The sequence below is a fragment of the Pongo pygmaeus genome, chromosome 9 (assembly GCF_028885625.2).
Source record: "Pongo pygmaeus isolate AG05252 chromosome 9, NHGRI_mPonPyg2-v2.0_pri, whole genome shotgun sequence".
NCBI classification, from domain to species: Eukaryota; Metazoa; Chordata; class Mammalia; order Primates; family Hominidae; genus Pongo; species Pongo pygmaeus.
Window position 1 is genome coordinate 109,533,010 of NC_072382.2, and position 122,520 is coordinate 109,655,529.

At 43.3% G+C, this 122,520-nt stretch overlaps 1 protein-coding gene and 1 pseudogene across 1 annotated transcript; both read left to right on the top strand.

The window, feature by feature from the left end:
* Positions 1-43,791: 43,791 nt before the first annotated feature.
* LOC129008128 (large ribosomal subunit protein P2-like) lies at positions 43,792-44,168 on the top strand (annotated as a pseudogene).
* An 18,097-nt stretch (positions 44,169-62,265) lies between these two features.
* RAB39A (RAB39A, member RAS oncogene family) lies at positions 62,266-103,207 on the top strand. The gene is made up of 2 exons (XM_054439962.2): positions 62,266-62,625; positions 96,984-103,207. Exons 1-2 carry the CDS (start codon positions 62,399-62,401, stop codon positions 97,408-97,410), a joined length of 654 nt encoding a protein of 217 aa, XP_054295937.1. The 5' UTR covers positions 62,266-62,398; the 3' UTR covers positions 97,411-103,207.
* Positions 103,208-122,520: the final 19,313 nt, after the last annotated feature.

Genomic DNA, 122,520 nt, shown 5'->3' on the forward strand with positions numbered 1-122,520 from the left:
CAAAAAAAAAAAAAAAAAGAAAGAAAGAAAGAGAAAAGAAAAGAAGCCTCCCACCTTTTTTTTTTTTAATCAAAGATTTTGGTTGAATTTCTCTTCCTCCCTCATACTCTGAACTTTCGCCCGCCCTGACCCTGAGCCGCAGGTAACCCCTCCTTAATAGCCCCTCCTGAGAAGTTGGCCTCAGGGTGAAACATTCTCTAATCTATTATCCAATGGAGAGCCACCTTTTCATTCCACTTCCCACCGGTAGGGAATAGACCCCCTCCTACTGCAGGAACCCTTCCCCACAGTCCCCACCCATCCCCATTTGCAATAATCCCTTCAAATAAAGTCTCTCCTTAACCAAATTTGATTTTTTATTTGCAATATATACAGTAGTCACCTCCTTACCTGAGGTTTTGATTTCCATGGTTTTAGTTACCACAGCCAATTACCCTCTGAAAATAGGTGACTAGAGTATAGTAAGATATTTTGAGAGAGAGACCACATTCACATAACTTTTATTACAGTATATTGTTATAATTGTTCTATTTTATTATGAGTTGTTAATTTCTTACTGTGCCAATTTTATAAATTAAATTTTATTATAGGTATGTGTAGGAAAAAAGTATATACTGTATAGGGCTAAATACTCTCTGCAGTTTCAGACATCCACCAGGGGTCTTGAAACATAAGGGAGGACTACTATGTTTGATTATGTGAGTATGAAGAAAAATAGAAGATACACGTCAACACAAGTAACTTTAAAAGAGGGTGGGGGGAAAGGCGCAGTAGCTCACGCCTGTAATCCCAACACTTCAGGAGGCTGAGGCAGGAGGATTGTTTGAGCTCAGGAGTTTCAGACCAGCCTGGGGCAACATAGTGAGACAGTCTCTTAAAACACACATACACACACACACACACACACTCCGGCACATATAATAGAGTCCCCCCTTTTTTTTCAGATGGAGTCTCTCTTTGTCAGGCTGGAATACAGTGGTGCGATCTCAGCTCACTGCAACCTCCAACTCCCTGGTTCAAGCAATTCTCCTGCCTCAGCCTCCCAAGTAGCTGGGACTACAGGCACGCGCCCATGTCCGGCTAATTCTTGTATTTTTAGTAGAGACAGGATTTCACCACATTGGCCAGGTTGGTCTCGATCTCCTGACCTCGTGATTCACCTGCCTCGGCCTCCCAAAGTGCTGGGATTACAGGTGTGAGCCACCACACCCGCCAATAGAGTCCCTGTTATGTCAAATGTATGCCTTTGTATAAATACATGAAATTAAAAGATGAATTTAGACATTGTAGCAAGCTGAATAATGTCCCCCAAAATATCCAGGTCCTAATGCCTAGAACCTGTGAATGTTGCCTTGAGTGGCAAAATGGACTTTGCGTATGTGATTAAGTTACACATCATGAGATGGAGAGATTATCCTGCGGGCCATAATGTAATCACAGTGTCATAGGAGGGAAACAGAGGCCAGGCATGGAGGCTCACACCTGTAATCCCAGCACTTCGAAAGACCGAAGCAGGTGGATCACGAGGTCAGGAGTTCGAGACCAGTTTTGCCACCATGGCGAAACCCCATCTCTATTAAAAATACAAAAATTATCCGGGAATGGTGCTGCATGCCTGTAATCCCAGCTACTCAGGAGGCTGAGGCAGGGGAATCACTTGAACGCGGGAGGCAGAGGTTGCAGTGAGTCCAGATCGTGCCATTGCACTCCAGCCTGGGTGACATAGCAAGACTGTCCCCACCACCATCACCACCAAAAAAAGGAGGGAAACAGAAAGAAAAGAAAGTGATATAATGTAAGCAGAGGTTGAAGTGATACACTTTGAAGACAGAGAAAGGCTAACACAAGCCAAGGAATACATGCAGCCACCAGAAGCTCAGAGGCTCCAGAAGAAAGTAGCCCTGACAACTTTAGGCTTGACAACAGGCCAGTGAAACTGATTTCAGACTTCTGACCTCCAGAACTGTAAGAGAATAAATCTACGTTGTTTTAAGCCACTAAATTGGTGATTTATTACAGCAGCCATAGGAAACAAATGCGGATGTGTATACACTAATTTATAGAAATCAGAGTATACTGTCAAGTGAAAAAAGCAAATTTTAGGGTAACTGTATAATACGGTTACATTTTAATAAAAGCTACCAACTAAATATCTTTATATATACATATATTAATACATTGATAGACATATATTTATATTTGCTGTGTTTATTATATAAGCAAGAAAAAGGATTTGGAAGAATACATAACAGGTTATTGATAATGGTTAAATCATGTGAGTGGTTGGGGATGGGGGCGGGGAATGAATAAGGGGGTGACAGATTGCCATATATCTTCATTTTGTGCTCTTACTATGAGCATATACTGCCTTTGCAATTTAAAAAATGTACAATTAAGACATTTTTCAATAGGTCACATTAATCTTAATTTAAAACATATTAAGCTCAGCTGGACGTGGTGGCTCATGCCTGTAATCCCAGCACTTTGAGAGGCCAAGGCCGGTGGATCACCTGAGGTCAGGAGTTCAAGACTAGCCCCACCAACATTGTGAAACCCCATCTCTACTAAATACAAAAAAGTAGCCTGGCATGGTGGCACATGACTCTAATCCCAGCTACTTGGGCAGTAGCTGAGGCAGGAGAATTCCTTGAACCCAGGAGGCAGAGGTTGCAGTGAGCCGAGATTGTGCCATTGCACTCCAGCCTGGGCAACAAGAGCAAAACTCCGTCTCAAACAAACAAACAAACAAACAAATAAAACGTATTAGGCTCAACATGTCACCCCCAGGAGACAATGGGGCCAGGAAATATAATTAACCACTGACATGCATTCTAAAGTTATGGACAAAATTATATGTATTTCTTAAACACAAAATCCTCCTCAAAAAGTGGCAATAGTAGTACTGCTCTAGCATTGCTCCAAAATGAGCTCATCCCTGCTGAGGAGTATTGATCAGTCTACCTTATTTTGGTATCAGAATTAAAATACATTGAGTGGATCTGTGGGCACCGATCCACAAGTTTATGTCAATGGAAATTTACTGGAAAAATAAGTTAGGTGTTGGGGATTTTGCACATAGTAACTTTACTTCTTACAATTACAAAATAACAGCTACCACTTATTGAGCGCCTACTGTGTGCCAGTTAATTTAGATTTTCTATTTTATGTGTCAAATCACCCCAAATCATAGAGGCTTCAAACAGCAATCATTTTATTATCCCTTGCGGTTTCTGTGGGTCAGGAATTTAGGAAGGTGTGGGCCAGGCGGTTCTGGCTCGAGATCTCTCTTGTGGTTGCAGTCAGAAGGTAGCTGAAGTGAGAAGGCAAGGGTTAGAGTGGGAGGTTTGGGCTGGATCATCGAGTGCCTAACCAGCATCTCTGTCTCTCTGTCTCTCTCTCTCTCCATTTAGTTTCAGGGGCTTTCCATGTGGTCTCTCTTTGTGGCCTAATTTGCTAATTTGGGCTTCCTCATAGCCAGGTGACTTCAGGATAATTGGTCTGCTTACGTGGCAGCTGGCAGCTGTTTCTTACCCCAAGCAAGTGCCCTAAGAGAAAAAAGCAAGAGCTTATTGTCAATATCCTCAAACCAAGGCCACTGTGAATGTATATGTAGTTCAACAAGTTGAACTTACTACTCCTTGCTGTGAGAGAGAATTCATGTGGTGTGGGAACCATAGATTCTCAGTAACAGGGAGTTAGAAAGAACTAAATATATATAGGATATTAGCTTGTTTGAGTGATTTGACGAAGGGTCTAAGGAAGCAGGAGTTCACTCTAGATTGGAGGCTGTTTGGATGCAATTCTTATTGGTATCTCAAGACATCTATATGGAGGGCAGACTTGGGTGAAGGAAAAACTGTAATTGGTAAAGAACTAGCAATCACTCATTTTGGCAAAAAGCCCAGAGTTGGTATTATACCGGTGGCACAATGACATTGTTTTTGTGCTTAGAGAAGATTATGAGCTAGCCTTGCTTTGTTTTATCATGGTCTCAGGATAATCTCGTTTGAGAATGATATTCTGTTAGATTATGTCCTATAAAAGAATAATATGAAGGCTGGGCATGATGGCTCATGCCTGTAATCCCAGCACTTTTGAAGGGTGAAGCGGGCAAATCACCTGAGGTCAGGAGTTCGAGACCAGCCTGGCCAACATAGCAAAACCTGGTCTCTACTAAAAATACAAAAAGCCGGGTGTGGTAGCTACTGGGGAGGCTGAGGCAGGAGAATTGCTTGAACCCAGGGGGCAGAGGTTGCAGTGAGCCAAGATCACGCCACTGCATTCTGGCCTGGGTGACAGAACGAGACTCTGTCTCAAAAATAATAATAATAATAATAATATGGCTCAGCTATAAGTGCCAGGCCAGTTTCAAAACAAAAAAAAACACTGTTTATTTTTCTATTCTTTCTCAGTATCTCCTTTCATGACCTAGCCAAAAAAGTCCTATAGTCTCATTACCACCATAGTCCCAAACCCACCCAGGCTCAAAGGAAGGGAATGTAGACCCCACCTTTCAAAGGAACAGGGTGTCACCATCACATGGGAAAAGAGCATATGGGATGGAGGATATTGTTGCAGCCACCTATGGTCTGCCACAAATGCTTTGCAAATTGCTCTCAGGCATAATTAATACTGTTTTTCAGGTGAGTAAGCTAAAATTCAGAAAAGACTAAGTAAATTGTCCAAGATCTTCAGAATTGTAACTGATTGATACTGACATTAAAAGCACCAAGCTGTCTTTCCAATTTAATTGACAAGCATGTATGAGCCTCTTTCCCATTATCTTTTTCTCATTGCTTGTAAAAATAATTATAAATAGATATACTTTTTAGATCTCACCAAATACAACATACTGAATAAGAAAAGCTATGATAGTCACATCCATGTTAAGATTACCATCCATTTAAAAAAATAATAAGACTGTAGTTCTAAGTGATGGTTTTGGATGTTTGTCCCCTCCAAATCTCATGTTGAAATGTGACTCCCAAAGTTAGAGGTGGGGCCTGGTGGGAGGTAATTGGATCAATGGGATAGATCCCTCATGAAAGCTTTAGCACCATCTCCTTAATGAGAAATGAGTTCTCACTCAGTTTACACAAGATCTGGTTGTTTAAAAGAGTCTGGAACTGGCCAAGTGTGGTGGCTCACACCTGTAACCCCAGAACTTTGGGAGGCCAAGGCAGGTGTATCACCTGACGTCAGGAGTTCAAGACCAGCCTGGCCAACATGGTGAAACCCCGTCTCTACTAAAAATACAAAATACGTGGTGGTGCAAGCCTGTAATCCCAGTTACTCAGGAGGCTCAAGCAGGAGAATTGCTGGAACCCGAGAGGTGAAGGTTGCAAAATGAGCCGAGATCACACCACTGCACTCCAGCCTGGGCAATAAGAGTGAAACTCCGTCTCAAAAAAAAAACTCCCCCCACTCTTGCCATGTGACATGCTGGTTCTCCGTCACCTTCCACTGTGATTGTAAGCTTATTGAGGCCTCACCAGAAGCAAATGCCAGCGCCATGCTTCCTGTAAAGCCTACAGAACTCTGAGCCACCAATTAAATCTCATTATTATTATTTGAGACAGGATCTTGCTCTGTCACCCAGGCTGCAGTGCAGTGGCACAATCATGGCTTACTGCAGTCTCGACTTCCTGGGCTCAGGCAATCCTCCCACCTTAGCCTCCTGAGTAGCTGGGACTATAAGCATGCACTACCATCCCGGCTAATTTTTATATTTTTAAAATTTTTGTAGAGATGGAGTCTCACTATGTTCTCCAGGCTGGTCTCGAACTCCTGGGCTCAAGCAATCCTCTGGCCTCAGCCCCACAAAGTGCTGGAATTATAGGTATGTGCCACTGTGCCTGACCTAAATCTCTTTTCTTAATAACTTACTCAGCCTCAGATATTTCTTTATAGCAACATAAGAACAGCCTAATGCACTAAGTGTTTATGATTTTTTTTTTTTTGAGATGGAGTATCATTCTGTCGCCCAGGCTGGAGTGCAGTGGCATGGTCTCGGCTCACTGCAACCTCTGCCTCCTGGGTTCAAGCAATTCTCCTGCCTCAGCCTCCCAAGTAGCTGGGACTACAGGCAAAGGCCACCACACCCAGCTAATTTGTATATTTTTAGTAGAGATGGGGTTTCACCACATTGACCAGGCTGGTCTTGAACTCCTGACTGCAGGTGATCCACCCACCTCAGCCTCCCAAAGTACTGCGATTACAGGCATGAGCCACCATGCCCAGCCACGATTTTATATTATATTATTTGTGAGGAATATTTGAATACTAAAAATATCACAGTAGTAAAGAAGTGGCTTTGGAAGGCCAAGGCAGAGGATCACTTGAAGCCAGGAATTTGAGACCAGCCTGGGCAGTATAGCAAGACCCCATCTCTACAAAAAAATAAATAAATAATAAACATAAAAATTAGCTGGGCATGGTAACTTGCACCTGTGGCCCCAGCTATACAGGAGGCTGAGGTAGGAGGATTCCTTGAGCCTGGGAGGTGCAGGCTGCAGTGAGCCATGAACATGCCACTCCACTCCAACATGGGTGACAGAATGAGACCCTGTCTCAAAAAAAAAAAAAAAAAAAAGAATTAAGACTTCTTTAATCTAGAACCAGTGTTTAAGGTAGTTAAACTAAAGTCATTTCTATAAACATTCAATGGGAACTTTCCAAATATAATCTATAATTAAAGTTCATTTTAAAACACTTACTTAAAAAGCTTTATTTTAAAAAATTCTGTTTGCAGCATCCTATTGAATACATTTATTGCTACTATACTTGAGGCTCACAAGGACAATAGCTGCATTATTCCAGCTAAGCCTCTTTATTTTCTCTTTCACAAGTATTCGAAGAATACTGATGAGTGTCAATCTGTCTTCTATTTGAATGGCCTAGATTAGTACACAAGGTACCAAACAAATGAAAATGTCAGAATTGGCCCGGCGTGGTGGCTCACGCCTGTAATCCCAGCACTTTGGGAGGCCAAGGCAGGCGGATCACGAGGTCAGGAGATTGAGACCACAGTGAAACCCTGTCTCCACTAAAAATACAAAAAATTAGCCGGGCGCGGTGGTGGGCGCCTGTAGTCCCAGCTACTCGGGAGGCTGAGGCAGGAGAACGGCGTGAACCCGGGAGGCCGAGCTTGCAGTGAGCTGAGATCGCGCCACTGCACTACAGCCTGGGCAACAGAGTGAGACTCCATCTCAAAAAAAAAAAGAAAAATAAGTCAGAATTACCTGTCATTAAGCAGAGGGAATCAATAATACTATCTGCTTAGATGGCAACTTTGTTTAGAGAATTTGCCTTATTACCATTATCTTATTAAAGGACACATTACAAATCAATCAACTATATATTGGTTGAATGCAAATTATGTGCAGACCACATTTCTAGATGTGATCTCTGATATTCAATATGTGACAGATACTTTTACTCTTCCATCCACCTTTCCTTCCTTCTTTCCCTCCAAACACATTTTAGAACACCTACTATGTTCAGGGCCCCTTGCTAGATGGCATGAAGAATGTAGGAGTAATTAAGACTTGGTTCTTGTCTTCATATTGTTTACAATTTAATACAGAGGAAAGTACTTTACACAACCCTAACTGCCCTTATTTTTATTTTATTTATTTATTTATTTATTTATTTATTTTTGAGACAGAGTCTCGTTCTGTCACTCAGGCTGGAGTGCAGTGGCGCGATCTGGGCTCACTGCAGCCTTGGCCTCCCGGGTTCAAGCTATTGTCCTGCCTCAGCCTCTGTAATAGCTGGGATTACAGGCACCTGCCACCACGCCCAGCTAATTTTTGTATTTGTATTTTTCGTAGAGACGGGGTTTCACCAAGTTGGCCAGGCTGGTTTTGAACTCCTGACCTAGTGATCCACCCGCCTTGGCCTCCCAAAGTGCTGGGATTACAGGCGTGAGCTACCACGCCCAGCTTTTTTTTTTTTTTTTTTTTTTTTGAGACAAGGTCTCACTCTCTCACCCAGGCTGGATTGCAGTGGTGTGATCACGGCTCACTGCAGCCTCAACTTCCTCAGGCTCAAGTGATCCTCCCACCTCAGCCTTCCAAGTAGCTTGGACCACAGGTGTGCACCACCATGCTCAGCTAATTTCTTGTATTTTCTGTAGAGATGGGGTTTCTCCATGTTGCCCAGGATGGTCTTGAACTCCTGGGCTCAAGTGGTCCTCCCTCCTTGGCCTCTGAAAGTGTTGGGATTAAAAGAGCTTGAGCTAGGCTGGGTGCAGTGGCTCACACCTGTAATCCCAGCACTTTGGGAGGCCAAGACGGGTGGATCACCTAAGGTCAGGAGTTCAAGACCAACCTGGCCAACATGGTGAAACCCTGTTGCTACTAAAAATACAAAAATTAGTGGGGTGTGGTGGTGGGTGCCTGTAATCCCAGCTACTCGGGAGGCTGAGGCAGGAGAATTGCTTGAACCCAGGAGGCAGAGGTTGCAGTGTAGTGAGCTGAGGTCGCACCACTGCACTCCAGCCCGGGTGACAGAGCGAGACTGACTCTGCCTCAGAAAAAAAAAAAAAAAAGCTTGAACCTGGGAGGCAGAGGTTGCAGTGAACCGAAATCGTGCCACTGTACTCCAGCCTGGGCGACAGAGTGAGACTCTGTCTCAAAAAAAAAAAAAAGAAAAGAAAAAAAAGGAAAGATTGGCTATTGAATTGAATGAGAGAGGTAAGAGAAAAGGAGAAACCATGTATGATCCCTAGATTCTTTTATTTTTAAAATTAATTTTTTTTAAAAAAAATTAAAAAAAAAATTAGGAGTCTCAGCCTCCCTAGTGGCTGGGGCTACAGTCACACGCCGCCACACCTGGCTAATTTTTGTATTTTTAGTAGAGACAGTGTTTCACCATATTGGTCAGGCTGATCTTGAACTCCTGACCTCAGGTGATCCACCCGCCTCGGCCTCCCAAAGTACTGGGATTACAAGCATGAGCCACCACGCCCAGCCCAGTTTTTATATTCATTTTCAAAATACATCTGAAATCCATTCCCTTTTCTCTGTCTTCACCACCATAGGCCAAACCACCAATATCTGTGGCCTATATGCTGCAACAGACTGGTGTATCTTCTTACTTATTCTATTCTTGCCTCCCTACAGTCCATTACCCAAAATTCCTATGAAATAAGGTCACTCTCTCCTGCTTATAAGCCTACAATGCCCGCCTGTTGTATTTAGCATGAAATTTAGGCTCCTTGCTCTAGCTTAAATGCCCTGCCTAACTCTTCAACCTGCATACTGTGCTCTTTCTCTTTCCCTTTATTTCTATTGCCTCATTTCCTCTGCCTGGAATAATCTGCCTTCAGATCTAAGCATAGTCTTAGGTCCAGTGTTGCCTCCTTAGAGATGTCCTTGACTTAATCCACTGGTTCCCAGTCTCTCCCTATCAAATTGATAGGTTACATTTTCATCGTAGGAATTGTTGGGGGCTGAATTGTGCACTGCCCCCTGCCCAGAAATTTATATATTGAAGTCACCCAGGGCTGAGGGGATGGACCACCACCCTGGTGGGCCGAGGACAGAGCATAAAGCCAAAGATTATTCTGGAGACTTAGTCTTTGTTTGTTTGTTTGTTTTTTGGAGACAGAGTCTCACTCTGTCACACAGGCTGGAGTGCAGTGGCATGATCTTGACTCACTGCAACCTCCGCCTCCTGGGTTCAAGCAATTCTCCCTCCTCAGCCTCCTGAGTAGCTGGGACTACAGGCATAAGCTACCACGTCTGGTTAATGTTTGCATTTTTAATAGAGACAGGGTTTCGCCATATTGGCCAGGCTAGTCTCGAACTCCTGACCTCAGGTGATCCACCCGCCTCGGCCACCAAAGTGCTGTCATTATAGGCGTGAGCCACCGCATCTGGCTGGGATTTATTTTTTATTTCTGACTTTTGGAATGGGAAAGTCTATGCTATGCCTATGCCATCATTGTATTTTGGAAGCAGATAACTTGTCTGGTTTTATAGATTCACAGCTGGAGAGGAATTTTGCCTCAGGACAAATCATAACTCCTACGAGTCTCACCGATACCTGATTTAGATGATATTTTGTGCTTAGACTTGATGCTGAAATGAGTTAAGATTTCTGGGGCTGTTAGAACAGGGTGAGCTTATGAATTTGGAGGAGAGGTGGACGGGGGGCTATAATGAGTTCTACCAAAATTCATATGTTGAAGTCTTAACCTCCAGTGCCTCAGAATGTGATTGCAGTGATGAGGTCTTTCGAGGTATTAAGTTATAATGAAGACATTAGGGTAGGCCCTAATCCAATATAACTAGTATCCTTTTTTTGTTTTGTTTTGTTTTTTTGAGACGGAGTTTTCGCTCTTTTCGCCCAGGCTGGAGTGCAATGGTGCAATCTCGGCTCACCGCAACCTCCGCCTCCTGGGTTCAAGCGATTCTCCTGCCTCAGCCTCCCGAGTAACTGGGATTACAGGCATGCGCCTCCATGCCCGGCTAATTTTGTATTTTTAGTAGAGATGGGGTTTCTCCATGTTGGTCAGGCTGGTCTGGAACTCCTGACCTCAGGTGATCCGCCCACCTCGGCCTCCCAAAGTGCTAGTATTACAGGTGTGAGCCACTGCGCCCGGCTTAGTATCCTTATAACAAGAGGAAATTAAGACACAGACAGTTACAGAGGGAAGACCATCTGAAGACATAGAGAGATGGCCCTCTACAAGCTACGAGAGATGCTTCAAAAGAAACCAGTTCTGGCTTGGCGCGGTGGCTCAGGCCTGTAATCCCAGCACTTCCAAAGGCTGAGGCGGGCGGATCACCTGAAGTCAGGAATTTGAGATGAGCCTGACCAACATGGAGAAACTCCGTCTCTACTAAAAATACAAAATTAGCCGGTTATGGTGGCACATGCCTGTAGTTCCAGCTACTTGGGAGGCCAAGGCAGGAGAATCACTTGAACCTGGGAGGCAGAGGTTGCAGTGAGCGGAGATCGCACCATTGTACTCCAGCCTGGGCCATAGGAGTGAAACTCTGTCTCAACAAAAAAGCCAGTTCTGCCACCATCTTGATTTCAGACTTCTAACCTCCAAGACTGTGAGAAAATAAATGTGTTAAGCCACTCAATCTGTTGTATCTTGTTATGGCAACTCTAACAAACTAATACAGAAATTATCTGAAATTATCTTGTTCTTTAATTTCTTATATTGTGTTCTCCCGCCCACAAAGAATTTCCTGCCCATCTATGAAGAACAGCCCCATAAGTATCTTGAGAATCATGTTAGCACTCAAAAGAAGCTAAACCATAAAGTGACCTCCCAAAAATATTTATTTCTTTTTATCTTTTCATACACATCTTCCATGAATTTTAATGTATTAATCTCAGTGCCTCTCTCACTGCCTTTTCCTTTCTTCACTCTTCTGCACCCACTTACAACCACTATCCCTCTAGCCAGACCAAGTTACTTACAGCTCGTGAACTACAATATGCCATTTTGCACAGCTATACCTTTCCGTTAGATTAAGGGGAAGTCTTATCCTTCAATGCTAAGCAAAGGGATTCCTTCCTCTGGGAACTCTTTTTTAATCCTCTCTATGTTTTATTTATTTACTTATTTATTTATTTATTTTTGAGATAGAGTCTCACCTAGGCTGGAGTGCAGTGGCGTGAACATGGCTCACTGTAGCCTCAAACTCCCAGGCTCAGGTGATCCTCCCACCTCAGCCTCCCAAGTAGCTGGGACCACAGGTGCGAGCTGCCATGCCTAGCTGTTTTTGTATCTTTTGTACAGACTGGGTTGCCCAGGCTGGTCTCCAACTCGTGGGGTCAAGCTATCTGCCGTCTTGACCTCCCAAAGTGCTGAGATTACAGGTTTGAACCACCGACCCTTGCCCTACTTCAGTAATTTTTGTTCCAATTTATATTATTTCCTTCCTTCTACATTATTTGGGCTTATGTTGCTTTTTCCCTAACTCTTTAAATTGTGTTCTAAACTCATTAATTTTGAGCTGCCTCTCACCAGTTTTGATAATGGCTTTACTATCATTCACTTCTACGTATTTTCCAGTTTCCATTGTAATTTCTTCTTTGACTTGTGAGTTGGAAAGACACGTCCCTTAATTTCCAAGCATAATAAGAGTTTTTAACTTTTTTTTTTTTTTTTTTGGAGACGGAGTCTCGTTCTGTCACCAGACTGGAGTGCAGTGGTGTGATCTCGGCTCACTGCAACCTCCGCCGCCCGGGTTCAAGTGATTCTCCCTCCTCAGCCTCCTGAGTAGCTGGGACTATAGGCATAAGCCACCATGCCTGGTTAATTTTTGTAGTTTTAGTAGAGATGGGGTTTCGCCATATTGACCAGGCTGGTCTCGAACTCCTGATGTCAGGTGATCCGCATGCCATGGCCTCCCAAAGTGTTAGAATTACAGGCGTGGGCCACCGCGCCTGGCCAAGTTTTTAATTATTTTCTATAGTTGATTTCTAACTTAATTGTATGATAATGTAGGCTATATGATACTTTTTTTTTTTTTTCAGAGATAGGGTCTCACTCTGTCACCCAGGCTGGAGTGCAGTGGTATAGTCATAACTCAGTGCAGCCTCAAACTCATGGGCTCACAGGATGCTTCTGCCTCAGATTCCGGAGTAGCTGGGACTACAGGCGAGCACCACCACACCTGGCTAATTTTTAAATTTTTTGTAGAGACTGGTTTTATCCATGTCGCCCAGGCTGGTCTAGAACTCCTGGCCTCCCAAATCATTGGGATTACAAGTGTGAGCCACCATGCCTGACCTGACCTGATACTTTCAATATTTTGAAAATATTGAGATAAGTTTTAAGACCTAGTACATGGTCAGTTTTGATAAATGTTTTTCATGTGTGTGTAAAATAATTTTTTTGTTTGTTTTTTGTTTTTCGTTTTCTTTTTTTTTTTTTTGAGACAGAGTTTTGCTCTTGTTGCCCAAGCTGGAGTGCAATGGCGCCATCTCAGTTCACTGCAACCTCCGCCTCCCAGGTTCAAGCGATTCTCCTGCCTCAGCCTCCTGAGTAGCTGGGATTACATGCACCACCACACCCGGCTAATTTTGTATTTTTAGTAGAGACGGGGTTTCTCCACGTTGGTCAGGCTGGTCTCAAACTCCCAATCTCAGGTGATCCACCTGCCTCGGCCTCCCAAAGTGCTAGGATTATAGGCGTGAGCCACCATGCCTGGCAGAATGTTTATTCTCAATGTGTTTTTTGTTTGTTTGGTTGGTTGGTTGGTTGTTTTGTTTTTGTTTTTGTTTTTTGAGATGGAGCCTCACTCTGTCGCCCAAGCTGGAGTGCAGTGGTGTGATTTCAGCTCACTGAAGCCTCCTTCTCCCAGGTTCAAGCGATTCTCCTGCCTTAGCCTCCCGAGTAGCTGGAATTACAGGCACCCGCCACCACGCCTGGCTCATTTTTGTCTTTTTACTAGAGACGGGGTTTCACCGTGTTGGCCAGGCTGTTCTCAAACTCCTGACCTCAAGTGATCCGTTGGCCTTGGCCTCCCAAAGTGTTGGGATTACAGGCATGAGCCACCGTGCCCAGTCCTCAGTGTTTTAACATGTCCATTTGAACAAATATTCAGTCTCCTACTGATTTTTTTTGTCTATATTATCTATCAATTTCTAAAATATTTGTTAAACCAGTGGTTCTCAAAGCATAGGCCTGAATCAGAAACAGCAGCAGCACCTGAGAACTAGGTGCTTCTCTCAGGTGCTTGTGAGAAGTGGAAATTCTCAGACCCCATCCTAGACCTATTGAATCAGAAGCTCTGGAGTTGGGCCTAGCAATCTCTTTTAACAAGCCCATCATAGGATCATGAGATAGACTAAAATTTGAGAACCAACCTATTCTTCCATTATAGGAAGAAATAGAAACTTAGTTTCTCACTATAAAACTGTCAATATTTACTTCATATGTTTTAAATTTTTATTATTAGGTACAGAGTAGTTTTTGCTACACATCTCTGTTGAGTATTTTATTATTATGACATGACACTCTTTATCTGCCCTAATACTTTTTGTGTGAAAGTCTATTTTTTCTGATGCTAATATAGCTTTTCCAACTTCATTTTAGTTGGTATTGGCCTGGCATATTTTTTCTATTCATTGCTTTTCAATATTTCTGTATAATAATGATATATATATATATCTTGAAACAGCACATAGCTGGATTTTGTTTTGTTTTGTTTTTTGTTTTTGAGACGGAGTTTTCCTCTTGTTGCCCAGGCTGTAGTGCAATGGCAATCTCGGCTCACTGCAACCTCTGCCTCCTGGGTTCAAGTGATTCTCCTGCCTCAGCCTCCCAAGTAGCTGGGATTACAGGTGCATGCCACTGTGCCTGGCTAATTTTGTATTTTTAGTAGAGGCAGGGTTTCACCATGTTGGCCAGGCTGGTCTTGAACTCCTGACCTCAGGTGATCCACCCACCTCAGCCTCCCAAAGTGCTGGGATTACAGGCGTGAGCCACCGCGCCCAGCTTTGTTTTGTTTTTAGTCTCTTTGCCTTTTCTTTTTTTTTTTCTTTTTGTTACTTGAACTGCTAAATCTGCTTTAATCTTTGCCTTTTCATTGGACAGTTTAGTCTATTTACACATAGGATGATTACTGACATATTTTGATTTATTTATACCAAATTACTATGTAGTTTGCAACTTGTCTTAATGTTTCTGTCTCTCTCTGTCTTGCCTTCTTTTGAACTGGCTGAGTTTTTTCTCTTGTTTGGAAGTTTTGTTACCTATGCCTATTCTTTCATAGTAGTCATAGCTATTCTAACATGCAAACTTAGCGAAGTCTAAAATTAATCAAAAGTTTTATCCTCTTCCCAAACAATGCAAGAAACTTAGAATACTTTATAACTCTCCCAGCTTGTATGCTGTTGTTATCTAGTAATTTAGTTCTAGCTTGCTTCTTCTCACCTGCAAAGTACAGATTTGTGGAAGCTAAATCGACTCCATATGCTAATCCATGTTGATTTGTGATTAACTCCAGTTCCGAGAATGCCTCTTAAGATTTATAGTTTCACATACTTACTGTATGTCCGGCCCTTCGGCAAATTCCCTATTATTGAATATAAGCCCTGGGTCTTGGGGGTAACTGCAAGGATCCACAAATTTGCAGTTGCATGAGACAAAGCTTCTGTTAGTAAGTCCTGTTAAATATTGCTTTATGAGAAACTGGATTTGTCAGCCTCTTTCTATGGTCTCTCAGCTCCCTCGGCCTTTGGGGTAGGTTTTCATATGCCTGCCCACCACAGAACAGTATTATTGTTGTTTCATATAATTAATGATTATGTAACAGTCATTCAGCAGTATAGTACCTAGGGCCAGATTTGTGGATGTACGACCTATGTAGTCACAAAGGGCCCCATGCTTGGTGTCTTAGTCTGTTTGTGCTGCTATAACAAAATACTGGATAGTTCATAAAGAAGATACACGGTGGCTCAGGCCTATAATCCCTGCACTTTAGGAGGCTGAGAATCACTTGAAGTCAGGAGTTTAAGACCAGCCTGGCCAACATGGTGAAACCCTGTCTCTACTAAAAATACAAAAAATTAGCTGGGTATGATGGTGTGCACCTGTAATCCCAGCTACTTGGGAGGCTGAGGCACGAGTATCGCTTGAACCCAGGAGGCGGAAGTTGCAGTGAGCCGAGATCAAGTCATTGCACTCCAGCCTGGGCAACAGAGCAAGAATGTCTCAAAAAAGAAAGAAAGAAAATAAATTAATTTTCTCATAGTTCTGGAACCTGAGAAGTCCAAGATCAAGGCACCAGCAGGTTCAGTTGTCTGGAAAGGGCTGCTCTCTGCTTCCTGGATGGGACCTTATTGCTGTATCTTGTGGAGAGGGGGATCCCTGTGTCCTCACAGGGTGAAGGCAGAAAGGCAAGCCAACCTGAACCTATGTGAATCCTCTCTTAAAAGACTTAATCCCATTCCAAAGGGTAGGAGCCCTCATGAGCTAATCACCTCTTAAAGGCACCACCTCTTACTATCATTACACTGGCCATTAAGTTTCAACACTTGAATTTTGGTGGGGACACATTTAAACCATAGCACTTGCTCTCATGCTCTGCTGTTGTCATCGGTTTTTTTTTTTTTTTTTTTGAGACTGAGTCTCGCTCTGTCGCCCAGGCTGGAGTGCAATGGTGCACTTTTTCAGCTCACTGCAACCTCTGCCTCCCTGGCTCAAACGATTCTCCTGCCTCAGCCTCCTGAGTAGCTGGGATTACAGGTGCACGCCACCACGCCCAGCTAATTTTTGTATTTTTAGTAGAGACCAGTTTCACCATGTTGGCCAGGCTGGTCTTGGACTCCTGACCTCAGGTGATCTGCCTGCTCTGGCCTCCCAAAGTGCTGAGATTACAGGCAGAGCCACCATGCCTACTACTGCCATCTTGAAATTTTTCATAATTTTTTTAACAAGGATCCTCATATTTTCTTTTCTTTTCTTTTTTTTTTTTTTTTTTGAGACGGAGTCTTGTTCTGTTGCCCAGGCTGGAGTGCAGTGGCATGATCTTGGCTCACTGCAACCTCCTCCTCCTGGGTTCAAGCGATTCTCCTGCCTCAATCTCCCCAGTACCTAGAATGACAGGCACCTGCCACAAGGCCTGGCTCATTTTTGTATTTTTGTAGAGATGGGGATTTCACCATTTTGGCGAGGCTGGTCTCGAACTCCTAACCTCAGGTGATCCGCCTGCTCTGGCCTCCCAAAGTGCTGGGATTGCAGATGTGAGCCATGGCGCCTGGCCTCGGAGCTTCATATTTTCTTTCTTTTTTTTTTTTTTTGAGATGGAGTCTCACTCTATCTCCCAGGCTGGAGTACAGTGGTGCAATCTCAGCTCACTGCCAGCTCTGCCTCCTGGGTTCACGCCATTCTCCTGCCTCAGTCTCCTGAGTAGCTGGGACTACAGGAACCCACCACCACACCCAGCTAATTTTTTATATTTTTAGTAGAGACGGGGTTTCAGTGTGTTAGCCAGGATGGTCTGGATCTCCTGACCTCGTGATCCGCCCGTCTCGGCCTCCCAAAGTGCTGTGATTACAGGCGTGAGCCACCAAGCCTGGCTGGCTATTTCTTGATTATATGCTAAACAAGAGGTAGATTATTCGTGCCTCTCCTTTTTAGACCATATAGGGTAACTTCCTGATGTTGCCATGGCATTTGTAAACTGTCATGGCGCTGGTGGGAGTGTAGCAGTGAGGACCACCAGAGGTCACTCTTGTGGCCATCTTGGTTTTGGTGGGTTTTAGCTGGCTTCTTTACTGCAAGCTGTCTTATCAGCAAGGTCTTTATGACCTGTATCTGGTGCCAAACCCCAATCTCATCCTGTGTCTTAGAATGACTTAACCATCTAGGAATGCAGCCAGTAGGTTTCAGCCTCATTTTACCTAGCTCCTATTCAAGATGGAGTTGCTCTGGTCCAAATGCCTCTGACAAGAAGGCTGATTTCTAAATTTCTCACCCAAGTATGTCCCGGACTTTAACTTCTATAATTAAAGAAGTAGCTCCAAGAGGTCTTCAAAGCAGAAGACTCACATTCTTCAAGAGTTAGCAGAAAACTCCAGGGCAAATACTGTCTTTATCATATTACCTCTCAAGGTCTCTGAGTTTTCTTTTGTTTGGAGGCCTCTGCAGAGTTATTGTTACAGTAAGTAATTAGTCAGGTATGAGCAGGGCAGGAGAGGGCCTCTTGCTCTACCAGAAATGTTAGGCAACCATCAGGTGATGGTCAGGCAGTTGTTAACTTTCTCTCTTGGTTGCAGCCAGCACCAGGCAAAAGCAGTCTCCCAATATATAGAAAAACCTGAAGCTGGTGATCAGCAGCTTCCTGATAAGATCTTAGGAGTTGGGCAAGCAGGCTCACACATGCGCACTAAGAGGCAAAATGGTGGAGTTTAACTGGTATATGACCTTATAGGAACACTTAACTGGTAAGGGAAGAATGCCTCAAATGAGCATGCATACAACTCCAGTAAACACGCGCACATGCTCACCTCCCAAGCGCTAGCAGGCCACTGCACATGTGGACACCCACTCCAAGGGAAGAATCAGGGGAGAAGTAATGCAAGACCCTGGAAGCATGCCAACATATAAAACCCCAAGTCAAAAGGTCAGACTGTGCACTCGACTCTCCCAAGTCCCTCACTTGGCCCTCTTCCAAGTGTACTTCACTTCCTTTCATTGCTGCCCTAAAACTTTTTCATAAACTTTAATTCCTGCTCTGAATTTGCCTGGATCTCTCACTCTGCTTTATGCCTGTCAGGTGAATTCTTTCTTCTTAAGAGGCAAGAACTGAGGTTGCTACAGACCTTTATGTAGTTGCTGTCAGTAACATACTTTGGTGCTCTGTGACTTGGATATGTTCCGCTGCTAACATTATTACTTTCACATCAGCTCAGTAATGCATTTTAAATTATTTTATGTGCCTTATATTTTGTTTAGTTTGAAGGGTCATTCAGGTGTCTAATTGACATTACTGCCTGAAATGGAATTTTGCATTTACTTAATCTATAATATAAAAGTGTTGAGCCATTAAAACAATTTTTTAAATCCAGCAACAGATTTATTTATTTTAAAATATTATGCCAGGCACAATGGCTCATGCCTGTAATCCCAGCACTTTGGGAGTCTGAAGCGGGTAGATGACAAGGTCAGAGTTCGAGACCAGCCTGGCCAACATGGCGAAACCCCGTCTCTATTAAAAATACAAAAATTAGCCAGGTGTGGTGATGGGCACCTGTAATCCCAACTACTCAGGAGGCTGAAGCAGGAGAACTGCTTGAACCCAGGAGGTGCAGGTTGCAGTGAGCTGAGATTGCGCCACTGCACTCCAGCCTGGGTGACAGAGCAAAACTCCGTCTCGGGAGGAAAAAGAAAAATTACAATACATACATCTGCCAAAAGACTCACATCTTAATTTTTTTTTTTTTTTTTTTTTTGAGACAGAGTCTCACTCTGTTGCCCAGGCTGGAGTGCAGTGGCATGATCTTGGTTCACTGCAACCTCTGCCTCCCAGATTCCATCGATTCTTCTGCCTCAGCCTCCCAAATAGCTGGGATTACAGGCATGCACCACCACGCCCGGCTAATTTTTTTTGTTAGTATAGTAGAGACAGGGTTTCACCATGTTGGCCAAGCTGGTCTCAAACTCCTGACCTCAAGTGATCTGCCCGCCTCGGCCTCCCAAAGTGCTGAGATTATAGGTGTGAGCCACCGCACCCGGTCAAAAGACTTATATCTATATACATAAAAACTGATATAAATCCAAAAGAAAAAGACAGCCCAAGCAAAAAGTAGACAAAAAATTTTGCTCATTTTTCTTTGTGTTAATTTTTTTCTTTGTAAAATTTAATTAGTTTATTATTATTTTTGGTAGAGACAGGGTTGCTACAATGTTGCCCAGGATGGTATCAAACTCCTGGGTCAAGCGATCTTCTAGCTTCAGCCTCCCAAAGTGCTGGAATTATAGTCATGAGCCACCACAACTGGCCAGCAAAATTTTTTTTTTTTTTTTTGAGACGGAGTTTTGCTCTTGTTGCCCAGGCTGGAGTGTAATGGTATGATCTCAGCTCACTGCAACCTCTGCCTCCTGAATTCAGGCGATTCTCCTGCCTCAGCCTCCGGGAGTAGCTGGGATTACAGGCATGCGCCACCACGCCCGGCTAATTTTGTATTTTTAGTAGAGACAGGGTTTCTCCATGTTGGTCAGGCTGGTCTCGAACTCCCAACCTTAGGTGATCCGCCCGCCTTGGCCTCCCAAACTGCTAGATTACTGCCATGAGCCACCACACCCAGCCAGCAGAATATTTTTATAGGCCTGGTGTGGTGGCTCACGCCTGTAATCCCAGCACTTTGGGAGGCCGAGGCGGGCGGATCACGAGGTCAGGAGATCAAGACCATCCTGGCTAACACGGTGAAACCCCGTCTCTACTAAAAATACAAAAAATTAGCTGGGCGTGGTGGCAGGTGCCTATAGTCCCAGCTACTCAGGAGGCTGAGGCAGGAGAATGGCGTGAACCTGGGAGATGGAGCTTGCAGTGAGCTGAGATTGCGCCACTGCACTCCAGAGCCTAGGCAACAGAGCAAGACTCCGTTTCAAAAAAAAAAGAAAGAAAGAAAAGAAAAAGAAAAAGGGAAAACTAAAAAGAAAAAAAATTTCTATTTTTATAGGCCCTTCACAAAATAAGACATCTGTGATGTTGTGATATAATGAAAGATACGTATTTGGTCTTCATCCCAATTACTGGCACAGAACTCCTAAAACCTTTGGAATCTCTGACCTAAGAGGAGCGTCTTTTGTTATTCATAGTAAACTCCTTTCAACTAAACCTAAAATAACACTAATAAGGTGATTCTTGGTGGTTCCCTAGATAGCTGTAGGTTGGAGGATGGTAGCCAGAGGAATCAACCATGTGATTAGAGAGTTGGAACTTTGGCCCCCACCTCACCTCTGGGAAGGAGGGAAGAGGTGGAGATTGAGTTCAATCACCAATGGCCAATGATACAATCAATTATGCCACCATAATGAAGTTTCCATAAAAACCAGAAACAATGGGGTTTGGAGAGTTTCTGGGTTGGTGAACATGTTGAGGTGCTGGGAAGATGGGGCACCCAGAGAGGGCATGGAAGCTGTATGCCTCTTCCCCATACCTTGCCCTATATATTTCTTTTATTTGGCTGCTCCTGAGTTGTGTTCTTTATACTAGATCAGTAAATGTAAGCAAACAGTTTTCCTGAGTTCTGTGGGCCGTTCTAGCAAATTATAGAACCTGAGGGGGGGATCATGGGAACTCCCGATTTATAGCTGGTCATTCAAAAGAAGGGAGGCCCTCAGTGCAATTGACATCTGAAGTGCGGGCAGCCTTGTAGGACTGAACCCTTAATTTGTTGCATCCGATGCCAACTCAAAGTACATAACATCAGATAGAACTGTAGGAAATCCAGTTGGTATCTGAAGAGCTGGAGAGCTAGTTGATGTCAGGGAAAAAAAAACCCACACATTTGGTGCCAGAAGTGTTCTATGGGTAGAAACAGATCACAGTAGTTGGTATCAGAAGTATTATGGATAAAACACAGTTCCAAATTAATAATATCCAAATGATCAATAAACATAAGATATTCACTATCATTAGTCATCAAAGAAATGCAATGACATTCCACTACATGCCCAAAGGAACTGCTAACTTTTTAAATGATAATACCAAAATTGATAAGGATGTGTAACTACTGGAATTCTAATATACTGCTGGCAGGAATAGAAAGAAGTATAACCAGTTTAGAAAACTTTTTGGCAGTATAGCTGCTAGAGCTGAACATATGCATATGCCATGACCCTGCAAACCCACTCCTAGGTGTATGCACAAGAGAAAATGAATACGTATTCGCATTAATGTTACAAGAACACAAGAATGTTCATAATCTTTTTTTTTTTTTGAGACAGTTTCTCACTCTGTCACCCAGGCTGGAGTGCAGCGGCACAATCTTGGCTCACTGCAACCTCCACCTCCCAGGTTTAAGTGATCCTTCACCTCTGCCTCCCAAGTAGCTGGGAACACAGATGTGTGCCACTACGCCCAGCTAATTTTTGTATTTTTTGTAGAGACAGGGTTTTGCCAGGCTGCCCAGGCTAGTCTCAAACTCCTGAGCTTAAGCAATTCACCTGCCTCAGCCTCCCAAAGTGCTGGGTTACAGGTGTGAGCCACTGCACCCGGCTCCATTTTTATTAATTATAGTCTCAAACTGGAAAACACCCAAGTACCCGTCAACAGAATAAACTGTTGTATATTCCTACAATACTATAGTGCATGAAAAGAACAAAGTACTGCTATGGGAAACAAATTGAGATGAATCTCACATGCATAATATTGAGTGACAAAAGCCATTACATACTGCATGCTTCCATTTATGTGAATTTCAAGAAAACCAAGAAGGTAAAACTAACCCATTATGATAAGAGTCAGAATAGTGGTTACCTTTGGTGTTATGAATTGAATTGTGTCCCCACAGAAAATATGTCAAAGTCCTAATCCAGGTACCTGTGAATGTGACCTTATTTGGAAATAGGGTCTATGAGAATGTAATCAAGTAGGATAAGATCAGAGTGGATTCAGGTGGGACCTAATTCAATGACTGATGTCCTTATAAGAAGAGGACAATTTGGACCAGGCACGGTGGCTCACACCTGTAATCCCAGCACTTTGGGAGGCCAAGGTGGGCAGATCACCTGAGGTCGGGAGTTCGAGACCAGCCTGACCAACATGGAGAAATCTCATCTCTACTAAAAATACAAAAAATTAGCTAGGCATGGTGGCGCATGCCTGTAATCCCAGCTACTCAGGAGGCTGAGGCAGGAGAATCACTTGAACCTGGGAGGCGGAGGTTGTGGTGAACCGAGATCATGCCATTGTACTCCAGCCTGGGCAACAAGAGTGAAATTCCGTCTCAAAAAAAAAAAAAAAAAAAAAAGGAAGAGGGCAATTTGGACATAGAGATATAGAAGGAGAATGCCATGTGACGATGAAGGCAGAGACTGGAGAGAGGTCACTGCAAGCTAAGGAACACCAGGGATTGTTGGCAACCACCTGAGTCTAGGAGAGGGGCATGGAACAGATTCTCCCACAGAGCATCCAGAAGGAATCAACCTCACCCATACCTTGATTTTGACCTTCTAGCCTCCAGATCTGTGAAAGAATAAATTTCTGTTGGTTTAAGCCACCCAGTCTGTGATAATCTAGGAAACTAATACACTGTGGAGAAATATCAACTGGGAGAGAGCAGGAAGGAGACTTCTGGGACATAAAGGATAATTTATATCTTCACGTGAGGAGTGGTTACATGGTATATACATACGTAAAAATTCACCGACCCACACTTTTATGTGCACGTTAAGTTATACTCAATTTTTAAAATGTACACGAAAAGAAAAACAAATGGGAAAAAAATAGTACATAAAATAAAGCTTAGTTAGGTTTAGAGTGACATAAAAGATAATCTCATGGTTGGCTGTTATGGCTCATGACTGAAATCCCGGCAACTTTGAGAAGCCAAGGCAGGAAAACGCTTGAGCCCAGGAGTTTGAGGCCAGCCTGGGTGACAGAGCAAGACTTCGACTCTTAAAAAATAAAAATAAAAATAAAAGATAACCCCTTTGAGCACACTCATCTTACTGTATTTTAGAGCTTTTGCTTATGTGGAGTACATTATACTATTCTATCTACTTTTGTAAATGTTTGTTTGAAAATGTCTATACTAAAAAGTTTTTTTAAAAAACACATAGCCACTAGGAGTTTGGGAAATCTAAAATTTTTGCTTTCCAGCCTTTGCAAATGAGGAAGGCACACTAGAAGGAAACTGAAGGGGATCAAGCGCTAAGCCATCCTGTTACCACATAAATGAAACCCAAAGGGGTGATGTAAACTGGAAAGACCCTTTCCTGCGGTAGCTTCCATCTCTCCAGTAACCTGAGTATTTATTTATTTATTTATTTATTATCTGTTTGAGTTGGAGTCTCACTCTGTCACCCCGGCTGGAGTGCAATGGTGTGATCTCAGCTCACTGCAACCTCTACCTCCCGGGTTCATGTGATTCTCCTGCCTCAGCCTCCCAAGTATCTGGGATTACAGGCATGCACCACCACGGCCAGCTAATTTTGTAGTTTTTTTTTTTTTTTTGAGATGGAGTTTCGCTCTTGTTGCCCATGCTAGAGTGCAGTGGCCCAATCTCAGCTCACTGCAACCTCTGCCTCCGGGGTTCAAGCAATTCTCCTGCCTCAGCCTCCCAAGCAGCTGGGATTACAGGCGCCCATGACCATGCCTGGCTAATTTTTCGTATTTTTAGTAGAGACAGGGTTTCATCATGTTGGCCAGGCTGGTCTTGAACTCATGACCTCAGGTGACCTACCCACTTCGGCCTCCCAAAGTGCAGGGATTGCAGGCATAAGCAATCCAGCCAATTTTGTAGTGTTTTTTTTTTTTTTTTTTTGAGACAGCTCTGTCCCCAAGCTGGAGTGCAGTGGCACGATCTCGGCTCATTGCAACCTCCACCTCCCAGGTTCAAGCAATTCTCCTGCCCCAGCCTCCCGAGTAGCTGGGAGTACAGGCATGCGCCACCATGCCCAGCTATTTTTTGTATTTTTAGTAGAGACAGGGTTTCAACATGTTGGCCAGGATTGTCTCGATCTCTTGACCTCATGATCCACCTGCCTTGGCCTCCCAAAGTGCTGGGATTACAGGCATGAGCCACTGCGCCCAGCTCAATTTTGTAGTTTTAATAGAGACAGGGTTTCGCCATGTTGGCCAGGCTAGTCTCGAACTCCTCATCTCAGGTGATACACCCGTCGTGTATCCCAAAGTGCTGGGATTACAGGCGTGAGCCACTGCACCCGGCCTAAACAGAGTATTTATAGTTGTAAAATATAGTGCCTTCCTCACTTGAATAGTGCTGAAGGGTTTATAACTTTCTGAGTTATTTACAAGCCCTAGGATTACATCATAGTCCCAGTGTTTGTTAGCAATACACATCTTAGAGTGGGTATTTCCCGCAGCTGCTATCCAGAGTTAATGAATACACTGATTACTTTTGGTATTGCTCTCAAAGCCAACAAATTCTGGGAACGCCTTACTATAGCCCTCTTTATGTTAATCTCCTTCTCATTGAGGAATAACTAAGTAGCCTCTGTTAAGAATTGTCAAAGGGAAAAAAATCAAGGGAAAATGCCTAAGGAAACTATTCCCATTATCTAGAGTCATTCCATGTAAAATCTACATTGTAGATTACTGCATTCTTGTTAAAAAACTGAAGTTCTAGCTGGGCACAGTGGCTCACGCCTGTAATCCCAGCACTTTGGGAGGCTGAGGTGGGCGGCCCACCTGAGGTCAGGAGGTTAAGACCAGCCTGGCCAACATGGTGAAACCCTGTCTCTACAAAAATACAAAAATTAGGCAGGCATTATGGTGCGTGCCTGTAATCCCAGCTACTTGAGAGGCTGAGGCAGGAGAATCTCTTGAACCTGGGAGGTGGAGGTTGCAGTGAGCTGAGATCACACCGTTGTACTCCAGCCTGGGTGACAAGAGCAAAACTCCGTCTAAAAAAACAAAACAGAACAAAACAAAAAACCTGAAGTGCTGTTTTGTTTTGTTTTGTTTTGTTTTGTTTGAGACTGAGTCTCGCTCTGTCACCCATTCTGGGGTACAGTGGCAAGATCTCAGCTCACTGCAACCTCTGCCTCTCATGTTCAACCAATTCTCCTGCCTCAGCCTCCCAAGTAGCTGGGATTACAGGCACCTGCCACCATGCCCAGCTACTTTTTGTATTTTTAGTAGAGACGGGGTTTCAGCATTTTGGCCAGGCTGGTCTCGAACTCCTGACCTCAAGTGATCCACCCCTCCCTGGCCTCCCAAAATGCTTGGATTATAGGCATAAGCCACCATGCCCAGTCCCTAAAAATTGAAGTGCTTTTGAAAATTTTCCAGGCAGAAGTAAAAGGAGAAGGGGTTTGGACATTTAGGATGTAATGGAACACCCTTTAAAAGTGCTGCTGGCAAAAAGTAAGTAAGTAAGTAAGCACTTGAGAAATTTGGGCATATAGTATTGAGTGCATATGAAGATGATATTTTAAGCTCAAGAATGAACTAAAAGTCTTATTGAACTGCTGGCAGTTTTGAAAAGTATTGAAAAACTATAGTGGCACAAAGAATTCAAAAGGCAAATACAGCGCCATCCTGTATCAACTGCATATGCCTTGTTCCTTAATGTTTCTTACGATTATCCTTACAGGCTCCGCCACTTGTCAGCAAAAATTAAATGGCAGAGTTATAGTGATATCATTACTGAGATACTGCCTACTTTTACAAAACACTCCTTAAGACATTTAGTAATGCACTATAGTGTGTTGCTATAAATAATTAAAATCAAATAAATTCAGAATAGCTAAATAATTTAAACATTTGTCAAAATAAATCAGCTAAGAATATTCTGAGGTTTAATGTATTTGATTTTCATGCTTTGATTTACTTGTTTTGTGTTAAATCAGATAAGATAAAAAAAGTTAAACTTTTCATTCATATATGCCAAATAACATCGGCTTTACTGTGCTGCAAGACACATTAGTTAGAAAACAAATACACAAACACAAAGGACTTATAAACTGATCACGAAATTTGGGTGGGTTCCCCATGAGTCATGAGTACTTGAAGTTAAAATGGCAGTCCTGTGTACAGACAAATTTTCACACACCATATGTCCCAATTTTTAATTTAATGTATATGACTCTTGGGCTCAAGACACTATTGTATGTATTAATGGATATATAGGTATATGTGTTCTTGGCACCAAGAAATCAGCAATATCAGCCAGGCGCGGTGGCCCACACTGGGTGGATCACCTGAGGTCAGGAATTTGAGACCAGCCTGGCCAACATGGTTAAACCCCATCTCTACTAAAAATACAAAATTAGCTGGGCATGGTGGTGCATGCCTGTAATCCCACCTACTTGGGAGGCTGAAGCAGGAGAATCACTTGAACCTAGGAGGCGGAGGTTGCAGTGAGCTGAGATAATGCCACTGCACTCCAGCCTGGGCAACAGAGCGAGACTCTGTCTCAAAAAAAAAAAAAAGAAAAGAAAAGAAATTAGCAATGTATTAAAGAATTAAGGCATATGCATTAAAAGTTAATTGACAAAGTAAGGCACTAAATGTCAGTATGATAAATTATACAGGAATTCAAAACTAGATGAGATGGCTCTGAATTAAATCAAAGAAACCTTACTGGGAAGAAAGAAGGAGAAGGAGAAGGAGAAGCCTCTTTCCCTGAGCTTTAAATTATGATTAGGTCCTGGATAGGCTATGAGTAAGGGAGAATTTGGAAGCCAGGTAAAAAGTGGAGTATAACATGAAAGAATAGGCAAAACGGCCTGGCTGAAAGAGGGGGTTTCATGATAGGAAACAGGAAAAGAGAAGGAAAGAAAGGCAAATTGAAACTTGATTGTTAAGAGTCTTGAGTTTTATAAGTCAAGAAGTTTCCATTTCCTTCTATGAAACAGTGGACAGTCATTAAGAGGCTTTTTGAGTAGTAGAGTACTAAGAAGGTTGCTCATGTAGAATAAATTAGAAAAGATTCTGAATATACAGAGGTCCATTAGAAGGTAATTATTACAGCACCACAAGTGGTAACAGGGTCCACTTTAGTAGTGATCATAGCAGTACCAAAGACAGGACCAAAACAAAGGAAATAGCTCTAGAACTTGGTGATTGCTTGCCAAGGAAACCAAAGAGATGAAAGGTAACCTGAAGATGTTATTTTGTTTTGTTGTATTGTGATAAGAACACATGATACCAGATCTACCCTGTTCATTTTTTTTCTTTCCCTTGGAAATGGAGTTTCACTCTTGCTGCCCAGGCTGGAGTGCAATGGTGCGATCTTGGCTCACTGCAACCTCCGCCTCCCAGGTTCAAGCCAGTCTCCTGCCTCAGCCTCCGGAGTAGCTGGGATTACAGGTGTGTGCCACCACGTCTGGCTAATTTTTGTATTATTAGTAGAGACAGGGTTTCACCATGTTGGCAGGCTGGTTTCTTAACTCCTGACCTCAGGTGATCCACTCTCCTCAGCCTCCCAAAGTGCTGGGATCACAGGCGTGAACCACCGTGCCCAGCCCCTGTTAATATTTTTTTAAGTGTATAAGACATTATTGTTGATTATAGGTACAATGTTGTGCAGCAGAACTCTAGAATTTATTCATCTTGCTTATCTGAAACTTTATGCCCATTAATTAGTAAATCCCCATTTTCTCTTCCCACACCCCCCGCCCCCACCCCTGGCAACCACCATTCCACTCTATGGTTCATTGAAATGGACGATTTTAGATACCTCATGTAAGTAGAATTATGAAGTATTTGTCTTTCTGTGACTAGCTTATTTCACTTAGCATAACGTCTTCAAGTTTCATCCATGTTATTGCATATTGCTGAATTTCCTTCTTTTTTTTTTTAAATTAAGGACTTGAATAGACATTTCTCCTAAAAAGACATACAAATGGCCAGTATCTGAAATATGCACATCAAAACCACAGTGAGATACCACCTCACAACTGTCAGGAAGGCTATTAGCAAATAAAAGATGGCAAGTACTGGCAACATGTAGAGAAACTGGAACATTTGGACACTGTTGGTAGAAATGCAAAATGGTGCAGCCATTGTGAAAAACAGTATGAAGGTTTCTCAAAAAATTAAAAATAAAACTAACATATGATCAAGCAATCCCTCTTCTGGGATATAAAAGAATTGAATTCTGGGCCGGGTGTGGTGGCTCACACCTGTAATCCCAGGACTTTGAGACGCCGAGACGGGTGGATCACTAGGTCAGGAGATCGAGACCATCCTGGCTAACATGGTGAAACCCCGTCTCTACTAAAAAATACAAAAACTTAGCCGGGCGTGGTGGCAGGTGCCTGTAGTCCCAGCTACTCTAGAGGCTGAGGCAGGAGAATGGCATGAACCCGGGAGGCGGAGCTTGCAGTGTGCCGAGATCGTGCCACTGCACTCCAGGCTGGGCGACAGAGCAAGACTCTGTCTTAAGAAAAAAAAAAAAAAAAAAGAATTCAATTCTGGATCTCAAAAGATATTAGCAGTCCTATATTCATTGCAGCACTGTTCACAATAGCCAAGATGCAGAAACAGCCTGAATGTCAATCAAAAGATGAATGAATAAAGAAAATGTGTTATATAAAACCTGAAAGTTTTGAGAGTGACTGAGAGACTGATGGTACTATTGACAGAGAAAGAGAAATCAGGAGGAGTCAGTTTGTAAAGAAGAAAACGAGTTTGATTTTCAAGCATGTTGTAGTTCAAGGAGCAGCTGAGCTTTCAGGGAGTCAAGTCTGGGCCTGTTACATGGAAAAGACAATAGCAGAGAGAAAGATTTGGAGTTTTTTTTTTTTTTGCCTAGAAGATTAAACTGAACTAAATTCCCGAAGGATAAGAATGTAAATAGAGAAGAACAGAACCAAACCTAGAAAATACCCTATTTACAGGATGCAAGAGGAAGAGAGGCTATTGTGGAGGCCAAAACACTTAATGGATCTCAGTGCAGGAAATGGAAATATGAAACATGAGTGATGATAATGATTATTATTTTAGAAGTTTGTCGCTCAATATTATTCAAGTAAATATAAGATGTTGAAATTTTACTTAAGAATAATGAAAAGGGGCAGGGTGTTGTGGCTCACACCTGTAATCCCAGCACTTTGGGAGGCCAAAGTGGGTGGATCGCCGAGGTCTGGAGTTTGAGACCAGTTTGACCAACATGGTGAAACCCCATCTCTACTAAAAATAAAGAATTAGATGGGCCTGGTGGTGCATGCCTGTAATCTCAGCTACTCAAGAGGCTGAGGCAGGAGAATCGCTTGAACCCAGGAGGTGGAGGAGGTTGCAGTGAGCTGAAATCATGCCATTACACTCCAGCCCGGGAAACAAGAGCAGAAACTCTGTCTCAAAAAAAAAAAAAAAAAAAAAAAAAGAAGACCAGGAAAGAAAAGAAAAAAAAGAATAATGAAAAGGTAAGAGGGATACCAAAACTGTTTTTCAGAAATTCTGAAACTAGAAATTATAACAGGCCGGGCATAGTGGCTCAGAACTGCAATCCTGGCACTGTGGGAGGCTAAGGCCAGAGGATCACTTGAGCTCAGGAGTTCAAGACCAGCCTGGGCAACATAGTGAGACCCCCCCCCGCCACCCCCCGATCTCTAAAATAAATAAATAAATAAAATTTTAAAAAAAAGAAATTATAACATATTAAGAGACAGAGATGGCAAGGCACTGTGACTCACACCTGTAATCAGCACTTTTGGAGGCCAAGGCAGGAGGATCACTTGAGCCCAAGAGTTCAAAACCGGCCTACAATTTTACACACATGCACACACACAAATTAGCCAAACGCGGTGTGGTGCATCTGTAGTCCCAGCTAGTTGGGAAGCTGAGGTGGGAGGATCACTTAGGGCCCAGGAGGTCAAGGTTGCACCAATGCACTCCAGCTTGAGTGACAGAGCAAGACCCTGTCTGAAAAAAAGAGAGACAGATAAATGTTGCGGTGTTTCAAATTAAGTGTGTATCGCTCATTTAAGTAGGATGAAGGCTAATAAAGTATATGAATACAAATATTTGAGTTAATAAAGACTACAAACTTTCTAGGAAGGAGAAGATGAAATTATCCATAATAATCACACACACACACACAGGGAAAATAAATCACCTGTGCTAGCTAGCTACCCGAGTCACTTAACTAGTTGCATTCTTAAAAATAAATTGACAAGTTGATCGAACTAACATATTTGATTGACTGTTTAGAATCATGATCAAGATGATTGTGCAGACAAAGCCAAATATATTCAAATATATGGTTAAATCCTGATTACTCACTAATACATTGTAGACAATCCTGTAAGCAACTCAATTGTTAGGTCCCTGAATTCTAACTGGATTGATCCCATTTCTACATTATGTCAAGCAATAAAGTAATGTTTAGAAATAATTGCCTTGTATAAGCATCAGACTATTGTTGATAAATTTTTATGGAACCACAGAATTGTAAGAAGACTCTAAAGAGGTTAATATTGGCTGGGCACAATAGCTCATGCATGTAATCTCAGCACTTTGGGAGGCCAAGGAGGGCAGATCACCTGAGGTCAGGAGTTCGAGACCAGCCTGGCCAACATGGTGAAATCTCATCTGTACTTAAAAAAAAAAAAAAAAAAATTAGCTGGACTTGGTGGCACATGCCTGTAATCCCAGCTGAGACAGGAGAATTGCATGAACTGGAAAGCAGAGGTTGCAATGAGCCAAGATCATGCTACTGCACTCCAGCCTGGATGATGGGAGTGAGACTCTGTCTCAAAAAAAAGAAAAAGGAAAAGAAAAAAAAAGGTTACTATTAAAACCAAAAGGCTGTATGGTAAAATAGCATGAATTTAGGAGTCAAGCAAACTTAGACTCAGATAGAACATTGAGAGGGTTACATAAGTGCACATATGTATTACATATGCACATCATAATAAGCGCTTAATGTTGTTAAATAATTAGTTAGCAAAGTTCTGACCTCAGATGTTCATGGACAGCAGAGGAAGCCATACATACAAATCACCAATTAAAATAAAGTTAAATAATGCAACAATAAAAATACTTATTATTATTACTATATTAAGTGCTTACCATGTATCAAATATTATCTCCATTTATAGAACAGGAAACTAGGGCTTAAAGAGGTCATATAATGGGGGACGGTGAGCAGGAAAAAAAAAAATTTAAGAAAAAAATTTATGGCTGGGCTTGGCGGCTCACGCCTGTAATCCCAGCACTTTGGGAGGCTGAGGTGGGTGGATCACTAAGTCAGGAGTTCAAGACCAGCATGGCCAAGATGGTGAAATCAGGTCTCTACTAAAAATACAAAAATTGCCGAGCACAGTGGCTCACGCCTGTAATCCCAGCACTTTGGGAGGCCAAGGTGAGTGGATCACGAGGTCAGCAGATGGAGACCATCCTGGCTAACACGGTGAAACCCTGTGTCTAGTAAAAATACAAAAATTAGCCGCGTGTGGCAGTGGGCACCTGTAGTCCCAGTTACTCCAGAGGCTGAGGCAGGAGAATGGCGGATGAACCCAGGAGGTGGAGGAGCTTGCAGTGAGCCGAGATCACACCACTGTCCTCCAGCCTGGGCAACAGAGCAAGGCTCTGTCTCAAAAAAAAATACAAAAATTAGCTAGATGTGGTGGCAGGTGCCTGTAATCCCAGCTACTCGGGAGGCAGAGGCAGAGAATTGCTTGAACCCGGGAGGTGGAGGTTGCAGTGAGCCGAAATTGCACCACTGCATTCCAGCCTGAGAAACAGAGTGAGACGGTCTCAAAAAAAAAAAAGAAAAAATTTACATAGTTAATAAGTGATAGATTCAAACCCACATTTGCTAACTCCAGAGTCTGGGCTCTTAAATGCAGACATGTACGGTCTCCAGATAGAGTTGAATAGAAGGTGCTTTGGAAGTAGAAAAGAAGAATCTCTTGGCCGGGTGCAGTGGCTCACGCCTGTAATCCCACACTTTGGAAGGCTGAGGTGGATGGATCATTTGAGGCCAGGATTTCAAGACCAGCCTGGCCAACATGGTGAAATCCCATCTCTACTAAAAATACAAAAATTAGCCAAGCATGGTGGCACACACCTGTAATCCCAGCTACTGGAGAGGCTGAGGCATGAGAATCACTTGAACCCCGAAGGCAGAGTTTGCAGTGAGCTGAGATCATGACACCTCACTCCAGCCTGGCTGACAGAGTGAGACTCTGTCTCAAAAAAAGAAGAAGGAGAAGGAGATAGAGAAGAAGTTCTTGAGGCTGAGTGGCAAGAGACAGTATAGAGTGAGTGAAAGAGGATCAAGAATGACTTTATTGACAAGATGGCAAAAGCAGCTCCTTAAAAAGTAGGAATTTGGGGCTGGGCATGGTGACTCACACCTGTAATCCCAGCACTTTGGGAGGCCAAGGCAAGCAGATCACCTGAGGTCAGGAGTTCGAGACCAGCCTGACCAATATGGTGAAACCCCGTCTCTACTAAAAATACAGCAATTAGCCGGGCGTGGTGGCAGGCACCTGTAATCCCAGCTACTCGGGAGGCTGAGACAGAAGAATTGCTTGAATCAGAAGGTGAAGTTTGCAGTGAGCCAAGATCGTGCCACTGCACTCCAGCCTGGGCAACAGAGCAAGACTCCATCTCAAAATAAAATAAAATAAAATAAAATTAAATTAAATTAAATTAAATTAAATTAAAATAAAAGGTAGGAATTTGGTAGACAGCCAAGGAGATAGAAAGGACATTACAGGCAAAAAGAAGAGGAACTTCAAACACATGGGGTGTGGCTGGCTCACAGAGGGCACATGGAGATGCAGTGAAAGAAGAGGTCATAGAGGTCGCAGGCACATGCCATAAAGCACTTGATGTCTCCTGAGGAGCTGCAGCACCTGGAAGCATGGGAATGCCACGATCATTCTGTCACTAATGTGTGTGATACACAGGAGGGGGCAGAAACACTAGTTAGGAGGCAATTGTAATAGTCCAGGCAAAAGATGATGAGAGCCTAAATTAAGAATGAAGTGAAGGGGACATGGTTTGAACATATGTAGGAAATAGAATCAACACGGTTTAGTGCTGACTGGATGCCATGGGTAGAGAGGATGGAGGCATCTAGGCTAAGTCCCTGGCTTCTGACTAAGGCAACTGCATGAAGGATGAATTATTCCTTTTAAAGACTGTAGGGGCCAGGTGCAGTGGCTCACACCTGTAATCCCAGCACTTTGGGAGGCCGAGGTGGATGGATTACTTGAGGTCAGGAGTTAGAAACCAGGCTGGCCAACATGGTGAAACCCCATCTCTACTAAAAATACAAAAATTAGCTGGGTGTGGTGGTGTGCACCTGTAATCCCAACTACTTGGGAGGCTGAGGCAAGAGAATGGCTTGATCCCAGGAGACAGAGGTTGCAGTGAGCCAAGATCACGCCACTGCTCTCCAGTCTGGGCGACAAGCGAGACTGCATCTCAAAAAAAAAAAAAAAAAGACTGTAGGGAGAGGAGCAGATCTAAAATGGAAAATAACAAATTATGCATTGAACTTTTTGTGTTTGGGTACCTCTAAGACATCTGGATGGAGATATATAGCAAATGTCTGCCACTCAGAAGTGATTTATTAATATTTACTAATGTAAAATTAATTTAACCCTTCCAAATGTACAATATTATTTTATTAATTCACAAAACATTGTTTTATATAGGCAAAAACAGAGGTATAGATTTAACAATTTGCACCAGTGGACATAATCATGCAACTAATAATCCACAACAGATCCTGGTGGTAAATGCCAGGCTGACTCCAAATCTCAGACTCCATTAGACTGTACTGCCTCCATGTGTATCCTTCTGCAATAGCAGAAGGAAAATTAAGTCACCTACTTCACTGTTTTAGGCAACTCTGTATGAATTCAAACATTTGGAGGCCAAAAGCAACCCAATGGAACAGATTCTTAGGTTTATGAAACTGTTTGAGAAACTTTTTGGGAGCTCTACCATAGTCTGGTATTTCTCAGAACAAAACCTCAACTAACAATAATAATTTCTGTAGGACAGAAAAAATAGTTTTTTAGGCCAAGCATGGTGGTTCATGCCTTTAATCCCAGTATTTTGCGGGGCCGAGGCAGGAGGATGGCTTGAGCCCAGGAGTTCAAAGTTGCAGTGAGCTGTGAATGCGCCACTGCTCTCCAGCCTGGGTGATGGAGCGAGACTTTGACTCTTAAAAGAAAAAATAGTTATTCAATAATCTGAAAGAACTTTATTCTTAGCTTTATTAAGTTATCAAGAAGTAATGGACCAGTTGGGAACAAGGGCTAGAAGTAAAATGTAATTACTTGCTATACCATCTTCCCATAGTCTTTAGTGAAAAGCACTAAAGGCCTGAATTTCTCTAGTATTAATAAAAATGAAAGCACTGTTAAGCATTATAGTCAGCATACTCTGAAGATTAGGGAAAAACACCAAGACAATTATGCTCTTTCTAAACTCTGGGGGAGTAGACTCACATAAGTTCTGCAAAATATAATTAGCACTTACCCATTCAGACAGAGAAAGAAATGCACCTCCTTTCTTTATTTATTTTTCCTTTATTTTTTATTTATTTATTTTTTCCTGAAATGGAGTCTTGCTCCATCAACCAGGCGGGAGTGCAGTGGCGTGATCTCGGCTCAGTGTAACCTCCACCTCCACAGCTCAAGCAATTCTCCTGCCTCAGCCTCCCCAGTAGCTGGGATTACAGGCACCCACCACCATGCCCGGCTAAGTTTTTTGTATTTTAATAGAGACAGGGTTTTCACCATGTTGGCCAGGCTGGTTTCGAACTCCTGACCTCAAGTGGTCTGCCGGCCTTGACCTCCCAAAGTTCTAGGATTACATGTGTGAGCCACTGCGCCCAATTTTTTTTTTTTTTTTTTGAGACGGAGTCTTGCTCTGTTGCCCAGGCTGGAGTGGAGTGGCCCGATCTCTGCTCACTATAACCTCTGTCTCCCAGGTTCAAGTGATTCTCAAGCCTCAGGCTCCCGAGTAGCTGGGATTACAGGCATACACCACCACACCCAGCTAATTTTGTAGTTTTAATAGAGACAAGGTTTTGACATGTTGGCCAGGCTGGTCTCAAACTCCTGACCTCAAGTGATCCGTTTACCTTGGCCTCCCAAAATGTTGGGATTACAGGCCTGAGCCACCATGCCCAGCTACTTCCTTTCTTTAAAAACAGACACCACAGAACTCCAAAAGGGGAGAATAATTATAAGAAGGGAAAAGACAGAAATAGAAAGAATACACTGATCTAGGGCTTTAAAAATCAGATACTTTACCTTTTCACACTTGAAAAGGAGAAAGAGGTTGCACAAATTGTAAATGAGGTAACTGGGATTTGAACCCAAGTACTAAAACCTACTTCGGTCTTCAAATCTCATATTCTTTTTTTCTTATTTTTGTGGGTATATAATAGGTGCATATATTTAATTTCATACTGTTAATCACCCTGTTTTCTTTTTTTCAATTAAGAAGATTAGGCATGATCTTCCAAAACCACAAGTCAAAATGTCTGTATGCCTTCCACCAGTCATCATCTGGAGAAGGTGTTTTTCTCAAAAGCAAAATCCTAAGTGAGGGGAAATCTAAGGTACAGGCCAATTACCTTTTCATTCATTCATTCAATCATTAAAGTTCTGAGTGCTTACTCTGTGTCAGACACTGTCCCCGTACTACATATATATAGCATGGAAGATGGGGTAGGGAAATTAGCAAATAAATAATACATAGGAAGACTACTGGATAGTTGTAAGTGCTAGTGGTAGAAAGGGAGGAGTGGGAAAGCGGAAATTGATAATAATAACCCTGAACTTGAAAACAGAAGCACTAAGTACTAGCTTGGTTTTGCCACACACTAGAGTCTGGTGCTTGGGCAATTCACCTCACTCCCTTAGATCTTAGTTCATCACACATCAAATGAGTCATTTTGAAACATATTGTACTGAGCATATGTGTTTATATTTGTTCCTTTACAAAATCCCAGTGAGTAATAATAAACAAATTAACAACAACAACAAAAAAAGAGACTTAAATCCACAAAGACAACAGAAGAAAAGACAACAGTAGACAAGGATCAACCACATTTTGGAAGAGAAAAGTAATCAAACACATGGCAACTGACAGTGGAATTGAGGAAGCTGAAGCCTCCTGTGGAAAGTCAGAAGCCAAAACAACCCACCAGAGAGAACAAAACGAACTCAGAGCAAACATAGACTAAGCAGGGACTAAAGGAAAACTTCGAAGATAATAATTAATATCATGAAACAAGAAGAGCACAGTGTAAAAAGAAAATAATCAGAGAGCAACAACAAAAACAACAAAAAACTGGCTGGGTGTGGTGTTTTACATCTGTAATCCAAGCACTTTGTGAGGCCAAAGTGGGAAGATTGCTTGAGCCCAGGAGTTAAAGACCAGCCAGGGCAACATAGAAAGACCCACCTCTAAAAAAATAATAATAATAGATCAGCCAGGCATGGTGGCACACACCTGTAGTCCCAGCTACTCTGGGAGGCTGAGGTGGGTGGATCATTTAAGCCCAAGAGCTTGAAGCTGCAGAGAGCTGTGATGGTACCACTGAACTCCTGCCTAGGTGACAGACCCAGACCCTATTAAAAAAAAAAACAAAAAAACAAAACACAAACTCTTGGAAATTAAATGGTGACAGCAAAAATTAAAAATTCAGCTGAAAGATTGGAAGATAAAGTTGAGGAGCTCTATCAAAAAGTAAAACAAGAACACAAAGAGACAGAAAATGGGAGATACAACACAATCATCTACCAAAGTTGCTCTTTTCTTTTTGGAAGGTCTGTGGAGGAGAAGGAGCATTCATCACAAGTTTCCCAGAGAGAAGATATAAGTCAGTGTACTGCTGACAACATGAGCCAGGGTTAAGGTACCCCTTGGAATTACTGATTTCTAAGATTAGTAAAGTAATTCTATTAAAAAAAAGAAAATAGGAGATAATAAGAAAATCAGAATATATATATCCAAAAAATATTACATCCAACTTTTAGGCATTTAGAGAAAATAATAAGAAATGGGGCCAGGTGTGGTGGCTCATGCCTGTAATCCCAGCACTTAGGGAGGCCAAGGCCGGTGGATCACCTGAGGTCAGGAGTTCGAGACCAGCCTGACTACCCCGTCTCTACTGAAAATACAAAAATTGGCCAGGCGTAGTAGCGGGTGCCTGTAATCCCAGTTACTCAGGAGGCTGAGGCAGAATTGCTTGAACCTAAGAGGCGGAGGTTGCAGTAAGCTAAGATTGCGCCATTGCACTCCAGCCTAGGCGACAGAGCCAGACTCCGTCTAAAAAAAAAAAAAAAAGAATAAAAAATGAGTCCAGTCACGGCGGCTCACACATGTAATCCCAGCACTTTGGGAGGCTGAGGCAAGAGGCTCACTTGAGCCCAGGAGTTCAAGACCAGCCTGGGCAACATGTAGAAGCCCCATCTCTACAAAAAAAAAAAATTACCCAGATGTGGTGGTGCACACCTGTGATTCCAGCTACTCAGGAGGCTGAGGTGGAAGGATTGCTTGAGCCCAGGAGATTGAGGCTGCAGTAAGCTATAATCACACCACTGCACTCCAGCCTGGGCAACAGAGTGAGACCCTGTCACAAGAAGAAGGAGAAACAAAAGAAATAAAAGGAAAGTCTCAAAGAAACAACAATACAAAACTTCCCAGAATTTAAAAGTGAGAGTCTCCGTGATAAAAGAGCCCACAATTAAAAAGAAAGGCATACATTGTAAAATTTTATGAAAAATTTTAAAAGGATCCTAAAAGCTTCCAGAGAGGAAAAAAAGCAAGTAGATCACAAACATTTAAGAATGAGAACGGCAATGAAATTTTCAATCACAACACGGGAATCTAGGAGACAATACAAGGATGTCTTCAAAATTCAGATGAAAACTTATTTTTCAATCATAACACTATAGCCAGGAAAAGTGTTAATATAAGAGTAAAATAGACTTTTTTTGAGCACAAAAGTTCTCAAAAAATGACTTGCTATGTATCCTTTTGGTGGGAAACTATTGGAGAATGTGGTACACCAAACTGAAAGTTTATTTTTTATTTATTTATTTATTTTTTTGAGACGGAGTCTAGCTCTGTTGCCCAGGCTGGAGTGCAGTGACACGATCTCCGCTCACTGCAAGCTCCGCCTCCCAGGTTCACGCCGTTCTCCTGCCTCAGCCTCCCGAGTAGCTGGGACTACAGGCACCCGCCACCACGCCCAGCCAATTTTTTGTATTTTTAGTAGAGACGGGATTTCACCGTGTTAGCCAGGATGGTCTCAATCTCCTGACCTCGTGATCCACCCGCCTCAGCCTCCCAAAGTGCTGGGATTACAGGTGTTAGCCATCGCGCCCAGCCTCAGACTGAAAGTTTATTAAGAAAGAAGGAGATATTTTCTTTTTTTCTTTCTTTTTTTTTTTTTTTTTTGAGATGGAGTCTCTCTCTGTCGCGCAGGCTGGAATGCAATGGCATGATCTCGGCTTACTGCAGCCTCTGCCTCCCAGGTTCAAGTGATTCTCCTGCCTCAGCCTCTCAAGTAGCTGGGACTACGGGCACATGCCACCATACTCAGTTAATTTTTTTTTTTTTTTTTTTGTATTTTTAGTACAGATGGGGTTTTACTGTGTTAGCCAGGATTGTCTCAATCTCCTGACCTCGTCATCCGCCTGCCTCAGGCTCCTAAAGTGCTGGGATTACAGGCGTGAGCCACCGCTAGGCCAAGAAGGAGATATTCTCTTTTTTTTCTTTTCTTTTTTTTTTTTTCCGAGACGGAGTCTCGCATTGTTGCCTGGGCTGGAGTGCAGTGGCGCGATCTTGGCAAACTGCAACCTCTGCTTCCGAGGGTCAGGGGAGTCTCCTGCCTCATCCTCCCAAGTAGCTAGAACTACAGGCACACGCCACCACACCCAGCTCTTTTTTTTTTTTTTGAGACGGAGTTTCGCTCTGTCACCAGGCTGGAGTACAGTGGCGCAATCTCGACTCACTGCAACCTCCCCCTCCCGGGTTCAAGCGTTTCTGCTGCCTCAGGCTCCTGAGTAGATGGGACTACAGGCACGCACCACCATATCCAGCTAATTTTTGTATTTTTAGTAGAGACAGGGTTTCACTATGTTGGCCAGGATGGTCTCCATCTCTTAACCTCGTAATCTGCTAGCCTTGGCCTCCCAAAGTGTTTTGTATTTTTAGTAGAGATGGGGTTTCACCTTATTGGTCAGGCTGGTCTCAAACTCATGACCTTAGGCGATCCACCCGCCTCGGCCTCCCAAAGTGCTGGGATTACAGGCGTGAGCCACCATGCCTGGCAGAAGGAGATATTTTCTATTCTGTATTTTTGTTTTTTTTTAGGACAGAGTCTTGCTCTGTCGCCCAGGCTGGAGTGCAGTGGCACGATCTCGGCTCACGGCAAGCTCCGCCTCCTGGGTTCATGCCATTCACCTGCCTCAGCCTCCCGAGTAGCTGGGACTACAGACACCTGCCATCATGCCCAGCTAATTTTTTGTATGTTTTAGTAGAGATGGGGTTTCACTGTGTTAGCTAGGATGGTCTCAATCTCCTGACCTCGTGATCCACCTGCTTCGGCCTCCCAAAGTGCTGGGATTACAGGCGTGAGCCACTGTGCCCGGCCTATTCTGTATTCTGGCTGGTTGTTTGCGTCTCCTTCTGCAGTCATCCACAGGAATGCAGTGGTACAGCTCCAGGAAGTGCTTTCAGAATTTTAGGCAGTTCCATGCTGGCTCTTTCACATGCATTGACTTTCTTCTGTCCATAGAAAAACACTCACTCATCCTTTGCCCAAAGAGCAAAAAATCCAGGTTAGTTCCAACACATAGGCAACCTCTTCTTGGCTCCTCCATTAGGAGGGATAACCAGCAAGGTGCTCACTTTTTAGATTTCCTAAGTGGAGCTAAACACACCCCGCAACTGCAATGGGTACACATTAAGCTTGGTGAGTGGTCTCGTTGAGGCTCTTTCCCTGGACTTGAGACGGGGAGCATCTACCCTTGCGGAAGAGAGGAAGAACATGCAGAACACTACTAGCTCTCTGCAAAACTTCCTCTTCATCACCAGCAACCCATGCCTTTTTGTTTGTTTGTTTGTGTGTTTGTTTGAGATGGAGTTTCGCTCTTTCGCTCAGGCTGGAGTGAAGTGGGCAATCTCTGCTCACTGCAACCTCTGCCTCCCGGGCTCAAGCAATTCTCCTGCCTCAACCTCCCCAGTATCTGGGATTATAGGTGCCCCCCACCATGACCAGCTAACTTTTTAAATATTTTTAGTAAAGACGGGGTTTTGCCATATTGGCCAGGCTGGTCTTGAACTCCTGACCTCAGGTGATCCACCCACCTCAGCCTCCCAAAGTGCTGGGATTACAGGTGTGAGCCACCACGTCTGGCCTCATGCCCTTTATATTGCAATCATGACTTTTTATATTTTTTATATAAGTGATTATTTATTTATTTTGAGACAGGGTCTCACTCTGTCACTTAGGCTGGAGTGCAGTGGTGCAATTTTAGCTCACTGTAACCTTCACCTCCCAGGCTCAAGCGATCCTCCCACCTCAGCCTCCTGAGTAGCTGGGATTACAAGCACTCACCACCACGCTTGACTAATTTTTGTATTTTTGGTAGAGACCGGTTTTCACCATGTTGCCCAGGCTGGTCTCGAACTCCTGAGCTCAAGCAATTCACCTGCCTCAGCCTTTTGAAGTGCTGGGATTACAGACCTGAGCCACGGCACCCAACCTAGGTGATTTTTTATATTCTGTATATAGTTATGGGTTTATGAGTTGAATGGCCAGTTTGAGATGTCTCCTTTGAAATCTCTGTATCTTGGTCTGAACGCTTACTTTGGAATATGTTCTCCATTGTGCAGGGGATTCAGTTGAGATTTCCATCATATTTTGTTACTCTTTAACAAAAATTAAAATGAAAATGACAGGCTATCACTGAACTGCATCATCTGTAAGTTCTCCTACAGCTCTAAAAATTGTATTGAGTGGGTAGGGAGAGGTATAGTTGAAGAGAAGAGCAAAATGCTAACAATGGTGACACTGAGAAGAGAATTTATGTAACTGTGTGGCATGATGTGGTCAGGTAAGGGTATAGTGGCTGGCCATGATGCATTCCCCATTACTGTCCCCAAAAGCTTTAGAGGACGAGAGGAGCTAGCTGCAAGGGTGACCACACAAGACTTCAAAGAACTAGTGGCCAGATACCATCATTTGAAGAGACCTGAAGAAAGAAAGTGGTTCGGAAAAACAAAAAACCTTTTTTCTTATCCATTTTGAGATCTTTAGGATGTTAGGGAAATACAGTTCAATATATTAAACTCTCGGGAGGACTATAATAGTGACTCTTTATAATATACCAGGTCTGTACGTTTTAAATAAAAATAGATGGCATTCTTTTTCAGTAACTCCATGGATGCATTATTGAAGAATGGAGGCTACATTCAGGCTGCATATTACCAATGAAATGTTGCTTGATAGAAAATATAGTAAGAGCTAAGCCATTTCTTAAGGAATAATCAGAGTCCAAGCATTTAGCTCTGATAAGGTGAATAGATCCCAAACACTCTTTGGTAGACTTCCAATCAGAAATAACTGGTGTCTGAGAGGGTTTAGAATTGGAAGAGAGCCAATTCTTTCTCTTTCCTCTCTCTCAATAATATTGATTTTTTAGCATCTTTGTAAAGTAAAAATTTCTGAGTGTTTTAGGTTTGGGACCAGAGGAAAATTTCAAAACTTTCACAGTTCCGAAATTCAAACAAAATGGCTTTCTTTAATGATCTTGAAATTCACTGTGATGATTTATACTCTAACCTTTAAGTCATTTAATTTTCAGTGGTGGGAAACATGAGGTAAGGAAAAATTAGAGTGATCAATCATCAAGTTAGTCGCCCTCAGCAAAACTGTCCATTTGATAGGAAAAATTGCATGTCATTTATTTAATTTGCCTCTATTTCATGACTAGTGAGGCTGGGCATTTTTTTAGTGCTTAATGGCCGTTTATATATTTTTATTTGTGAATAACCTTCTGATAGGTAGAGAGCGTCTTTTGATAAATTAGGTAGCAATTTTCAGTAAGGTAAACACACTGTGTTCTGTCCCCACTATTTTTTAATTTGCACCTTAATGACATGATACTCCTTATAATTGAATAGATTACAGACCCCTAGACATAATGCAAAACAAAAACAAACCAACAAAAAACAACCGTCATCTCAAATGTGAATCACTATTAATGTTTCTGCCATCAATGATCTGCTGTCTATTTTCAGACAAGAAATGAATCTAAAAAGTCAATTGGGCAGGGTGTGGTGGCTCACACCTGTAATCCCAGCACTTTGGGAGGCCGAGGCAGATGGATCACTTGAGGTCAGGAGTTCAAGACCAGCCTGATCAACATGGTGAAACACCGTCTTTACTAAAAATACTAAAATTAGCCAGGTGTGATGGCACATGCCTGTAACCCCAGCTACTCGGGAGGCTGAGGCAGGAGAATCGATTGAACCTGGAAGGCGGAGGCTGCAGCGAGCTGAGATCATGCCACTGCACTCCAGCCTGGGCAACAGAGTGAGAGACTCTGTGTCAAACAAACAAACAAACAGACAAACAAAAAGTTAATTGTTCTAAAAATAAATTCTTACCTTTGAAGGACAGACACCAACCAAAGTTTAACTTGCTTATCTATTATGCAAGTTAATTCACTGGGTTACCTACATGTATTTTCCTTTCTTTTTTTTTTCTGAGATGGAATCTCCCTCAATCGCCCAGGCTGGAGTGCAGTGGCACGATCTCAGCTCACTGCAATCTCTGCCTCCCAGGTTCAAGCAATTCTCCTGCCTCAGCCTCCCTAGTAGCTGGGATTACAGGCATGTGCCATCATGCCCGGCTAATTCTTGTATTTTAAGCAGAGATGGGGTTTTACCATGTTGACCAGAATGGTCTCGAATTCCTGACCTCAGGTGATCTGGCTGCCTCAGCCTCCCAAAGTATTGGGATTACAGGCGTGAGCCACCTCAGCCAGCCCTACATGTATTTTCATGTTGAGTGGATGGACACAGGCATTTGGTTTTACCTGATTTAAAATTTTCTCAGGTTAAGTTACTGAAGTCATCCTCCACTATATAAAACTTTGAGGTTTATGTCCTCTGCGTGCTGTAGTGAATCCCAAAGTACCTCCTGAGGAGGAGCTAGGCCCTGCCCAAGGGTGCTTCCTTTGCCTGCCTTTATGCCCTTCTACGCCAACCTTCAAATGAGGTTGTCAATCCTCTCTCCAGCCCAGCTTACTGTTAAAATTTAGGACCCTGCCAGTCGCAGTGGCTCCCGCCTGTAATCCCAACACTTTGGAAGGCCAAGGAGGGTGGATCACTTGAGGTTGGGAGTTTGAGACCAGCCTGGCCAACATGGAGAAACCCCATCTCTACTAAAAAGACAAAAATTAGCTGGGTGTGGTGGTGGGCGCCTGTAATCCCAGCTACTTGGGAGGCTGAAGCATGAGAATCGCTTGAGCCTAGGAGGTGGAGGTTGTAGTGAGCCAAGATTGTGCCACTGCACTCCAGCCTGGGTGATGAGAGTGAGACTCCTTCTCAAAAATAAATAAATAGCTTTTCCTCCCTGACGCCACCGAGCTCCGCCGCCGCCACCGCAGACGCCGCCGCGATGCGCTAAGTCGCCTCCTACCTGCTGGCTGCCCTCGGGGGTAACTCCTCCCCCAGCGCCAAGGACATCAGGAAGATCTTGGACAGCGTGGGCATCGAGGCGGACGACGACCGGCTCAACAAGGTTATCAGTGAGCTGAATGGAAAAAACATTGAAGACGTCATTGCCCAGGGTATTGGCAAGCTTGCCAGTGTACCTACCGGTGGGGCTGTGGCCGTCACTGCTGCCCCAGGCTCTGCAGCCCCTACTGCTTGTTCCGCCCCTGCTGCCGCAGAGGAGAAGAAAGACGAGAAGGAGGAGTCTGAAGAGTCAGACGATGACATGGGATTTGGCCTCTTTGATTAAATTCCTGCTCCCCTGCAAATAAAGCCTTTTTACACATCAGAAAAAATAAAAATAAAAATAAAAATAAATAAATAAGTACATAAATACATAAAAATAAAAATTTAGAACCCTACCTTTAAAAAGTAAAATTTAGGACCCTACCTTTTTGAGTGCTGGGGTTATACTCCAGGTGCCTGGCATTGAGAATAACATTGAACTCACAATCCTCGTCCAAAGTAAGACAAATAGTATTTATGGGAGTTTGACTGAGTGGTCTATACCCCAAGTGTATGTCAAGATCTATCCCTAGGACAGACCAAACCAGAAGAGAGCTAGCTAGGCCCCAGCCTCTTATCATCTCTTCTTGCTGAATTTTGCTCAGACATGACGCCATTGATCTACTCTGAAGGGCATTTACATGAAACTATAAAACTCACTGGCCTCTCAGTTCCTTGATGTTCTCATCTTCATAGACATTTTTCATCTACACCACCTGAGGTACTCACTTTCTAGAGTGACATCCTGGAATTGTCATCGCCAGAAATGGTACTACTTCCAAAATCACAAATCTAAGATCTCAACCTCCTTGCTGTCCATCCAGCTCCTTTGCTCAAATAGCACAATGCCACAACTCAAAGAGTGCCAATCCGTTGACACATTGACACTACCACTTTTTTCCTATCTTCACTTCCTTCCTTTTTTTTTCTTTCTTTTTTTTTTTTTTTTTTAGGTGGAGTTTCACTCTCATTGCCCAGGCTGGGGTGCAATGGCTGGATCTCGGCTCACTACAACCTCAACCTCCCAGGTTCAAGCAACTCTCCTGCCTCAGCCTCCCGAGTAGCTGGGATTACAGGCACCTGCCACCACGCCCAGCTAATTTTGTTTTTTTAGTAGAGACTGGGTTTCTCCATGTTGGTCAGCCTGGTCTCAAACTCCCAATCTCAGGTGATCCGCCTACTTTGGCCTCCCAAAGTGCTGGGATTACAGGCATGAGCCACCATGCCTGGCCCACTTCCTTCCTTATCCACCTTAGGTACTAATGCCTACATTTTTTTTTCAGCTTTTTTTTTTTTTTTTTTTTTTTAAGATAGGGTCTCTCTGTGTCACCCAGGCTACAGTGCAGTGGTGTGATCACAGCTCACTGAAGCCACAACCTCCTGGGCTCTAGACAATCCTCCCACCTTAGCCTCCTGAGTAGCTGGGACTATAGGCACACACCGTCACTCACAGCTAATTTTTGTATATTTTATAGAGATGGAGTTTTGCTATGTTGGCCAGGCTGGTCTTGAATTCCTGCACTCAAGCAATCTGCCCACCTCAGCCTCCCAAAGTGCCAGAATTAAAGGTGTGAGCCATAGTGCCCAGCCTTATTTTTTTCATCTTCTAAAAATTATTTTTTTATTTTTAATTTTTGTGGGTACATAGTAGGTGTATATGTTTATAGGGTACATCAGATATTTTGGTATAGGCATACAATGCATAATAATCACATCATGGAAAATTGAGTATCCAACCATCCCCTCAAGCATTTATCCTTTGTGTTATAAACAATCCAACTATACTCTTTTAGGTTTTTTTTTTTTTTTTTTTTTTGAGACAGAGTTTCACAGTTGTTGCCCAGGCTGGAGTGCAATGGCACAATCTCTGCTCACCACAACCTCCTCCCCCCATGTTCAAGCGATTCTCGTGCCTCAGTCTCACAAGTAGCTGAGATTACAGGCATGCACCACCACGCCCAGCTAATTTTGTATTTTTAGTAGAGACGGGGTTTCTCCATGTTGGTCAGGCTGGTCTCAAACTCCCAACCTCAGGTGATCCACCCGCCTCGGCCTCCCAAAGTGCTGGGATTGCAGGCATGAGCCACTGCGCCCAGCTCTTTTAGTTATTTTTAAATGTACAATTAAATTGTTATTGACTATAGTCCTTGTGTTGTGTTATCCAATACTGGTCTTATTCATTCTTTCTTACTATTTTTTTTCTTTTTCTTTTTTTTTTTTTTGTTTTGTTTTGGAGATGGAATCTTGCTCTGTCACCCAGGCTGGAGTTCAGTGGCATGATCTCTGCTCACTGCAACCTCTGCCTCCCGAGTTCAAGTGATTCTCCTGCCTCAGCCTCCCAAGTAGCTGGGACTATAGGCATGCGCCACCACGCCCAGCTAATTTTTGTGTTTTTAGTATAGACAGGATTTCACCATGTTGGCCAGGTTGGTCTTGAACTCCTGACCTCAAGTAATCTGTCCACCTCAGCCTCCCAAAGTGCTGGGATTACAGGTGTGAGTCACCGCACCAGGCCACTAACTATTTTTTTTGGTTTCCATTAACCATCTCCACCTCCCCACCATCGCTGCCCCCTTACTACACTTCCAGCCTCTGGTAACCATCCTTCTATTCTCTATCTCCATGACTTCAATTGTTTTGATTTTTAGATCCCACAAATAAGTGAGAACATGTGATATTTGCCTTTCTGTGTCAAGGCTTCAATTTATAATCACTCATGTAATTTTAAAAATCCAACAGTACTTCTTGCTTTGGCTATAGTTTGATTCAGGGGATGAAATGATGTCACAATAACCCAGTTTTTTTCCTGGGTTTAAGAGCATTGGGCTGGGCACGGTGGCTCACGCCTGTAATCCAAGCACTTTGGGAGGCCGAGACGGGCGGATCATGAGGTCAGGAGATCGAGACCATCCTGGCTAACACGGTGAAACCGTGTCTCTACTAAAAATAAAAAAAATTAGCTGGGCGTGGTGGCAGGCGCCTGTAGAACCAGCTACTCGGGAGGCTGAGGCAGGAGAATGGCGTGAACCCGGGAGGCGGAGCTTGCAGTGAGCCGAGATCGTGCCACTGTACTCCAGCCTAGGTGACGGAGAGAGACTCTGTCTCAAAAAAAAAAAAAAAAAAAAAAAGCACTGCTTCCTCTAGGTTGTTTCCATTCTCAGGCAGGCTTTCTTCCCGCCATGTCGAGGAGGTTGCATTCATTAGCCTCACAACCCTAGATCCAACCACAAGAGAGATTCCCTTTTTTAAGAGTTTTTATAAAAGTCCTGAGATTCACTAAGAATCACTAAGAGGATGTGCATGTCATCCCCTCCTTCCCTGTTTTGCCTGAATGTGGATATGATGGCTGATGTTTAAGCAGCAATTTTGAGGTAAAAGCCACTTGTAGAACACGGCAGAGCAGCAATATAGACAGAGTCTAGCAATACAGACAGCTGCTCTATTAGTCCTGGCAGGCTCAACTTTATACATCTTTTTACATGAAAGAGAAAAAAATTTTCCACCTTGTTTAAGCCACTGTTATTTTTGTTTTTTTCTGTCACTCACAGCCTAATCTAATCCTGATGAATACCAAGTTCATGTATCAAGATAGACGATGGCATCTTAGGAGCCACATACTGTGTAATAATGTAAGAGCAAACTTTAACAAGTAGAAGATGAAAGCAAGTTTAATGGTGACCAAACCATCTTTTACACCATCTTAATCAATTTTATTCTTTAAGCAATATGTGTGTACGTACAAGCGATGGGAGGGTTGAAATATTTTGAGCTAGGAGTTAATGATTAGATTATTTATGTGTTAGAAAGATTCTTCATGTGCTTTGATGGATATTTTGGAAGTGGGCAAGACCAGGGAACTGAGTTTGCAACAATTCTAGCAAGAGACGATAAAGATCAAAATCAGGGCAACAGTACTGGAGAAGGCAAAAAGGAGACAGATTTGAAAGATATATACGAGGTAGAATTGGCCAAAATGTGGCCAGTCTGAATGACTTCTGAAGTGACAGAGGCAGATAGATCCTATTATAAGAATACAACAGCTGATATTAGAAGTAGCATTCCAGAGAGATTTTTTTAAATGCAGATATCTATGCTGTAGAATTTTTTTTTCACTATTTTCATATATAGTTCTCACAAAAGTTCTGAGATTCACATGCATGTTATGTCTGAATGAATGGGCATAGTTTATTGGAGTGTACATATATTTAAATCACTATTACATGTCAGTTATCATTTGGATCAGTTCTTCCTCTTGTAGCAAGCAAGATAGCTTCAATCTACTGCCTCAGGCATGCAACTGAACTGTAACTTTATCTTTCTACAACTCAACTTTGTCTTTACCTAGAGCCTCCATTCCACTTGATGACATAAGTGGTTATAGTTATTTAAGACATTTAGCTATTTAAGATATTTTTTCCAGTCATTATAGATTTAAACTCTGTCAATTCAAGATATTTCTTCCCTCTTTCCAAATTCAGGTCATTTAAACACCTGGATGTTTATATGAGCTCATTGTGTAGCTGCACCAGACCAATCTAGTTCAGCCACTTTTTTTTTTTTTTTTTTTTTTTTTGAGACAGCGTTTCGCTCTCGTTGCCCAGGCTGGAGTGCAATGGCACAATCTTGGCTCACTGCGGCCTCTGACTCCCAGGTTCAAGCAATTCTCCTGCTTCAGCCTCCCGAGTAGCTGGGATTACAGGCACCCGCCATCATCTTCTGCTAATTTTTTGTATTTTTAGTAGAGACAGGGTTTCATCATGTTGGCCAGTCTAGTCTCAAACTCCTGGTCTCAGGTGATCCACCCACCTTGGCCTCCCAAAGTGCTGGGATTACAGGCATAAGCCACTGTGCCCTGCCCTTTTTATTATTATTATTTTTTTTTTTTGAGACAGAGTCTCACTCTGTCACCCAGGCTGGAATGCAGTGGCAGGATCTCGGCTCACAGCAACCTCTGCCTCCTGGGTTCAAGTGATTCTCCCACCTCAGACCCCCAAGTAGGTGGGACCTCAGGAGCCCACACCACAGCTGGCTAATTTTTTGTATTTTTAGTAGAGACAGGGTTTCTCTATGTTGCCCAGGCTGGTCTCCAACTCCTGGGCTCGAGGAATCTGCCTGCCTCGACCTCCCAAAGTTCTGGGATTACAGGTGTGAGCCACCCTGCCAGGCCTGGTTCAAAGTTGTGATTGTTTTTCAGTTGCCATGGACCCTCACGTCACTATAACCTGAGCATGCCCAGATGAACAAAGCATGCAACCACATGGAGAACCTAAGTGCTCAGACCAAGGAGCAGGGACTGAGTTAAGAACTGGAAACCACATGGCAGGATCCAATCAGATCAAGCCCTGGTGTCACCCTATGGCAGGATCTAGTCCGTTCATGCCTCCCAGCATCACCTTATTGCCAGATTCAGTCAGATCCCATGTCCTTACCTTATGCCTGTAAAACCTGTCCCAGCCCCCAGCCTGGAGAGGCACTGCTTTGGGAGCTATCCCCAGTGTTTTCCTTACTTATTGCAAGTAAGAAAATCCCCTTGCTAAATCCTCCTTGGTTGTGGTCATTGGGCTATCACTCACCAAGCATCCAAACTCACCTATTGTGGGGGTAACAACTGGATTGGAGATAGAGAGTGAAATTGACCATTGGCCCAATTGAGAGATGACAAAGGCCTTCACTAACACAATAGCCATAGGGTCTTTTTTTTTTTTTTTTTTTTTTTTTTAAAGGGAAGGTCTTATTATGATGCCCAGGTTGGTCTCAAGCTGTCCTCCCTCCTTGGCCTCTCAGAGTGCTGGGATTACAGGCGTGACCCACCATGCGCATCCTGGGTCTTATGTTTTAAGTATAGAGGAGTATATAGCGAAAATACTACCACCTAGCTACCCCTCACTGCAAATACGACAAAATAAAATAATGGCTATACAAGTTAGAAAATTATTATTACATTTTAAAAATGTAAATTGACTTCTGATTCACTCTACCCCTTCTGATTCACTTCTGATAGCCTGTCCTATTCAGAAAACAATTGTGAAGACATAAATGGTGATATTTTAAAGTATTAAGAATGGCATGGCCAGGCAAGGTGGTTCACACCTATAATCCCAGCACTTTGGGAGGCCGAGGTGATACAGGAGGGGGGCAGGGAAGTGCTGGGTAGAGAAAGGCGGGGTCCCTGGCAAGGGCTCCACCCTCGGGCCTGTGCCTACAGACCTAAGTGAGAACAGGTACTCCTGTTTTCATGCTCAGATGTTGAATTTTCCAAGACCACTCTGGCCCACCATGCCCCTCATCCTGTGCCCATAAAAACCCAAGACCATAGCAGGCACACACACAAGGGGCTGGACGTCGAGAGGAGCAGAGGAGCGGAAGAACACACCAACAGACACCAGCAGACACTGACAGGCCATCGACAACAGGACAACGTGGAATTCGGTCGGGGGTGGTCCGAGGAGAGCCCAGCCGCCAGGTGGCGCAACTCCAGGGGAAGACCACCTTCCCACTCCATCCTCCTTCTGGCTCCACATCCATCTCACTGAGAGCTACTTCCCCCACTCAGTAAAACCTTGCACCCATCCTCCAAGCCCACACGTGATCTGATTTTTCCAGTACACTAGGGCAAGAACCCGGGATACAGAAAGCCCTTGTGATAAGGCAGAGAGTCTAATTGAGCTGCTTAACACGAGCCACCTGCAGAGAGCAAAACTGCACGAGCACACTATAACACACGCCCACTGGGGCTTCAGGAGCTGTAAACACTTAACCCTAGATGCTGCTGTGGGGTCGGAGCCCAAAAACACTCCCCAGTACCTGCATGCGCTACATGCTCCCCCTAGAGGTTTGAGCAGCCGAGCACTGAAGAAGCGAGCCACATCCCTGTCGCATGCCCTGTGAGGGGGATAAGGGAACTCCTCCAGTTTCAGAGGTAGGCGGATCGCTTGAGCCCAGGAGTTCGAGACTAGCCTGGGCAACATGGCGACATCCTGTCTGTATCAAAGGTACAAAAAAATTAGCCAGGCATGGTGGTGTGTACCTGTGGTACCAGCTACTCAGGAGGCTGAGGTGGGAGAATCATCTGAGCCTGGGGAGGTCAAGGCTGCAGCGAGCCATGATCTCACCACTGCACTCTAGCCTGTGCCACAGAGTAAGAACCCGTCTCAAAAAAAAAAAAAAAAAAAAAAAAGAACGGCATGAACATATATTCCAACATCATGACATCTAATTTTATGAAATTACATATCAGTTCACTCTATCCATAAACTCTGGAAAATTTTCCTTCTCAAGCCGTCCCATTAGATAGATGAGACTAGCTTATCAGTTCAAATCGCAACTTTGGTTCCAGTTTAATCAGCCCCGGATTGTGAGAATAGAGGGATTAAGGATAGTGAGGATATTAATCACTCCATATGGACCCTCAATAGTTTAGCTCATGATTCTCAGGTAGAGCCACTAGGAAAATATCCAGTTCTGACATCAAATATATTATCAAAAGTAACCCTTGGTAGAAAAAAAAGTTATAAAACATTCAGTTCATAAACGGTGTACAAAATTGTAGCTGATAACACCCATTCTTCACTCTCCATAAATCAGACATTTTTATATTTATTTTATTTTATTTTATTTTTTGGGTGCAGGGACAGAGTCTTTCTCTGTGACCCAGGCTGCAGTGCAGTGGCACAATCTCGGCTCACTGCAAACTCTGCCTTCTGGATTCAAGTGAGTTTTGTGCCTCAGCCTCCCAAGTAGCTGGGACTACAGGTGCACACAACCAGGCCCAGCTAATTTTTGTATTTTTAGCAGAGGTGCAGTTTTGTCATGTTGGCCAGGCTGGTCTTGAACTTCTGGCTTCAAATGATCCACCTGCTTCAGCCTCCTAAAGTGCTGGGATTACAGGCCTAAGCCACCGCACCCCAACCTAAATTTTTTTTCTTTAATTGTCATCCAAAATCTTCAATCTTCATGTCCGAAATAAAATATTATTATCTTTTTTATTTAAAGGTCAGTTATCCTGATTTTGTCTTCTAGAAGGAAACTTATGGATACTTTAAATTTATTTTCAACAAATATTTATTGAATGTCTACTATATTCCAGGTGGATACATTTGTGAATAAAACAAACCAAAATAAAAATTAGACTCATGGAGCTCACAGTATCTTGGCGGAGGCAGACAGTGAACAAAATTAATAAGTAAAATACATATTACATGATGATAAGTGCTAAGGAGAAAAATAAAGCATAGAAGGGCATGAAGGTGCAATTTTTTTTTTTTTTTGAGACGGAGTTTCGCTCTTGTTTCCCAGGCTGGAATGCAGTGACGCCATCTTGGCTCACTGCAACCTCCACTTCCCAGGTTCAAGCGATTCTCCTGCCTCAGCCTCTGAATTAGCGGGGACTACAGGTGTGTGCCACCACACCCAGCTAATTTTGTATTTTTAGTATAGACAGGGTTTCACTATGTTGGCCAGGCTGGTCTTGAAATCCTGACCTTAGATGATCCACCCACCTGGACCTCCCAAAGTTCTGGGATTACAGGCGTGAACCACCACGCCCAGCCATGAAGGTGCAATTTTACATGGAATAGGAAGGGAGGGCTTCATGGAGATATTTGAGTGCAGGGTGAATCAGGTAAGGGAGCAAGCCATGTAAAGATGAAGGGGAGGAGCTGCTCCAGAGGGAAAAGCAAGTGCAAAGGCTCGGAAGTGGCAGCCTTCCTAGATGCTTGAGGACCATCAAGGAAGCCAGTATGGTTATTGAGGAGACACGAAAGGGAAGGTAGAAGATGAGACTCAAGAGGTAATGAGTGTCAGCAATCAGAGAGCACATGGAGAATTTCTGAGCATTTTAAGGGAATCTCAGAACCAGAAGATGCATTCGAGATCATCTAGCTCACTGGGTTTTGACATTTGTTTATTTTGATCCAAAATAAATCTATTTTATTTCTTGACATGGCACACACGTGTATATACATACACACACATTCACACATACACACATACTAATGAAACAAAAATTTTATGAAACAGGCCAAGCACGGTGACTTATGCCCGTAAACCCAGCACTTTGAGAGGCTGAGTCAGGAGAATTGCTTGAAGCCAGGAGTTGAGACAAGACTGCACGACAAAGGGAGACCCTTTCTCTACAAAAAATAATAATAATAAGCCAGGCTCAGCAGCGTGCATCTATAGTCCCAGCTACTTGGGAGGTTGAGGTGGGAAGAGCACTTGAACCCAGGAGTTCAAGGCTGCAGTGAGCTGTGATCCTGCCACCGCACTCCTGCCTGGGCAACAGAGAAAGGCTCTGTCTCAAACAAACAAACAAACAAAATCTATGAAACATATTTATCATGATGTATGATGCACCCTGACGTTTTGTTTTGAATTCTGGTGGTTACTCACCAAATTGATTTTACAATTCCCCTTTCTTATTTTGTTTGTTTGTTTGTTTGTTTGATTTTATGGGCTTTCTTTCTTTTTTTTTTGCAGAATTTTGCTCTTGTTGCCCAGGCTGGAGTGCAATGGCACAATCCTGGCTTACCACAACCTCTGCCTCCCGGGTTCAAGCGATTCTCCTGCCTCAGCCTCCCAAGTAGCTGGGATTACAGGCGCACACCGCCATGGCTGGCTAATTTTGTATTTTGGGGGCTTTCTTTAGCCTTCAGAAAGCATAACAGAAATAAACAACTCTCATTTTGAAAAACACTCAACCCTTTCAGTTGTAGCTCAATCTTTTTAGTTTCCAGATAAGGAAACAGAGACCCAGAGAGAGTAAGTGATTTGTCAAAATTTTCCCAAAGGTAGTGGCAATGCTGGGACAAGAACCCAGGTCTCCCGACTCCTGGTCAAGGGCTTTGTACAACAAAAAGAAGCCAGATCCTCCTCTCCAGCACTTTTCATGTTTCACTTTAGTTTTCTGAGTTTTTATTTGTTGGGTCAGTTTTTTTTTTGTCTTTTTTTTTTTTTTTTTTTTTTTGAGACAGAGTCTCACTCTGTCTCTCAGGCTGGAGCGTAGTGGCGCGATCTCGGCTCACTGCAACCTCCGCCTCCTGGGTTCAAGCAATTCTCCTGCCTCAGCCTCTGCAGTAGCTGGGACTACAGGCGTGTGCCACCACACCTGGCTAATTTTTTTGTATTTTTAGTAGAGACAGGGTTTCACCGTGTTAGCAAGGATGGTCTTGATCTCCTGACCTCGTGATCTGCCTGCCTTGGCCACCCAAAGTACTGGGATTATAGGCGTGAGCCACCTGCCTGGCTTGGGTTTTTGTTTGTTTTTGGTTTTTTGTCTATTTCATTTTTGTTTTTGTCTTTGAGACAGGATATTGTTTGTTACCCAGGATGGAGTGCAGTTGTACAATCACAGCTCACTACAATCTCAATCTCTCAGGCTCAAGTGATCATCTGCCTCAGCCTCCTGAGTAGTAGGGACTATGGGCTTGCACTACCATGCCTGGCTAATTTTTTTTAAGTTTTTTGTTTGTTTGTTTGTTTGTTTTTGAGACAGAGTCTTGCTCTGTCACTCAGGCTGGAGTGCAGTGGAATAATCTTGGCTCACTGCAACCTGTGCCTCCTGGGTTCAAACAATTCTCCTGCCTCAGCCTCCCAAGTGGCTGGGATTACAGATGCCTATCACCACACCCGGCTAATTTTTGTATTTTTAGTAGAGAAGGAGTTTCACTATGTTGGCCAGGCTGGTCTTGAACTCCTGATCTCAAGTGATCCACCCACCTTGGCCTCCCAAGTGCTGAGATCATAGGGGTGAGCCACCACACCCAGCCTTTTTTAGGTTTTTATGGTCTCCCTATGTTGCCTAGGCTGGTCTCAAACTCCTGTGCTCAAGGAATCCTCCTGCCTTGGCCCATCAGAATGTTGGGATTACAAGCATGGGCCACCACACCCAGCCATTTTCACTTTCTTCTTAAAAAAACATATTAAAGCAGAATTGCCTGAGTAATGGCTTAACTAGCTTTCTTAAATGTGCCCTACTTGCCTTATTTTTTAAGCTTAAACTTTTATAAACACAAATATAACATAATATTTTTAATTAAAATATTAAATTATTTATACCCAGCATGCATAATACAAATATACTTAAAATTAAATTCTTCCACGGATTATTCAAAGGCACATTTTCATAATCAAAACATTAATCAAATGAGTCATCATAAAGCTCATGAGGTTGTGTGCAGATGGCACATATAAACGTTCAAGGTCATACACAACTATGGTTAACATAGTTCATTTCAACTCAGTGGGCATTTAAATAACATCTACTGGCCAGGCGTGGTGGCTCATGCCTATAATCCCAACACTTTGGGAGGCCAAGGTGGGAGGATCACTTGAGGCCAGGCATTTGAGACCAGCCTGGGCAACATAGGAGACCCTATCCCTACAAAAAAAATTTTTTAATTAGCTAGGCATGGTGGTGCGCACCTATGGTCCCAGCTACTCAGGAGGCTGAGACGTAAGGATTGCTTGAACCCAGGAATTTGAGGCTGGACTGAGCCATGATTGTGCCACTGTGCTCCAGCCTGGGAGGCAAAGTGAGATCCTGTCTCAAAAAAATAAAAAATTTAAAAAAAAGAACATCTGCTATGTGCTAATTGTGCATGTTGGGAAAATAACTATCAATTAATAAGTCCTTCTGGCCTTCAGGTACTTACAATCTAGTAGGAGAGATAGTCAAGCCAATAGCCATAATTCAATATGAGAAGATATATGAGATATATATGAGAAGATATATATCTGATATCTGAGATATCAGAGAAGTACAGAATACTCGTTCCTTAACTACTATAGGAACACAGATGAGGGTTAAGTTAATTTTCCTTAGGGGTAGAGATGGTTCAGAAAGACTAAAAAGAGGAGAAAATATTTGTTCTGGGCCTTAAAAGATGAGTAGAAATTTGCTGACCAGATGAATAGTGAAACAGGTGTAAGGAGAGGAAGGAATAGTACGAATAAAAAGAAAAAGTATAGCATGAAAAGCATGTCACGTAGAAGAATCATCTGACTAGACTGTGGATGCCCTCTTGTGATGGGTCAGACGTGACATGATTAGGTATTTAGACTTTATTCTAGAGCAAATGAAGAATCATCAAAGATGTTTAATAAAGTAACTCTGGAAGCAAAGTAGAAACTAAACATGAGGCTGTTATGGGTTGAATTGAGTCCCCTAAAAAAGATATGTTGAAGTCCTAGCCCCCAGTACCTCAGAATGTGACCTTATTTGGGGCCGGGCACAGTGGCTCATGCCTGTAATCCCAGCACATTTGGAGGCCGAGGCGGGCAGATCACTTGAGGTCAGAAGTTTGATACCAGCCTGGCCAACATGGCAAAAACCCATCTCTACAAAAATACAAAAATTAGCTGGGGGTGGTGGTGCATGCCTGTAATTCCAGCTACTGGGGAGGCTGAGACAGGAGAATCAATTGGACCCGGGAGGCGGAGGTTGCAGTGAGCTGAGATCATGCCACTGCACTCCAACCTGGGTGCCTGGGTGACAGAGTGAGACCCTGTCTCAAAAAGAAAAGAGAATGTGACCTTATTTGGAAACAGTCTTCACAGATGAAGTCAAGTAGTTAAGATAAGGTTATTAGGGTGGGCCATAATCCAATATAATTGATGTCCTTATAAAAAGGGGACATTTGGACACAGACACAGACATGCTCAGAGGGAAGACTGCATGAAGAGACTGGGAAAATGCCATTTGGAGGTAGAGGATTGAGTGATACATCTACAAGCCAAGTGTTGCCAAGATTGCCAGCAAACCACCAGAAGCCAGGCAAGGGGCATGGAACAGATATCCTCCTTCACAGCCCTCACAAAGAACCAACCCCGCTGACACCTGGATTTTGGACATCTAGCCTCCCAAACTGTGAGACAATAAATGTCTGCTATTTTAAGCTGCTCCGTTTGTGGCTTTGTTATATACTTTGTTATGGGAGCCCTAGGAACTAATATAGAGGCTACTAAACAGTGCAGTCTAAAGCGATGAGAGATTGAACAAAAACACTGACAGTGGGGAGTTGAGAAAAAGTCACAAATATGAAAAATATCACTGAGGTAAAAGCAGCAATGTTTAGTGATTGGCTGAATACGGCAAAGGAGAAAAAGGAGTCCAAGATGGATGAAGCTCTTATTCTACCTTAATCCACCAATGTGGTGTCAAAACTATCTTGGTGTCCTCATTAGATTGTTCTTGAGGCCAGGGACCTTATAAAAATTCCCATGCTTTCTCCCCTGGCTAAATTTAAAACTTTCTTTGGACTGGAGTCCTCAGTTTTCATTCTATTGGCTTATAACTTCCTTCTCCTTCCTCTTCCCCTCGTCCTCCTCCTCCTCTTCCTCCTCCTCCTCCGTCGCCCACGCTGGAGTGCAGTGGTGCGATCTCTGCCGGGTTCAAGCGATTCTCCTGTCTCAGCCTCCTGAGTAGCTTGGATTACAGGCACATGCTACCACACCTGGCTCATTTCTGTATTTTTAGTAGAGACAGTGATTCACCATGTTGGCCAGGCTGGTCTCAAACTCCTGACCTCAAGTGATCTGCCCACCTCCCAAAGTGCTGGGATTACGGGTGTGAACCATGGCACCAAGACTCTTCTTCTTCTTCTTCTTCCTCTTCCTCTTCCTCTCCTTCTCCTTCTCCTTCTCCTTTCTCTTCCTTTTCCTCTTCCTCTTCCTCCTCCTCCTCCTCTTCCTCTTCTTCTTCTTCTTCTCCTTCTTCTTCTTCCTCTTCTTCTTCTTTTCTTCTTCTTCTTCTTTTTTAATAGAGATTGAGGTCTCACTATGTTGCCTAGGCTGGTCTCAAACTCCTGGGCTCAAGTGATCTTCCTGCCTCAGCCTCTGAAAGTTCTAAGATTACAGGCATGAGCCACCACACCTGGCCATTATAGCTATATTCCGCTCCTTCTACCCAGTCCCTTTAAGAGGTTTCAGCTGACCTGCCAGCTTTCCTTTCCATTTTATTAGTTTTGCCTTGGATGCTATCTACGAAATTATCTTTAGCTCTACGCACATCCACCTTTAATCCATTCCATCTCTCTGCTGTACACAACAAAAACCCCCACCCTCCAGCTCAGATTCAGCACAAGCCCTCACTTGTCTAGGGAGCTAGCATAGATACTAAAAGCCATTAACCAACCTATAAAATATAGCAAAAGAAGACATGGCAAGAAAGCTACTAAGTTCATTTTCTGACATTCTAGAAAATATATTTTTGATCCAAAGAGAAGCCATTGATCCACCCTTTCTCTAGGACTGCAAATATTCCATATATCCCATCAAAACAGATTGACCTACAGCACATGCCTGTCCCACTGTATCTCTTTGGTACAAACACCTGTTCCAAACTGAGACAACTAGGTTGTCCTTACAGAGAAGTGAAAATAAGTGTCTGTGTATGTCTAGATACCTAACAGGAAACTGCAGCAGCTAGTCTTCCACATGGATTAAGCAGCAGAGAAAGTGGGCCTGCAGAAAGTCAAGAATTAGCAGATGTCAGAAGGAAGTGGAGATGAAAGAGACAGAGAGACATTCTCCCTTGCAGCTTTCTCTTTTTTTTTTTTTTTTTTTTTTTTTTTTTTGAGACAGAGTCTTGCTCTGTCACTCAGGCTGGAGTGCAGTGGCACAATCTCCGCTCACTGCAACCTCCGTCACCCGGGTTCAAGCAATTCTCCTGTCTCAGCCTCCCAAGTAGCTGGGACTACAGGCACATGCCACTGCACCCAGCTTATTTTTGTATTTTTAGTAGAGGCAGGGATTCACCATATTGGTCAGGCTGGTCTCGAACTCCTGACCTCAGGTGATCCACCTGTCTTGGACTCCCAAAGTGCTGGGATTAGAGATGTGAGCCACTGCGCCCGGCAGCAGCTTTCTCTTTCCCGGTTCAAATACCTTTCTGATGCCAACATCACTCCTGCCTGTGGATTCTGTAAAAACACTCTGTATCTTTAGAATAAGTGCTCTCATCTTTTAATATCACCCTAACTGAAGTTTTTTTTCAAAGAATCCTAACCCACACAGATACGTAGAGTCTGAAATGCATATCCAACATCTAAGAGAAGTAGTTGGAAATGGGGGTCCTGAATACAGAGCAGAGATTGGGGGAAGACATTTGATATGGGTAAGGGGGTAACGGAAGTCACTGGAGTACATGAGGTTGCCAGAAAAAGCCCAAAGTGAAGGTAAAAGTGGGGAGAGGAAGAAGAGATGAAGGAAGGATCTATTAAGATCTTCAGTGTTGAAGAAATGAATCATAGAAAGAGGAGTCACTGAAGAAGTTAAAAAGAACAGAAAATTAGGAGAGAATGCTTTTGTGGAAACCAAGGAATAAGGGTGTTCAGGTTGTGCTTACAGAAAATTCAGTCACGGCCAGGTGCGGTGGCTCATGCCTGTAATCCCAGCACTTTGGGAGGCCAAGGGGGGCGGATCACTTGAGGTCAGGAGTTCGAGATCAGTCTAGCCAACATGGTGAAACCTCGTCTCTACTAAAAATACAAAGATTAGCTGGCTGTGGTGGCATGTGCCTGTAATCCCAGCTGCTCAGGAGGCTGAGACAGGAGAATCGCTTGAACCCAGGAGGCGGAGGCTGCAGTGAGCTGAGATCACGACAGAGTGAGACTCCATCTCAAAAAAAAAAAAAAAAAAAAGGAGAATGAGAACTAAAGCTAGATGACAGTGCAGTGGGGTGGTGGTGAGGATGGTGGCAGTGGGGGCTTGGATTTAATAATTAGGAAGTCCCTGACAGCCTTATCAAAAGCAGTGGTATATTAGGCACAGAGAGTATGTTAGGGGATATAAGCCTCCTTGAAGACTAACTGGTAGACGAGAAATGATAACAGATCATCATTTCTGATATTTGAAAAGGAGAATGATGCAGGAGTCAACAATCTGAAGGGGAGGCATAATGAAGAGGTGTTTTGCTCAGTTTTAGAATTGTAGATAATTGAGCATGTTTATAGGCTGAGGAGCAGAAGCCACCGGACAAGGGGAGATTCAAGGTATAAAAGATATGAAATAAAAGTCAACTGTTGGGAAAAGCCCCAGAAAGATAAGTGAAAGGGGATTAAACACAGCAACACCAATTCCTCCAAAACAGGAAAGGAAATAGGGATGAATACCAATATCAGAATTTGGGATGTGCACAAGAAAAAAGTGGAATTGTTGAAAATTTTGTTTTGGTAAACACACACTTTTTTTTTTTTTTTTTTGAGATGGACTTTCGCTCTTGTTGCCCAGGCTGGAGTGCAATGGCACAATCTCGGCTCACTGCAGCCTCCACTTCCCGGGTTCAAGCGATTATACTGCCTCAGCCTCCCAAGTGCCTGGGGTTACAGGCATGTGCCACCATGCTTGGCTAATTTTTGTAACTTTTTTTTTTTTGAGACGAAGAGTCTTGCTTTGTCATCTAGGCTGGAGTGCAGTGGCACCATCTCGGCTCACTGCAACCTCTGCCCCCCAGGTTCAAGTGATTCTCCTGCCTCAGCCTCCTGAGTAGCTGGGATTACAGGCGCCTGCCACTGCGCCTGGCTAATTTTTGTATTTTTAGTAGAGAGGAGGTTTCACCATCTTGGCCAGGCTGGTCTTGAACTCCTGACCTCGTGATCCACACACCTCGGCCTCCCAAAGCGCTGGGATTACAGGCATGAACCACTGCACCCAGCCATTTTTGTAGTTTTAATAAAGACGAAGTTTCACCATGTTGGCCAGGCTGGTCTCGAACTCCTGACCTCAGGCAATCTGCCCCCCTCGTCCTCCCAAAGTGCTGGGATTACAGGCGTGAGCCACTGCGCCCGGCCTAAACACACACTTTTATTTATTTATTTATTTTCTTTGAGATGGAGTTTGCTCTTGTTGCCCAGGCTGGAGTGCAATGGCATGATCTCAGCTCATCACAACCTCTGCCTCCCGGGTTCAAGCAATTCTCCTGCCTCAGCCTCCCGAGTAGCTGAGATTACAGGCATGCACCACTACGCCCGGCTAATTTTGTATTTTTAGTAGAGACGGGGTTTCTCCATGTTGAGGCTTGTCTCGAACTCCTGACCTCAGGTGATCCGCCCGCCTCAGCCTCCCAAAGTGCTGGGATTACAGGCGTGAGCCACCGCGTCCGGCCTAACACACACTTTTAAACTGTTTAACTTTTTAAAGATAAACCTTGACGTCACTATTACTCAATTTGAGGAAAGGCACAAGAAAGTAGTAAGATCTCACCAGAATTTAAGTTCTGCTTTGTTTACTTACATCATTAATCAGACATGAGCTAAGAGACTACCTGTTCGCTTTTTTCTGACTTAAACAATGGAGATCAAGGCGAGCTGAAAATTTCATGAGCTTCTCAACATTTCCCCGGCTTTTTTTTTCTTGCCACTCTCCCCAGGGTTGGAGGGCCCCAGAGGGTATGGGGATGATACTTGGCGTTTCTCACTCTTCTGTGGTACCCATAGCAGTGAAGAACAGACAGCGGGTGCACGCAGCAACAGCCAGAGCCCTTGCTGGAAGCACCCAGAACTGGCTGTGCAAATTTATTTCAATCCTGCCCAAAACTCCTTCACCTTAAAATGCCTTGGAGGTGGCTCTCATCAAACAAGAAAGCAGGGTGTGGTGGCTCACACTTGTAATCCCAGCACTGGGAGGCTGAGCCTGGAGGATCACTTGAGATCAGGAGTTCGAGACCAGCCTGGGCAACACAGCAAGACCCCATCTCTACAAAAAGAAAATTAGTGGGATGTGGTGGCCCCCGCCTGTAGTCCCAGCTACTCAGGAGGCTGAGGTGGATGGATCGCTTGAACCCAGGAGTTTGAGACCAGCCTAAGCAACATAGCGAGACCACACCTCTAAAAAAAAAATTTTTTTTTAACCCAGAAGAAAATTAGCCAGGTGTGGTGGCGCACACCCATGGTCCTCGCTGCTTGGGAGGCTGAGGTGGGCAGATCGCTTGAGGCTGCAATGAGCCAAGATCTCACCACTGCAATCCAGCCTGGGGGACAAAAAATAAATAAAAAATAAAAAAAAAAAGGAAGCAAAACAATGAGGCAAGTTGTGGCCTCAGGGACTTCCAAAATCAGAGCCCTAATCTGACCAACCCGCCCTGACGCCTGTAAGAAAACGACTCTCACTTTTCATTGGCTGACCCTCCCGGAGTTGAGACCTTGCTTCATTTTCCTTGGTTGTTGCTGCTGTCACGTCTTCTCGCCACGCCCACTTTCCTGCCGGCGCCCAGTGAGCATTGAGGGAGAGTGATTTGCAGCCGGTCAGGGGCGGGAGTTCGCGGCAGCAAACCTGCTTCCCCCTCCCACGCGCCCCCGCCCCCGCCCCGCCCCCGTCCCGAGGCCCCGCCCCTAGCCAGGCCTGGCCCCGCCTCTCTCTCCCGAGAGGGCGGGCACCAGGCGGCGGCCGCAGCCGCAGGAATATGCTGGAAGGCGGCGGGCGGGCGCCCGCGAGGTGCTGAAAGGACAGTTCCCGCCGCCGAACTTAGCCCGCGGGTGGGGCGGCCCGGGAGCCAGCGGGGCACGTGAGCGATGGAGACCATCTGGATCTACCAGTTCCGCCTCATCGTGATCGGGGACTCCACCGTGGGCAAGTCCTGCCTCCTGCACCGCTTCACCCAGGGCCGCTTCCCCGGGCTGCGCTCCCCCGCCTGCGACCCCACCGTCGGCGTGGACTTCTTCTCCCGCCTGCTGGAGATCGAGCCGGGCAAGAGGATCAAGCTACAGCTCTGGGACACGGCGGGACAGGAGCGGTTCAGGTAGGGACCCCGGGGACCTTGGGCACCGCGCCGCCCCCTCAGCCCGCCCGGACGCCCCTTCCCCAGGCGCCCGCCCCGCCGGCCCTGGTCGGGAGAGGCTCTGGCCCTTCCCTCTCGAAAGTGCAAACACTCCATTCTCGCTTCCCCTTTGCCCCTCCTCTTCCAGGGACGACTTCCTCCTCCGCAATTTCTCACTTCTTTCTTTGGCGCCCATTTCCTGCGCCCCCTTTCCATCTTTCCTTTCCCGCCTGAACCGGGGTCGTCCTCGCCGCCCCCTCTTCCTCAACTCTTTCAGCCCCATGTGGGTATTTTTATCCCCTCCGGCTCCCCGGCTGCCTTCTTCCCAAACTCGGCTTCCCTGGCTGCGCACAGCATGACCCGACCACCCTCCTCCAAGCAGGCGCCCCTTTTCCTGCCCTAACCCAGCGGCTCCCACGCTGTGTGGCCGGGGAGAACCGCGAGGGAGGATTCCCAGATTCGTGATGGATCCTTTAGCTTCACAGCAAGGAGCGCTCCAACCCAGGTTCCTGCATGAGCTCACTGGGCATGGTTCACAGAGAGGTGGATGCGGTAATGGTTTGGGCACCTCACAGCACTGAATGTGGTCATCAGAAGTACTGGGTCATGACCCGTGGGAATGGGTCTTGTAGGTTAACTAGATGCAACATCAGGGACACTGGCACAGCTGAGGGTGTGTGTGTGTGTGTGTGTGTGTGTGTGTGTGTGTGTGTGTGTGTGTGTGTGTGTGTGTGTGTAGGGTTGAGTTGTCTTTAGAAGTTTGTCATGTTTGGTGGGAAAAAGACATATATTGAGATTTGCCAGGAACTTTTATTTTGCTTATGATCAGTACTTAACGTTCCAGGGTGATAATATTTCTAAAGACAGAAGGAGGGATCCAAATGAATAGTCTCCTCCTAAATATCCGCTGGGGACATGAAAGGGTTTCACAACGGCGACTTGTGTAAATAAAAAGTAAATGAAATTATATGCATTTCCTGAATATTTGAGATGGAAGCAGGTTTAAAGCAAATTTTAAATGTCTAGGATTCAAAGGCACTTCGTTATAGAGGAAGATGGTGAAACTGATATATTGTACTGTTTTGTTTCTTAAAGACTGCATTATCCATTGGAACTCATTTAAGGAGGCATTTTGCGTTAGTCAGCAAGTACTCTGCTTGTCAAATGCAGTGTTCCATGAGGGGACTTCCCAAACATGGCTTCCCCTCGCCCCCAGCCAGCATCACTGCGAATGAGATCAGCCTACATCTGTGAGAATGGTCCAACATTCAAAGTTTTGGCTTCCGTTCCTAGCAATGATGCTGATTCATAGAGATAATGAGTGAACTGCTTAGCTTGCTTATACCTTAGTTTTCCTGTGTGTGAAATGGAAAGATGGTAAGGCCAGCCCTTCAGAGAGGTGTTAAAAGATTATTGATTGGATTTGTACAACACTTAGAATTCCATGAAAAATGTTTTTCCTTTTCAAGAAGCCTCCTTTTATTAAAATAATTTTTCAAACGTTTGATTCCTCATCTGTAAAATGAAAGTCGTTGTGATCTCTAACATTCCTTCCAGTTTTACCATTCTAAGTTGATTGCAAATTCCTTCACATGTGATCTCAATCAGAGGTAAACTTTGCGATATATCAAGCTCAGAAAAAAAGCATTTGCTGTTAGCTCTTGACCCCCCTCTGAAGTGAATACAATAAAAACCTTTGTGTCTTAAACTTCTAACAGCTACTTCGAGTTGCAACTACAAGACACATGGGTAATAAAATCTTATTGTGTTTAATTAATTCCTTAAAAGTAGCTCAACTTGGCTGGGCAGGGTGGCTCACGCCTGTAATTCCCGCACTTTGGGATACTGAGGCAGGTGGATCACGAGGTCAAGAGTTCAAGACCAGCCTGGCCAATAAGGTGAAACCCCGTCTCTACCAAAAATACAAAAATTAGCTGGGCATGGTGGTGCGTGCCCGTAGTCCCAGCTACTCAGGAGGCTGAGGCAGGAGAATCGCTTGAACCTGGGAGGCGGAGTTTGCAGTGAGCTGAGATCACGCCACTGCACTCCAGCCTGGGCGACAGAGCCAGACTCGGTCTCAAAAAAAAAAAAAAAAAAAGTAGCTCAACTTATTGACAAGAAATTAAATGATAATTAATTTGCTAGACTTTAAGGACCTTTCTGCTAAATAGATGATATAGATGATTGTTTTTTAACTTGTTTTTTTTTTCTTTTTTTTGAGACGGAGTTTCGCTCTTGTTGCCCAGGCTGGAGTGCAATGGCGCGATCTCGGCTCATTGCAAACTCTGCCTCACAGGTTCCAGCAATTCTGCAGCCTCAGCCTCCCAAGTAGCTGGGATTACAGGCATGCACCACTACACCTGGCTAATTTTGTATTTTTAGTAGAGACGGGGGTTTCCCCATGTTGGTCAGGCTGGTCTTGAATTCCTGACCTCAGGTGATCCACCTGCCTCAGCCTCCCAAAGTGCTGAGATTACAGGCGCTTGAGCCACTGCACCTGGCCTAGATGATTGTTTTTTAATGCCTTGAAGAAGAATGTAAATAATAATTCATTTTATATACATTATTAAAACCAAACAGTAACTCTTGCATTATAATGCAAGGACATTTAGGGAATGTTTACTGACAGTGAGTCATAATTTATTTTGTTTGGCTCTTTACCAAAGTTCTGTTTGTAAATACATACATATTTCAGTAGCTACCTCCAAATACGTGCTTTTCTCTCATTTACCAGAATGTTTTACCTTAAGATTGCATTTAAAACAACTACTATTAAATCATTCTGTATCTTTCATCAAGAAATTACAGATTCTAATTTTGAATAATAGATATCGTTGCATATTTTATTTTATAGAAAGGTACTGTAGGTCATGAAAATGTATTCCTGTCATTAGTCATAATCATATCATGAAGAATTTGTGGGAAATGTCATGTTTGAAGGTTTATTGGAGATTGGATATAAACTGACAAAAAGGAACCTACTTAGCTCATGAGGTAGCTTGAAAGCATAATAAATGTATTACTGAACAATAGGATAGTGAGTTGATAATTATGATCATGATTAGCCTTCGTTTTCTTTCTTTCCTTCTCTTTTTTTTTTTGAGGCAGGGTCTGTCACTCAGGCTGGAATGCAGTGGCACAATGTTGGCTGACTGCAACCTCCACCTCCCAGGCTCAAGCAATTCTCCTGCCTCAGCCTCTCAAGTGGCTGAGACTACAGGCGCACACCACCACACCTAGCTAATTTTTTATCTTTTTTTGTAAAGACAGGGTTTGGCCATGTTGCCCAGGTTGGTCTGAAACTCCTGGGCTGAAGCAATCCACCCACCTCGGCCTCCCAAAATACTGGGATTTCAAGGCTGAACCACCGTGCCTGGCCAGCCTTAGTTTTCAATGTTCAGACTAACATGCTAATAGAGGCTAACTACTTGCCTGAAATATAAAGGGACAAAATCCAAGTGAAAAAGGTTTAGAAAAATAATGTATATGTGAGCATAACTGTAGATTTGTATATTAAGGAAATTTAGAATTACAGTGCCTTCATTAAAGATGAAAGTTTGTTTCTCTCTTGTGTATAGAGTGGTCCAAGTTGGTGGAGTGGTTCTGCACCAGACCATCATTCAGGTTCCTTCTCCCTTAATTTTCTGCCATGCCTAGGATGTTACCATCATCTACGTGAGCAAAGCTGGGTAATAAGCACACTGTGTGTCAGTTCAGGGGAAGGAGAAAGAGCAGCTCTATACCAAGCAAAGTTTCTTTTAAGCAAGTGAGGCCAACATGGTATAGATTCTTTCGGCTCTCAAATCATTGGGGAGATCTTAGTTACAAGGAGACACTTAGACTGGGCCATTATGTGCCTATAGGATGTAGGAAGGACGCCTTTGGCACTGTAGGTGTTAGGGGACGCTAGTAATCACTTTTTTATAATTTTTTGTTTTGTTTTGTTTTTTGAGACAATCTCGCTCTCTCATCCAGGCTGGGTGCAGTGGCCAGATCTCAGCTCACTGCAACCTATGCCTCCCAGGTTCAAGCAATTATTATGCCTCAGCCTCCCAAGTAGCTGGGACTACAGGTGTGTGCCGCCATGCCCAGCTAATTTTTGTATTTTTAGTAGAAATGGGGTTTCACCATGGTGGCTGGGCTGGTCTCGAGCTCCTGGGCACGTGTAATCTGCCTACCTCAGCCTCCTAAAGTGCTGGGATTAGTTTAGCAGTAAAGGAAACAAGAATATTGTTTAATACAGTGTTAATAAGGATAACTATATTGGAAGAGCTAGGTGTATGGAGAGCATTAAATGTAAGAATAGAAATTTTGAACTTTTCCCATAAAAAGCATTTAAAGTTATATGAATATAATATGAGATAAATACATAGCAATGTTAGCTATAGAATAGGAAACCTCTAGGCTTTGAGCCAGGTTTGGCCTTTTATCTGACGTTGCCTGGCCTTTGGGGTGTTAATGTCCTCCTCGTGCAGTGCTCTCAAGGAGTGCTCTGCAGAACACTCGTTCCTGTGATTCTTTATATATATATATTTTTCTTCTTTCTTTTTTTTTTTTGAGTCAGAGTCTCACTCTGTCACCTGGGGCTGGAGTGCAGTGGAACGATCGGCTCACTGCAACCCCCACCTCCCAGGTTCAAGCGATTCTCCTCCCTCAGCCTCCCAAGTAGCTAGGACCACAGGCATGCGCCACAGCACCTGGCCAATTTTTATATTTTTAATAGAGGTGGGGGTTTCATCAAGCTGGTCTCGAACTCCTGATCTCAAGTGATCTGCCCACCTCAGCCTCCCAAAGTGCTGGGATTACAGGCATGAGCTACTGTGCCTCACCTGTGATTCTTTTTTTTTTTTTTTTTTGAGATGGAGTCTTGCTCTTGTGCAGTGGCGCAGTCTCGGCTCACTGCAACCTCTGCCTTCCAGGTTCAAGCGATTCTCCTGCCTCAGCCTCCTGAGTAGCTGTGATTACAGGCGCCCCACGCTCAACTAATTTTTTTTTTTTTTTTTTTGAGACGGAGTCTCCCTCTCACCCAGGCTGGAGTGCAGTGGCGCGATCTCAGCTCACTGCAAGCTCCGCCTCCCAGGTTCACGCCATTCTCCTGCCTCGGCCTCCCGAGTAGCTGGGACTACAGGCACCCACTACCATGCCCGGCTCATTTTTTTGTATTTTTAGTAGAGACAGGGTTTCACCATGTTAGCCAGGATGGTCTCAATCTCCTGACCTCGTGATCCGCCCACCTCGGCCTCCCAAAGTGCTGGGATTACAGGCATGAGCCACCGCGACCGGCCTAATTTTTGTACTTTTAGTAGAGACGAGGTTTCGCCATATTGGCCAGGCTGGTCTCGAACTCCTGACCTCAAGTGATCCACCGGCCTCAGCCTCCCAAAGTGCTGGGATTACAAGCGTAAGCCACTGTGCCCGGCCTGTGATTCTTTTTAAAAGATGCATTCTGTGATCAAGTAAGTTTGGAAATCCCTGTATTCCATATGGCACTCTCTTAAAAATTCATATCAAAGGCTGGAAGAAGTATTGCAGCAAAGAAACCTGTTTAACTTTGATTAACCTAGTATTTCCCAATTTATTTTAGGGGCTATTTTTAAAATATGAAAATCTAGGCTGGATGCGGTGACTCACGTCTGTAATCCTAACACTTTGGGAAGCTGAGGCAGGAGGATTACTTGAGGCCAGGAGTTCAAGACCAGCCTAGACAACATATCAAGACCCTATCTCTAACAAAAAAAAATTTTTTTTAATTAGCTGGGCATGGTGACGTGGACCTGCATCCCCAGCTGCTCAGGAGGCTGAAGCAGGAAGGTGGTTTGAGCCCAGGAGGTCAAGGCTTCAGTGAGCTATGATCATGCCACTGCACTCCAGCCTGGGTGACAGAGCTAGACCCTGTCTCTAAAAAGAAGAAAAAGAAAATCTATGGTAACTGGTGCTCTAAGGAGTATAATTTGGGAATAGCTCCCTTGATAAGTTGCCTTAGCGTATTCTTTGAGCAGAACCACTAAATACTTGAGGTTTGTAGCAATGGAAGACCTGCAGACAAACTTAACCAATTAATTAACTTAGTTAAGGGCTGTAAGCAGTAAGTGCTATAAGAGACAGCCTCAGGCCAGGCGCGGTGGCTCACGCCTGGAATCCCAGCACTTTGGGAGGCCGAGCCGAGTTCGAGACCAGCCTGGCCAACATGGTGAAACCCCATCTCTACTAAAAACACAAAAATTAGCCAGGCGTGGTGGCAAGCGCCTGTAATCCCAGCTACTCGGGAGGCTGAGGCAGGAGAATCGCTTGAACCCGGGAGGCGGAGGTTGCAGTGAGCCGAGACTACGCCATTGCACTCCAGCCTAGGGGACAAGAGCGAGACTTTGTCTCAAAAAAAAAAAAAAAAAATAGAGACAGCCTCCCTCCTCTCCCTTCCCCACAAAATCTGGGAGCGGCCCCTAACTATTACCACTAAATCTACCCGGCCTTTGCCTGCCTCTCCATGTTTTTTTCCCCTAGCTCCTCTTCTGCTATGTATCTTTCTCCTTGCCAGGTGTCTTACTGTTACAGGAAAGAGGTCCCGATCCAGACCGCAAGAGAGGGTTCTTGGATCTCACACAAGAAAGAATTCAGGGCAAGTCTGCAGTGCAAAATAAAAGCAAGTTTATTAAGAAAGTAAAGTGGTGAAAGAACAGCTACTACATAGACAGAGTAGGACGTGCCTGAAAGTAGGAGGAGGAATGGATCCGCCCTAGGTACAATGCTTGTATGTATATGAGGAGATGAGCTCTCTGCCACAAGGGTTTGTGATAAAGGATTAATTTTCTTCTTTTTTTTTTTTGGAGACAGAGTCTGGCTCTGTCGCCTAGGCTGCAGTGCAGTGGTACAATCTTGGCTCACTGCAAGCTCCACTTCCCAGGTTCACACCATTCTCCTGCCTCAGCCTCCCGAGTAGCTGGGACTACAGGCACCCGCCACCACGCCCGGCTAATTTTTTGTATTTTCAGTAGGGACGGGGTTTCACTGTGATAGCCAGGCCTGTCTCCAACTCCTGACCTCAGGTGATCCGCCTGCCTCGGCCTCCCAAAGTGCTGGGATTACAGGTGTGAGCCACCGCACCCGGCCGATAAAGGATTAATTTTCTTAATTACCATATTTTGCAAGAATCGATATTATTATCTTTAAAACAAAATTAGGAATGCCTTTGTTCTCCAGATATTGGAATATCTGGACACTCCCAAGTCTGGGTCTGTTTAGTAAACATTATTAATTTGTTCCCTTAGCCATAAACATCTAGAGGCTAGGAATGCCTAACTTTCTGGGAATGCAGCCCAGCAAGTCCTGGCCACTTTTTTTTTTTTTTTTTTTTGAGACAGTTTTGCTCTGTCACCCAGGCTGGAGGGCAGTGGTGTCATGCTGGCTTACTGCAACCTCTGCCTCCTGGATTCAAGCAATTCTCCAGCCTCCCAAGTAGCTGGGATTACAAGTGTGTGCCACCATGCTCAGCTAGTTTTTGTATTTTTAGTAGAGACGGGGTTTCAGCATGTTGGCCAGGCTGGTCTCGAATTCCTGACCTCAAGTGATCCGCCCACCTCGGCCTCCCAAAGTGCTGGGATTACAGGCGTGAGCCACTGCACCTGGCCACGGCGTCATTTTCCTAGCCCTGGCTCAAAATGGAGTCACTCTGGTTTGAATGCCTCTGACATTAGTCCCCCTTTAGCTTATTTTTATTTTTTCTTTACCCTTTTCCTCTGTCTATCCATACTGATAAGTTTACTTTCATCCTCTTTTCTTCCCCCTCATTTTTATTTTGATGTGTCTCTTACTCTTCCATTTCCTTTTAGCTTATCTTCCCTTATCCCACTGGCTTATCTTCTTTTCTCCCACTGGCTCCCGCATGTGTCTGTTTTCTCTTCTGCCTCTTCAAAACATCCATATAAAGTTAATGTTTCAAAGTGATTTAATTTATGTACTCTGTTCTTAATTTTAAAAGCAAGCAATATTAACATTTTAAATTTCTTCTTAAGAGACTTTTAAAAATCTCTAAACTAAATTAGTTGTTTTTGGTTTTGTTTCTTTTTAAAAAGGCCCTCATTTGATTCTCAGCTGCCTCACTGTGGTTCATGGCCTTCAACAGAAAACGATTTTTTGTTCCTTCAGTAGAAAACGATTGGTACCAGTCTGGCAAACATGGTGAAACCCCATCTCTACTAAAAATACAAAAAAAATTAGCTGTGCATGGTGGCGCACACCTATAATCCCAGCTACTTGGGAGGCTGAGGCAGGAAAATCCCTTGAACCCAGAAGGTGGAGGTTGCAAGGTTGCAGTGAGCCGAGATAGCGCCCCTGCTCTCCAGCCTGGGTGACAGAGCGAGACTCCACCTCAAACAAAAAAAATGAAGAAAACAATTGGTGGGTCCATAACTGCATAGGTAACAGAGCAGAGATTACCATAATCACTGCAGTCTACTGTAGTTCCAAGTTATTGTAATAGAAAGGTAAGCTATAGTTGTATTATCAGGTAATATAATGTCTTAGTTAAAAGTGTGTTGTAAGTAGTAGAAATCTAGCCAAATTCATTTATTTATTTTTTTTTAGAGACAGAGTTTTGCTGTGTGGCCCAGGTTGAAGTGCAGTGGCACAATCATAGCTCACTGCAGCCCAAACTCTTGGGCTCCAGTGATCCTCTTACCTTAGCCTCCTGAGTAGCTAGGACTACAAGAACATGCTATGGCACCCAGCTAATTTAAAAAAAAAAAAAAATTTGTAGAGACAGGGTCTCACTATATTGCCCAGGCTGGTTTTGAACTTCTTGCTTCAAGTGATCCTCTCTCCTTGGCCTCCCAAAGTGTTGGGATTACAGCCATGAGCCACTGCACCAGGCCCAAATTAGTTTAATAGGGAATAAATTATAAATGATACAGATTTCATGAAAGCAAAAGCTCACTGAACATCCAGGTGTTTGGAAGTACGTAATTATTACTATTTTTTTTTTGAGATGGAGTCTTGCTCTGTCACCCAGGCTGGAGTGCAGTGGCACAATCTCGGCTCACTGCAAGCTCCACCTCCTGGGTTCAAGTGATTCTCCTGCCTCAGCCTCCCAAGTAGCTGGGATTACAGGTACCTGCCACCATGCCCAGCTAGGAAGTATGAAAAATTTTAAAACAAGAGTTTGTGGACTTCCCCTCTAGTCTATTTCCATTCTCCAACTCTGTTGGCTCCTAGCTCTCAGTCTCTGAGCTTCTTATTCAAACTCTTGAAAGAAAAAATATCTCATTGACTACTTAACTATCCAGTGAATCAGCTCCCCTGCAGTCAGGTTATTGAGTTACACAGACATATAATACAAATGTATTATAACATAAATATACTAAGTAGGTATTATGGGTCAGATAATGTAAATGTATCTGTAAAGGTCCACTTTTTTGGAAAGAGAAATTCACAGACAAGGGAAATGAGCAGTCACTCCCAAAGTGTCTATTTTATGGTGTTTGAGAGTAAAATGGTATATAAGAATGAGATGGCCAGGTGCAGTGGCTCACGCTTGTAATCCCAGCACTTTGGGAGGCCGAGCCGGGTGGATCACCTGAGGTCAGGAGTTCGAGACCAGCCTGGCCAACATGGTGAAACCCAGTCTCTACTAAAAATACAAAAATTAGCCGGGTATGGTGCACACCTGTAATCCCAGCTACTCGAGAGGCGGAGGCAGGAGAATTGCTTGAACCCAGGAAGGGGAGGTTGCAGTGAGCCGAGATTACACCACTGCACTCCAGTCTGGGCAATAAAGCAAGACTCCGTCTCAAAAAAAAAAAAAGAATGAGACAGCATCATTTCTAACAAGTGCACCAGAGTGCCAAAAGATGATCTGTGTAGCCAGACATTTTTAGGCACAGTGGCTCATGCCTGTAATCCCAACACTTTGAGAGGCCAAAGCGAGTGGATCTCTTGAGCCGAGGAGTTCGAGACCAGTCTGGGCAACATAGTGAGACCTCGTCTATTAAAAAAAAAAAAAAAAATTAGGTGGGCATGGTGGTGTGTCCCTGTAGTCCCAGCTACTTGGAGACTGAGGTAAGACTATCACTTGAGTCCCAAAGGTCGAGGCTGCAGTAAGCCATGACTGCGCCACTACACTCCAGCCTGGGCAACAGAGAGAGGCCCTGTCTCAAAAAAAAAAAAAAAAAGAAAAGAAAAAGAAAAAGATTATTTTCAGTGTCTACTCAGAGCATTCAGAACATTTTGTGTGGTTGTATAATCAGTATAGTCTAGAAGCTAGCTAGACATTTGAAAACCTGTGATTATTTTTCTTTCTTTTCTTCTCCAATAAATTAATTGATTTAGCAGTATATAGCCACAACCTCAGTGTCGCATTAGTCTGTGTAGGTGATTAATACACCCTGAAGTAAACTAAATATTGTACGCCAAATGTCTGAAGGCTCTGGGCCAGCCACAGGCAAAATTGTAAAATAGGTAAAGCTCACTCTTGGGGCATGTGGGACCTTCACATCTTTCTTTATGTTTTTGGATAGTAAAACCTTGATTTATCCTCCCCTTTTATTCTCCCTACATCTCAATCAAAAAGCCATTTCTTAACGTTCTTTCCTCCATCCCCCAACATACTGCAGCCTCTGCCTCCCAGGCTCAACCGCTTCTCCCACCTCAGCCTCCCAAGTAGCTGGGACCACAGGTATACACCACCACACTTGGCTATTTTTTTTTTTTTTGTATTTCTGGTAGAGATGGGGTCTCGCTATGTTGCCCAGGCTGATCTCAAACACCTGAGCTCAAGCAATCCGCCCACCTCGGCCTCCCAAAGTGCTGGGATTACAGGCATGAGCCACCAAGCCCAGCCCCATTCCTTAATGTTCTATCTTAGCTTAAGAGAGAGAAGTGGCTGGACATGGGTGGTTCACGCCTGTAATCCCAGCACTTTGGGAGGCCGAGGTAGGCCGATTGCCTGTGGTCAGGAGTTCAAGACCAGTCTGGCCAAGATGGTGAAACCCTGTCCCTACTAAAAATAGAAAAAAATTAGCCAGGCATGGTGGCATCCACCTGTAATCCCAGCTACTTGGGAGGCTAATGCAGGGGAATCACTTGAACCCGGGAGGTGGAGGTTGCAGTAAGCCAAGATGGTGCCACTGCACTCCAGCCTGGGCGGCAGAGTGAGACTCTGTCTCAAAAAAAAAAAAAGAAAGAGAAGTAGTTGAACAACCAAGACACACAAAATGATTAATAGTTGAAAATAACGTGGCTGGGCGTGGTGGCTCACGCCTGTAATCCCAGCACTTTGGGAGGCCAAGGCGGGCGGATCACAAGGTCAGGAGATTGAGACCATCCTGGCTAACACGGTGAAACCCCGTCTCTACTAAAAATACAAAAAAAAAAAAAAAAAAATTAGCCGGGCATGGTGGCAGGCGCCTGTAGTCCCAGCTGGAGGCTGAGGCAGGAGAATGGCGTGAACCCGGGAGGCAAAGCTTGCAGTGAGCCGAGACTGTGCCACTGCACTCCAGCCTGGGCGATAGAGCCAGACTCCGTCTCAAAAAAACAAAAAAAAAAAAAGAAAAAAAAATAACGTAACGAGAGACCTGCCTGGAGTATTTATATTTTAAAGAGAAGGAACACCAAAAGAGATAGCACCTCACCTTGAAATGTTATTTCATCTTGAAATAACATTTCCCTGTTGCAGAAGTATTGATATGTGGCTGATGGGTGTTGGAATTTTCTCTCATCATGCCACAGCAGTGACCACCTATTCTGACTCACTGGCTTCATGTTGAGCTTTCAAACAAAACAAGGGCTAGAAAAAGTTAGAGATATGGCTGTGAGTCCACGGATCACCGCAGTGAAGTTGTGTGAAGAAAAGTGCTTTACTCAGTCCGAGAGATGAAATTTCCAGGCATTGTCAGTCAATTTGGCCAGCATGCAATGATTTTTTGATAATTTACCTTCCACAGCAATGTGACTTAAAAGTTTGAAGAGGAATTTCTTGGAATTGTCTGAAAATATTTATTTTAATATATAAAGAACCAGTTATTTGTGTCCTGACTGATTTGGAGGGAATTTCCTTTCTTCTGGCCTGCTCTGTCAAGCAGTGGCAAAGAAAGGTAACCCCTTAAGTGATACTGAGGTACACACACAGACACACACCAGGGAATATCATCAAATATAATTTAAGCAATATTATTATTATTATTATTATTATTATTAATTGATTTTTTTAGATGAGTCACACTCCGTCACCTAGGTTCTAGTACAGTGGCACGATCTCGGCTTTCTGCAACTTGTCTCCCGGTTCAAGCAATCCTACCACCTCAGCCTCCCGAGTAGCTGGGACTACAGGCGCATGCCACCACGCCTGGCTAATTTTTGTATTTTTAATAGAGATGGGGTTTCGCTATGTTGGCCTGGCTGGTCTTAAACTCCTGACCTCAAATGATCCGTCCACCTCAGCCTCCCAAAGTACTGGGATTACAGGCGTGAGCCACCGTGCCCCGCCTATTTTAATTATTTCTAAAGCAAAATTCCTACAAGCTTATACTTCATGATTTTAATAAATCTGCCTCTAAATGTCAGTAACTGTTAATCAATTCTGATAATATATGATTCAGGGAAGTTTGCTTTAAAAATGACCACCTCGGCCGGGTGTGGTGGCTCATGCCTATAATCCCAGCACTTTGGGAGGCCAAGGTGGTTGGATCATGAGGTCAGGAGATTGAGACCATCCTGGCCAACGTGGTGAAGCCCCATCTCTACTAAAATACAAAAAATTAGCTGGGTGTGGTGGCATGCACCTGTAGTCCCAGCTACTCGGGAGGCTGAGGAAGGAGAATCACTTGAACCTGGGAGGCAGAGGTTGCAGTGAGCCGAGATTGTGCCACTGCCTTCCAGCCAGGCGACAGAGCAAGACTCCATCTCAGAAAAAAAAAAAAAAAAAAATCCACTTCATACAATCTACCTGGCCTGTTATAAGTTAGGTAGATACTAGGAAGTTCCTAGCTATAAGAGAAGACATTATGAAGAAAGATTATACGTTCTCAAATTATAGGCATTGCATATCATTTTTCTTTACAGTAGCATTTTCAACATGATATTAATAGATGTAATTTGAGAAAAGGGTTTCATGATCAAATAGTTTTGAAAATGCTGGGTCATTGCAGGACTTCTCAGATGACTTTTAATATACTAATACACATTGTGAACCCCCAAGGCAGATATGGTGTTTCCCAACCCAGAGTCCTATTACACAGTGTTTTGCAGTACTAGTGTTCTACAAAACATACTTTAGGAACTGATACTTTAAAGAAAAAGTGTAGGCAATTCCTTAAATTTTAGGAATATATTTGAGGACCTCTTGCAGTTTATTCTCTCATATGATTCTCTATGTCTTGCTGATGCTTCTGGATGATTTCCTCAACTGTCCCTTTTTAAATACTTGATTACTATATTTTAGGTAAAGATCTAATAGCTCTTGAGAGTCCCTAATTTTTGTCCCCTCATTCAAAATTCAAAGATTTATCTTCTTGCCTGACCTCTAGTCACTTGTCATATTTTTACACAGATCATATAAACTATTAGCACTTGTTTTAAGCACAAAGCCTTCCGATGAGAATCACTAGTAAATCTGGATGAAAGATAAAGGAGCAAATGGACAAATGATCATAATTTTAGATTTCTTAGATATAAAAAGGCTATAAAAAGGCTATGGGATTACAAAAGCAAAATTTAATGAAGCTAATAGGAGGGGAAATTTAAGACAGATTTGGATCAGTAGCAGTGACTCACGCCTGTCATCCCAGCACTTTGGGAGGCTGAGGCTAAGGCTGAGGCGGGTAGAACACTTGTGGTCAGGAGTTGGAGACCAGCCTGGCCAACATGGTGAAACCTTGTCTCTACTGAAAATACAAAAAGTAGCTCGGTGTGATGGCAGACACCTGTAATCCCAGCTACTGAGGAGGCTGAGGCAGGAGAATCGCTTGAACCTGGGAGGGGGAGGTTGCAGTGAGCCAAGATCGTGCCACTGCTCTGCAGCCTGGGCAACAGAGAGAGATTCCATCTCAAAAAAAAAAAAAAAAAAAAAGACTGACATTTGATAGAACAGATGGGTAGATGCTAAAAAGATAATCAAAAATGGAATAGAAAGTATAATTATTGTATAGCAGAGAACTTTTGGAAGAGAGGAAAAAGAGTAAGAGGTAAATTGAAAACAAAGTCCAAGTGAAGAAGAAAGGACACATGAGAAAACTACAGAGGTCAACCACACTGTGGTCAACATTTTGGCCATTTTGATAGGTAAGTTAACTACAGCCATCGGACTGGGAAGGAGCAGAGAGACAATCTAAAACAACAGTCTCTTGGTTTATTTGTTTTTTGAGATGGGGTCTTGCTCTGTCACTCAGGCTGAAGTGCAGTGGTGTGATCATAACTCACTGCAGCCTGGAACTCCTGGGCTAATTTTTGTTTGTTTGTTTAGAGATGGTATCTTGCTTTGTTGTTTAGGCTGGAACTCTTGGCTTCAAGTGATCCTCGTGCCTCAGCCTTCCAAAGTGCTGTGATTACAAGCATGAGCCACCAACACTCACCCTCATTTCTTATATAATATAATTAATGCCCATAGAGGCTGTTACTTGCCCAAGGCCTTATAGTTTATTAGTGGTTTGCACAAGAACCCAGTTCTCTGAACGTTTTCAGTGCTCTTTCAGCTATGCCCATCCTCTTGTGATCGTTGAAACAAGTTTTAATGGCATGTTGTATGGGGTGTGTGTGTGTGTATGTGTGTGTGTGTGTGTATGTCTCCAGAGGGCAAGCTAGAATTTTGTATGATTTCTGTCCTGAAAAGTATTTTGGTTTGCATACAACTCAACTTCCCATCCCTGTAGACCCAAGTTAATTATTATGTTCACCCAAACCATTATTTTATTGCTATATTCTGAAAACAAAAGGAGAAATAGCTTTACACAATAGTAGTAATACAGGTAACTGTCAGCAAACACCTGTGGCATCAGTAACAAATAACCCTCCCCTCTGTGCAATACTCAGTGACTACACTGCTACACTTAGTAACAGTAATGAACTTTAACACTGAAGTGGAGAAACTTCTGTGAAATGGTTAGCCTTGTTAGATAAGAAGTGTTGGGTATTGCGCAAAGCTGGGCACATACTGAATGTGATGTCCTAAAGCTTCATAAGTACTGTGAAATAGCTTTCCAATCCTTAAATGCTGTCCCATTTTTTTTGTTTTCTGGAGAAGATGAAATTAATCAGGACAAGGATTTACTTGTGGAAATCCATGCATTTATTTACCTTAAATATATGCCAGGCACTAAAGATAAAATAAATAAGTTATAGTCTCACATTCAAGGTCCATACAATCTCTGTACTGGGTAAAATCCAGGCTACACTGCTGTAATAGACTGCTAAGATATGGCAACTTAAATAATGTAGAGCTTTATTTCTCTCTTATAATAGTAGTCCAGAGGCTGGGTGCGGTGGCTCATGCCTGTAATCCCAGCCCTTTGGGAGGCTGAGGCGGGTGGATTACTTGAGGTCAGGAGTTCAAGACCAGCCTGGCCAACATGGTGAAACCCCATCACTACTAAAAATACAAAAATTAGCTGGATAGTGGCAGTTGCCTGTAGTCCCAGCTACTCAGGAGGCTGAGGCAGGAGAATTGCTTGAACTCAGGAGGCAGAGGTTGCAGTGAGCTGAGATCGTGCTACTGCACTCCATCCTGGGTGACAGAGTGAGACTCCATCTCAAAAAAAAAAAAAAAAAATGTAGTCCAGAATGAGCAGTCCTGGGTAATCAGGGGGCTCTGCCTCAACATCAGTTTCTAGGGTTCTCCAGTCATTTTCATTTCTTAGCAAGCAGGAAGGAAAAAGAGGAAGCGTAGGCAATTGACTTCTTCACATAGATGAATGTCAGACTGTACACGATCCTTCTTATATCCCATTGATCCAAATATAGTGTCATGGCCACAACTAGCTGCAAGAGAAGCTGGGGAATATAGTCTCTCGATGGGTTGCTATGTGTCAGCTAAAACTCCTGGAGTTCTGTTAATAGATACTGGAGGCTAGTCAGTGGTCTTTCTCACAGACTTATAGCAAAGAAAGAAAATAATCTTGGCTCAAGGCAACCTCCACCTCCCGGATTCTCCTGTCTCAGCCTCCCAAGAAGGTGGGATTACAGGCGCATGCCACCACGCCCGGCTAATTTTTGTATTTTTGGTAGAGACAGGGTTTCACCGTGTTAGCCAGGCTGGTCTCGAACTCCTGACCTCGTGATCTACCCACCTCAGCCTCCCAACATGCTGGGATTACAGGCGTGAGCCACTGCGCCAGGCCAGAAAGAAAATAATCAAACAATTGCAGAAAGAGCTGGTAAGTACTTAAATAAGTTTCAGTGACAGAACAGGAGGAGGAATTGTCATCTGTGCCTAGGGTGATGACCATTTTCAGGGGATGTATCCCAAAGGAGGTGATGCTTGATTCTGGGACATGCTGGATATATCAGTAGTAAGAGGACAGTAGGAAACATTAACAATAGAAAAAGAAGCCAGCCAGGCCAGGCACGGTGGCTCACACCTGTAATCCCAGCACTTTGCGAGGCTGAGGTGGGTGGATCATGAGGTAAGGAGTTCAAGACCAGTCTTGCCAAGATGGTGAAACGCCGTCTCTACTAAAGATACAAAAATTAGCCAGGCATGGTGGCAGGCACCTATAATCCCAGCTACTTGGGAGGCTGAGGCAGGAGAATCGCTTGAACCCCAGGGGGCGGAGGTTGCAGTGAGCCAAGATTGTGCCACTACATTCCAGCCTGGGTGACAGAGTGAGACTCCGTCTCAAAAAAAAAAAAAAAGAAGCCAGCCAGCCATGGTGGCTCATGCCTGTAATCCCAGCGCTCTGGGAGGCTAAGGTCGGCAGATCGCCTGAGCTCATGAGTTCAAGACCAGCCTGGCAACATGGCAAAACCCTGTCTCTACAAAAAAAAAAAAAAAAAAAAAAAAAAAAGAAGTGGTTTCTTGTGAAGATAGCAGATTGAACATCTGTGTCTATTTTAGCTTTTTTTTTCCCCTGAAACCTTACTACAATGACATAAAATTTTCCACCCATAAATCCCTGAACAAGGAAAACAGGTAGGAGCCAAGAGCAACAAAATTTTGGAAGCAGGAAAGCAAATGGGGAATGGTAAACTAATTCGCAGATTCAAGAAAACTGATTGCTGAGCTAATGGTAAAAAAAATATCTAAAACCCAACCCAATGTATACTGTTGAATCCCCCCCTCCAAAGACTTGGGAAATGGTGGCACCAGTTACTTCTGGAAGTGGGAGTACTAAAATAAGGATCATTGAGTGTGAGTCTGTTTAAGAAGGATGGGATTCTGCCATTCCTTCCCCCATTCCATATATCAAACAATTTTCTCTCCCCCGCCAACCACATTGGCAAAAAACTGGAAACTTATTCTTTGAAAAGAATCAAAAATAGGGTCTTTGGCTGGAAGCACCAGGCATTTTGAGGTTGGGGTTCCTTATTGAAAGTAAGGGCTTTAAGTGAATGTTGTCATGTTGGATGCTAAAACTGTCTAGCCCCCTTTCTCCACTCAGCTCCTCAGAGTGCTGGCAGTCAAGCCTTCACCCTTCAAGAAATACACTGGTAAAATTATTTCTGGGGATTCTGACCAAGCCAAGAGGAAAGAATTAAATATACCAACATTTGAGTTTGCTGAATTAAATGGTCCAGCATGATCATCTTACAGTGAGGCATTTAGTCTTCACGAAAGATTACAAGAAATATTAGGAAATTTGTCATGTGAAACCTAGGGACCAAAACAAACAAACAAACAAACAGGAAACAGCAACTGGAGAAACAGAAACTTAATAAGGGAAAAAGAGAATGTTAAAAAACAAAAACAAAACCTGTCCTTAATTCTCTCTGAGAGATAAGGAAAACATTGCAACCGTAAAGGAACAGGACACTACATATATATATATACACACACACACATATATATATATATACACACACACACATATATATACACACATATGTATATATATACATACACATATATATGTATATATATATACACACATATATGTGTATATATACACACATATATGTGTATATATATACACACACATATATGTGTATATATATATATATATATTTTTTTTTTTTTTGAGACAGAGTCTCGCTCTGTTGTCCAGGCTGGAGTGCAGTGGCGCCGTCTCGGCTCACTGCAAGCTCCGCCTCCTGGGTTCACGCCATTCTCCTGCCTCAGCCTCCCGAGTAGCTGGGACTACAGGCGCCTGCCACCACGCCCAGCTAATTTTTTGTATTTTTTTAGTAGAGATGGGGTTTCACCATGTTAGCCAGGATGGTCTCGATCTCCTGACCTCATGATCCGCCCACCTCGGCCTCCCAAAGTGCTGGGATTACAGGCGTGAGCCACCGCACCCGGCCGATACTATATTTTTTTAAAAAAAGAATATTCTGGCTGGGCAAGGTGGCTCACACCTTTAATCCTAGCACTTTGGGAGGCTGAGGCAGGCAGATCACTTGAGGTCTGGAGTTTGAGACCAGCCTGGCCAACATGGTTAAACACATCTCTACCAAAAATACAAAAATTAGCCAGACGTGCTCGTTTGAACCCAGGAGGCGGAGGTTGCTGTGTGCACTCTGGCCTGGGAGACTTTGCAAAACACAATAGCAAAACTAAAACACTCAATATAAAGTTGAAAAAAGAAATCTCAAAAGGTAGGACAAAAAGACAGTGACTTAGAAAATAGAAAAAGATGATTTTTTTTTTTTGAGACAGAGTCTCACTCTGTCACCCAGGCTGGAGTGCAGTGGCGTGATCTTGGCTCACTGCAAGCTCCGCCTCCCAGGTTCACACCATTCTCCTGCCTCAGCCTCCCGAGTAGCTGGGACTACAGGCCTCCGCCACCACGCCCGGCTAATTTTGTTTTTCTGTATTTTTAGTAGAGACGGAGTTTCACCGTGTTAGCCAGGATGGTCTTGATCTCCTGACCTCGTGATTCACCCACCTCGGCCTCCCAATGTGCTGGGATTACAGGTGTGAGCCACCGCGCCCAGCCAAGATGATTTTTTTTTTTTTTTTGAGACAGAGTTTTGCTCTGTCGCCCAGGCAGACAGAGTGCAGTGGCGCGATCTCGGCTCACTGCAAGTTCCGCTTCCCAGGTTCACGCCATTCTCCTGCCTCAGCCTCCCGAGTAGCTGGGACTATAGGCGCCTGCCATGGCGCCCGGCTAATTTTTTGTATATTTAGTAGAGGCGGGGTTTCACCGTGTTAGCCAGGATAGTCTCGATCTCCTGACCTCTTGATCCACCCACCTCAGCCTCCCAAAGTGCTGGGATTACAGGCGTGAGCCACCGTGCCCAGCCTGATTTTTTTTTAAACAATAAAGGACTCTAGTCCAAAAAGTTCAATATACAAATATTAGGCATTCCAGAAAGATAGAAGAGAAAAAACAGAGGAGAGAAATAATTAGTAAAGCAATTCAAGAAAGTTTTCTAAAATTTAGGGACTAGAGTTTTCATATTAGAATGGCCCACCACAATAGATGAAAGTAGAAACACCAAGGCAGTCATTATGAAATTTCGGAGCACTGGAACCACAGAGAAGTTCCTACAAACTTCCAGAGTGAAAAAACAGGACACATTATAAAAAAGATCAATCAGGAATCAGATTGGCTTGAGACTTTCCAGAAACAACAGTGGAAACTGAAAGGCAGTGGAGAAATGACTTCAAATTTCTGAGAAAGGAACAGCATCAACCGGCAAAAAAAAAAAAAAAAAAAAAAAAAGAATAAAAATCTGAGCGAATTCTCTGTCTTGCCATGTTATCACTCAACTGTGAGAGCAGAATAAATCAATATGCAAAATTTCAAAATATTACCTCATGTAGCTTTTTTTAAGGGAGCTACTTGAAGATGTCATGTACACACACACACACAAGTAAACCAGGGTGAAGAGGACATAGGGTACAAGGAACAGCTCTACCTCTGAAAAAGGCAAGGGAACCTCCCAGGAAGATGGTGAAGGGAGATCTTAGGATCACGTGTGTGCTGAAGGGAGATCTTAGGATCACGTGTGTACTGAAGGGAGATCTTAGGATCACGTGTGTGCTGAAGGGAGATCTTAGGATCACGTGTGTGCTGAAGGGAGATCTTAGGATCACGTGTGTGCTGCAGATACCAAGGACAGCCATGCCAGATTGGAGCAGGGCAGGTTGTAGGAGAGACCTCAGGAAGATGAAATTGACAGAAAGCTAATGGAAATAAACTTCTTACAATAAGGCAACTGGCAGAGAGTTTGAGATTGAATTATTGAGAAGTACATGGAAAATTTAGCAAAAAGGAGAAAACGAGAAAAAGACGATGTGGTAGGGATATTTAGTGTTCATATCTAATGCTTCTTTTTTTTTGGACACACGGGAGGATTATATTTCCCTTCCCTATTGTGCTTAGGTAGAGTCATGTGAGTAGTTCTGGCCAGGGGATTTGAGCAGAAGTTGCATGTGGTGATTTTAAAGCACAGCCTTCACCCCGCACCCCTCCCCCGACCGCCCCCAGCCGAGAGGGATTCTGTCTGTCGCCCATCCCCCAGGCTGGAGTGCAGTGATGTGATCTCAGCTCACTGCAGCCTCAACCTTTCCGGGCTCAGGTGATTCTCCCACCTCAGCCTCCCAAGTAGCTGGGACTACAGGTAGCTAGGACTACATGTTAGCCAGGATGGTCTCGATCTCTTGACCTCGTGATCCGCCTGCCTCAGCCTCCCAAAGTGCTGGGATTACAGGCGTGAGCCACCGCACCCAGCTAAAGTTTGCGTTTTTATAAGTTATCTGTACACTTACCACACATCCTCACTTTTCCCGTTCCCCCAACTTGTCAATATCATTCACCTTAATTTTAGTAAGGTCATTTCTTAGCACTTAGGTTACTCTGACCATGTAGATACTTTTCATTGTTGAGCCCTGGAGTACACTGTGACTTTCTTTTCCTTTCCTGCACAACTTTTCCTTCCAGTTAATTATCTTGCATATTAGTCAAGATGGGCCAGGTTATGCTACAGTAACAAACAACCCAACTCTCAATAGGAAGAACATTAAAGAATTTGGGGCCAGGCCAATGGCTCACACCTGTAATCCTAGCACTTTGGGAGGCCGAGGCAGGGCAATTGCTTGAGCCCAGGAGTTTGAGACTAGCCTGGGCAACATGGAGAAACCCCATCTCTACAAAAAAATACAAAAATTAGCTGGGTGTGGTGGCACGTGCCTGTAATCCCAGCTACTCAGGAGGCTGAGGCAGGAGAATTGCTTGAACCTGGGAGGTGGAGGTTGCAGTGGGCTGAGATTGCGCCACTGTACTCCAGCCTGGTGACAGAGTGAGACTCCATCTAAAAAAAAAAAAAAAATAGAGAAAAGAACAAAAAGAATGATGTTTAAATGACTTGAAAATAAAAGCTGAATAATTTCAGAAATAAAATGAAATGAGAAAAGGATTCACATCAGTTACAAACTCCAGGATGTGGAAAGATACATGAAATCATATGAAACAAAGCCACGTAGAAAAAGCCATATGAGAAAAGGATTCACTTCAGTTACAAACTCCAGGATGTGGAAAGATACATGAAATCATATGAAACAAAGCCACGTAGAAAAAGCCATATGGAAGCAAGCAGCAGTCACAGACATGGTGGGAGAATTATAACCCAAGAAAACATGTCCTTTCATTGTGTTAGATCACATAATCCACTGTGTTATATGGAATGGAAAATAATCTTGAGAAGCTGGTCATTGTCTCACTATTGTTCTGCAAAAGGATACCAGAAAGCACTGGAATAAGTGCCGAAGTCTTTTATACACTTTCTGATACCATATCAAATAGAAAATAAGCATCCTTTCATTATCACCTTGAAAACAATTAGTGAAGCTAGAAACATTTCTCATTAATTTCCAAATAAATTATTTCCATTTTCACACATAACTTGTTCTGCCTTCCAGAATCCACTGCAAAGTACGATTTGAATTACTACCCATTTAAATGCAGTAGTTCTTTAGAAAATGTGGATGATTTTGGCCGGGCGTGGTGGCTCACACCTGTAATCCCAGCACCTTGGGAGGCCGAGGCAGGCGGATTACAAGGTCAGGAGATCGAGACCATCCTGGCTAACACGGTGAAACCCTGTCTCTACTAAAAATACAAAAAAAAGAAAAAATTAGCCGGGCATGGTGGCCGGCGCCTGTAGTCCCAGCTACTCGGGAGGCTGAGGTAGGAGAATGGCATGAACCCAGGAGGCAGACCTTGCAGTGAGCTGAGATGGTGCCACTGCACTCCAGCCTGGGTGACAGAGCCGTCTCAAAAAAAAAAAAAAAAGAAAATGTGGATGATTTCACCTATATGTGTATAGAGTGTGCAATTTTCAGCCCATTTCTCCCCTTTTGACTTTACAAATCCCTACTATAAGTATTGAAAAGAGATAAGCTTTTTTTATATTTCTCTTTTATTCCCCCATTTCCTCAGCATTTGAATGCTGCCTGGGCACAAGCTAATGAGGTATGAACATATTCAGTTGTTTATTTGTTAATTTACAAATACTGGTAGGACTCATGCATGCCCAGTTCAGTTTTAAACACTAGGGATACAAAGTTTAAAAAGAAAAAAAGGCTGGGTGCGGTGGCTCATGCCTGTAATCCCAGCACTTTCGGAGGCCAGGGCAGGCAGACCACTTGAGCTCAGGAGTTCAAGACCAGCCTGGGCAACATGGCGAAACTTCGTCTCTACAAAAAATACAAAACTTAGCTAGGCAAGGCGGCAGGCGCCTGTAATCCCAGCTACTGGGATGCTGAGGTGGGAGGATTAGTTGAGCCTGGGAGACAAAGGTTGCAGTGAGCCAAGATCATACCACTGCACTCCAGCCTGGGCGACAGAGCGAGACCCTGTCTCAAAAAAAAAAAAGACAAAATCCTTGCTCTCATAGAACTTATCTTCTAATCAGGTTATAACACAATAAACTGTAAAAATTATATAGGATGTCAGAATGTATTAACTGCTACAGAGGAAAATAGAGTGTAAATACTAAACAGAGAGTCCTAGGGATGGTAAGAAAGCATCACTATCATAAAATGATTATCTGTTATGAAAGAAAAATAAAAGGTAAGCATAGGGGAATTGATTCACATATTCAAAGAGGAAATATGACCCATTACATTTTGTCAGGATATATATGGCCTCTACAACCACAGACTTGATTTTTGATGGAAAGACCCTGGAATTACACAAAGAAAAAGAATCTTAAGATTGTTTGTGTGAAGAAAGAATATTCTAAGTTACAAGTGCCAAGTTTCAGGATCTTAGGTGAGGGCAGGGACTGTTAGAGTCAATAATAATCAAAGGAGTAGGGAGGCTTGTGTTTTAGCCTCTTGAAAACAGTGCTGAGGGCCACAAGGCAAGTGAAGCAAATAAAATAAAGCATCAACACAATGACTGTTCCCAGAAGGGCAGTAGGAATGTAATGTCATGCTGAAAAACAGGCACCCACAAGGCTAATGCATTCATAGGCTACTTGATGCCAAGAGACTTTGGCATCGAAGTACTTTTGTCCTCTAAGTGCCTATTTTACAATTGGCAAAGCCACAAGAAGGGCATTTCCAGGGTGGGAACATCTGGTTCATTTTACCTAAGGAAGTCAGCAAGTGCTTACTATTTTGTTGCTTTTTTAAGAGGCCTGTGCATATCCAACAAAGTTCATGATAATAACACATAAGATCTATATAATCTTGCCATTTTCAGATTTTTTTTTTTTTTTTCGGAGACACGGTCTCAATCTGTCACCAAGGCTGAAGTTCAGTGGCGCAGTCATAGTTGACTGCAGCCTTGGACTCCTGAATTCAAGCAATCCTCCCACCTGGGACTCCAAAAGCACTGGGATTATAGGTGTGAGCCACTGTGCCCGGCATCTACTATAAATAATCTTGAGCAGTCCAGGGCCTATGGAGTTTTGTCCTTCATTTAACAACAGCATCTTATCTTCAGTGCCTTTTAGGAACTAGACAACTGTTTAATCTGAGATATCATTTACATTTTTTAGAACCTCAGTAATCATGTCGTTTGTGTAAAATTCCAAACTCCTCAATAGATCATCCACACTTGATTGCATTAATCATATATTAAGTAATTCTTTGTAAATGTATGCAGACTCCAGTGCTGTCAAATAATCCCTTGTCTATATATTATTTTAGGAAAAATAATTAAAGAGAGGAAAATCAAACAGTTAATAATGTTTATATAAACAAGGCAACCATTTTGTCTCATTATGCTAAAGCAAATATGCATAAGAATGAACCTTGTGGATGAATAAAGTATGGCATATACATACAATGGAACATTATTCCATTGAGTAGAAGGAAATTCTGTCATAGGCTACAACATGGATGTACCTTGAGGACACTACACTAAGTAAAATAAGCCAGTCAGGCCAGGCATGGTGGCTCATGCCTATAAACCCAGCACTTTGGGAAGCCGAGGTGGGCAGATCACCTGAGGTCAAGAGTTTGAGACCAGCCTGGCCAACATGTGAAACTCCATCTCTACAAAAAATATATAAATTAGCTGGATGTGGTGGCACATACCTGTAATCCCAGCTGCTTGGGAGGCTGAGGCAGGAGGATCACTTGAACCCAGGAGGTGGAGGTTGCAGTAAGCCAAGACCGTGCCATTGTGTTCCAGCCTGAGCAACAAGAGCGAAACTCTGTCTCAAAAATAAAAATAAAAAAGGCCAGGTGCTATGACTCACACCTGTAATCTCAGCACTTTGGGAGGCCGAGGCGGGCGGATCATGAGGTCAAGAGATGGAGACCATTCTGGCCAATATGGTGAAACCCCGTCTCTACTAAAAATACAAAAAAAATTAGCTGGGCTTGGTGGCGCATGCCTGTAGTCCCAGCTACTCAGGAGGCTGAGGCAAGAGAATCACTTGAACCTGGGAGGTGGATGTTGCAGTGAGCCGAGATCACGCCATTGCACTCCAGCCTGGCGACAGAACGAGACTCCGTCTCAAAAAAATAAATAAAAATGAAAAATAAAACAAGCCAGTCAGAGAAGGACAAATACTGTATGATTCCACCTATGCATGAGGTATTTAAAAACTCACAGAAGCAGAAAGTGGAATGATGGTTCTTGGAGGCTGTGGGCTGGGGAAATGGGGAGTTGCTGTTCACAGGGATAGGATTTTGTCATGTAAGATGAGAAATTTCTAAAGATCTACTGTACACCTTGGCACTTAAAATCAATGCTGTACACTTCACTGTACACTTAAAAATTGTAATGAGGGTAGATCTCATGCTATGTGTCCTTCACTGCAGTTTATTTTAAAAACTGAACTTTAGTCTTGTAAAACTATGTTGAAAGATATAAGAGATTTGTGAGCTTGTTTTGTACCATTTTTTTCTTACAAAGTCTATGTTGACTCTATCGGTCAGGTCCTTGGTTGCCTGCAACAAAGCCAGCTTGAGAACCTTATTCAAAAAAGAGAGTTAGTAGAAGCATGGTTGAGGTGCAGAGACTTGATGGGAAGGTGGAGGCCAGGCTTGGAATGAATGAAAAGATCCCGGGAGTCTGGGCAGTAAGAACTGCAGGAAGCCAGTGTGGTCCCCACAATACTGTTGCCCCCTTTCTGCCTGCTCACCCCTTGCCATAAGAAGCTCCAAATCGCTAGTCGGCAGCTTCAGCTGCTAATTCAGTAGAAGCATCACGGGGTTTTCTAGTGAAAGCGTTTCTCCCTTGAATACTAAAACCTTTATATCAGCAAAGTTCAGAGTCACAGGGATTAGATGCAACAAAAAATTTTAGTGACTCATTAAGTGGAATTGTGAGAGGCACCATCACCCTATTTTCACCCTTTGCTTCCCATACCACAGCTTCTGTTTATGGGGAAAAAATACCACCTACTATCTTGCTCACTAATTTAGAACGTAGACATCCTGAAGGATTATGCTAAAATCTTTCAAGGTGTCATCTCCTGGAAATGGGCATACCTACCTCTTAATAACCCATTTCACAGTTTTATAGGGCCAGACGCCTCTAGATGATAGTGGTGTGATATGATCAATGAATCCCATGGCATCATTCCATTTCCCTATCTCCACCACTGTTAAGTGAATTAGTTGATCTGTGGCAATGTGTAGGATACCATGACTATGTATAAGGCATTCTGCATGTTCATGAATGGTGGTACTAGCATGGCCTAAATCCAGATTAAATATATTACAATGACGACATATCTGTGTCCCCTCAATGATGGTCTTCCAGAGTAAGGTACCATATTCAGGATGTCGGTAGCTACTGGAAAACTGGGTAGTAAGCAATAACAGTTCAGGCCAACCTAGGTAAGATTAAGTCTATTGAGCCCAGGTACAGCTTCCATCTCCCTACCATGAGTTCAAAGTGGGATAAAAATACTGACTGATAATTACAGGACAGGACATTCTGTTCCATTGATTATTAAAATTTTTTCATGGAGGGGTCTTTTGGTGGCCATTCACATAAGATACAAGAATGCACATACTCTAGACTCATCAACAGACCTCTTCCTCAAAGCTCCTAATAACCAGCCCCCTGATCTTGTTTTTTACCCAGCACGCCAAACCCTTCTCGTCTGCTCATGACTTGGTGTGGATCTTTACCTACGTCTCTCCATCTCTTCCTCTGGAAAAAGTAAACAGTGAGATGTAGCACTAGAGGTTCCACAAATGGAACTTTTCTGCTGACTTTCAAGTTCTCCATTGAGTGTGGCTTCCTGATGCTAGCATATTGTTTAGAGCCATTTGTAAGACAGACTTGAATTTTTTTCCTCTATAATTATAGGGAAATCCAGATAAGGCCATGAGTTGAGAGGGTGCTGTAAGAATAGGTGTGCTGGGTCTGTGAACTTTGTTATTCCAGGTCCATTCAGGTCCCGCCCCATATTCCTTCCTATATATGCGACCTCTCCTTGGTGATGAAGCTCCAGCCTGGTGAATCAGAACACCCAGCTTATGATGGACATTCAGATTGCACAATCATTTGGTGTTCCACCATCAGGCATTCAGTCTCTATCAAAGCCAAGTTATAAGCCAAGAATTATTTTTCAAAAGTATAATAGTATTTGACAAAGAAAGCATGCTTTTTTTTTTTTTTGAGACAGAGTCTCGTTCTGTCGCCCAGGCTGGAGTGCAGTGGCCCGATCTCCTCTCACTGCAAGCTCCGCCTCCTGGGTTCACGCCATTCTCCTGCCTTAGCCTCCCAAGTAGCTGGGACTACAGGCACTCGCCACCATGCCTGGCTAATTTTTTTGTATTTTTAGTAGAGACGGGGTTTCACCATGTTAGCCAGGATGGTCTCGATCTCCCGACCTTGTGATCCACCCACCTCAGTCTCCCAAAGTGCTGGGATTACAGGCGTGAGCCACTGCACGCGGCCAAAAGCATGCTTTTATTCCAAAATTCCACTTCTGTAATTGGCCAGTGGAGGCTTCCTGGGCCTGATGGAGCATTCCAGGCTGCTAGAGGTACTTCAGGCAGGCACTATTAGATCTGATGGACCATGGGCCAAGTGGGCTTGCACTGTAGCTTGGACCAGCCGAAGGGACTTCTCTTGCTTTCAGCTCTATCAAAGCTAGCAGGCTTTTGGGTTTTCCACTTAATGGATCAGAGAAGCACATTATACTGATAGTGTTTCCTCCAAAATTAAAAAAGGTTCATGCCTGTAATCCTAGCACTTTGGGAGGCTGAGGCAGGTGGATCACCTGAGGTTGGGAGGTCGAGACTAGCCTGACCAACATGGAGAAATCCCATCTCTACTAAAAATACAAAATTAGCCATGTGTGGTGGTGCATGCCTGTAATCCCTGCTACTCAGGAGGCTGAGGCAGGAGAATTGCTTGAACCTGGGAGGCGGAGGTTGTGGTGAGCCGAGATCACACCATTGCACTCCAGCCTAGGCAACAAAAGTGAAACTCCATCTCAGAAAAAAATAATAAAATATTTAAAAAATAAAAAAGGTTCCCCAAGTATTATGCATTTTTTTTTCTTGGTAGGGGGTATAAAATATGGTAACTTTTCTTCTTTGGAGAGGTTTCATCAACATACCCCTGATTAAAGGACTCCCTTCCCCCAAGAAACTTCACAGAGATTGCTGGCTACTGTATTTTCATTGGATATATCTTTAGGATGTATGTATTTCTGAATATATAATTTATCCACCCCCTTCAACACTGATAATGCTCATAGCAACTCAATGACCTCAGTGTGAGAACATAAGACCACACTAGTAATAGATATAATGTTGGGCACCTTTCTTTTTTTGCACTGCTAGTATGTGTTTCCCTCAAACTTCCTCACTCTCTCTGATGTTTCTCCTGTTTTCACAACAGCTATGTAAGTGGCTTAGACCAAATCAACCATTCATTAATTCACTAAGGTGCACTGAATGCCCACTATGTGCTAGGTACTTGAAAACCATTGATATTCAACAGTGAGCAGTATTGACATGGCACCTGCATGCCTCTGATAATCAGCAAGCCAGTAGCATGGATCCAGAAAGAGGAAAGGAGGGAAAAGGATGCTATACAAGAGTACTGACCTTGAACACACAATGATCCTGCCCACAGCCTAAGAAACAGACTCTAGCCAAACAGAGCAGCCATTTGTCCTTCTCTGGAGTGATTAGTAAGAGGGTTGAAGTGTGCCTCCAGTTCTCTTTTATGGGGAGAGGAAGGTTGAATGGAACTTCCATTTCTTCCTATAGTAGAAGCATAAATGTGAGGAAAAAAGGAAGAGTTTCTCCTGATATTAGCAGTATTCCTTGGCAGTGTTGAGTGCCCACTTGGGATTGGTTATAATTAATTCATAGTGACACCAGCCTGCCTGGTTGAGTGATTTTCCCCGGAAACATACAGCTGCATGCTGGACTGATCCAGAGATAGAAGTTTCCCAGATGAATATGACAGAGGGATAGGGGCTTGGAAATTGAGATATTTCCAAGAGAACAATTATAATGATGTCTCATTGAACTCAAGATATGGAAAAAGGCAAAGATAGGAGAGTATTAATGGATAGAAAGTGATAGAGCTTCGGGGTCTGTTGTGGGGTGGGGGGAGGGGGGAGGGATAGCATTGGGAGATATACCTAATGCTAGATGACGAGTTGGTGGGTGCAGTGCACCAGCATGGCACATGTATACATATGTAACTTACCTGCACGTTGCGCACATGTACCATAGAGCCTAAAGTATAATAATAATGATAATAATAATAATAATAATAATAAAATAAAATAAAATAAAATAAAAAGAAAGTGATAGAGTTGGTCAGTGGATTACAAATCTTGATGAAATTAAAGAATCACCACAGTAAAAAAGAATAGACAAGCTGGCAGGCTGTGAGGTTTTGATATATTTAGTGGACTGTGTAAATTTCCAGTTTTGGAGGTAATTAATATTTCTGATGAAAAGGAAATGGATAAGAAAGGAAGAATAGAGAGAAAGGTTTATTAGAGATGAGGAAGTCAAGCAATTTGAGAAGGCAGCTCATCCAAATGGATGTTGAAATCAGTAAGCAGAATGACAGGAATTGAAACAGAAAGAAAAACAAAGTGCTAAAATCTTTAGTACATGGAGAATGACCAAGCAGTTGGCAGATGACAGAGCCAGATGGCATAAGCCTCAAAGGAGCAGGGGATTTTTTTTACAACAGGGGTTGGGAAAGAATAATTATCAGGAAGTTGCACTGGGGAAACAGAAGCCATCTCCTCCTGATCCTAGAGAATGGGCAACGTGAGTGTGCTGCAGGGGAAGCAGTGTTCTCAGGGACCAGCAGTTTTCAATTAAGGCAAGGAAAGGAGACTGCTCCTCTGGCAATGGGATAAGATTTGCTGATAGTGTAGCCTTCAAAGTATGAAAGAACCAGCAGCTTTCTTTTATAATTAAAACCAGATCTTCCACTTGAGAGGGACAAGGGACTGCTAGGAGCTTATAACCCCAATCCCTCTCCTCCAAAATTCACCTTCCCTATCATCACATTACCCTCACACTGTATTTAGGGGTTTTGTATCTGCTTTATCATTCTTGCCAGAGAATAGTCTCACCTCTTCATTCCTTCGTAACACACGAGACCAGATTAGAATCCATGCCATTTATTTCTCTCTTCCTTCCTTGCTTCTGTTCTTCTTTTCTTCCCTCCATTCCCTGACCCCACAATTTTTTTCCTTCCCTTAAATCATCCATTAATTCAGGGAGACTTTTTAAAAAATTTTTCTTTTGTTTTCTTTTTTTTTATTTTTTTTGAGACAGAGTCTCTGTCGCCCAGGCTGGAATGCAGTGGTGCGATCTCAGCTCACTGCAACTTCTGCCTCCTGGGTTCAAGCGATTCTCCTGCCTCAGCCTCCCAAGTAGCTTGGACTACAGGCATGCACCACCATGCCTGGCTATTTTATGTATTTTTGGTAGAGACGGGGTTTCATTATGTTGACCAGATTGGTCTCAAATTCCTGACCTCAGGTGTTCTGCCCACCTCGGCCTCCCAAATTTCTGGGATTACAGGTGAGAGCCACTGCACCCCACCCATTCAGGGAGACTTTCAAAGCCTAGAGGGAAATAGACATAAAGTGTCATACTACAAGAGATTGTTGCTTAAAAATAATTGTTATTCCTCATCAACTCTTGAGTTCCTTACAGGGAGGCCTCCCTACCTAGCGCTTTTTGAATCTGTTCCCTACCTTCTCATAATTCCTTCAAGAACTTCTAGAGACCTAAGTGTCTCAACTTATGGGAGGAAGGTCAAGAGAAAGATAGCTGCTCCCTCAACACTTCTGTAAGACCTGCCTTTCAATTCAAGTTTTCCATCTGAAGCCCTGCTTCTTCCCCCAGATGATTGATAGCAACAGTGCCCAATTGTTTTAGGAAAAGCACTACCTGCAGGACAACTATATCTGAGTCTGAAGCCCCACAGACCCACACACAGAAGCTAGAAATCAGGTTATTACATAGAAGTGACAGACGTTATACTGAGTCCTTTTATTCCCGACTAATTATTAATAAGGGTTGTTTTATAATGTGTATTACATATACTTTGCTATAATTTTATTCTGTAGGATGATTTGCCAACTGTATTCTAAGTGTGTTTTCAAAATTAAATACAATCAGTTAATAGGGTTGCTTATTTTAAAAAGAAAATTAAAAAAAAAGTTTTTTGAAAAGATAGTATTTCCTGGCTGGGCACGGTGGCTCACACCTGTAATCCTAGTGCTCTGGGAGGCCACGGTGGGTGGATCACCTGAGGTCAGGAGCTCGAGACCAGCCTGGCCAACATGGCAAAAACTCATCTCTACTAAAAATAAAAAAATTAGCTGGGCATGGTGATGGGCACCTGCAATCCCAGCTACTCGGGAGGCTGAGGCAGGAGAATTGCTTGAACCTAGGAGGCGGAGGTTGCAGTGAGCCAAGATTGTGCCATTGCTTTCCAGCCTGGGCAACAGAACAAAAACTCTGTCTCAAAAAAAAAGAAAAGAAAAGAAAACATAGTATTTCCTACAGGGAAAAACATGCCTCTGTGTAATACATAAGCATTTCAGCATTGAGTTTTCAGCCACAAAAGACATTTTTAAAATATTCTAGTAATGGTAAATTAAATGGATAGGAGGGATAAAAGTGATGCAGGCTTGATGCTGAGTAAATTCAAGCTTTCAGTCTAAGAACATAGCCTTAATTAGATTTCTCTTAAGACACTGCACATCTGCCTAAATTCACACATATAAAGATGAGTGACAAAACAATAACAAATTAGTTATCCCTCAAAGTTAAAATATAGCAACTGCATTATTCATAGCCTGCCAAAGATGGTGGGAGATTTTTCTTATTGTCAATTTCTTTTCTTTTTTTATTTTTAGAATCTAAGCACTGGGTTGGTGAAAAACTCAATTTCTCTATGATACTATAGTCCTTGACAAAAGTTTTTCAGAAATAGCCACTTGGGAATCTCTCTACTAGGAATTCTGAGGAGAAACAGGGAAGCAGGAGAAATAGAAAGAAAGAGGAGGTAAAATGGTTTGCACTGCCACAACAAAGCTATTTATGGCATCAGGTCACTGAACTGAGCTGTGATTTCAGCAATGAGGACAAGTAGGAAAGTATGACGGTAACAAATAACCCACTGGCCATTCACAAAGATCTTGGTGCCTTAGGCAGGTAGTCAGATGAGTTTGCTCTAAGACCATTGACAAACTGGAAACTGAGACGCATGGGATCTCTGGTTTATACAACATTTAGCACTTTTCCTTTCCAATAAGGTTAATTAATCCAATATTGGCTGTGGTGGCTCACGCCTGTAATCCTAGCACTTTGGGAGGCTGAGGCAGGTGGATCACGAGGTCAAGAGATCGAGAGCATCTTGGCCAACATGGTGAAACCCTGTCTCCACTAAAAATACAAAAATTAGCTGGGGGTGGTGGCACGTGCCTGTAGTCCCAGCTACTCAGGAGGCCAAGGCAGGAGAATTGCTTGAACCCGGGAGGCAGAGGTTTCAGTCAGCCGAGATCGCACCACTGCACTCCAGCCTGGGCGACAGAGCAAGACTCCATCTCAAAAAAAAAAATCCAGTATAACAAACATATTATGACATCTGTCATTTGCCATGCAATATGATTGACATAACAGCAAATCCAGTCAGCATATCGAGAAAATTAAGATAATCATAATGGCAGAATGCCAGTGGTTCAGAGGAACTATAAGAAGAGTACCTAAGAAAGAGGTGAGTGGCAGGGAAGGCTGCTCAGATGGTATGATTATTGAGCTGACTGTTGAAGCAGAAATAGGAGTTTCTTAGACAGAAAAGGGGTAGAAGACCTTCCAAATAGATAAAACAACATGTGGAGGGGCAAGACACATAAAACAGTATAGCCTTGCCACCTTGCCTCATGATTCGGCCAGGAAACAGATGGCACAATTGTAGGTTAACCGAAAAGAGTTTAATGAAGTGACTATTTCCAGAGATACAGTCAGCATCAAGGATACTAATAAAGGATGGTGAAGCATTCAGAGCTAGCAACAGTGGGAAGCCATTGACCACCTGGCTGGAAGAGGAGAGGACAGAGAATGGTATTACCAGAACGTGGTGACAGCTGTAGCCATGGGAGAGGGTCTACCCTACAGAAACCCTGACTAGAAGCAGAGAAATACCACCACTGCTAAACCACAGCCCGGCAGAAGCAAAGAGAGGGATAAATACGCTGACTTCTCTTTCCTTCTGTCTCCAGCCGGCGCCTCCCATTGGCTGAACCCCCCTGCAAGCCAGAGGGCAAGGGAGTTTGGGAAAGCTTTCTGTGAAGGACAGCTTCCTCAGGCCTAGAGAAAGATGGAGACTAGATCTGGAGAGACATACAGAGAATCGTTAGCACACCTCAGATTCATATCCCAGGTCCATACAGTCTCCTGTTTCTTGAATAGGTGTAACACAAGACTGTACCTGTAACTAATACTGTGACAAGTCTGCTGTCTTCGTGAGTTTGGGCTGTTATAAGAAATTACCACAGAATGGGGATTTAAACAACAGAAATTTAGTTCTTACAATTTTGGAAGCTGGAAGTGAATGATCAGGGAGATAGTGGTGCCAGCATGGTCAGGTTCCAGTGAGGGCCCTCTTCTGGGTTGCAGACAGCCATCTTGTATCCTCACATGGTAGAAAGAGGACTAGAGTGCTCTCTGGGGTATCTTTTTTTAAGGGCACTGATCCCATTCACGAGGGTTCCACCGTCATGACCTAAATTACATCCCAAAGGCCCCTCCTCCTAATCCTGATACCACCACATTAGGGTTAGCATTTCAACATAAGAATTTGGGAGGGACACAGTCATTCAATCCATACTACAGCCCTTGTTTCTTTTTCCTAAATTGATAGAGAGAAGAGTTCATTAAATTTTATGACGAGTGAGATTCTTAAGATCTAGTTTGTTGTGCAACCTGTGCCCTTCACTCAGTCTTTCAATATGCTTATTTTTAACTACAGTGATGTAATAATCTATCAGATTTTTAAAAGCAAAAACAAATAATCAGACAGTATGTGATGACATGGCATATAAGTGCTTATTTGTCTAACTAAAGATAACTACTACTTTCGTGTTCTGTCAGTGTATGAAACTTGCATATTAGTCCCGCAGAATATTTTTGTTCACTTGAGATACCTCATATTTTATTTATAAATTCTAGTTAAATCATATTAAGATATCTTCAAATGTTATTATGGTGCTAGATTGTTGGAAGGAGAAGAAAAAGAACAAGTTGTCCTTATACAACCTTTTTTCTCTTTGTTTTTCAGATCAATAACCCGATCTTATTACCGCAACTCAGTTGGTGGATTTTTAGTATTTGACATTACTAACAGACGATCTTTTGAACATGTGAAAGATTGGCTAGAAGAAGCAAAAATGCATGTGCAGCCATTTCGGATTGTATTTCTGCTCGTGGGACATAAATGTGATTTAGCTTCACGACGTCAAGTTACAAGGGAAGAAGCTGAAAAACTGTCAGCAGACTGTGGAATGAAGTATATAGAAACCTCAGCAAAGGATGCTACAAATGTTGAAGAATCCTTCACAATCTTGACAAGAGACATATATGAACTTATTAAAAAGGGAGAAATTTGTATTCAGGATGGCTGGGAAGGGGTTAAAAGTGGTTTTGTTCCAAATACTGTGCATTCTTCTGAGGAAGCAGTAAAGCCCAGGAAAGAATGCTTCTGCTGACTTCAGACATGCCAAAGAACTAACAGGAACAGATTGGGTGTCATTTCAGGATAAATACCAACATTAACAACAGAATGATGCAATAAAAGCATTTAAAAAGGTTACAAACCCACACCAATACTATTTTGTAAGTTATTTGATTCAGAGCACGATGCTTACTTGTTACACTACTAGATTGGGTATTTTGCTAAATCACCAAGCAAAGCAGACAACCTTTTTCTTGAAATTACCTCCATTCTTACTTTGCTAGCATACACTGACCTTAGTGTCCAGATATGTCAATATTACTCATTTTTCTTGACAGTTCAAATGGATTTTTGTGCATAGTCAATTGAAAAGATTATATCAGGAATTACATTCTCTTGAGTTAATTAATATTGAATAGCAAAATGCATTTAAATATGCACTGTTCACCTGCAGAGTAAACAATCTCAGAATTATCGACTAGGATGTAAATAGCAGTTTCTTACATAAGAAACTTATATAAGGTACCAGGTTTTTTCCCCATTCTCTGGAAATGTTTGTCCTCCCTTAATTTTGCTTCAACACAAGAAAATAAGTTTTATGTTCATTTTTGTTCCCTAATTTATTGCTTCTAAAAATGCATTATGTTTTACAAAGATATCTAAGGATCCAAGCAAACTGCTTTAAGCAAATATTTGTAAAATTAAAAATGGAGGACTGCTCACCAAATGTTTGAAATTTTGCTTTTTTTTTTTTTTTGAGACAGGGTCTTGTTTTGTCACCCAGGCTGGAGTGCAGTGGGGCAGTCTTGGCTCCCTGCAACCTCTGCTTCCTGGGTTCAGGTGATTGTCAGTACCTTACCTCAGCCTCCTGAGTAGCTGGAACTGCAGATGTGCGCCACCATGCCCGGCTAATTTTTGTATTATAAGTAGACATGGGGTTTCATAATGTTCCCCAGGCTGGTCTCCAACTCCTGGCCTCAAGCAATTCGCCCCCCTCGGCCTCCAAAGTGCTGGGATTATAGGCATGAGCTGCCGTGCCTGGACTATCAGCAGCAAATGTTTTGCTGTTACAGTGTACTGTTCATATTTAGACAAGAAAAACAAAATTTATTTATGTATTGACATTTTCAAAGAAAGTAAATGCAATTTTCTTTGAACTATTGTCAAAATTATTAATATAGGTAAACATGGAATGTTTTTAATAATAGCATTTTTGTCCAAGTAAATTTCCAAATTTCCTAATTTCCAATATGAAAAGAATGCAGAAAAGATTTTTCTGGGCAAGGAAAATTGGTTAGATGTTTGATATATTTAGCCTTCAAATTGCATTTTACAATCTCATCAGTACAAGTTAAGATAGAATAATCAATTAAGACAGTAAAATGACTTTTGAGTTTCCTAATTTTTAACTTATTGATTAAACTCTCCTGGAAGGGGTATTTTGATCATAGTGTCACATGTTTTATAATGTACATTTCTATTCTGTTCTGTAAACTACTCTTAATCACAAAAGAGTACCAAGTGAAGTTTTTTGGAATCATAAGATTTTTACTCTTAACCTTTAGTTGCTTCATTTGTTTGAAAACCGAAGTGGCATAGTAGAAAGAATATTTAATAAGAAATCAGAAAACTTGGTTACCAATATCTAACCATGAGTAAGGCACTTGACCTCTCTAAGCACCATTTTTCTTATCTGTAAAATTAGGCTAATAACCCCATTTATTAGTGTGTTTCATGGAAAATTATTTTGAGAATCTAGTGAATGATGCAGCAAATGCTTTGTAAATAGAGTAAGCATTTTGAGATTGATATGCTGCTCATGGGCATACTATTATATTTACAATGGGTGAGAATTTTGTTTTCTCATGATTTTTCCTTTCATTCCTATGCAGAGGGAGTAGAAAAAGATGTGTGTCTTCATGGACCCGTAGGAATTCTTGATTAGTGCATATCCTCTGCTTATTTTTTTTGGCGGGGGTGGGGGGCGAGGGGGGCGAGGTCTTGTTCTGTTGACCAGGGTGGAGTGCAGTGGCATGATCGAAGCTCACTGCACCCTGGACCTCCCAGTCTCAAGCGAGCCTCCCACTTTAGCCTCCTGCTAGCTGGGACCACAGGTGCACACCACCACGCCTGGCTAATTCTTTATTTTCTGTAGAGAAGGGGTCTCCCTATGTTGCCCAGGGTATAGGTCTCATACGCCAGGACACAAGTCTTATATGCCAGGGCACAAGCGATCCTTCCGCCTCGGCGTCCTAAAGTGCTGGAATTACAGGCATGAGCCCCTGCGCCCGCTTCCTCTGCTTTTTTTACCCTGAGCTATTGTTCCTGCAAAGTGGAAATAATAGAGAGGGACGTTCCTGCAGACTTAACCCAATCAAAAGTCACGTTTGTGCTTTTTGTGCATCTTTGAAGTAGATGTTTAATTGTATTTTCAAATACTTGTACATTTTCTGGGTTCATGTATTTTTAATTGTGCTTATGGAGAGATTATAAATTATAACTATATAAGGTATGACTATTTATATTGTCAGCATTTTCTTGATATCCTTAGGTTAATTTCACATGAGTTCAAACTGTAATTAACCAAATGAGAAAATACTTGTCCCCCAAAATGTGAAGTAGTCCATTTTACTGTTACAGTTTTCAATATTATATGACAATTTCCCATCAGTCCAAAATGGCATAAACCCAAACACTGAAAATTTAGCAGTTGAAAGTACAGCCACCTGTGCCTACTTCTAAAGTTAAATAGCTAAAACATAAAATGTGATTTAAATTTCAGTGGACACCCTTTATAATACTAATGTCGGGAGAGACTAATTTTTGGGCTGAAGGATATCATGTGTTCCAAAATTTAAACCAGAGCTAAAGAACTAGAAGAAACAAACAGGAAGGCAGGGCCCAAAATTCAAGGCATGAACAGAAGGAAGCCTAGAACTCGTCTCCTAGCACCTTGTTGACCACGCTGTGCTTGGTGTGTGTGTATTGGGTGGAGGGAGGGGAAGGGAGGGAGAGGATGTCAAGAAAAGGGGAAATGTGTTCTAACTGAATCCACAAAATACTAAAATAGGGTTAAATAATTTTTATGTTATAGAGGAGCTATTTATGGTAAAACAATAGTAAAGTGAGCAACGATTACTGCAAAAATCTGAGTGCTTGTACAGGATTGCCAAACATCTGTCAAACCTTAGCCAGTTATCTTTATCCATTTATGTATGTATATAATAGCTGACCTATTTTCTTACACATCGTTATAGAGAATATGGATAACGATGCCAAAATAGTAAAAATATTTGCTCCAGGCAAAATGCTTTTACCAAGTTTCTTAGAAATCAAATATCCTTGATTTTATATTAAAGTTACTTTATTTAAAATTTAATTTAAATTAAAAAATGTAAAACTAGTAAATGATGTAGCTAATTACTAGTTTAAGTAAATGTGTTTTTTGTTTGTTTGTTTGTTTGTTTTTTTGAGACGGAGTCTGGTTCTGTCTCCCAGGCTGGAAGGCAGTGGTACAAACTCAGCTCACTGCAACCTCCACCTCCCGGGTTCGAACAATTCTCCTGCCTCAGCTTCCTGAGCAGCTAGGATTACAGGCATGCACCACCACATCCAGCTGATTACTATTATTATTATTATTATTTTTGTTTTGAGACGGAGTTTCTCTCTTGTTGCCCAGGCTGGAGTGCAATAGCGCGATCTTGGCTCACCGCAAGCTTCGCCTACTGGGTTCAAGCAATTCTCCTGCCTCAGCCTACCGAGTAGCTGGGATTACAGGCATGAGCCACCATGCCCGACTAATTTTGTTTTTTTTGTTTTTTTTAAGTAGAGATGGGGTTTCTCCATGTTGGTCAGGCTGGTCTCAAACTCCGGACCTCAGGTGATCCACCCACCTCAGCCTCCCAAAGTGCTGGGATTACAGGCGTGAGCCACCGCACCCGGCCTAATTTTTGTATTTTGAGTAGAGACGGGGTTTCACCATGTTGGCCAGGCTGGTCTCCGACTCCTGACCTCAAGTGATCCACCTGCCTCAGCGCCTCCCAAAGTGCTGGGATTATAGACGTGAGCCACCGGTGCCTGGCTGTAAATGTGTTTTTTTTTAAAAGAAATGATAACAGTCCAATTCTTATCGTAAACTTGTCCCTGATGGAAACTGCTCATCTTGAGCTGCATTCACGCTCCCAGTTCATGTAGTGATGTGATACTAAGTATAAGCCAAAATGTTTAATCAGAATGTTTTTTTAATGTGGCTTTTATATGCATAATAGTGGCAAACAAGATTTCCTGAGCCTGGAAACTTGAGAGTTTATTCTAGATTTCCAAAAGTCTCAAGCATTCCATACTTTTTGTGTGTGGCAACCAAAACAGTCTTTTATATTATTGTTAAGATAACTTTACCAGAACAAAGTCTTTTTATCCAACTTTACATCATTAAAAAATGAATCTATGGATTAATAAAATCATTTTAAGAGTATTTTTGTCAGATTTTATACTGCCCTTGGTTCAGTTAAGAACAAAGCTTTCAAAGCAGCTTTAAAGAGTGCACTGTATTTGAATAATTTACTGGCCGGGTGCGGTGGATCACGCCTATAATCCCAGCACTTTGGGAGGCTGAGGTGGGCGGATCACGAGGTCAGGAGATCGAGACCATCCTGGCTAACACGGTGAAACCCCGTCTCTACCAAAAATACAGAAAAAATAAAAAAATTAGCCGGGCGTGGTGGCGGGCGCCTGTAGTCCCAGCTACTCGGGAGGCTGAGGCAGGAGAATGGGGTGAACCCGGTAGGCGGAGCTTGCAGTGAGCCGAGATCACGGCCACTGCACTCCAGCCTGGGCGACAGAGCAAGACTCTGTCTCAAAAAAAAGAAAAAAGAAAAAAAAAAAGAATAATTTCTTTAGGTCTCACACAGTGAGAAGAACTCTTAAGACTAAAGACCCATTCATAAACTAACTTATTTGTTTCTCAGTAACTACCTAGAAAGATTTCACTTGGAAATGCAAAGGAAACATGTAATCTTTAAGAAAAAACAGAAAGATCCTCTTTCAGCATGGGGAGCTGAAAAAAGAAAAAACCATAAGACTATAAAAGTTTTACTTTTTGTTTGTTTTTTAGAGACAGGGTCTTGTTCTGTCGCCTAGGCTGGAGTGCAGTGGCACAGTGATAGGTCGTAGGAGCCTCAAACTCCTGGCCTCAAGCGATCCTCCCACCCCAGCCTCCCAGAGTGCTGGGATTACAGGCATAAGTCACCACGCCCAGCCTATAAAGGCTTTAATCTTAGATTCTATGTATTTTAAAATGGTAGGATACAATCCCAACCAGAAGCTAACTCTTGGAAATTTCACAGCTGATAAATAGCCATCTCTGCTTCAGAATCTTTCTCAACTGAATGTTTTCACCAGATCTTCCTGAGCTACTGATCTTCACTTGATCTTAAAATAACAAACTGATCTCCTGAACCTTAATGAACTGCTGCATGACCTGGTGTTTCTATACTGCTAATGACTGATGCAAGTAGACACATGAGTGATGAGCTGTGACAATCTATATCAATCATTACACAATCTAGTTCACTTACTGCACATAATCATGGTAGAAAATAAATGAAAACAAAATTTTAAGGTATAAAAAAATTAGTGTACCTCTATTATTTCTGGGTAAATTTTTTGTCTTTTTAAAAAATAGTGCCTAAAACGTTGTCTTATCTATGTGACATTCAGTGGCTACTAATTGATGGTTATTGTGTTGAATTACTCCTATTAAATGTGGGTTCCACATACTTGGTTTCAATTTATACATTCCATGGAAGAATAAACATGTTTTATTATCATCATCTCTTGGCATTTTTTTTCAGGATGACAGACAATGGAAGTAGGATAAGTGTAAACTTTTTGAAGTATGTTATTAATGTTATTTGATTTTAAATAATGAATAAAAGAATGAGAATGAGAACTATGACTGTCATAGAATTATGGTATCCATCTTTTCTTTTTTCTTTTTTTTTTTTTTTTTTTTTTTTGAGCGGTAGCAAGGTTTATTGTGAAGAGCAAAAGAACAAAGCTTCCACAGCGTGGAAGGGGACCCCAGCAGGTTGCTTCACGGTATCCATCTTTAACAAGCCATCTTTGGTGGTGCTTTTAAAATAGAAACAACTATTTAACTGCAATTTTGTGTGTACGTATTCACAAATGAAGGGCAAAAAAGAATCAATTCGAGATCCACAATACTTTACATATTACATCATACCATGGTGGAATGTGGGGTGGAACCCCATAATCAGACATTAATATTTGTACAGCAAATATATGAATATTCACACCGTAAGAGGTAAGATCTGTAAATAACCTGTCATCAGTTCAGGTCAGATTTTTGTTGCCAAATGAGTTGTAAAAAGAATCTTTGATTTTTCAGAGCTTTTTGGATTTCAGAATTGCAGAAAAGGGTCATGTACTATGTAGTATGCCTTGTACTATGCTTTAACAGATGTTTCAAAATTTGTAACTTTTCTCTACTTGGCTCATCTTTGTCGTGCTTCAGCCTTGCACGTAGTGGGAGCTTATGAAATTTTGAATTGAGCTGTTAAATCACACAGAATATATTTATACCTTCTGCATAAGCAGTTAACTATGTAAAATGTTTATAACAATGCTTGGCACATAATTATGTTATTATAATTATTATTTTTGAGACAGAGTTTTGCACTTGTTGCCCAGGCTGGAGTGCAGTGGTGAGATCTCGGCTCACTGCAACCTCCGCCTGCTGGGTTCAAGTGATTCTCCTGCCTCAGCCTCCTGAGTAGCTGGGATTACAGGTGCCCGCCACCACATCCAGCTAATTTTTTGTATTTTTAGTAGAGACAGGGTTTCACCATGTTGGCCAGGCTGATGTTGAGCTCCTGACCTAAGGTGATCCACCCGCGTCGGCCTCCCAAAGTGCTGGGATTACAGGCGTGAGCCGCTCCTCCCGGCCCTGTTTTATTTTTAGTATCATTCTTACTATAATCATTAAGTTGTCAAGAAGCCAACCTTAATCCTTATTGTTGGCTAGAAACTGTTCATAATGGCTCTCTGGCTAGTTCATTTTAAGTGGTTATGACTCCTTGAAATAGCCTAATTCTTAGAGAATACTTCAGTAGTGCCCTAAAGGACATAGAGCTCCTGGGGATTGCTGGTCACCAACAACAGCATCTGACCAGATGGACAAGGGCTTGAAGGAGTGTCCCAACAACAGCACTGCAAATTCAACAGCAGGAAGAGTTAGTACATGTGCCCAGTGTGGTAAGGACTGTGGGTCAGAGGACTAGGCTTTTAGTTTGCTTAAAATGATTATCATTAGTATCATTTTCTAAAAGATTTTTTTTTTTTGTAACAGCCTTGACATATAACTTACATGCCATACAATTAAATCATTTAAAATGTACAATTCAGTGTGTGTTTGTCCACTTTTGCATTGCTTTAAAGAAATACTAGGCTGGGCACAGTGGCTTATGCCTGTAATCCCAACACTTTGGGAGGTTGAGGCAAAAGGATCACTTGAGGCCAGGAGTTCAAGACCAGTGAGGGCAGCATAATGAGATCCCATCTCTACAAATATTTTTTTTTAAAGTAGCTGGGCATAGTGGCACACATCTCTGGTCCCAGCTCCTTGGGAGGCTGGAACCCACCAGGCCTGACCTCTAACATTTGGATTACACTTCAACGTGAGATTTGGAGGGGACAAAACATCCAAACCATATCACAGTGGTTTTTAGTAAATTCAGTTGTGCAACCATCAAATAATATATTTTAAAACATTTTCATGACCTCAAAAAGAAATCCCTGTGCCTTTAGCTATCATCCCAACAGTCTTCATCCCCCCACTGTACCCTACCCAGCACCAGAGTCCTAAACAACCATTAATCTATATACTTGCCTATACTGGATATTTCACATAGATGTCAGGTAGGAGGTGGGACTCAACTTGGAAGCGGGGCTCGAACACTGGACCAAATTGAAGACTAGCTCAAACAGGGACTGGGTAGAAGCAGCTTTCCATAAGACACACCCACCAGTGTGCCATGTCAGTTTACCATTGCTGTGGCAACACCTGGAAGTTACTGCCCGTTTCCATGGCAATAACCGGGGAGTTACCTCCCTTTTCCTAGAAATTTCTGTATAATCTGCCCCTTAATTTGCATGTAATTAAAAGTGAGTATAAATATGACTGCAGACCTGCCTATGAGCTGCTTCTCTGGGCACGTTTGCCTATGAGGTAGCCCTGCTCTGCAAGGAGCAGTAGCTTTGCTGCTGCAGCCCACCACTGCTTCAATACAAGTTACTGTCTAACACCTCGCCCTTGAATTCTTTCCTGAGTGAAGCCAAGAAACTGCGTGGACTAAGCCCCAATTTGGGGGCTTGCTGGTCCTACATCAGATGGAGTCATATAGTGTGTGGCCTTTTGTGACCAGCTGCTTTCAATTAGCATAATGTTTTCAAAGTAGGAGCACCTGACTGGGCGGGGTGGCTCATACCTGTAATCCCAACACTTTGGGAGGCCGAGACGGGTGGATCATCTGAGGTCAGGAGTTCGAGACCAGCCTGGCCAACATGGCAAACTCTCTTCTCTACTAAAAACACAAAATTAGCTGGGCATGGTGGCGCATGCCTGTAATCCCAGCTACTTGGGAGGCTGAGGCAGGAGAATCGCTTGAACCTGGGAGGCGGAAGTTGTAGTGAGCCGAGATCACGCCATTGCACTCCAGCCTGGGCGACAGAGCAAGACTCCATTTCAAAATGAATAAATAAATAAGTCAAAGTAGTAGCATCATTTTAATAAAAATTTTCCCATTATGTAATAAATACTAGTTCATTGTACAACATTTGGAAAATACAGAAACATAGAAAGATAGAGAGAAATCATCAGTAGACCAGGTCCAGCTAATTATTTTTTGTAGAGATAGGGTCTCCCTATCTATGTTGCCCAGGATGGTCTGGAACTCATGGGCTCAAGCAATCTTCCCAGTTCGGCCTGCCAAAGTGCTGTGAATACAGACATGAGCCATCATGCCTGGCCCGGAAAATCATGTATTTACTTCCAATAATAGACATTAAGATTGTTTCCAGAGCCAGGCATGGTTGCTCATGTCTATAATGCCAGCACTTTGGGATGCCAAGGGAGGGGGATTGCTTGAGACCAGGAGTTCCGGCAATATAGTGAGACCCCGTCTCTAAAAAAAAAAAAAAAAATTAGCAAGGCACGGTGGCACACACCTGTGGTCCCAGATGCTTGGAAGGCTGAGGTGGGAGGATCACTTGAGTCTGGGAGGTTGAGGCTGCAGTGAGCCGATATTGCACCACTGCACTCCAGCCTGGGTCACAATGAGAAACTGTCTTAAAAAAAAAATTATAAGAACATTTGTTTCCCTCAGATCCTCATTAATACTTAATAATGGCAAAACCTGATATATTGACAAATGATGGGCAAAAAAAATCCCATTTAATTTACATTTTTCTATTCTTCTAAGTACATTAGCTTTCATAAAATGTATTGATAATTTGTATTTCTTTGATGAATCACCTAATTGTATCCTTTTCCAATTTTCTATTGGATTGTTAGAATTTTTCTTATGGATTTTTTAGGAGTATTCACTATACTATGGACAGAAATACTTTGCTTTGTATGTTGAAAGTATTCTCGTCCAGCCTGTTAAGACTTGTTTATGTTATCTTTTGTTGTGAAGTTTTCATTCTCAGGCATCTCAAGTCTATTTTTTTCCCTTGTGTCTTCAAGGACTGTGTCTTCATTAGGACCTTCTTCCCCAGCCCCAAATTATAAAATACTGTCCTATATCTTGTTTTTTATATTTATACTTTTATATGGCAGAATTTTTTTTAATTTTTAAATTTTTATATATATTTTTTGAAACAGCGTCTTGCTCTGTCATCCAGGCTGGAGTATAGTAGCACGATCTTGGCTCGCCACAGCCAACCTGGGCTCAAGCAATTCTCCCACCTTAGCCTACTGAGTAGTTGGGACTACAGGCACATGCCACCATACTCAGATAATTTTCCTTAATTTTTTGAAGAGACAGGGTTTTGCCATGTTGGCCAGGCTGGTCTGGAACTCCTGGGCTCAAGCGACCCACCCGCCTTGGCCTCCCAAAGTGCTGGGATTACAGGAATGAGCTACTGTGCTTGACCCAGAACTTATTTATATATGGTATAATATAGAGGGTTTTTTCCTTTTTTTTTTTTTTGAGTCGGAGTCTCACTCTGTCGCCCAGGCTGGAGTGAAGTGGCATAATCTCAACTCACTGCAACCTCTGCCCCACTAGGTTCAAGCAATTCTCCTGCCTCAGCCTCCTGAGTAGCTACGACTACAGGCGCACACCACCACACCCAACTAATTTTTGTATTTTTAGTGGAGACGGGGTTTCACCACGTTGGCCAGGGTGGTCTCTAACGCCTGACCTCAGGTGATCCACCTGCCTCTCAGCCTCCCAAAGTGCTGGGATTACAAGCGTGAGCCACTGTGCCCAGCTGGGATTTTTTTCTGAGTAAGTAATTCGTAATTCCAATGTCATTTATTCCTCTCTCCAAACATTTGAATTGCCATTTTTATATATACTTTCTCTATATTTACATATCTATATTTTAGCTCTATCTGTATCTATATAGAATCTCTTTCCAGACTGTTCAGATCCACTGATTATTGGTTTAATGATGAGCTAATACCACACTTTCATTTACTAAAACTTTAAAATATGGTTTGATGATGACTATCCCAGTTGCTATAAGCTCCCCCATGCCCACCAGCAACCAGACTATGGTCCCTAAATACTATTTCCCACTAAAAAGAACCAAGGTTTTTTGGTGAAATGGCTGATTCCTAGTCTGAGGCAGGAAATGTATAAAATGAGTCTGGGCATCTTGTCACACCAGAAAATAAGGAAGCTACAAAAGAATATTAAGAACTTGCCAAAGCACTTAGAAGCAAACCTGAAGAGGTCAAAGCTGAGACAATACAAAGATCAAAATGAATAATAGTGGAGTAAAAGAACATTAAGTACTTATAAGTCTATGGGTTCAAAATGACACTAAAAAATAATAATTGTGTAGTGAAAGGAGCCACTTACACTTTTATTCCATGATCCCTAGACCCATGGGGAAACCTTAGCATATAATGGTCTCTGATTCAAAAACTATACAGTACTGCATCCTAAGAGACAGAACCCTGTCCTTTCAGATTTGTATCTACTAAATGGCGGTATAACTGAGTCTTCAGTAAGCCATTTTACCTTTCAATTAGGTCAACTGCTTCTGGGAGATGAGATATGTGGTAAGACCAAATAATTCTATAGGCATGACCCCACTGCTGCAGTTTCTTTACCACGAAATGAGTTCCTTGATCAGACACAATGTTAGGGATGATGGCATTACCTTGATAAGGCATTCTGCAAGTTCAAGGATGGTACTGCTGCCAAAACAATTGCGAAGAGCAAAGGTAAAACCACATCCAGAATATGTATCTATTTCACTAAGAACAGATCTCCGCCCCTCCCATGATGGAAAAAGTCCAATGTAATTAATCTGCAATGGATGGCTGGTTGATTCTTGTGTGGAGGATTCCTAAGACCATGCCGAGGTTCAATGATTCACCAGGAGGATTCACAGGATGCAGCATATAGTTGCACTCACAGTTGTGACTTGTTACCGCAAAGGATACAAAGGAAATCACCCAAGGGAAAAGGTGCATGGGATGAAGTCTTGGGAAAAGGCACATGCTTCCAATGATCCTCTCTGGGTAGAGTCACACAGGATGTACTCAATCTCACCATCAGCTGTTGTGACAATATGTGTGAAATGTTGTCTACCAGAGAGGTTTGTTAAGAGACTCAGTGCCCAGGGTTTTTACTGAGGGCTGGTCACACAGGCAGCTTCTTCCTGGAACATGTCAAAATTCCAGACTTCCTGAAGGAAAGTAGGAACTCAGCATAAACTATATGGTTTATATGGACAGTTTAGGCATGATATACCATTTTTATCCGTCCTGGGAATGGTGGGAACCCTCCTGAAACCCAAGTTCCTAGATGCCAGCCAAGGGCCAAGCTTTTAAGCAGACCTTTCAAAGTATAGCAGTCAGGCCTGCTATGTTAACTCTTTTCTGCCTGGTCCCCCTGGGGAATAATAACAAGTCAGGGGCCCCATGTTGGTATCTTTTATTGGACATTCAGTGGGGGCAATAGCTAGGTCACACTTGGCAAGTTGGGGCCCATGCTGTTGAGTTCAAGCACAAAGCAAGGCAAAGGAAGTTAAATTTGGTGCCAGAAGCCATCAGATGACAACTCTCAAAGCTGCTGCAATCTACTTCTTCATTTATGTTTGGGAGCAACCCTCCAGGATTCCAGTGGACCCCTCCTTACAGGGAAACTTAAGAAGAAGAGGAAGGTTAGTGGAACAAAATACAAGGAGCTTCTTCGGCAACTAGTCTCAAGGCCACAACTGACACTCATCCTCTTCTCCTCTACAATCCATCCTGGATTCCCCTCACCCTCATCTAGCATCTCTGCTGGTTACAACAATTTGCCTGGTCATGTGATGCAGACCCTCATCCCTGATGTCGAAAGCACATTAATCCCCAGGACCAGTGACTGTGTTAGCTTACACAGCACAAAGACTTTGTAGCCAGGCGCAGTGGCTCAGGCCTATAATCCTAGCACTTTGGAAGGCCCAGTAGGGTGGGTCGCTTGAGCTCAGGAGTTCAAGACCAGCCTGGGCAACATGGCAAAACCTCATCTCTACAAAAATTACAAAAAATTAGCCAGATGTGGTGGCTCATGCCTGTAGTCCCAGCTACTTGGGAAGCTGAGATAGGAGGAGAACTTGAGCCTGGGAAGTTGAGGCTGCAGTGAGCCCTGATCACACCACTGTACTCCAGCCTGGGTGACAGAGTGAGATCCTGAGTCAAAAAATAAAAATAAAATATAAAACATAAAATATAAAATAAAAAGACTTCGCAGAGGCTGGGCATGGTGGATCACACCTGTAATCCTAGTACTTTGGGAGGCCAAAGCGGGTGGATCACCTGAGGTCAGAAGTTCGACAGCAATCCATTCTGGATTCCCCTCACCCTCATCTGACATCTCTGCTGGTTACAACGATTTGCCTGGTCATGTGACACAGACCCTCATCCCTGATGTCGAAAGCACCTTAATCCCCAGGATTAAGTGACTGTGTTAGTTTACATGGCACAAAGACTCTGTAGCTAGGTGCAGTGGCTCAGGCCTATAATCCTAGCACTTTGGAAGGCCCAGTAGGGTGGGTTGCTTGAGCTCAGGAGTTCAAGACCAGCCTGGGCAGACCAGGCTGGTGAAACCCCATCTCTACTAAAAATACAAAAACTTAGCCAGGTGTGGTGACTCATGCCTGTAGTCCCAGCTGCTTGGGAGGCTGAGGTAGGAGAACTTGAGCCTGGGAGGCAGAGGTTGCAGTGAGCCTAGATCATACCACTGTACTCCAGCCTGGGTGAAAGAGCGAGACTCCAGCTCAAAAAAAAAAAAAAAAAGACAGAGAGAGACTTTGCAGAGTCCCCAGGCAAATATGTGATTGAGTTAAGGATTTCAAGACAGGAAGATTATTCTGGAATATCCAGGTAGGTCCAGGGGAATAACAAGGGAAAGAGGGAAGCAGGAGAGTCAGAGTCAGAGAAGCTATGATGATGGAAGAAGAGGAGTGATGCCATTGTTGGAACAGGGCTGTGCGCCAAGGGATGCAGGTGCCCTCTAGGAGCTGGAAAAGGCAAGGAACAAATTCTCCTTTAGAGCTTCCAGAATAATGCAACCTGCTGACATTTTTTTTTTCTTTGTAATGAAACAGGGTCTTAGGCCAGGTGCAGTTGCTTATGCCTGTAATCCCAGCATTTAGGAAGGCCCAGTCAGACAGGTTACTTGAGCCCAGGAGTTCAAGACCAGCTTGGGCAACATGGTGAAACCACATCTCTACAAAAAATATAAAAAATTAGCTGGGCATGGTAGCATGCATCTGTGGTCTCAGCTATTCAAGAGGCTGAGGTGAGAGGATCGCTTGAGCCTGGGAGGTCAAGGTGGTTGCAGTGAGCTATCATCACACTACTGCCTTCCAGCCTGGATGACAGAGTGAGACCCTGTCTTAAAAAAGAAAAGAAAAAAAAAAGAGAGAGGGAGAGAGAGAGAGACTGGACCTAGCTCTCTCACCCAGGCTGGAGTGCAGTGGCACAATCATAGCCCTCTGTAACTTCAAGCAATCCTTCCACTTCCTGACATCTTGATTTAAGCCCATAAGACCCATTTTTGGACTTCTGGCCTCGAGACCTGCAAGATAACAAATTTGTGTTGTTTTAAGCCACTGAGTTTGTGGCAAATTTTTACGTCAGTAATGGGAAACTAATAGAATATGCCCTTCTCAGCCTGAGGTTACTGCACTTCTCCATTTACAATCAAACTGGACAAGGGAGTCCCACAAGGCACTCAAGTGATGCACATATTTTTCCCTGCCTCACTGCATAACAGCATTCTTACCCTCTCTGATAAAATTCAATTACCCTTGCCAGAATGAAGACTCCCTTTCTTGTCTGCTGGTTCCTTGCCATACAATACAAAGTGCCAAGTGCAGGCATAGCTTATAATTAACAGGACTCTTACTGTGGCCTCTGGCAAAACTGTTCCCCTTTGGAGATCGGGACCTCTTAACCTGCAGAGTCCAGGATTGCAGAGATAGAGAAACACAATTCTGAAGTCTCAAGTAGCTCACTGTGAGTGATGGTGAGGCCACTTCTGCTTTCACCCCTTAGTTCCTGGATCCATGTATTCTTCCTGTTGGGGACACAGTGCTATATACATAGGTCTTCTATTCAAGGTAAACTTTGCATCATGGAGGATAGTGCCCATCCTTGTAAAGTATCTTCACCAAGCAGGCACATCAGCTCTGCCTTTAACAGGCCATTCTAATGCTCCATCAGGTCAGCAGTTTATGGGTGGTGCAGTATATGATATAATCAGGGATCTCATGGTCATGGCCCACCCCTGCACATTCTTTGACATAAAGTGGGTCCCTGGTCTGGTGTGATGATATACTCGTGCCTTGCTGAGTCAACGCAAGCAAGAAAGGCAGAATCATACCTAGCATATGTGTCTATTCCTGCCAGAATTAACAATTGACCTTTCAATGTAGTCTACTTGCCACCAAGTTGCCAGTTAGTCGCTTTGAGGGATGGTACTTTATCCATGACTCCGTGTTGGTCTCTGCTGCAAGCAGATTGGACATACAATGGCGGACATTCAACTTGGATAAGTGGGGGCCCATACTGTTGGGTCTATGTACAGCCTTCCTCCCTGCCATCATGACTACTTTGCTCACATACCCTTTATGCCAGAGCTGAATGGGCAATGACAGAGGCTGGCTGATGCCAACTGGGAGAGTAATTTTGTCTTCTTGGTTGTTTAGTGCCTCTTCTGAGGCACATGCTCTCATCAGTGCTAACATTGATATGAAGACCTTCGTACTCAGTACCTGCTTCTATATATTCACTCTCTGCCTCTATCCTTGACTTCTTTGCCCTCAGTCATCATCCCCTCATGCCCTGATCAGAGAGCCATGTCTTTCCCACTGCCCAGGAGTCTGTCTATTCTACTTCAAGCCATTTCTCTTTCCACACAAACTGAGTGACCAAGGTATCAAAAAAAAAAAAAACAGATCCAGATATTAGTTAAAGTGGTAAAAACAGATTTTACTCAGTAACTATTACAATAGGGGGAAAGGGACTTTGGTATAGAACTGGACTCAATTTGGCCAGGCTCAGTGACTCATGCCTGTAATCCTAGCACTTTGGGAGGCCAAGGTTGGGGGATCACTTGAGCTCAGGAGTTTGAGACCAGACTGGGCAACTGTGATGTTTAATACTGAGTGTCAACTTCATTGGATTGAAGGATACAAAGTATTGATCCTGGATGTGTCCATGAGGGTGTTGCCAAAAGAGATTAACATTTGAGTCAGTGGGCTGGGGAAGGCAGATCTACCCTTAATCTGGTGAGCACAATCTAATCAGCTGCGAGCAAATATAAAGCAGGCAGATAAATGTGAAAAGGAGAGATTGCCCTAGCCTCCCAGCCTACATCTTTCTCCAGTGCTGGATGCTTCCTGCCCTCGAACATTTGACTCCAAGTTCTTCAGTTTTAGGACTTGGGTTGGCTCTCCCTGCTCCTCAGCTTGCGGACAGCCTGTTGTGGGACCTTATAACCATGTAAGTTAACACTTAATAAACTCTCCTCTCTCTATATATATATTAGGCTATATCTGCATATCCTATTAGGTCTGTCCCTCTAGAGAACCCTGACTAATACAGATTTTGGTACCAGAAGTGGTTTTAGAGGAACAGAATGTTAAGGATGAAGTTCTTTCATTGTTTTGGAGGGGTTTCTGGAGTTGGCTGCTTAATATGACTAGACCCAAATATGCTAAGGACTCTACTTCTAATAGTATGAAAAACACTGATAGCCCTTGGTGTGAACTGTTTAGGGAGCTATGCCAAATAAATGCATTTTACACTCCTGGTTCACTGCTCGTGAGAGGCAAGGAGTTAATACATTTGACCATATGTGGAGAACCAAGAACATAATGAAGCTGACTGGTTACTCCTAAGTTCAGTGGACAAAGTGATGAAAGAAAATGATGAACTCAGGGATCCTGTCTCCCAGCTTCTGAAGCAGACACTGAGCCTCAAATCTACTAAGATTGCCCTGAGTGAGAGTCTTATCTCCTGTAGAGAAAGAGCTGAAATTGTGGAAAAACAGACACAAGCTCTTATCATGCAAGTGGCTGACCTGCAATGAAAGATGCATGCACAGCCTCACCAGGTATCTACTGTTAAAGTGAGGTTATTGATTGGAAGATAATGGAACCTTGAAACTTGGAATGGGGATGTGTGAGAGGACCATGGTGAAGCTGGGGACACTGAGTTTGTAAACTCTGATGAAACTTTTTTGCCAGAAGGAACAGCTTCCCCATCCCCAGCAGTGGCAACATCCCCTCCCCAACCCATGCTGCCATCAGTCTTTCCACCCTTGTCTGAGGAGATAAACCCTGTGCTGCCTGAGGCAACTGTGATGCCCTCCCCTGAGGCAGTTGCCAGGCAAAATAATGTTGATTCTCCTCAGGAGTCACCCCCAACACCCCTGCTTGTTTCTAGACTTATAACTAGACTAAAGTCACGGTGGGCCCCTAGAGGTGAGGTTGAGAGTGTGACCCATGAGGAGGTGTGCTACATTCGAAAAGAATTTTTGAGTTTTCTAACTTATATAAACAGAAATGTGGAGAACAGGCATGGGAATGGATATTAAGGACATGGGATTATGGTAGAAGGAACATAGAGTTGGATCAGGCTGAATTTATTGTTTTGGGCCCAGTAAGTAGGGACTCTGCTTTTAATGTTGCAGCTCGGGGAGTTGAAAAAAGTTCTAATAATTTATTTGCTTGGCTAGCTGAAATATGGATTAAAAGATGGCCCACTGTGAGCAATCTGGAAATGCCTGATCTCCCTTGGTTTAGTGTAGAGGAAGGGGTCCAAAGGCTTAGGGAGATTGTGATGGTGGAATGGATTAGTCACTTTAAACCTACTCATCTCAGCTGGGAGGGTCCAGAAGATATACCCTTGACTAGCACCTCGCAAAATATATTTGTGAGGGTGGCACCTGCATCTTTGAAGAGCCCTGTAATTGCTCTTCTCTATATGTCAGATGTAATGGTGAGAACTGCAGTCACTCAGCTACAAAATTTAGATACAATGGGAATAATTGGATCCCAAGGGGGCAGGGACCGAGTGGCACCACTCAACCATCAAAGGCAAAGTGGGCATGGCTACCATAATGGACAGCAGAGGCAAAGTGGCAATCAGAATAGTCTGACTCATGTAGAGCTCTGGCATTGGCTAATTAATCATGTTGTTTCTAGAAGTGAAGTTGATAGGAAACCTACTACATTCTTACTTAATTTATACAAGCAGAAAACTTCTAGGTCGAATGGATGAAAGACTAGTTTGAATTATAAAAACAGAGAATCATGGCCCCTCAGTCAATTCCCAGACTTGAGCCAGTTTACAGACCCAGAACCCCTTGAACGAAGGGGATGCCGGGTCCCCTTGAGGAAGGACCTCACTACATTACCAACAATTTATGCAGTGAATTGTTCTCCCATCCTTCCCCAAGGAGACCTCCAGCCTTTTACCAGGGTAATTGTGCACTGGGGAAAGGGAAATGATCAGACATTTCAGGGACTACTGGACACTGGCTCTGAGCTGACATTGATTCCAGGGGACCCAAAATGTCATTGTGGTCCTCCAGTTAAAGTAGAGGCTTATGGATGTCAGCTAATTAATAGAGTTTTGGCTCAGGTCCAACTTACAGTGGGCCCAGTGAGTCCCCGGACTCATCCTGTTCTCATTTCCCCAGTGCCAGAATGCATAATTGGCATAGACATACTTAGCAGCTGGCAGAACCCCCACGTTGGCTCCCTGACTGGTAGGGTGAGGGCTATTACAGTGGGAAAGGCCGAATGGAAGCCATTAGAGCTGCCTCTACCTAGAAAAACAGTAAATCAAAAACAATATCGCATCCCTGGAAGGATTGTGGAGATTAGCGCCACCATCAAGAACTTGAAAGACGCAGGAGTGGTGATTCCCACCACATCCCCATTCAACTCTCCCATTTGGCCTCTACAGAAGACAGATGGATTTTGGAGAATGACAGTGGATTATCATAAGCTTAACCAAGTGGTGACTCTAATTGCAGCTGCTGTACCAGATGTGGTTTCATTGCTTAAGAAAATTAATTCCTGATACCTGGTATGCAGCCATTGATTTGGCAAATCCCTTTTTCTTCATTCCTGTCCATAAGGCCTACCAGAAGCAATTTGCCTTCAGCTGGCAAGGCCGTCAATATACCCTTACCGTCCTACCTCAGGGGTATATCAACTCTCCAGCTTTGTGTCATAATCTTACTCGGAGAGACCTTGATCACTTTTCAGTTCTGCAAAATATTACACTGGTCCATTACATTGATGACATTATGCTGATTGGATGCAGTGAACAAGAAGTAGCAAGCTCACTGGACTTATTTATTTATTTATTTTTTGCAGTTGCAAGATTTAATAGAGTGAAAACAGAGCTCCCATACAAAGGGAAGGGACCCAAAGAGGGTAGCCATTGCTGGCTCGAATGCCTGGGTTTATATCTCGATCATTGTCTCTCCTGCTGTGCTCTCAGGTGATAGATGATTGGCTATTTCTTTACCTACTCTTTTTGCATAATTAGCATTTTAGTGAGCTCTCTTTACTACCTGATTGGTCAGGTGTGAAATAAGTTGCAAGCCCCGTGTTTAAAGGTGGATGTGGTCACCTTCCCAGCTAGGCTTAGGGATTCTTAGTCAGCCTAGGAAATCCAGCTAGTTCTGTCTCTCAGTTCCTGCTCTCAACAGGAAAACCCAAGTGCTGTTGGGGAGGTTGGCTGACAACCGCTCTAACTGCTTCCTGCTGAATTGGGGCATAGTAGGGGTTGTGCAGTTGAGATTTCCTCGGGAGGGGTGCCTTCGACGTCATCAATGTCGGAGCGTGGGCTAGCAGGCCGGTCCAGGGGTCCGCAGTAGATCTTAGTCATGGACTGCATCTGGGGCTCCATTTGAAGAACAATTTGTAGATTTACAGCTTCAATTCTGGAAGAGACAAACTTAACAAGGAGGTTAAAGATACAGGAATTGAAATGTATAGCCTGCAGTGTAGGGGATTATTTCTTTGGCACATTTTACTGGCCCTGACTATCTGCTTGATAGTTTTTAAATGCCTGGTCCAGTAAATAATAATTTGGCCATCTGATGGATGCTATCGATGCCTAAGTGTAAGGTTTGGTGAAGGGTTTTAAGTAATTTTCATTGGTTAGCTGCAGGCAAAAGTATTTTTCCTTCGTTGGCTAGCCATCCTGAGGGGAGGTTCTCTATTCTATTTCTCCTGTTGAGTACTGGGGCTTGGTTTCCTGGAGGGGATTACCCCATAGTAGGGGTCTTTCTATAAGTGTTTTTAATGGAGGGTCCTGCCTTGTGGCTCTTTTGGCTTCAATATTCGCTTGGCTATTCCCTTTTATTTTCTTTTCCTTTCCTTTCTGATGACCCTGGCAGTGTAAGACTGCCACCTCTTTAGGTTTCTGTACAGCCAATAATAATCTCCTGATGGCTTCCTGATGTTTGATTGGTGTTCACCCGGAAGTTAGGAATTCCCTTTCTCTCCATATTGCTGCATGGGCATGGAGGACTAGGTAAGCATACTTAGAGTCTGTATATATGTACCCTTTTTTCTTTTTCTAATTTTAGTGCCTGAGTGAGGGCTATTTTAGTTTTGCCAGCTGAGCAATAGTTTATATTAGTTTTGCCAGCTGAGCGATAGTTCCTGGAGTGAGGGGATTACTTTCAAGTATTTTATTATTACTGACCAGTGCATATCCCGCTTTTCAAATTCCTTTTTCTACAAAGGAACTTTCATCAGTATACAAGTTGAGGTTGGGATCAGTCAAGAGAATCTCTAAAAGGTCCCCTTGAGTGGCATAGGTTTGAGCAATCACCTGTTGACAGTTATGTTCTATCTTTTTTTTCATTGTCTGGAAGAAATGTGGCTGGGTTAAGTGTTGCACAAGTGCTCAGCCACATCACTGGCCCTTCAAGTAATAGAGCCTGATATTTAAGTAAACGGTTGTCTGACAGCCACGAGTCTCCTTTAGCAGAGAGTATGCTGTTGACATCATGAGATGTCCACACAGTAAGATCTCTTCCCTGTATCATTTTAACTGCTTCAGATACTGAGACTGCTACTGCCACCAATACCTGTAAACAATGAGGCAAACCCTTTGCCACTATATCAATTTCCTTACTCAGGTATGCCACGGGTTGCAAGCTTGTCCCTTGGATCTGTGTAAGGACTCCTAGAGTTATTCCTATTTTTTTCTGTGATGTATAAAGAAAAGTCTTGCCCTGTTGGCAAGCTTAACACTGGGGCTTGGGTTAGGGCCTTCTTTAGGGCATGGAAAGCCGCTTCTGCTTCAGGTGTCCATCTTACTAAATGGGTATTGGCTTTCTGAGTTTCCTTAATTTCACTGGACTTATTGGTGAGACATTTGCATGCCAGAGGATGGGAAATAAATCTGACTAAAATTCAGGAAACTTCTACCTCAGTAAAATTTCTAGGGGTCAAGTGCAGTGGGGCCTGTTGAAATATTTCTTCTAAGGTGAAGGATAAGTTGCTGCATTTGGCCCCTCCTACAACCAAGAAAGAGGCACAATGCCTAGTGGGCCTATTTGGATTTTGGAGGCAACACATTCCTCATTTGGGTGTGTTACTCTGGCCCATTTATCGGGTGACCCAAAAGGCTGCCGGTTTTGAGTGGGGTCAGGAGAAGGGTTTGCAACAGGTCCAGGATGCTATGCAAGCTCTTCTGCCACTTGGGGCATATGACCCAGCAGATCCAATGGTGCTTGAGATGTCAGTGGCAGAGAGGGATGCTGTTTAGAGTCTTTGGCAGGCCGCCATAGGTGAATCACAGTGGAGGCCTCTAGGATTTTAGAGCAAGGCTCTGCTATCTTCTGCAGATAACTACTCTCCTTTTGGCCTGTTGCTGAGCTTTGGTGGAAACTGAACATTTGACTATGGGTCATCAAGTCACCATGTGACCTGAACTGCCTATCATGAACTGGGTGCTTCCTGCCCCATCTAGCCATAAAGTGGGTTATGCACAGCAGCATTCCATCATCAAATGGAAGTGGTACATACATGATCAGGTTCGAGCAGGTCCTGAAGGCACAAGTAAGTTACATGTGGAAGTGGCTCAAATGCTCCTGCCACCCTGCCTTCTCTTCTCCAGCCTGCACCAATGGCCTTATGGGGAGTTCCCTATGATCAGTTGACAGAGGAAGAGAAGACTAGGGCCTGGCTTACCAATGGTTCTGCTTGATATGCAGGCACCACCCAAAACTGGACAGCTGCAGCACTACAGGCCCTTTTTAGGACATCCCTGAAGGACAGCAGTGAAGGGAAATCTTCCCAGTGGGCAGAACTTTGAGCAGTGCACCTGGTTGTGCACTTTGCATGGAAGGAGAAATGGCCAGATGTGTGATTACATACTAATTCATGGGCTGTGACCAATGGTTTGGCTGGATGGTCAGGGACTTGGAAGAAGCATGATTGGAAAATTGGTGACAAAGAAACTTGGGGAAGGGGTATGTGAATGGACCTCTCTGAGTGGTCAAAAACCATGAAGATATTTGTATCCCATGTGAGTGCTCACCAACAGGTGACCTCAGCAGAGGAGGTATTTCAATAATCAAATGGATAGGATGACCCGTTCTGTGGACACCACTCAGTCTCTTTCCCCAGCCACCCCTGTCATTGCCTAATGGGCCCATGAACAAAGTGGCCATGGTGGCAGGGATGGAGGTTATGCATGGACTCAGCAACATGGACTTCCACTCACCAAGGCTGACCTGGCTATGGCCACTGCTGAGTGCCCAATTTGCCAGCAGCAAAGACCAACCCTGAGCCCCTGATATGGCACCATTCCTCGGGATGATCAGCCAGCTACCTGGTGGTAGGTTGATTATACTGGACCTCTTGCATCATGGAAAGGGCAGAGGTTTGTCCTCACTGGGATAGACACTTACTCCAGATATGGGTTTGCCTATCTTGTACGCAATGCTTCTGCCAAGACTACCATCCGTGGACTCATGGAATGCCTTATCCATCATCATGGTATTCCACACATCATTGCCTCTGACCAAGGCACTCACTTTATGGCTAAAGAAGTGCAGCAGTGGGCTCATGCTCATGGAATTCACTGGTTTCACCATGTTCCCTATCATCCTGAAGCAGGTGGATTGACAGAATGGTGGAATGGCCCTTTGAAGTCACAATCACAATGCCACCTAGGTGACAATACTTTGCAGGGCTGGGGCAAAATCCCCCAGAAGGCCATGTATGTATGCTCTGATTCAGTTTCTCCCATAGCCAGGATTCACGGGTCCAGGAATCAAGGGGTGAAAGTGGAAATGGCACCATTTACCATCACCCCTAGTGATCCACTAGCAAAATGTTTGCTTCCTGTTCCTGTGACATTACGTTCTGCTGGCCTATAGGTCCTAGTTCCAGAGGGAGGAATGCTGTCACCAGGAGATACAACAAGGATTCCATTAAACTGGAAGTTAAGATTGCCACCTGGACACTTTGGGCTTCTCCTACCTTTAAGTCAACAGGCTAAGAAGGGAGTTACAGTGTTGGCTGGGGTGATTGACCTGGCTAACATTTTTCATCAAGATGAAATCAGTCTACTACTCACAATGGTGGTGAGGAAGGTATGCATGGAATACGGGAAATCCATTAGGGTATCTCTTAGTATTACCATGCCCTGTGATTAAGGTCAATGAGAAACTACAATAGCCCAATCCAGGCAGGACTACAAATGGCCCAGACCCCTTAGGAATGAAGGTTGGGGTCACTCCACCAGGGAAAAAAACACTACCTGCTGACGTGCTTGCTAAGGCAAAGGGAATACAGAATGAGTAGTAGAAGGTAGTTATCAGTACCAGCTATGACCACGTGACCAACTGCAGAAACAGGGACTGTAATTGTCATGAGTATTTCCTTCTTTTTTTTTTATTTTTTATTTTTTGCTCTGTCTCCCAGGCTGGAGTGCAATGGCGTGATCTCAGCTCACTGCAACCTCCGCCTCCTGGGTTCAAGTGATTCTCCTGCCTCAGCCTCCCAAGTAGTTGGATTACAGGCATGTGCCATCATGCCCGGCTAATTTTGTACTTTCAGTAGAGACGGGGTATCACCATGTTGGTCAGGCTGGTCTCGAACTCCTGACCTCAGGTGATCTGCTCACCTCAGCCTCCCAAAGTGCTAGGATTACAGGCTTGAGCCATCATGCATGTCCATTTCCTCCTTCTTTCGCTAAAAACATGTTGGTGCATGTATACACTTGTACTAAGAAAATATTTTATTTCCTTTTCCTTTATCGTGTGACAAGATTTATTGATTTTACATGAGAGTTTAAGTATTGTTAACTTTATGTAATAGTATTTGAGTTGGGGATTGCTGCATTTCCAGTTGTACGAAGGATAGCGGTATTATGTTGGGCATAATTATGACCTTATTGTCTTTATTTGAAGATTACGTATGATCTCAGGAGATGTGTATGGGTCCAAGTTGACAAGGGGTGGACTTGTGATGGTTAATATTGAGTGTCAGCTTGATTGGATTGAAGGATACAAAGTGCATGGTGGTGCATGCCTGTAGTCTTAGCTACTTGGGATGCTGAGGTGGGATTGCTTGAGTCTAGAAATTCAAAACTGTGGTGAGCTATGATTGCATCACTATACTCTAGCCCATGCGAGACCCAGTCTCTTAAAAAAAAATAGTGTTGGCATGCATGCATATGTTCATTGCAGTGCTATTCACAATAGCAAAAACATGCAATTAACCTAAATGCTCAACAATGACAAACTGGATTAAAAAAATATAGTCCATATACACCATGGAATACTATGCAACCATAAACAAGATCAAGATTTGCAGGGACGTGGATGGCTGGAGGCCATAATCTTTAGCTAAGTAATGCAGGAACAGAAAACTAAATCCCAGATGTTCTTACTTATAAGTGGGAGCTAAATGATGAGAACACATGGACACATAGAGGGGAACAGCACACACTGGGGCCTTTCAGAAGGTGGAGGGTGGGAGGTGGGAGAGGATCAGGAAAAATAACTAATGGGTACTGGCTTAATACCTTGGTGATGAAATACTCTGTATGACAAACCCTCATGACACAAGTTTACCTAAGTAACAAACCTGCACATGTAACCCTGAACTTAAAAGTTTAAAAAAAAAAAAAAGTGTGGGATGACACAGGATTCCAAGCTTCTTGCCTGCACAGCTTGCTTGTGCCTACAGTCTGGCTTGTGCTTGATCCTGGATGCACCACTTCCATCTCCTAAAATAGAGTTGCTGTGCTTGGTGGCTCTGATGGAAACCAACTGACGAAGGGCAAGTGTAGCCCTATGGTCACTTGGTGCTTCATGGTCAGGCTTTTCACCTCTCTCAGTGCCCA

Bases quoted from the DNA above. Each gene is read 5' to 3' on its own strand.
- RAB39A (XM_054439962.2), top strand. From the start codon at position 62,399: ATGGAGACCATCTGGATCTACCAGTTCCGCCTCATCGTGATCGGGGAC. The intron at 62,626-96,983 runs GTAGGGACCCCG...TTTGTTTTTCAG, and splicing joins GCGGGACAGGAGCGGTTCAG to ATCAATAACCCGATCTTATT.